We start from the raw sequence: 127,715 nt of genomic DNA on the forward strand, positions 1-127,715 counted from the left end.
AGGGGCTAAATATACATGAATTTCCCTAAGCATCTCTGACAAATTTTCAGCCGTTTTCGGGTAAAGGGGAATTTTTAAACATGGCAAACACTGGAACAATGTCTAGACTAAACGATATTTTAGTTTCAGTGGGTATTTAACAGTCTGTATGGTTTTACATCCTATTTAGTTGTACCAAATTGGTTATGCATAATTAATTAAATAATTTCAAGGGTCAATGATGCATCCCCGGTTTCCTCACACCCCGGCACTGGAGATAAATTTGTGAGCCGTGAATAGACTTTAATTAGGCAGCAATGGAGATAGTGTGTTTCCACGTGCATCAAGGGCAGGAACCAAAAGTCTCACACCCGCAGAGCGGCTGGCACTGTGCTCCGAAGCCAGGTAGGTTTCTGCTATTGCCGTCCACAGAGTTGGGCGATGGTCCCTGGGTACCAAATGATAGCAGTCCATCTGTGTACACTCATCCTAAATGCAATCTTCATTTTCAACTATTGCCAACAAAACAATAGCTCCGTTTCAGGGAAGGTCAATTAGCAACAAAACCCAGCCAACTGCAGAAGGTTGTCTGTCATCTGGGACTGATCTGCACTGGTCCAAATGGGGCTCTACTAGCTAAAGAGTATGACAGAAGAGAGGTATAAAAGGAGGAACTCAGAGAATCTTTTGAAAGGTGCTTTAGGGTTTCAGTAGTCTCCTTGGAAAGACGAGAGAGAAGTAAAACCAGAAGTCTCTGTCTAGAGCCTTTCTAAAATGAGGGCTCAGAATATAGCATTGGGAGGACCTCGGTTATGGGAATTAATCTCTCCCGGTCAATTCCCTCTCTGTTCACAAATCTGCTCCCCCAGATACAGATAAATAAAATGCCAACAAATCAGAAAGAATGTTTTCTAAGATATACTCACTGAATAAAGTCTAAGATGCAGACATAAACCCGCTTTTTGAAGGACACTGGAGACAGAATCCCATCTCTATTTAGTGTCCTTATTATACTATTGTTCCCCCCATAAGCAACATCAAAACTAATTCACAGTGCCTAAATACACAGCAGGCTGGGGTGGACAAGGAGGGTGTTCTGGGAAGTGCTCAGAGTGAGCAGACACATTTGAGCCAGGATCAAATTGTACTCAAGATAACAGAGCAGGGAGAAGACTCTGAATACGCATGTCCTTAGGGGACAACCACTCTGCCTTGGGATACGATTTTTCTTATCTCTTCCCTGTCCCCCGGGTCATTCAAGTTTCTGCAGCTACAGTGAGTTTGACGAGGCAAAGGGATTATTTTTTTTAAGATTTATTTATCTATTTTATGTACATGAGTACACTGTAGCTGTCTTCAGACACACCAGAAGAAGGCATCAGATCTCATTACAGTTGTGAGCTACCATGTGGTTCCTGGGACTTGAACTCAGGACCTCTAGAAGAACATTCAGTGCTCTTAACCACTGAGCCATCTCTCCAGCCCGAGGCAAAGGGATTACTCAGTAGCCTCACTCTCTTGGTGAAGACTTAGCACCCTCTGGAGCTGTGGCACATGTTATTCTTTGACGTAATTGGCTGATCTGATATTCTAGGAAACTGGTTGGGCACATGAGTAATTATGAAATTAAATGCATTTTAGAAAAACATAGCTTCATGGCGTCTTTTGAGATCCCAGAATCTGTGTTATGAGGTAACTAAAGAGAATGGCCGAGCATGTAGCCTTAGGAACATAGCACTCAATCGACACACTCACTCTCGTGCGCGCGCGCGCGCGCGCGCGCGCGCACACACACACACACACACACACACACACACACACACACACACACACACACACACACCTTTAACTGTGAGTTTCTTCCTGCAGGCATGGATGAGTTGAGGCCAGAACAGCAGCATCCTCTCCCTTCCTACCTGGAGTACAGACACAATGCCTCCATCCGCGTCTACCAGACCAATTATTTCGCCAGCAAATGTGCAGAAAGTCCCGACCCTGACCGCAGTTCTAAAAGTTTTAACATTAAGCTTGGAGGAGAGATGGACAGTCTTGGTGGCAAATGTGATCCCAGTCAGCAAAAATTCTGCGATGGACCACTGAAGCCACACACCGCCTACAGGTGAGATGCATTGCTGTCGGGTGCTAGGGAGATGTGCAGCATTATGAGGTATCCGGCCTCCCGTGCTGCTGCTGCTGCTACATACGAGCTCCTGCAGATTAATGGCCTGCGCTTCGAGAGCTCTCTATATTATAGAGGGTAATTTATAAAAGTCTGGCTCCTGCCTCCATTCACAGGTAATGTGCAAAGAGGGCTTTCAACGTTGTACAAAAGCTCCAATTCATTGGGGCTTTTAATAGATTGTTGTTTTTTAATCCCGCAACCGCTTAAGCATTTGCCAAGTAATTTACGATGCTCGCTGCCGTGAAATCTTCAAATAGACAGAGTTTAGGGAGACCCAAACAATATGAAGCGCTATCATACACTTATAGTGAGACTGAAATTATACCTACTCCCTAAGGTATGCAAACACAAAAGTGCTCTGTGGTCCAGGCAGAACTCTTGAAGGGAGCCCTGAATGAAGGCAAAGGCATGTTCCTCCCTCTGGGGTGGCAGATGAATGGAGCAGCTGTTTGCTGTTGGTCCCCAGAGAGCACAGCTGCAGCCAGCAGCAGGGATGTGTGGAGTTCTTTTTCTCCATTGTATTTCCAAAAGCAAGTAGAGGCACCCCAAATAGCATCTTGAGGAAAAAGGAAGACGAAGCTCATGTCTTGGGTGATAAGACCACAGACATCCCATTTCTCCCCCTCAGGGAATGGGCATTCCATGTTGGTCGTCATGGCAAATCCGATAATCTAGCCAGGTTCCCTGTGAGCCAGTGTGCATCCTGGTTGATGAGGGACAAGAGCTTACTGACTCTTACGTATTTTGAGTGCATGAGTGCCACTAACACACACACACACATACACACACACACACACACACACACACACACACACACACACACACACACACACCAGCAAAGGCAAGCAGAATGGTTTCCCTAAAACAAAAGGCTTGCTTTGGGCAGGAACTCCATGGAAACACCAGGACTCTTCCCAAGCTTGCTATGACCTCCAGGAATCTAAAGGTCAGAAAAGCCCATGGATTCACACAAAGGAAAACAGTTATTAGAGAAGGCCAGAAGTTAACAAGATCAGAAACGAGGACTCTTTGAGTCTCTGTAAGGGTCAAGAGAGTCCTCAGTTTCTTGGTTATTTGGGTTCAAAGAAACTGAGCAGAATCCTCCTGGAAACCCTTCTCCTATAGAAAGAAGTAAATGACTGGGAGTGGGTCTCTTCTAAGCCCTTTAGTGCACTTCCTCATGTTGTGCTGACCCCCAACCATAGAATTATTACACTGCTGCCTTATAACTGTAACTTAGCCGCCGTTATGAACTGTAGTGTAAGCATCTGTGTTTTTGTGATGGTCATTTTGGGGTCATGACCTATAGCTAGAGAAGGAGAGAACAGTCCCCCTCTTTGGCCAAAACACCGCAGTGTGTGCTTGGGATACAGACAGTACTGAGCCCTACAGTATCAGCCTCTCTCCATTTTAGCTGGGCCGAGCGGTGCGTGTGACCCCAGAGCTGGAACTATGGAAATAAGGAGAAATCTTTTTTAAGGTTCACTGGCAGTCAGCCTAGCTGAAATCTGCAAACCCCAGACCAAAGAGAGACCCCATCTCAACAATGACAAAATCCACAAGGGAAATACTCCTGAGACTGGCCTCTGGCCTCCACACATGCCTCACAGGAGTGTGCACGCCTGCCTACACATGTAGGCTGCCTTCTACACGCCAGCTTGTGGAAATACTGAACAAAAGAATATCCCGTACTCTGGATAAAACAGAGTGAGCTATCGCCATGCCACTCAGGATGGCATAAAACAGATTACGATTTTAAAATTGTCTATTTCTGGAATTTTCATGTAATCTTTTGGGGCCACGATTGACTAGGTAACTGAAGCGGCAGAGAGAGAATCTGCAAGAGGGGGCATAGGTACCGAATCTCACAAGAAGAACAAATAAGAAACCGTGGATGATTATGTCTGGACCAGGGCCAACAATCTCCCAAGTCACACTTTTCCTACCCACAGCGGTGCCGCGGCCCGGTGAAGGCCCCTTCATTCGGGCTCCAGCCCTGCTACTTTCTAGCTCTGTCACGGTATAACCAGTATCCTAGCTCTCTTCCTTGCCTTCCCCATCTGCACATCATCACAGAGTTGTCCAGAAGACTCACCTGTGTGACAGATCAAACCTCCTAGCTCCTGTCCTTCCATTTGCCCGCTAAACCCTCACTCCATCAAGGTCCCTGCGGCACAGCTCTCCTGCACCTCTGAACCTTTGAGATCCATTTTTATGACCTACCCCCTCCCTGCTTGCAAAGCCAGCTCTACACCATACTTGCCAGCCAGAGTTGGGTGGTGATAATCTCCTCTGGCTTTACTGACAGCCCCTAGCCCTACAGTCCTTCGAATCCTGAATTGTCCCCATGGCTTCTATGCCTCTACAGAATTACTTGCTCTCTTCCCTGGACTTCAAGGGTTCAGTGTAACCGGGGAGACGTCATCTCATCGGTTACAGAACACGGCGCCAAGTACTTGGCACAAAACTGTTCATCCGATGTTCATGAAGAAAGTGAGCCAAGCTGAACCCTCTCTAACCTTGTTACGGCTCCACCATCTCATGGCATCTGTGTGTGCTTTCCAGAACCCACAGCACATACCTTTGTTTCCTAGAACTCAACATTCTTGTATTTTTTTTTTTCCATATGCTCAGTTCAGGTCTATGGAGGACACACTAGGCTAGGCACAGTTGGTAAGAGGAGGAATAACTTCCTGAAACACAAGGAAGAGCCACATGTTAAATAGCCCCACGTAGTCAGAACGCTGCCTGCCTTAACGGCAATCACCACCGTGACCCTTGCTCCGTTCGTTGCACCTCAGCAGTACTCACTATCACTCACTGAACACACTGCATCCATGCGTTTACGGGCTCACTTCCTCCCTGGGATTGGGGTTTCTGGGATGATGCAGATCTAGATTCTTATTATCCTTATTCTTATTATCTCTGGCTCCTAAAAAAAGGGGGTGGAGGACCTGCATACTGTAGGTCTTCAGCCCATCCTACTATCCTTGCCTACCGATTTGCATTTAAATAACTTTTTTCTTTTTACCCCCAGAATCAGCATCCGGGCTTTTACACAGCTATTTGATGAGGGCTTGAAAGAATTCACAAAACCTCTCTATTCGGACACGTTCTTCTCTATGCCCATCACCACGGAGTCAGGTAAACCTAATGCTTCCGCCCACCCATGCCTTCTCCAGTCACCACATCACCGACAGGGGTCTTTAGTGGGGAGAGGTGGTGACTTGCCTGATTGGGGGAGGATATTTATTTTCCCTTGGCCTTTAATCTCCATGTGACCATGGATTGATGTGGATCAGGAGATTATACTGGTTCTATAAAACAGGCTAGAAGGAGAGTTAATCTTAAAGGAGGGTGGAGGCCCATGATGTTTTTCCACTAAAAACAAAATTTTAAGGGGATAAAAAAACATCAGGAGCTTACATGGGTCAAAATATAAGTTGGTGCAAAGGGCTCTTCTCTGTTGGAGGCAGGACAGAAAATATACATACAGAGCTGGCTCTCTGAAGCCACAGGTTCAATACCAGGTATCAGAAATACGGAAGAACAAACTGGCTTCCTGATAATTAGAAACACACTTTCTCTTCCTGCCATTCCCCTCTAAACAATATAGTCTATTAACTACTGACAAAGCATTCACATCATATAAGCATTCTAAATTAATCCAGAGGTGTCTTATAGTAAGCAGGGGGTGTGGAGGTTGTATACAAATGATATGCAAAAGACACACCACCATTTAGGCAAGAAGTCCTGGAAGCTATCCCTCTCAAACACTAGGGAAAAGTGTCTAAGTAAAAGAAGGGGTGGAGAAAACCACCAAAGTATTAACTATGATATCCCAAAACACCGAGGTTAAAGGTGATTTTTGCCTCTCTTCTGCTTGTTATGTTTTCTTTTACATTATTAAAAATCTTGGGCTAGTGAAATGGCTCACTGGCTAAAGGAACTTGCCTACAAGCCTAACAACTTGAGTTTGATCTCCCAAAATCCACATAGGAAAGGAGAAAAGTTACTCCTGCAAGCTGCCCTCTGACTACCACACTTGGACCATGGCGTGCACATTAATAAATTAATTAATAATTAACTAGTTAGTTAATTAAATTATAGGGCAGTGTGTCTTCACACACTTGTAGATCAATGGTAGCCCAGTGGCAGAGCTCAGGGCAGGACCCAAATCTGCTCCCCAGCACTGCAAATAACCATAATAATAATTTTTAAAATTAAGATGTAAGTTTGAAGGCTGTCTTAGTCAGGGTTTCTATTCCTGCACAAACATCATGACCAAGAAGCAAGTTGTGGAGGAAAGGGTTTATTCAGTTTAAACTTTCACATTGCTGTTCATCACCAAAGTAAGTTAGGACTGGAACTCAAGCAGGTCGGGAAGCAGGAGCTGATGCAGAGGCCATGGAGGGATGTTACTTACTGGCTTGCTTCCCCTGGCTTGCTCAGCTTGCTCTCTTATAAAACCCAGGACCACCAGTCCAGGGATGGTACCACCCACCATGGACCTTCCCACCCTTGATCACTAATTGAGAAAATGCCTTACAGCTGGATCTCATGGAGGCATTTCCTCAAGGGAGGCTCCTTTCTCTGTGATAACTCCAGCTTGTGTCAAATTGACACACAAAACCAGCCAGTACAAAGGCTTTGCGTAAATGTTTAAGTTTGATGGGCAGCATGGGTAGTCATGTCGACTGACACTTGCCAGTCATCCCTGTGAGGCTGCTTTTGTATTCTACAGAGAATAGTTCCTGAACCTATCACCCCTCATTTTGATGGTTGAGAGACAGTGGTAGCCAAGAGGCTGAGTGACCCGCCCAGTCTGTTTAGCTGGTATTTGGGCAATTCTGCCAAAACCTGTGAAATCAGCAGCACCCTCCCCCCATTATTTCCACCATGCTGAGAACTATATTGGCTCCCATCACCTTGCTCCTTATCACCAGCCTGTGGCTCCTTTTCTTGTGTTGTGTGCTCTGCCTCTTAGCCTTTTAGTCTGAGGAAGCTGTGCAGGTCTCTCCTGCTGTGCAACAAAGGATGGCCTAGCCTCACAGCCCTTCTTCCTATGTGCTTACAGAGATAATCTCCATCTCAGGCCAAAGAGGGAGCAGAAGCCAGCTAAGAGGATTTAGAAGTCTTTGTCTGTAATTTATTGCTAAGCAGAGGCTTCATAAACACAACTCTTCCCTGTTCGAACTACCATTACTCAACAAAAAGTTCATGTTGTTCAGTAAAGGAAATGGCTAAGCAAATATTCCAAGTAGAGTCATACACACATTAAAAGGAGAACAGTTGTGTTGATCTGATGAGGAATGAAAGTTGATATGGAATAAACAGATCTGATGTCTCGGCATGGAGCTCACAAAACGAGCTACTCAAAATGGATTCTCAAAGGAAACAGGAGGAAATCTGTGTGACCCTGAGCTATGAAATGATTTCTTGGGTAAAATATCAAACACATAAAAGAAGAAAAGATAAATGACTGGGGTTCACCAAAATGAAAATCTTTTTATATTTGGAAAGACAGCATCCAACACGTGAGAAGATGACCCATGGGACACGAGGGAAATAGTTGCAAATCATTAGTAGTCAATGAACTCTTTCTTACCTTTCAACTCAACAATAATGACAAATAACTCTGCCAGTTAGAACACTGGCTGCTCTTCCAGAGGACCCAGTTTCGAGTCCCAGCACCTATGTGCTGGTTTACAACAGTTCATAACTCCAGTTGCAAGGGCTCTGACACCATCTTCTGGGCTCCTCAGTCACCAGACATAGATGGTGCCCGTGCATACATGCAGGCAAAATGTACACATTAAATACACATAAATACACATAAAATAAAGATAAATTAATCCTTAAAAATATCTTAAAATAAGATAAAAATGAACAGAGGATTGAAATGGGCATTGTTCCAAAGACACTCAAGATGCTAAGAAACAAATGAGATCATTAGTCACTAGGGAGGTGAGCGTCAGAACCATAGTGAGATGCCATACCTTGACCACTAAAGGACTGTGTAAGGAGCCTCACACATTGCTTGTGAGACCATAAAATAGGATAGCTGTTACACAGAAAATGCTTTTGTAGCTCCTAAAAATAGTAAGCAAATACTGTCATGTGACTCAACAATTCAACTACTAAGTGTATACTGAAGAGAAATGAATATACGCACCCACAGAATCTTCATAGCAGCATCTTTCAAAGTTCTAACATGGTAGAAATAACTTGAATATACATCAATGAACAAGTAAACAAAATATGATGTGTTTATGCCACAAAATGTTATTTAGCCATTAAAACCAAATAACTCTTCATATATGTGATTTGGATAAGCCTTGAATACATTGTGCTAAGTGAACAAAGCCAGTCACAAGACTTAATTTATGACTTAATTTCTATGAACTGTCCAGAGTAGCCATAGAGAAATGAGTAATGACTAATAGATATGAATTCTCTTTGTTGGATATTACAATGTTACCAAGTTATTTGTGCTACTATGTATAAAATAATGTATATACTAAAACCCATTAAATCCTGACAATTAGATGGTGAGTTATATGGTATATTAATTATAATTCAATAAAATGGCTGTGTATCGAATATGATGGTATACATTTGTAATCCAAGGAATAAGGATGCTAGACTGAGCCTAGGAATTCAAGATGTGGGTCTAGGCACAATGGCATGTACTAGAAAGTGTACATGATCAGAAGCAGAAAGAAAAAAGGAGAGATGGGGAGGGGGTGGAGGGTGAGAGAGGGAGGAGGGAGGTAGGAGGGGGGGAAGGAAAGAAAGAGGCTGGAAAAATAAAGATAATAAAAGTGAGCTTTTGTTAAAATAACTTAGTGATTGGCTAGATTTTCTAAGTCCCCAAGGACCATATAATTCTTCACAAGGAGGGCTAGTAATAGTGTTACACACCTTTATGAGATATACATCATCAACTCCCAAAGTTGATAAACTTTTACTCTAGAACCAACCTGCCTGTAACCAGTCATATGCAACCCTTATCTCAGCTGCCTCCTCCTGGCCTTCAGGCGAGAATTCCTCACTGTGTGCCTCTTGAATGGCATTATTAACAATGTTACTAAGGAAGACATGTTTCCTAGTTGTCAAACTGGCTGCTCGCCACTGATCTTCTCTCCTTTTGTTTGTTGCTTCCGGCTGGGTTATCACAGAGCCCTTGTTTGGAGTTATTGAAGGTGTGAGTGCTGGCCTGTTTCTAATTGGCATGCTGGTGGCCCTTGTCGCCTTCTTCATCTGCAGACAGAAAGCTAGGTAAGTACAAAGATGTCTTTAGTGATCAGGCTCACGAGCTTGGAAATGCTACTTTAAAAACACCCCTTAGGCTGAAAGGGAAAAACAGTTTTGTTTTTCCAGGTTAAATCATCGCAGTTTCCTCAGTAAAAAAGAAAAAAAAAAAACAAAAACAAAAACAAAAAAAAAACAAGAGTCAAATTCTGAATTCACGCCTCACAGCTCTCCAGCTTCCCTACACACCAATGATGAACTGATTGATGACTGGGGGGTGGGGAGGGTGGGGAATGGGAGGGGGAAGGGGGCTCACCAATGAATGAGAGGCCATCAGCAGAGCTCTTCAAATATGAAACAAAATCCTTTTGCACAAGCAAAACAGTTGGGGTACACAGCCTCTGCTACCTCAGAGATTGCTCCAAACTGTGTGCCTGCACGCTTTGCTGAGACACCCTGAAAAGGATGGCTGGTGTGAGCATCTTGGGATTGACTCGCCGTGCTATTTTCAGAAAGAACTAAAAAGAGTTCGATAGTGAGCACACATTTCAAGCCACGCCCTCTTTAGCCATTGAGATTTTTTTCCATTTTGGATTCACCTTTGCATCCGAACCTGGCATCTGCGGTTTTCTGGGTTAGGGACTTCTTTAAAGGAAAGTTTTATTGAGTGTGGCAAGTGATGATGGCCTGGAGACATGTTCCTAAGTGGGGACAGATGCCTTTCATGTTGTTCCCATCTCCTTGCCTTGCTTCAGAGAGGTGTTGGCTGAGTGCAGACTTCCGGGGAATCTGAAGGTCTCACGTTTGCATGAACACTCCCAGCCTCACCATACGTGGGGGGGGGGGGGGGAGCCAAGTAATATAATTAGAATAAAGAGATCTGTGTCCCGTGTTTCAGCCATAGCAGAGAAAGGTCATCTGCCCGTCTGAGCATCCGTAGGGATCGGCCTTTATCTGTCCACTTGAATCTGGGCCAGAAGGGGTAAGTGCCAGAGTTTCTTTCCCTGGCGTTTACTTGAAGATGGTATTCTGTGAGATATGCTAACAAGGTTCTTCTTTCTTTTTTGCCTGCCTCACAGCAACCGGAAAACTTCCTGGTAAGAGAAAAACGTATTAATTAATTAATCTGCTTTCAAAGTACAATGTGGACTCGTTATAGCACTTTTCCCGTTTCTCCAGTAACTTCCTTTTCCTTTCGCTTTATTTTTAATTACAGTCCCATAAAGATAAACCAGTTTGAAGGGCATTTCATGAAGCTGCAAGCAGACTCCAACTACCTTCTCTCCAAGGAATATGAGGTACTACTCGGGCCCAGTTGAAGCGTTGGCTCCCCATCCGTAGAATCCCCTCTTGAATGTCACTATGAAATCAGTTGGGATGCCTACGGTCTCCGCAGAGCACATATTGTGTCTGAACTGGCTCCCGGGACAGCAGTCCATCTATTCTCGGAGGCCAGTTTGAGCTCAAACCACACAGCAAACATTTTCTGGATTAGATGGTGGGACGGAACGAACAAGTTTCAACGATATGTTCTCAGTTCCTCAGCCGAGACATTTGCTTGTCTGGGAAACTGTAGCTTGGACATGAGTACCCAGGCTTTGAGCATGACTCTCAACTGTGTCACATGCGTGTCCTGCACCACCTGTAGGGTGGTTAGGGGCACCTCCCATGTGGTGGTGAGAAATGATCAGAGCCCGTGCATATGGAAGAGTAGGTGTTCCGTAAAACTGAACTCCTGTACATATCTTTATGTTAGTGTGTATTTCAAATGTTGTGTGAGTCCACTTACTTTTACATTATGTATGTATGAGTGTATGGTATATATATATATTCTTGCAAACTTTTTTTTTAACCTAACAGGACTTAAAAGATGTGGGTAGAAGCCAATCATGTGACATTGCCCTCTTGCCTGAGAATCGAGGGAAAAATCGATACAACAACATATTGCCCTGTAAGTTTCCTGTTGGAATTTGTGACACTACTGCATAAAAACTATGTGAATGGTGTGTGTGTGTGTGTGTGTGTGTGTTTGTGAGTGTGTGGGTGTTGTGTGTGGATGTGTGTGTGTGTGTTTGTGAGTGTGTGGGTGTTGTGTATGGATGTGTGTGTGTGTGTTTGTGAGTGTGTGGGTGTTGTGCATGGATGTGTGTGTGTTGTGTGTGCGTGCGTGTGTGTGTGTGTGTGTGTGTGTGTGTAGCATAGCTGGATATATACACTCTCAGGCTCTAAATGAATTTAATAAAGAATATTTAAAATGCCACTGCATTGGGGCTGGGGATTTAGCTCAGTGGTAGAGCGCTTACCTAGGAAGCGCAAGGCCCTGGGTTTGGTCCCCAGCTCCGGAAAAAAAAAAAAAAAAAAAAAAAAAGAACCAAAAAAAACAAAAACAAAAAAACAAAAAAACATAAAATGCCACTGCACTTCTCTCACAGGGGTGATGGCTACCAGGTTGCATTCCCCTCATCCTTCATATCTTTGTCCTTGGAGCCTTAGGGAATTATCAGACGTGAAAGCAGGGCTCCAGCAGCCTCCCTTAGGTCTGCTTTATAGTCTCCAGTCAGTGATTTTTTTTTTTTAAAGAAAAGCAGCCTACCCTATCAGGTAAAAGCAATCCAAGGTAGTTGAAAAATACTCATTCCGGGGGAGAGAGAGAGAGAGAGAGAGAGAGAGAGAGAGAGAGAGAGAGAGAGAGCTGGCCACCATGTTAAGCAAGTGTCATGTGCAAATCACAGCTGGGGCTTCATGTTGTCTCCTGTGCCCATCCTTCTTGTGCTTCCCGTGTCTCATGCCCCAAGTTAGTTACCCTGTTGGAGCCCCACCTATTAAACAGAGAGAGGAACACTTCTCTCGAGGCTGCCGTGGGGATCAGAGATAAAGCAATCTACTATTACACTGCACAAATGGGAAATTCACCCCAAGACACAGCCGCAAATCTGTCCATAAATCTCTTCCAGATGATGCCTCGAGAGTGAAGCTTTGCAACGTAGATGATGACCCATGCTCTGACTATATCAACGCCAGTTACATCCCCGTGAGTGAACTCCCAGGCCACAGTGCCCAGGATAACCCTTTGATGACACACACCAGAGATGCCACTCCTTCTGAGCTGCCCCGCTGTTCTGCCTATGAACACTTGCAAAATTTAAAAGCCCATGGCTGAGCCTGGTTTTTCACAATGGCGATGGGCAGACGCAGTTCTCACAAACCCAGGAGGCATGCTCGAAGGTTGCTTTCTTTCTGTGGCCCTGACGTAAGGAAATTTAGAGCTGCTCAGGGGAGATGGCCCCCACGGGTAAGGCTGCCAAGCCAGAAGGGCCAACCTCTTGTTACTGGAGCCTTTGGCAAACACACACACACTTCAAAGTTGTATTCACTTTTGGGATCTGATATTGGCTTCCGTCTTGCCAGCCTCCCACACGCACCGCAGAGAAAGAGGCATTAAAGTCAGAAAAACCCAGACTTGAATTCCACTTTGTCCCTGGTTGGCTCTGTGACACAGCAAATTCAGTCACCTCATTGAGCCTCTTATTCCTTTTCCAAAAATGTAGGAAAATGCCTCAAATTATCATCTATACATTCAATAAATGCTAGTTAATTAAATGATAACTATAATCCAAACACTGAGGTATATAGAGGGCTTATATCTCTAAGAATTGTTCAACAGTCAAGATACTGAAATTACAGGGCAGTGTCATGCTGGTATTACCAGGACAGCATCTCCTATACAAACAAACATTAACATCATTCAGACTACAGCACCATCCAGAGCAGAGGTAGGGATTCTGCATTTCTAACAAGCCCCTTTGTGATATTATCCCTGCCAGCCAGAGGACCACACTGGGTAGAAGAGATTAGAGTTTACCACAAAATGCGTAGGAAAATGTGACCCAGTAGACAGACAGACAGACAAAAGATGACTTCAGTCAAACAGGCAAGGTGCTAAGGATAAAGATTAGCCAGCTGAGAAGCAGCATGTGGGTGGTTGGGCTGTGGATGGCAGAGCTGAGGTAATATACACATAGACACATACACAGGTACACATAGACACACACACATACACACACACTAAATACACACACAGGTACACACACACAGGTACACATGCACATACACAGGTACACATAGACACACACATAGGTACACATAGATACACACACATACACACTAAACACACACATGTACACACATACGTACACATAGACACACAGGTACACATACACATACAAGGTACACATATACACACAGGTAGACACACAGGTAAACACACACACATAAGTACGCACAGACACACACACACACACACATACACACACTAAACACACACACACAGGTACACACACAGGCACATATAGACACCTACACTAAACACACATAAGTACACATAGACACACAGGTACACACACAGGTACACATTCACACACAGATAGGTACACATAGACATGCACACACACATGCACATACACACAAACACACACACACACACACACGCACACACATACAAGAGTAAAACCATTTTCTATACTGTGGCGGGAATCTTTCTCCATTGCCCTTAACAGCAGACCCAGCTGATTAAGGGGCTTGTGGTTTTAAAAATGGCCCAGTGCTTTGCCTCTCTCCTTCCTATCTCCAAGCCTTGACAACTGTGTTTCTGTTGTACTCTCAACTTTGGCCTGGCAGAGGCCTTCGTATCATCTAATCTCCCAGCTAGCTCTTTGTTTATAGCTCTGAAGAGGCCCATTGTTTCTGACTCTCCATATTGTAAATTCATCACAGGGTAACAACTTCAGAAGAGAATACATCGCCACTCAGGGACCGCTTCCGGGCACCAAGGATGACTTCTGGAAAATGGCGTGGGAACAAAATGTTCACAACATCGTCATGGTGACCCAGTGTGTGGAAAAGGGCAGAGTGAGTAAAGAGCCTTCCTAGCTCCCTGGCTCTGATTTCTGGTCCTTAGTTCTGATGGGGTTCATCCTCCCTGTCCATCCAAAGTTACACCCACAGAAACAAGGAGACACCGTGGGAGAAAGCTATGAGAGACTTAGGTCGCTTGGTTATAATAGAACCTGGATCCTTTTTTAAAATCTTGGTTACACATTTCATTCAAAGCTGTTTGCACATAAAGCCCGGGATACTCAGTAGTAAATGTGTGCAAACAGAAAACCTGGCCCTGTGGAAGCTCTCTCCTTCAGAGTCTGGGTAGGGGAGAGATCCTCCCAGAGTTGGGGGGCCTCTCAGGAAAGAAGTACGTTAGGCTATACTTGCAAACACAGAGTAAAATATGTTGATGAACTATTATTCAAATCTCTTACATTTATAACCCTTACTTACAATCTTCTATATTACATGGCTGCCTTTAGGATTAAAAAGAGACTAAATGTTGATCTTAATGTACGTATGGTGGCTTTCCAGACTGTCTTTCCTGACTAGAGTAGGACCTATGCCTTTCTCTGCAAGACTAGCCTTCTTTGATAATATTTATATGAGATATATGTAACTACAAGTATTGATGAGATGGCTAGAATATGTAGTCGTGTAAACGGAAACTCAATATGTAGGTATATCCACCTGCCTCACCATACACAGTAAAATAAAAGCCACACTCATAGTATCTGATACCCAAGTCTGCACACAGAAATGCAAGCGCCTCTTTATAGCTAGCTAATTTGCATTTATAAAATATATCAATTTAATATGTGCTGCAAAACATAACGTAAGAACAAATACTCAGGTCTCTTCCCGCATCTCTTTGAGCATATAAACACACGTTTAGCTGAAAGTTAACTAAGTTCTAACTTCTCAAAGATCTCTTTGGCTCATGGCCCAGGTAAGGAAAGTGATTTCAAAAATTAAGACTAAAAAGTGGGCAAATTAGTCTAGGAAGACCATGCCTTCCTCTGCAGGGTTAGGGCTTCAGAAAGAAGACATTTACCCCTTCCCTCTGAAGTTCATGAGGATGGAATTCCAGGCCTTGTATATATGATACAAGGCCTCTTAGCCCAAAAACAGGAGATTTTTTTAAATCATTGTCAACTGGTGAGGCCAGGACACTGAGGAAATCTTTAAAGAAAGAAAAAAAATTCTCAAGCTGTCCCAAGAGTGAAGGACCTGCTTTGGGGGAAGTTTCTCACTACCTCTTGGAGCAGTAGCCTGACTTTGTCTCTGACCGTCAGAGGGTTAATAGAAAGTAACCAGTCATTGTTTTAGCACTGGGCTGGCTCCCTAACTCCAGGGATTTTTAAGGAGGGAGAATCCAGGCCCACCCCACATTGTGTTCCCAGACTTACCTTTTCCTCTTTGTTCTCTTCTAGGTAAAGTGTGACCATTACTGGCCCGCAGACCAGGACCCCCTCTATTATGGTGATCTTATCCTGCAGATGGTCTCGGAATCTGTGCTCCCCGAGTGGACCATCCGGGAGTTTAAGATATGCAGTGTATGTTGGTTTGCTTGACTTCATTTTAAAACCCAACTTAGGAGCCAGGCACTGTGGGATGTATCTGGAATCCCAGCGTGTGGGAGGTGGAGGCAGGAAGACATTCAAGGTCCGTCCTCGAACACCTAGAGAGTGTGGGGCAAGCCTGGGCTACATAGTGTGGGGCAAGCCTGGGCTACCTGACACCCTATCTCAGAGAAGGAAAGGAAAGGAACAGCCCAACTTAAAAAGAAGGGGGCTCTGTAAATCCGGCTTCTGCCGGTCCGTGGCCTGTAGTTTCCGACCATGGAAACTCCCGTGAGGCCAGCTGTCTGTCAGAGGCTTTCCTTTGAGCTTGGTTCGGTTGTCTCTCTCATCACCGCCTCTCCACACCTCCAGGAAGAACAGTTGGATGCACACAGACTCCTCCGTCACTTCCACTACACGGTGTGGCCAGACCATGGGGTCCCAGAGACCACCCAGTCCCTGATCCAGTTTGTGAGAACGGTCAGGGACTATATCAACCGAAGCCCAGGGGCCGGGCCCACCGTGGTGCACTGCAGGTATGGCAACATGAGGGACGGTCCTGGTGAAGGCAGGCGGTGTGTGTGGGAGCCCGAAACAAGGCAAAGGCCTGTGGCTGTGAAGGTTTCTCCACACCGGCCATCCCGCCTCGCCCCGAGTTCATTACGGTCTTCTCCCTCTTCTACCTTCCTTCTTCCTCTCAGCTCCTCTCTCTCTTCACCTCACACTCCGCTCTCCCCCGAGATCTCTTCTTGTTCACTTTACTACAACACGAAATAGAGCATCCCCAAGTGACTCCCACATCTTCTAAAATGGTCCCATTGCACCTATGGTCCAATTTCTTATCTCTTCCTGTCCTATTTTAGTCGAGAAGTTGACACTGCATGTTTATTCTTTTGCTTTACTTTTTTAAAACTTTTTTAAAACTAATCTTTCTTTAGGTTTTCGTACAAGCCAATAGGTTTCATTGTCACATCTCTGTGCAGATGTGTCCTTATGCTTTACTTTGGTGTGTTTCCCTCCCCCACAGATCTCTCCCACATCCCTGCCTTCCTCTGGTGGGCGCCCTTCTTACCCCTTGGGCTTGCATATCATGCCGACGTCATTATCATCTTCTTCCTTAAGATTACTGTCTCCCCTCAAATGGCCCACTTTCTAGTATAATGACACACACTCGCACACATACATGCACACATGCACACATGTGCATATATAATGTTTGAGTTACTTTTCCACTGCTATGACAAAACACCACGAACGACTTATGGGGGAAGAGTTAATTTGGTTAAGACGCCATGGAGGCAGGGACCTTGTGGTGGCTCACAGCAGCATGGCGATTGGAACAGCGTGCTGAGAGCTTTCGTGTTGAACTATACGCAAGAAACAGAGAGCAAACAGGAAGTGAGGTACGACTATGACTAACCATAAGGAAAGACCTCCTCCAGTAAGGCCACACATTCCAAACCTGCCCAAGAAGCACCACCAGCTAAGCAAGCATCAAGTGTCTCGTGACTGAAACTGTGCGAGATGTTTCCCACTGGAACCCCCTCATGCGATGTTTCATGGAGGTCCCGCGAATAAGAGAAAACGTCATTTTTCTTTCTGAGTCTGGCACAACAGACTTATTTCTGCTTCCTGTTGTTTTTAACTCCCTGAGATAGCTTTCTCTCTCTACCACCTGAATAAACATTATCCATCTCTCAAGCTACCCTAGACCTCCATCCAGGTCTAGTAGTATGTTTGTGTCCGCTGGTGATGCTATCACAAAATATTGCCAACCGGGTAACTTCCAAACAACGGAAATTTACACTTCACAATTCCGGAAGCTTCAAGATCAAGCCCCAGATAGATAGGTGCCTTATAAGAACATGGTCTCAGAAGCCATGCATGTCCTCCAGAGAAGAGAGAGTTGTGTCCTCGTATGGAGGAAGGCAGGCAAGAGACAGGCAAGGGGACCGAGCTAACTCACTCCAGCTGACTGTAGCCAATTCCTGCTCTTAAATTTCCCTCTTGACTTTCCTTTGCTTCGGTTCGTCTGTCCATAAAACCACCTTAACAAGCCATCTTTCTCTCTCTGGGGAGCCTGGTATTTAGCTAATTAATGTGTACAGCACACTTTGATAGCCCTCTCTGGATGGCACTAATAAATAAAGAGCAGAGAATTGCTACAGTAAAAGAAATGTCAAGTGTGTTAATTTCTCCCCAGCAGCCTCGCACCCTAGGAGCTCTGCTTTTATAAGTCTTTGGACCTCAGTGCCTTAATAGGAGTATGAAACACTCAGGCGTCTCCTGCTTTCCGAAGAATGGCGGCCATTTTCTTCCAGGAGCACTGGAGAATTGTCCCGTATCTTATAAATGTGTTCACTGCCAGCCAAAATAACTGGACGGAGTGTCTACCAAGCACAATGACTTTTATTAAGGAATAGTGAGGCACTTCAGTGGGTATGGTGCCCCAGTAAATGACAGATGTAGTCAAAGCTGAGCTTTATGGCAAAAGTGAGGAGATTTGCGTATGCTACTTTGTCACAAGGCTCAGTGACTTGAGGCAGGAGTTGGTGTTTGCTCACCAGTAGAGGCACCATCACCAGCCTTAGCTCAGCAAGTGTTCACAGAAAGTGTTTGTAGAAAGATTGCTACAGTGTTAACGCTAACGATTGTTGTGGTAAATATTTTTAAAAAAAATGGTAACCTTTCCCCCCCCCCCCCCCCCCGGAGCTGGGGATCGAACCCAGGGCCTTGCACTTCCTAGGCAAGCGCTCTACCACTGAGCTAAATCCCCAACCCCTAAATGGTAACCTTTTATGCCGTGTTAGTGCAGCCACCTGTAGGACCACATGGCACTGCAGGGTACTTTTATCTTGGTGGCTCCATGCTGCCCCCAAGTACTCTCAGACCCAGGTGGTCCAAGAGCAGTTCCAGCATGGCATCTTGCCTTGCTGGTCCCTAGAGTTAGTTCTGGCAACCGTGGGGCCATGTGGAACTAACCATAATTTATTTCTGGTTAGTATCTCCCAGAGGCTCTCTACTAGCTTTGAACTCCCTGGTTCCAGCCACCCAGTAAAATCAGGGATCTAGAAGTCCAGCATGGGGCTGGCCTATCATGGCTCCCTGCCACGGACTCTGCCCACACACCCAACAGCCTCTCCCTGGTAGTTAAAGTATGAACTCCCAACTCCCTGGTGAATTCATGAATCGATAAGCTGTAACCCAACAATCACATTTATATGCTAAATTCTCAATCCAATACATTCACACAATAAACTCATAACCAATTCATAAAGATATAAACCACCCACCTAGATAAGATACATTGACCTATAGAAATTCATCCCTTAAGAAATATGTATAATTACCCAGGGTCATTTAAGACCCAGATCTGGGTCCTCCTTCTCTGTCTCCATCTTGATTCTCCTTTCCTTCCCCTTCTCTCCTGCCTTACAAAAGCTTTGTCCCCACCTTATTTTTTTACTGTCCAATCATGGGCCTTGACCTAATTTGTCCCAGCCCTCACACCTGCATATAAGACATCAACCTATAAGAGATCACTTCTGTACAGAACCCATGCATGTGAGTAGCCTATGAAAAGCAGAGTGTAGATGGAGGATAAGGAATTTCTTGTGGAGCTTTAGAAAGCCCTTATGAAAGTATTTATCACAAGAGGGCAGACAGGCATGAGCACTCCATTTTCTGTACTCCCAGCTTGAATTTTGTGTGGGTCAAATAAAAACAAACTCGTCTTGGTATCATCAACTTATACAGCATCAAGAAGTCTGCCTTAAGGAGCAATTTATCATTCGCTAACAAAACTGTCCATACCCTATAACCAACCCAGCGGCTCCCCTTCCAATTATCAACCACTGAGAAATTGCCACACAGATGCACAATGGTGTTCACGCTACACTGTTTTCAATAGAAAAAAATAACAGTGATCTTATACTCTAGTGTGGGAGATGGGGTGGCAGTGGTTTGTGGCTTTTTCTAAGAAGTTGGAAGTAAGCCAAGCACAGATGCATGTGCCTATGAACCCGACACTCAGAAGACCAAGACAGAAAAGTCAAGAGTATGTCACAAGAACTTTCTCAAGTTTTTAAAAAGCAAGCAAACAATGAAAAAGAAAAAGAAAGAAATTAAGAAAGAAATTAGGAAATTAAAGAAATTAAAGGAAGGAAGGAAGGAAGGAAGAAAGAAAGAAAGAAAGAAAGAAAGAAAGAAAGAAAGAAAGAAAGAAAGGAAGGAAGGAAGGAAGGAAGGAAGAAAGGAAGGAAAGGAGCAAAGGAGAGAAAAGGAGAGATGAAATTAGTTTGTATCACAAATGGATAAATCTGAAAACAAAACTCACAATATTGACAGAGAACTTGGCAAGAGGCTATTTAAAGTGTCCTAGCATCTCAGTAAATGTTCAAAATGTTCTGGATTTGCAGGTATGTAGGAAAATTATAAAAATAGGCATGGACCTGAAATATACCAAGGTCAGAGTAGTACTTATGTCAACGGGGTGAAGGTTAGCAGGGAGAGGAAGAGCTGACCATATGGGCTCTAGATTATCTTTCTATGAGAGCATATATCTGTAGAAAGGAAAGATTTCCTGTATTCTCCCACAATTTGGGAGACAGAAGAAAGATGACCAGAATCTCCTAATATAGTCTTGAAAGAGCAATTAAATCCTCCATCTTCCCTTCACATTTCTCCAGCGCTGGTGTGGGCAGAACAGGGACATTTGTTGCCCTGGACCGGATCCTCCAGCAGTTGGACTCAAAGGACTCCGTGGACATTTATGGGGCAGTGCATGACCTAAGACTCCACAGGGTTCACATGGTCCAGACCGAGGTAAGACTTCTAACATGGATGCCAGTGCCCTCCCACGCACCTCTCCCCATTAAACTGTCCAGAATAGCTGAGCAAGATACAGAAGTGAAAATACATATTTTCTAGGACTTCATATTCTGAGGTAAATGCCATTGCCTTCAGCATTAAGTATATTCTTTCCTGAGCTTCTGGGGGAAGAATTTATCTGGGTAGACAGGAAGAAAAATGGAGTGTTTTGGGAAGCCATTATAGTAGGGGACTGGCTAGACTAGACCACTTAAGAGCCCATTTCAAGGTAGCCTGGTAGATAAGCACAGAAACTTCTATGAAGTCTCCTGAACCTCTTCTGTCTCCTAGCCCCACCCACTTCCACTCGCATCCCCATCTCGGGATACACCAAAGACTGTCTATCAGGAAGGTTAAATGTTTCCCTTCAAGATGACTCTGACATTTGTAGATCCTTCTGCAGATACTACCCCATGGTGTTTATTTTCATTTCCAAGAAAGGAAACTGAGGCCCAGAGACTAAAAAAGTTTTGTACAAAATCCATAGGGATGCTGAGTCCTGGTGGTGGATGCCTTTCATCCCAACACTCTGGAGGCAGAGGCGGGTAAAGTTCAGGGCCAGCCTGGTCTAAACATTGAGTTCCAGGACAGTAAACCCCGGGGTTCACATGGTCCAGACTGAGGTAACACAGAGAAACCCTGGCAATACAAATTGGACTTGGTGGGTTTTTTTCGTTGGTTGGTTGTTGGTTTGGGGTTGGGAAGCTCAAGGGTGAGAGGGTATACCTGGGAGGAATGGGAAGCAAGTGTGAACAAGGTACACTGTAGGAAATTCCCAAATAATGAATTGGGAGTGGGGAGTCATGAGGTAGCCAAGCTTGGACCTTGTTCTGGTTACCAAGCCATTGGCCCATAGCCCTCCAGTCAGGTCTAGACACAAACCTCATATATACCAAGCACATTTCATTCCTACATTAACACCTTCCAAAGCTCAGGTTCTCTACTCATTGGCTTTCCAACATTGTTGTTCAAGTAACTCAGAGGGAAAAGGCAAAATCTAAAACTCTAAAAAAGCTTTCCTTGGAAGAAAAGTTCTACCTGCATGCTACCACACAGTCACCATAGCCATGGAAACCACATAAGCAGCCATGCTCACAACCGGCACCCCACAGCCAGGTTCCCTTTCAGCTCTGTTGAACCCACTCTTCTGAAATCACTCTGTCCCCTAAATGCCTTCTGGTACAGCATACGTTAATATCCTGCGGAGCTCACCTTCTGTACTACATATGGCAGAAGCCTGGTGTCCTTGCCTCTCCTGTAATTAGTACCTATTCTCCAGATCTGCTATCACAATTGTGCTACCCCTGAGTGTGTGTGTGTGTGTGTGTGTGTGAGAGAGAGAGAGAGAGAGAGAGAGAGAGAGAGAGAGAGAGAGAGAGAGGAGATGCAAGTATATAACGGTGGCTGAAGAGTGTTGAAGTTAGACTCAGTTTTTGCCCTCCCAGCCCCATGCTCCCAGAAAATGACTCAGACTCACATTGTATTTACAAATACCTTGGCCATATAGCTAGGCTCTACTCTGACTAGATCATAACTAAAGATAACCCATTTATTTTAACCTACGTTTTGTCATGTGGTTGGTTACCTGTGCTCAGGTACCACGTGTCCCTCTCCTCGCCTTTTTTCAGTCTCCTCTTTCTTTCTCCTTCTCTCCCAGTATTCTTCCTCCTGATGTCCCAACTCTATTTCCTGCCTAAGCCATAGGCTATGTGCTTCTTAACTGACAGGTGAGGAGGCATCCAGGCAATACAAAAGATGATCTCTTTGCAGAAGAGGCCAGAAGATGGCTGGGTCCCCTGTAGCTGAGGCTGGTTACAGGTGGTTGTGTGCTACTCATTGTGGGTGCTGGAAACCAAACCCTGGTCCTCTTCAGGAGCAAGTGTTCTCAGCCATGGAGCCATCTCCCAGCGCCAGTTCTGTTTTGTTGATGCAAGACCTCGCTATATGGGCCAGGTTAGCCTTGAACTTGCAATCCTTAGTCTCCAGAGCAATAAGGCTACAAGCATGTGCCACCATGACTGGCTAGTACTTTCACTATAGCAGTTCATCTACCATATTCTCAGTGGGTCATTATGAAAGTGTTTAAGCACTTACAAAACTTGGGCTGTGTATAGTTTAGAGGTAGAGTGCTCGCCCAATTTGCACAAGGCCCTAGGTTTGTTCACCAGGCCCATAGGTTGGAGGCGGGGATTGGGGGTGGGGGAATAACTAGGAAAATCAGATAATGAATCTCCATTAACCTAAACCTCAGATTCTACAAATAGCAACTTGTTATTTCCTCATCTCTATCTCACACAATTCTCCAACCTCATGAAGCTAATCCGTACATATGTATGTGTATGTGTGTGTATGTGCGTGCATATATGTATATATGTGTGTGTATGTGTGTATATATGTGTGTGCATTTATGTATATATGTATGTATATATGTGTGTATATAAATATATGAGTGTGTGTATATATGTATGTATATATAAGTATGTATATTTGTATATATATGTATGTGTGTATGTGTGTATATATGTGTGTATATGTACATGTGTGTGCATATATGTATATATGTATGTATATAAATATATATATGAGTGTATATATAATATATATGTGTATATATGTATGTATATATGTGTGGATATTTGTATGTGTGTGTATGTATATATATATATGAGTGTGTGTGTATATATGTATATATATGTAGGTAGACAGATACTCTTCAACATCATGACCCCTTTGCCATTTATTAGACTTAAAAATTTTAATTGTAACTCCCTAGTCAGAATTTAAATATCCATCCTTTTTTAATTAATTAGTTAATTAATTTATTATTTATTTATTTTTGGTTTTTCAAGACATAGTTTCTCTATGTAGTCCTGTCTGTCCTTCAAGTCTTTAGGTAAACCAGGCTGACCTTGAACTAAATATCTACCTGCCTCTGCCTCCTGAGTATGCACCACCACACCTGAGTCCTACCTATGCCTTTAAAAAAGTTAAATTTTTTTTTGTAAAAATTATCTAGCTTTCCTTAAAGCCCCAATTCCACGCATTTCATTCATTTGAAGTATCTTTATTCCTCTCCTGTCTGTAATAATCCTTCTTCCCGTTTGTTTTCTGTGCCATTTGTCAGAGAGCCCGGCTCACCTGTTCCCTTTCCACAGTGGTAGGGTGGCCTGCCACTTCTTGTGCTGGTGGGGAATTGGCTGTTGGCACCAGAGGCTTGTGGAGCTGTATAGTTTTACAGTCCCGATGTTCCTAGGCTGTTGCTGGGCACCTCCTTTCGTGTCCTGACATAGGACAGGAGGGCCATCACATCCATGTTGCTTGGTAAATTCAGATTAAATTGCTGGCGGCCCCACTGGCAGGATCCCAGCCTCTGATCCTCAGACTTCCCAGTAACTATGCCTTCACTATGGCTGCTGTCTGTCTGTCACTTCACTTAGGGAATAGGACTACATCACTCTGTAACTTTTGTTTCCTTTCTTTGTTTCCTTTTTCGTTTGTTTGTTTTGTTTTGTTTTTTTGAGACAGGCTTTCACTGTGTAATAGCCCTGGCTATTCTGGACTCACTTTGTAAACCAGGCTGGCCTCAAACTCACAGAGCTCCGCCTGTCTCTGCCTCCCAAGTGCTGGGACAAAAGGCGTACGCCACCATCCCCAGCTCATCGCCCATATTTTAACTGTCATCCTTCCCCACCCCAGAAGACTAGAAACTTCTCTGTCCTTGTATGACTTTTTAAAATCTATTCTACAAACCGGCAGATAGCCTACAATTACATAGCTAGAAGGTTGGCACCATTGTTTTATTTCCACCTCACTTCCACAAACTCAGACTATAATTAATTTGTAAATTGGGGAAGAGATAGCTGACAATTGGGAGTACTCTTCAGCGCTCTCTCTCTCTCTCTCTCTCTCTCTCTCTCTCTCTCTGTGTGTGTGTGTGTGTGTGTGTGTGTGTGTGTGTACTCAGGCTCCTGGTTACTTTCAGATACAACTTGGGCTATGCATCACTTCCATGAACCTGTCCAAACTCTTGGATCTACACACTGGCCCCAAGCAAAAGCCTCCGTTCTAACCGTTACTGTCTGCCTTTCTGAGCAGAGGCAGCTATGATGAGCCAAAACTCCTCCTCCCAGAGAAGCAGCAATTAGTGGTGCACGCTGACTGCTCTCGTGAGAAGGAGGCACTGGGATGCAATGGGATGTAGCGTCTCATCTCCCATTTAAGAGACAGTCCTAGCATCAGCCATGACATAGGCAGTCCAGTGTTTTAGCCACATTGGACTCCCAACTCGCTTTCACCATCTCTTCCCAGGTTGATATTTTCTTCCTCCAAATGATCTCGAGACTTTCCTGTCCTGCATAAAACTCTGTAAACAAGTCTAGTTTATCATCTTCTAGGCATTCATCACATGTCTGCCCTTCCACTAAACTATGCTCTCGGGAACCATGAACCCAATGGCTAGACATGTGATATCATAAATCCTAGGCAACACTACAAAGATTGGTAGAATTCAACGGAATGGAATATGTTATCACTCAGCCAGCACTTCCCCCACGAGAGAAAGAAATCTTTTGTGAGTTTACACTATTTTTTTTCATTAAGAATTAAATGGGGGTTACAGTAACAACTTGATGATTTTAGAAGTAATCAGTTTTTGAAGGGGCATCCTATTGGGAAAAGAAAAGTTGATATTTAAGACAAGGCAAATTAATAGAGAGTAATTAGTTTCAAAGCCCATGGTGGATCGCTGTTGAACAATTTATTACTAAGCCATGGCCCGGGTATAGCAGTTCATTCACAGCTTACCTCTTCTGTCCACAAGTAATTTAATTAAAACATAGGAAGTCTGTGGAGCTGGAGAGGTGGCTTAGCAGTTCCGTGTGCTTACTGCTTGTTCAGAAGATTCAGATTGGCTTCTCAGCCCCACGAGGGTTATACCCTGCAACTCCAGCTCCAGGGAGTCAACCCCATCTTCTGACCTCCAAGGTCACATTCATGGTGCACATAAACTCAAGCAGACATACACACACACATAAAAATAATCAGTCACTGTTCAAGGTGGAATAGAACCAAGTACAAGCTATGATATATTAAAAAAAACAACAAATAATAGTTCTAATAGTTCTTAATACTAGAGCAAGCCTTGTTTGTTTCTGTTTGGTTGGTTTTCGTTGTTGTTGTTGTTTTATGTCCTAACTTAGCTGATACTACAGCTCATTGGTAGAGCTCTTACCTGGTATGTGTAAGGCCCTAGGTTCAATTCCTAGCACCACAAAAGATCAAAAGCAGAGGAGGGCTGAGGATGTAGTTCAGTTGGTAGACTACTGCTTTCCCAGCATACAAAAGTCCTGAGCTCATTCCCCAATTTGGAATAAAACTGAGCATGACGACCCTTTCATTCCCAGCACTTGGGAGTTAAGGCTGGAAGACTGGAAGTTCAAGGTCAGCCCTGTCTATATAGCAAATTCAAGGTTGGTCTGAACTACCTGAGACTCTTCAGAAAACTAAAAAAATAAAAGTTTGACTATTCTAGACCCACCTTCTAAAGTCCCATTGGTAGAACACCAGGCCAGTTTCCAATCAGGAATGTTGTCTAGTGCCACGGGTAAAAACCAGAACTGTTTACTTTGAAAAAGTATTAGTAAGGGGAGATTTTTATTTCCATATTGTATCTCAAACCCTGAAAACCCTATAAGCCCCATGGCATTGATCACCTTAAACACACAGTCCAGAAAGAGTGCTTCATATCTGTCTACCTAATACTGATACAGAGTCTAATACCTTGAACGGACAGAGGATATTATCTGAAGAGAAGAACCTGGATTCTTGTGTTGAGGGGAAACAGAATTGAAGATTCTTCACCATTCTCTCTCCCTTGAATGGCATACATTCCTCCCAGCCCTCTTACTCCCTGGGTTCCAGCAATGGCTGTATCATGACAAGAAGCACAAGGCCGGGCACTATAGACAACAGGACTCCACCCCTTGGTAGAAAGAGAGGGAAGCCAGTTCATAAGTTTGGTTGCCTATGGTCAAGATTCTATCATCAGTGGAATCTTTGCTGTGTCTTTATGGTCACTGGGGCACTTTACCTTCTTGTATTTGTTTTCTAAAACAGGTAATCCCCAAGTGGGTAGCCTGCGGGGGTCTGTCCTCTTCAGGTAGCCCTCTGTAGGTCTAGGACACCCACCAGCGTCTCTGAGGTTCTTCCACATTTCAGACTCAGATGCTAAAAGGACAGAGACCTAAACGCTGAGCTTGTGTCCGAAGCTGTGGCAATCAGTGGGTTAAATTGTGCACACCTCCTTTTCCCACCGTATCTGAAATAGAAGGGGCACAGAAGAGGAAAGTGTGTGCAGTGAAATGAATTCCTCCTAAGAAAATAAATTAATATACTGAAAACATGAACTGGGTTGGGGGTGGGGGTCATACCTCTAGCATCAAATCCAAGGGTCCCATTTCTTGGCCATGCAAACTTGGCAGAGTCGGCAAACTCTGGATGTCAGTTTGTTTTATGGTAGCGTCTGCTTCACAAGGTGTTGTGCTCATAAGGCTTATGTAAAGGACATAGCAAAGTATTCACATTCATTCTTGTGAAGGATCCATGCAAGACATAGTTCTAGGCACTTGCAGCACATACAGTAGACACATATATCATTTAAAGAGAGTGGATGAGAGCCACAGAGATGGTTCGGACAGTCAAGAGCTTGCTGTACAAGGGTAAGGCCCTGAATTTGGATAAAAAGCCAGGCTCCTGAGTGAAGTCCCAGCCAGCTCTGGTACAAAAGAAGACCCTATTTCAACGAAAGAGAAAAAAACAAAAAGATTATAATTATACAAAATTCCAGCAACTGTGGGTGTTTTGTGACAGCCTTGTTTGTACTGACTGGTTTTGTGTGTCAACTTGACACAAGCTAGATTCATTAGAGAAAGGAGCCTCAGTTGAGGAAATGCCTCCATGAGATGCAGTAGTAAAGCATTTTCTTAATTTGTGATCTATTGGGGAGGCCCCAGCCCATGGTGGGTGGTGCCATTCCTGGGCTAGTAGTCCTGGGTTCTATTAGAAAGCAGGCTGAGCAGGTCAGTAAGCAGCACCCTCCATAGCCTCTGCATTAGCTCCTGCTTCCTACCCTGTGTGAGTTCCTGTCCTGACTTCCTTTGGTGATGAACAGCAATGTGGAAGTGTGAGCTGAATAAACCCTTTCCTCCCCAGCTTGCTTCCTGGTCATGGTGTTTCATCACAGAAATAGAAACCCTGGCTAAGACAGTCCCTAGTCTTTCTTCTGCTTAAGGATACCTTTCTCTGATATGTTTTCTGACTCTCCCACAGTGTCAGTACGTCTATCTGCATCAGTGTGTGAGAGACGTCCTCAGAGCAAGGAAACTGCGGAACGAACAAGAAAACCCCCTGTTTCCGATCTATGAAAATGTGAATCCAGAGTATCACAGAGGTAAGACCTTACCAGCTTCCACTTCATTTGCCTTTAAGTTCATTTTCCAAAATGCATTCAGTCTGGAAGCTAGCACTAGTTCAATGCTCCTCCAACACAAACCTCCAATTTCTTCTTCTACCCTAAAGATGCCCCCCCCCCATAGCAGCAGAGAAGAGAGGCAGAATGGAGAGGGTTCCATAGTTAAAGAGAATCTCATCAGTATTTTCTGCAGTGCTGACACGATGGCCAAGGCTCACGCATGGATGGCAGATGCTCTGATGATTGGCTACACCCCAGTAGCTCATCTCAACCGTCTGCCTGCCTAGCCCAGCAGGGTCTCTACGAAAGGCTTTCATTAACATTTCTTTTCTAAGACATAAGACCGACCACTGGGGGAGACAACACTGAAACCATTAACTGAGAGTTCAAATTGCAAAACCGATGCAGAGAAGAATTTGACAGTCATGGTTTCAGTGGCTTCAGTGCATTTGTGTCTGTGACTGACCTTTTTTCCTATTATCTAAGTATAAAGAATATACTTTGTGCATAAAGCCTTTTCAGTTACAAGTTAGAGTAAAGATCAGGACAGCCACAGAGGACCATACTAGTCAGTTTGACACTATCACAGTGAAATCCTTGAGGTGACTGGCATCATAAAGCAGAGAATTCATCTAGGTTACCCTTTTGAGTTTTAAGAGAATGGCTCTTGTATCGGCTAAGTCCTGGTGACGACTTCACAGAGAATGGTGGTTAGGAATCCCAGGAGTGCCTGTCAGGGCAAGTGGTCACATCTCCAACCAAGAGAAGAGATAAAAGGGAGAGGCACGACTGAGTCAACCTATGAGAGCTTCCTCTGAGGACTCATCATCTTCCAAAGGTTTCACCGTGGCACTGTGTAACACTGTCACCTGGCAGACCAGGCACTCGGCTATAATGGCCCCTTGAAACGGAAGTCATATCCAAGTCATAGCGGGGACTAGCTATGCCAGAGTACATTCACTAACACTGATACCGTGGGGCCGTTAAGAAGGGGCCCTTGCTTTGTCATTTGAGATAAAGGCTATGCTGCCTGGATTGGCCTTGACTTGAGCATTCCTTCCACCTCAGCCTTGCCATTAGCAAGACTAGAGACACACGCCATCATACCTGGCTTCAGAATAACATTTTTGAGGATATCATTTTCACATGGGTCCCTTTATAAAGAAGTTTGTCTTGGTTGCTATTGCAAAACACTTGAGACTAGATACTTTATAAAGACAAGAGATTTGGGGTAGCAATGTAGCTCAGTGGTAGAGCTCATACCACAAAAGAAAAAGAAAAGGGAAAAGGGGTCCACAGGTAGGCTGACCTCATGCATTTGGCCACTGTTGGGGCCCAGCAGCTAGTTACATCCGATGAGATCATATGGAGAGAGAAAAAGCAATAGCTAAGAGCGAACCATGCTTGTTCTCTCATGACAACCCAGTCTGTGGAAGCCAGTTCATGGCTGTGAAACCTAACCCCCTCTGAGAGACCAACTCTAACCTCTCAGTGATCCTGTCACCTCCTGCTTGGCCCGCCACTTATGGCAGAGGCAAATATCCACTGAGTGACAGACGGTAGCTTAACCACGGCATGGCAAATTAAGAAACGCAGAATGTAAGACAGACAGAAGCAATTTGTATTGGGGGAGAAATAAATGGGAGGAGATCTGCCAGTCAAGTTGATCTCTCTGACCACGTGATGTTTTTCTACCATTTTATAAATCCTCTAGAACAAGTATGTAACATTTTTCAGATTAAAACAAATTTACAAACGTCTTGAGACGTGCTTTTGTCAAGCAATAATTAAATAGGAAGAAGAGGATTCCTGCCTGTGGCCCACCACTGAGGCCAAAGATACTGCCTGGGAAGGGGTATTATAGGCCTCAGATCCTTGCTCTGGACCTATGTGTCCTGCTCCCACATTTGACAGACACATCTCAGACCTGCCTTCCCTTGTTTTTCAGTGCTGTTTAGCTGACAAGAGTTTCTCCTGAGGTTTTCTTAGTTCTCTGCATTCTCAATTCCTGCCCGCCCAGCCAGCATGTTATTATTCAGTGAGCTGTGAAGAACCCTGAGAGAGAGAGCAGGCGGTTTAGAGGAGTGCTTTGCAAATCAGATAATCTTTTGTGTTGTAAATAATTACCCCCTAATTTATCTGTGGAGTAAATTAAGGTTTTTGCATGTCAGTTTCTTTTAATAAACTCCAGGAAGGTGGAGGTTGATGGGGTAGATCTTAAAGGTTTCTTTGTCTTGTGTTAACTTGTTTAAGAATCTTTTTAAAAAACTAAGCTTGGGTGTACCTAGAAGAAGCTAACTGTGGCCTTGAAACCTAACCCTAGCCTAAAGGCTAGGAATCAGGTCTGACACTGCCTGGAGTTAATAATCTATGTCTCCCCAGGCATAATACTCTGCATCCTGGCCTTGGCCTGCTTCTTTAACTCAGAGACAAGATATGGGCAACCAGAGTCCCTACCAAGTCCAGGAACCTGCCTTTCTAAAGAGGGAGGGCTGGCTCCATAGTGATGCTCTATCCTACATAGCTTGGCGATGTCCCAAATCACTTTAGTGGTGTCCACCAGTGTCTCCCATGTCTAAATTTCAGAAGGAGGATAGTGGAGACAGTCCTCTACAGCAGCGGTTCTCAGCCTTCCTGATGCTGAGACCCTTTAACACAGGTCCTCATGTGGTGGTGACCCCCAACGGTAAAGTTTTCCTGGCTACTTCGTAACTGTACTTTTGCTACTGTTTTGAATCATAATGTAACTATCCAATATGTAGGATATCTGAGACGGGAATGTGACCCACGGGTTGAGAACTGCTGCTGTACTGTTTCTAACCATACCTCTTGCTTCCAGATGCAATGTACTCGAGACATTGAGAATTCACCTGGAGATCCCCTGGATAAAAGTTTTTCACTGTGTGACTTTAAAAGAAAAAACAAAAACAACAAAAACAAAAACAAACCTTGCTTCATGCCCTGTGGGGGTGCCAGCTGTTTCTGTTGATACTATGTATAATTTATTAATCTGAAGAATGTTACAGAATGTATGTAATTTAAAGGTAACAGATATTATTGTATATACTTGTATTTTGTGGTTTCTCCTGTAAATATGTATTTTTTCATCATGTTTAAGATGAAGGTTTATATACACTGTTTTTCCACACTGAGAGTGTTCCTGGCTTGTTCTACATAAACCCATTCAGCCTGTGTGACAGGACCACTGGTAAAATGTGTGTAGAGGAAGTTGCAAGGACAGTCCCTGGGGCTGTTTCTTACCTGTCCTGATAGTCACTGGGAAAGCAAAAGTCAGAGCTGGACAGGGCACACCAAGGCTAGCTTTCTTATGTTGTGAATGAACCCTGGGATATAAGGCTTTCTTAGGAATGAACCCTGGGATCTTAAGAGTATAACCGTCGGAGAAAGGGTAGGGCTGTAGTAGACCATATGCCAAGAAATTAAAAATCAATTAATGGTTAAAAGGAGGATTCAACAGCACCAAAGCTGAGCTAGGTGTTATCTAAACTAGAAGCTTCTTGTCAGACTCCTCCCAGGGTCCCAAGCCATGGGCACCTTGAAGCGAATGATGCTAACGGGTAAGGAGTGCTCTTGACAGAAATGCCAGCAACACCTCTGACTGGAACCTCCTGCATAAAGCAGGGTGCCACCCGCAAGGGTCCCAGTTTGTTTTCCTCTGGAAAGAGTTACAGTGGTAGATTATGCTCCTGACCAGAGAAAGCATGGTATGCCAACATGTCCATAGAGAGATCTACAACATCATATATAATGAGTTAAAAAGTAAGTGATGGTTAAAAAAAATCAACCCCAGCTCTCCTTTGTCTAAAAATCCTTCAAAAGTTCTTTCTAACTAACTTGATGCAGTTAAAATGTTGTCAAGATTCACCTGAAGCTCCATTTAATATAAGCGACACCACACGCCCTACCAATTTCATCATTAAGATCTGTGTTTTATTTGACTATAAATAATTCCACGAGACATTGACCAGATCAAGGCCCAATGGGTGGGTCTTTCCTGAGGAAGGTCTAGAAAGAGCCCCGTGGTTGCCTGAGGGAGATGTAGAGCTTCCATTGCAGAAACAGCACACTTCTCCCGGACATACGCACTTTTGCTACATGTCGTACATTCCCACAATAAAACGGACATAATTGGCATAACAATTGGAAACAATTAACGATACCCATTGTATAGGCATGAATCATTGTAACTTTAGCTTGTAAATATAATGTGATAGTCATAATTTCCCAACTACATGCCCAGGCTGGAAATGTTTTTATGGAGTGTTCAAAGTTTATAGAAACAGAGGAACTGTCCCTAAGGATTCCTGTGTGCAGCGTTCAGAATTCTCAGTGTCCCTGAGCTCTGTACCCTTGTGAAAATGATACAGGGTGGCCCTGTGTCCAGAAACGTGTCTGAGGAAGAGAGGGGCAAGCATATCTGTAACTAGGGGGGAAGTAGAGGTCAGGCATGGTTTCGGCGTGGTGTCTGTTAGTAATCATTGTTTTCTTAGAGGAAAAAGAAAAGGCTAGGCTGAGGGAACAGCTATGAGGTAGCCTGCCCGTGTGTCTACCTCTCCCTCCTCCTGAGAAGAGAAAAGAAAGAGGGGGGCGGGGTGGGGGAACTGCAAACCAGTGTTGCTTGGCGCAAAACATGTTGATAACCTGGGAAGAGAAGCTCATTTTCATTTTGAGGAAAGCTCCAGCAAGGGCCTGGGACCTGCAGGGCACGGATCCAAAATCCATTTCTTTGTCCTCAAGGAGAGAAGCACGGTGGAGTGAAGTTAGCATTGTTACTGTTTTCATTGGGAAGTGGAAGAGGTCTGGGTGAGGGGAGGAGACCAGGGTATGGCCGTTCTTAGGGCGCCTACTAGCAAAGGCTGGAGCTGTTTCTATGGCAAGTCACTAGATGTAGAGGAGAGAGTAGTGATTTGCACACACAGCAGCTACAACCACAAGGCCCCTGCATGTCTGTAACCGTGACTGACACACACCTCAAAGCATCGCAGGTGAAGTCGGAATTCCAGAACTGAGCACAGCCACACAGCCAGGGGATGTCATGCATTCTTGTTCTCTGTCCCACGGAATACTAATCCCTCCCCTATACTAGTTTTAAAGCCCCCTTAGCAACAAACGCTTCTCTATGCAATCTCTCTCGGGAAGATGTAATACAGATCTTGCTGATCTACCCGTCCAGTTTAGTAGAGAGCCAGACTGGAAATGTAGCTGCTGATAGTAAGCTTGCCAGGCATGTGGGAGGCCTGGGCTCAGTCTCAGTTACCACAAAATAAGCAAGGAGAGAAAAAGAAAGTCTCCTTCGCGGTTCGTTCTGTTGGGCGCATCCCCCCTTAATTGCTTCATGTGGCTGCGCCTCGGTAAACACTCCACGTCCTGCCATGCCGGGCATCCTGTCTGCACCTGAGCGTGTCTCTGTACTCATTAAAGCTTTCAAGTACTTCAAGGCTCTCAGACCTTGAGAGAGTCTGTTTTGCATCTTAATAATTATTTACCCAGGTTCCTTATAATTAACTCCTCTAATCCTTCACATTAAATCAATTTCACATTATCATTCTGCTTTGCTCTGGAAAGGTGCCAAGTTTCCCACTCCTGAATCAGATTTTTTCAGAGACGCATTGCCCTGTCTGGGCTTGCAAACATTCATCCTGAGGAACTTCCCGCCCTTTAGCACCTGGCATTCCACTGTCCTGTTTGTTGCTTGCTGTTTCTTCTCACTGTGCCAGTCAGATGTGACTTTATTCTCTGTCCATCTCATTCATCTCCTCCCACCCATCGCTAGCACCTCATAACCTCAACACCATGCAAGAGCGATTAAGACTTAGTTTTTCAACACTGAAACGGCAGCAACATAGCAATTTGGGGTCAGTTATATTTAGGAGGGCTCTGTAATTAATTTTGTTATTACCTCTTGGAAGAAAGCCCAAAATGATATGAGAAAATTATGTGAAATGCTTTAACAGATGTCCGGCGACACCAGAAATAGGACACTCATGTTACACTTCGCAGTGCTTCTCTTGGCTCCGTGTTAAGGCTCTAACTCCTTATATTAAACACTTTCTGATCCCATTGCAAAAAAATAGAAAAAGAGAGAGAGAAAAGGAAGGAAGGAAGGGAGGAAGGAAGGAAGGAAGGAAGGAAGGAAGGAAGGAAGGAAGGAAGGAAGGGAGGGAGGGAGGAAGGAAGGAAGGGAGGAAGGGCTGCCATGAACTAATTCTTGTTTAGTTAGTTTATGGGCATTTTGGAAGGTTGAGTCCTGAAGTTACTAGATCTCTATTTTTGCCTGGGAGCCCCAGCCATGGAACACAGTAGAATTTTTTGTTCACACAAGCTGCCCGGACCAAACCTGACCATGCCATGCTGAACACAGGTGATAAGCCATAGCTGCTTGTTTGTAGAAACAGTTCGGAGGTTTTCTGAGTTCTGTTTCAGTTGGGGGGAAAAATGAATGTGATTGACCAGACAAGAGTGGAAAGAAGGCCTGGGCAGTCCCAGAGAGCAAGCTCTCATTCCTGAGGAGTCGACAGAAACGAGGCACAGCCGCCTGAGTGCCCCGCTTCCATTCCGAGGATCGTGAATCCAAGCTTGAGGAGTTCGGCGTTCAAAGAATGTTTCACAGCAAAGGAAGCTCGGCCACGACTGCAGAGAGGAAGTGAAATGATGAGAGGGGAACTGTTGGAGAAGAGAGCACCAAGGCGGACATCAGGAAGGCAGAATGGCCTGTCTTCCTTCTTGGGACAGCCTTCAAACATCTCATCATGTATTTCTGTTAGGATGTCCCTAATCCCAAAATCTGAAGCTCAAGGTGCTCCCCAGTTCAAGGGTTTTTGAGCACTAACTTGACTCCGTGGTAAGTTCTACAGCTGGCCTTGTGTGATCCATCAGTCAGAACACAGCTCCATTAAAACTACCATGTAGACTTACCATCAGCCACGTGTACAGGGTACCTGAGGGACTGAAATGAACTGCATGTTTAGACTTGAGATTCATCCTCAAGACTCATATTTATTCAGATATTCCAAATTTATTTTAAAAGCAGATTCCGATCCAGAGCCTTTCAGGTAAAGGGTCTCTCTGACTTGCGTGACTGTTGGTAGGGTTCACTGTGACCATGTAGGTCAAGCTATCTGGCTGGTTCAACAGTTGGATTGGTTCCCTTGGTTTTTGAATTAGCTAAGTCCATAGTGCTTGTCACTGCAGATGAAGCAACTTAGAGTCTTATCCTCCAGGATAACCAGGTAAGAAATAGTGTTTGGCCATTTCGGTTGAAACCCAGGGTGACATTCAATGCAGCTGTGATAACAGCAAAAATCTGATCTCTTCTAAAACTGTGAGTAGCACTGGAAACACTTCCACCTCTGGTTGAATGTACTTGACCGAAGGTGGCTTCCTTGGAATAAATACATGCATTTTATTTTTTAAGGATTGTCTATATAGATAGCATTCATTAAGTATGGGCATTGTTGGTGAATGCTTCCCAGGATAGATGTTTATATAGTGGAAATACAAAAGATTTATTAAAAGATACGCCAAAGATTATTTTTTAGCCTACATGCCAATGCACATAATCTTATGTAAGACACCAAAGGAAGTTGTTCAAATCTGTAAATAGTGTCAGACAAATGTAACATGTCCCTTCTCAGAATAGTCGCAAGAAGGGTTGGTCTCTGCCTCAAGTAATTTTCTTTAAGAAATGCCTTCCTTGCCCCAACAGCAAGATTTCCCATTATGTCTGTGATGTGTTTTGATACCCGTGTGTGTAAATATGCATTGCATTGAGAAGGGGTCCATGTGACTGTGGCTTTAGAAATCCAATAGCCTCCATCTGCCAGCTAGTGGGGAAGGTCTACACCGGAGTTCAGAGTCCTCTGGCCTCAGCCACACTGACAAGAGAGGCCACAAGGTCCCCACTTAAAGAGCGCTTCATCTTGGCCATTGTTGTGTTCAATTCTCCAAGAACAAAGAGCAAGTCTCTTCCGCTTAACTCCCTCCACACAGGGAACAGTTCCGGGCTCACACGCCCTGTATGCACGGGTTAGAGCGGAAGTTGGTTCTGGCTGTGTGCTTTGGAGTCTAAAGTCCACAGAGGTGCATTTAGCTGCTCCATCATCTGTGTGAATCATAATATATATAATGTAAATAAACTGAGCAACTGAACCTCTTATGTTCTATAATAGAGCACTTTCCTGGTTTTGAAATCATTTACGTTCTCCGCAAATCTAGCAAAATGGCAGTAAATGTATTTTTTCACACTACAGCATTCTACCCACGCTATTGCACTGCAACCAGTATTGTTTGAACAAAGAACCTCATCTATCTCTCTATTTAAATAATGTATGTGCTTAATATATTTTCAGATATGTAATTGTGGTTAAAGGAAACCTATATGGAATCTTGCACAAACCCTCACTGATGTAAGAATAAAACTGCTGCTCATTGAAAGAGAGTGTCCTGTCTGCTACTTGAATGCTTTCTTGCCTATCATTTTGTATCATCCCCAGTCCAAGAAAAAGGTCAGAAGTGACTGTTTTTAAGTAAAATTTTAAAAAATAAAATAAACAAAGCAAAACAAAAAACAACAACAAAAGAAAACCTTCTAGGCTGTTATGATGACGGTGCTATTTTAAATACAAGTTCCTGTTCAGGGAACATGGTTCCCTAGGACACTGTGAACACATGGTGGATTGACTCTGCAATTGGCTGCTTCTGCCTGAATGCTAGTCTTCACTTCTGTAGTTCATTAGTAACCAAAACCCGCCATCCGTGACCAACAGTGGTGGTGCATTCTCAGAGGTGTTGGGCTGGCGGGGATGGCTGTGGGAGCCCTTCAGAGATTCCACACATCAGTGGACAGTGTGACGTTTGGGAAAGGGCTGCTGTGCTTACCTCTAGAAAAGTGAGTTTTCTTTGCCATTTCAGTTGAAAGGTCAGTGTCCTTCACAACTCCTGGATTTAGTTGTTTTTTTTGTTTGTTTGTTTTTTGTTTTTTGTTTTTGTTTTCTCTCTATTGCTTTGGTTTGCTTTGTCATCTTTCTTACTCCAAAACTCTTTATTTTTAAAAAAGTATCACAACAGAGTCACACTTTAGACCTAAAGCAATCCTTATAAGAAGTTTCTAGGTTCAAATGATTACAGTAGATAAGCACTTTGTTAAGTGAGGTAGGACTATTTTCCTCTAAAGGGTCTGTTTGTTGGAATTTATTCTTTAAAAGGAGAACAGGACAAAAGAGTTGGATGGCTTAGAAAGCAACGGTATTCGCTGATGACCTGTGTTTGATTCCCAGAATCCGTATAGAAGAGAGCCAATTCCTAAAAGGTGCTCTCTGATCTCCAACTGCACACCATGACACTCCTGCATCCCCCAAAACAGATATAGAGGTATAGATACACACACACACACACACACACACACACACACACACACACACACACACACTAGCATGTAGCCTAAGACAGGAGAATTGCTTTGTTGTGAATCTTGAGTTACAAGCAATTTCATCACTCAACATGGCTGCCAAGAACCAAACTCGGTTCCTTTGGAGAATCAACAAGCTCTTTCCACCCCGTGCCATCTCTGGCCCCTGTATTTTAAAGTCATACCTTAACAAAACCCATCATAAACTTAAAGATAAAACAACATTGAATAAGAAAGACTAGCCCAGAGAGATGGCTCAGCAATTAGGAGCACTGACTGCTCTTTCAGAGGTCCTGAGTTCAATTCCCAGCAACCACATGGTGGTTCACAACCATCTGTAATGGGATCTGATACCCTCTTCCAGTGTGTCTGAAGACAGCTATAGTGTACTCATATAAATAAAAATTAATAAAAATGATTCAAAGATAGATAGATAGATAGATAGATAGATAGATAGATAGATAGATAGATAGATAGACAGACTAACCCAGCTAGTCTCAAGCCTATGGCATCCACTTCAACCTCCCCCAGTACTGTGAGATATGCCCTGCTAAAAAATGTTTTCCTAATATCATCCTGAGTGAGGTAACCCAATCACAGAAAAACACACATGGTATACACTCATTGATAAGTGGCCATTAGCCCAAATGCTCCAATTACCCTAGATGCACAGAACACATGAAACTCAAGAAGGATGACCAAAGTGTGAATGCTTCACTCCTTCTTTAAAAGGGGAACAAGAATACCCTTGGCAGGAAATAGGGAGGCAAAGTTTAGAACAGAGGCTGAAGAAACGCCCATTCAGAGCCTGCCCCACATGTGGCCCATACATATACAGCCACCCAATTAGATAAGATGGATGAAGCAAAGAAGCTCAGGCCAACAGGAACCGGATGTAGATCTCTCCTGAGAGACACAGCCAGAATACAGCAAATACAGAGGCGAATGCTATCATTAAACCACTGAACTGAGAACGGGACCCCCGTTGAAGGAATCAAAGAAAGAACTGGAAGAGCTTGAAGGGGCTTGAGACCCCATATGAACAACAATGCCAAGCAACCAGAGCTTCCAGGGACTAAGCCACTACCCAAAGACTATACATGGACTGACCCTGGGCTCCAACCTCAAAGGTAGCAATGAATAGCCTAGTAAGAGCACCAGTGGAAGGGGAAACCCTTGGTCCTGCCAAGACTGAACCCCCAGTGAATGGGATTCTTGGGGGGAGGGCGGTAATAGGGGGAGGATGGGGAGGGGAACACCCACATAGGAGGGGAGGGGAGGGGTTAGGGGTATGTTGGCCTGGAAACCGGGAAAGGGAATAACAATTGAAATGTAAATAAGAAATACCCAATTTAATAAAGATGGACAAAAAAATGTTTTCCTAACATAATATGGAGTAAAGTTTATCAAAGCTAAGTATAATAAAACATCCAGAATCCAGAAGAGGGTTTTGATGTTGCCTATAAAAGGAGCATTTATAACAGATGGGTGATGGGTGATAATTCATGGTCAGGATTTTAGCCTGAGGAAGAGAACCTTGCAATAGTTCCGAGCTAGAGACATGAACAAGTACTCCCACAGCATAGAAGATAGCAAGCCCAAGTCAGGCTCCATATCCTATAACTTCAATACGGTCCTTCCCAAGGGAAATATTACTTTGATGACAGAGAATTGTTGATGTATTGTGCTCAGCCTTTCCTGGGACTTGCTGTAACAAAAGCTCTCTCCTTTGATCAAAACCTCAGTCAGGTTTCTGAATCATCTGTTTGATGGAGCCTGACCTTGGAACTCCCTCTTCATCAACTCACAGACAAAAGTCTCCCAGCTGTGATATATAATCATTCTCAGAATCTTCTCACCTTCATCCAGCAAGGATTCCCTTCCCCTCCTTTTTAAAAGGACTTTTCCCTTAGATTTGTGTATGTTGTATTCAATGTCCATGAGTGTTTTGGCTCCAGTATACGTTTGCTCTCCATGGGCATACCTAGTGCCTGTGGAGACCAGAAGAGGGTACCTGACTCCCTGCACTGGAGTTATGGATGTTTGTGAGCTGTTATGCGGATGCTGGTCTTCCATCAAGACAGTACGGTGCTCTGAAGGGCAGAGCCGACTATCCAGCCCCTCCCATGACCTTTGATGCCTCACCACACATTTTCATCCACTGACCTTGTGGCTGGGATACTCATCCCACATCTCTTTGTCAGAACTGAGGTGAGTGTGACCTTTCTCTTACTGCAAGACCATACCACAATCGTCTTTATGCATACTGCCACAGTCTACCCGTGACCTACTTTACTGTTGCACATGTCGTGCCTGGTTTTTAATGAGTATAATAATGCAAGAGTGTTTATGCCAATTATCTTAATATACATTTACTTTCCCAAGCACTCCTAGAGCTCTTGACCCCAGAAAAGCACTTGGCAGTCTTTACCAAAGAGCTAGCGCTAAAATAGGTTTCCCGTCTCTACTACCCTGATGCAAGATAGTGGTGCATACCTCCAATCCCAGCGATAGGGAGGCAAAGGCAGAGGCAGGCTGATGCCTCTGAGTTTGAGGCCAGCCTGTCTCTGAGTTTATGGCCAGCCTGGTCTACAGAGTGCATTCCAGAAAGCCAGGGCTACCCAGAGAGACCCTGTCTCAGAGAGAGAGAGAGAGAGAGAGAACTTTGCAACAGGCTGTGCTGTGTGCAGTGAGACAGCACACAGAGAGACAGAGACAGAGACAGAGAGAGACAGAGACAGACAGAGAGACAGAGAGACAGAGAGACAGAGAGAAAAACAGAAAAGAAGGGGGAGTTGTTTGAAATTCAGCAGAATGGTGATGGATGTTCTTTAAGAGCAGAACTTTTTTTGGCCCTTGCTCAGCTTAACTTGGGGAGCTACGTGCCCAATGACCAATGGTCACCGAAGATACCTCGACCCCACAGTTTCCAAGTTCACTGTCTCACACCCAAGAAGAATAGGGAATGCAGGCAAGGGGGAACAGAACAAATGCTACTCACATTGTTCTTCCCTCTTACTCCTCCAGTAACTGTCACCATGCAGAATACTCCAAGCCTGTCTCATCCCAACCTCTGCTCTCCTCTGTGGCTGTGGCTTCAGCCGTCCGGGTCTTCCCTGGGGTTTTACACTTTGCATTCGACTCCATGTCTGTGCAGAGTAATAAAGGAGCAGTGCATGTTCCCGGGTTGGTTTGTTGGTTGTCAATCCCTCCAATCCTGTCTTCCCAGGGCAAAAAGTGTCCTCTTCCCGTGTCCGACCCCTTCCAGGAGACTAGAAGCGATCGCATAGTTGCTTACTCTAAATCCCATCTGTTTCCTCCAAGGTCCAAGAACATGGATGGACCATACTTGGAGATAATGAATGCATATGGCGAAGGGAAAGAGATTGACACGTGCAGACCTGACCTAAGAGATATGAAGGATATCTTAGGATAGGAGGCATGAAGAGAAAGAAACACCTGTTAAGACAGACCCCTAAATGGGTGAAACAAAGCCAACTCCCAACTCCAAAGATCTTAGAAACTGGAAGGTAAAGGTGTCTCAAGGAGCAAGACAAGGAAAGCAGGCTCCCTCCCAACCAGTGGTTTTCAACCTTCCTTCCCTTTAACCTCATGCTGGCTCCCAATCGTAAAATTATTTTGTTGCTGCTTCATAACTATAATTTTGCTACTTTTGTGAATTGTAATGCAAGTACCTGTGTATCTGGGGTTCTTAGGTGACCTCTGGGAAAAGGTAGGTCAACCCCAAAGGGGTTGTGAGCCATGGATTGAGAATCACCGTCCTTGAGAGAAAGTTTGGAAAGCCCCACTTTGGGTGCATGTGTTATGGGGGGAGCCCAGGGTCCCCTTTCATGGTCCTTAGCCTCATTAACAAAATATTTTAAGAACAGGCTCAAGGGAAGCTTGAGGACAATTTATCAGAGTTTAAAAGAAAAACCATCAGGCAGGCTTTGCTGTCAATCTTGGCAGCTGCCCAGAAGAATGAGATGGAGAAAAGAAAGAACATTATGCCTTTTGAGTTGGGCTTGGAGATTTGGCTAGGAGCCACACATCAAATGGGAGGTAACTTCAGAGAAACAGTGAGAATGTTCAGAGTACCAGAGGGAAAGTTCTGTTTTCCTGAGCGAAGACGGTGGACTTCAGAACAAAAGCACAGAGAGCAGGGATTCTGAGAAGGAATGTATATTATCTCATTTAAGGGGTAATTATTCCTCCCATGAATATATAGGAGCAAATTATTAGTCGGTGGTGTATCTGATGATAGAATGGAACCTGGAAAGGGTACCAGACACAAGTCAGATAATGTGACAGATAATAATGTCCAAGTCCGGAAAGAACTTTAGTGCTCTGTTACCATGGCATTAGGTAAATCCACCTTCCAGACAGGGTATATCATAGCCAACTGATTGACCCACCCAATTAGATTAGTGCTTATACTTTGGATAGCGTAGAACGTTAGGTCTCTACCCAGGCCTTCGGCAGGCTCCGTTCTCTTGGCCAGGAACAAACAGCTTTCCCTTAATAGGCCTCTAATGCCCCTCTGAAGAGATAACCCTAAAATCACTTAGGAGATGGGATAAAATTGAAAAACACACACACACACAACCCATTTCCACTATAAAAAGCCAGCGATCCAGTTCCAAGGCCGATCACCGAAGAGATTAGTGTCTAGACTGGAATTTTAGCCTCTCCAAAGTGTGGCCTCCAGGCAAGGGTGCTCATTCAGAAGGAGATTAGAAACCAGAGCACCCTTTTGCTGTTCCTGGCCAGAGTATCAAGGACAGTGTGCTGCCTTCTGGGTCCAGTCTCTAAACTGTCTGCCAACTTTTTATCTCTTGCTCTCATAACCACCAAGGATAAGAAGGCAAGGAACCAGGACCTCGTTCTCATTTCCACTGCCTCGCTCAGGCCCCAGCGCAGTGGGCAAGCAAGCATGTGAATCCCCACTTCCTGGATCGCTATAGCCCTGAGACTTGTGACGCCCTCCCTGCTCCTGAAGGATTTCCCTGGGCATCTTCTTTCCCTGAAGTTACCTGGGCCTCAGCTATGCATGTATGACCCAAAAAAGAAGCACGGGTCTAGGAGAAGAGAAGAAATTCTAGGCTGCTCCAACACTCTGTGATCTCCAGGACTGTTGCTTTTTCTGCCCGCCTTGGCCTGATGTCATCCTCAGTCACTCTGAGTGGGACAGTGTCTGAGTCTTACAGACATCTAACCCTTCTCCATGTCAAGACTTTTTCTGGATTCTGGCTTCACCAACTCCCTAAATCCTAAGTCTTCTATTTCTGCTACTTCTTCCCAGGTCCTGTTCTGTCACCAGACACATCACTTCACCGACTAATGATTTGTTCCTCTATATTGGATTTCTCCTCTGCAATAGTCCTAACCTTGAAGCTGGGTTGATGGTTCAGCATGTAACAGCATTTGTTGCCCAAGCATAAGAACCTGAATTTGGATCTCAGCACCGTACAGAAAGCTGGGCAAGGCTGTTTGAGTACCTGAAACCCCAACAGGGACAGGAAGATCCCATGTGCTTGCTACCTGCCAGCCAAGGTCCAAGTTCAGTGAAAGACTCTGTCTCAGAGAAATTAAGGCAGAGAGTGATAGAATAAAATACTTAATGTACCCTCTGTCCTCCACATACACATGCAAGACATGACACATATCCTCATGCATACACATACTACAGATCACACACACATACATACACACACATACACACATGTATGCACATATACACACGCGTACACACACAACACATACACACATATACACACGTAAAAACGTATACACATGTACACACATACACACATATACATACACAACACACATGTACACACTACATATACACACATACATACACATGCACATGTACACACTACATATACACACATACATATGCACATGTACACACATATACACATACACATACACATATATACACACATACATAATACACACAGATACACACACACACACACACACACACACACACACACACACACACACACCTTTATCTCTTCCTCTTAACCAGAACCACAACAGGTGGTAGTTACCTCGAGGCAGAAACATCATTGACTCCGACTTTGCCCTCACAAAGGATGTAACCCTTTGACTTATCTGCAAATAAGGTTGGACACAGAATCACAGAGAGGCAGCAGGAGTGAGAACTGAGAACACGCTCCATGTAGCTTTACATTCAAATCCATAACTGAGTTAGTCTACAGTCAGATGTCACTCAAGCACAAAGATCATTCCAGGAACGTCTCCACAGCCAGTCTCGCTACTAGGAAATCCTCTGGGCACACTTGCACAAGCCCACGTGTCTGTCTCATGAGGCATGATCCCTTTTACATGATCACCGTTGCATGAGAAGCCAATGTGCATCAATTGCCCGGCATTTCTGTATTCCGCAGGTTTTCATAAAATAAAGTTTTATTTTGTGAATTATCCTCAGTACCGGGGACTGAACTCGGGGCCTGAACATACATGGCAACCGTTCTACAACTAAATACACTCTCATCCCAGTACAATTTTTAAACCTTTATTGCACATTTATTTATTTATTTTGCATGAGCGTACTTGCACACCCATGGCACACATGTGGAAGTCAGAGGACAGCTTGTCGGAGCCAGCAGGTTCTCTCTCTCTCGAGTGAGTTCCGGATGGGGTAAAGTTCAGATTGTCTGGCTTGGCAGGACTCCTATTCCTCAAGCTATCTTGCTGCCTATCTCCAGCACAGCATTTTGTAACTGTTTGGTGCTCATTTACTTGTTACTTTTCAGGTTTGATTTTTGTTTGTTTGTTTCTCGCACTATGTTGGAGCCTTGAAAATGCCAGTGGGCCTTCTCTGGCTTGTGAGACCTGAGGCTGACCTCCCTGACTTGTTTCCACACACCCAGCTCCCAGAACACCTGTGTCTAAGCAGATACTTCCCCAGCCATCGAGCTGCTTCAGAGTAGTTCCCCTAAGGCATGAAGCAGACACTCGGAAGACTCCAGCTCTACCAGCATTGTAATTACAACACTAACAGACGCATTTCAGCAACAGAGCTGGCACCATTCACTGCATTTTTAACCCATTTTGATTAACCTAATCTTTCTTACAACCTCACAAAGGAGAAACAGAGATTCGAAGAGATGATAATCACCATATAGCAAAGTTGGGACTGAAGCTCAGACAATCTGGCCTCACAGCGACTGTGCTCTGTACTGATTCTTCTAAACCTATGGTCCTCACCCTTCCTAATTCTGTGACCTTTTAATACAGTTCCTCATGTTCTGGTGACCCTCCAACCACAAAATTATTTTTGTTGCTAATTCATAATTGTAAATTATTTTTCTACTTTATGAATCATAATGTAAATATTTGATATGCAGGACTTCTGATAGGTGATACGCCTGTGGAAGTGTTGTTTGATCCCAAAGGGGTCACCACCCACAGGTTGAGAACCTGTTAAACCTTACTGGGCAGCAGAATCACTTGGAGATTTAACTACTAATCCCAAAATGGCTGGGCTGGTCCAGAGTCACTAAATCAATAGATTCAATATATATTGTATTCTTGTGCTAAATACAATAAATCCAAACATTGAGTTGTTCAATTGAATTCCTCAGCTGTGATTTAATTGAGTTAAACAACCATGTTTCAAAAAAAAACCAAAAAAACAAAAAAACTGACACGTTCCAAAAGGAATGAACGTTTGAAAAGGATGTTACAATGACCTTGTCCTTGTTTGCATTTTGTCTGTTTGTTGTTTTTCTCTGAACACCACAGCTCCCAGACTATGAGTTCAAGATTCTCTCTGACAAGTGTAGCAATTTAAGGGGATTTTCCCCCTCCGAATCTATATTCTCATTACCAAGTATATGCAAATGGGCCTGTTTGCAGGTTTCTAGGTTGAGAGATAGTCTGTGAAAGATGCCTATCACCGTGGTCACCGCAAAGTCCCCTTTGCACCCTGCTTCCTTCCCAGCTCTAAGAATTTGTACTGTGCTCAGGAGCAGTGGTGCCTGGCCAACAAGACATGAAACAGAGGAACATGAAACAAAGAATAATTTATATAACACTTGGAGGGTGGAGGATAATTTTTAAGTTCCTCAGAGAAACATCCAGACATTAACAATAGTGGCCTGAAGTCAAAGGCCAGAAAAGACATCACAGTTTAATCCAATAACTGCCAATAGAGGCATGGTACCAAGAAGGGACCAGAAGGAATAGCCTGCCTGGCCTCTCCTAGCTCTCCCCCAACAAAGCTGCCAAATCCAACTTGGTAGTCTTGGCGACTCAATCCAGAGGGGGATAACTAGGCAGCAAGAGCAAAAGAGGGGTCAAAGAATGGGAGGCCAAGGACAATTAACCAGAAAGCAATAGGGGGCGGGGTGGGGGTGTTAACTCGGCCAGCAGCCTTTCGCCTCTGGGAGTTCTTGCGGCTTTACTACCCTTTCAGATAGTTCATGGGAAGCTTCCGTTAGTTTAATTTTATTCCATAAAATAGTGTAAACTTCATGTGTGTGTTCAAACTATTGGCCAGGAAGACTCATGTAGCTGGTATATCTGTAGTATACCTAGCATGGTACTAGGTTCCAGACTTTATCTGCTGAATAGTGTGCACACCGAGAAAAGTGCAGACAAAAATAAAATAAAATAATAAAATAAAAAACAAAAGAAAACAAAAAAAACAAAACAAAACAAAAAACGGGGATGCCTTTTACCTCTGAGAAACGGTGCAGCTCCCCAGCATCAACTGTATTTTAAAAACTTGTCTTTTGTGTCGCAAAATATCAATTTTTAATCGAAACACATCATACGTCTTTATAGAGCACACTATAATTTGACATGTGTATGGAATAAATGGTTGTCATAGTAACAGGCACTTCTGCTTCTTCCACTATTAGTCCTTCTGATGTGCTGGAGACTCCCGGCTGTTGTGAAATGCATCGTTTGCCGTATTCAGTAAATCTCCTAGGGTACTATAGAGTACCAGAGCTAGTTTTCTCTGTCTGTGGTGTTGTGGTTCCCTCATCCAGCTTCTTCCCTCCTCCTCTGCCCATCTCTAATGACCACTGTTCCACCACACTGTCCTACAAGATCAGTTTTATGGCTCCTACAAGTGAATGAGGGCCTGCGGCATCGTCTTTGACTCCGAGTTCCTTCAGCTGCATGTGTGCTGTTGCAAATGGCAGGACTTGGTTCAATTCTCTTTCGGTTGAAAGTATCCTATACACACACTGATGGGCGTCTAGTCTGAGTCAAAATCTTAGCTACTGCAAATAGCGCTTCAAACAGATACGGGAGTGTGAGTGTCTCTTTGGCATAATGATTTCACCTCCTTTGGATTTATGTCCCATAGTGGGACTTCTGGGTCACATGATAGCTCTGTTTTTAGGGTTGTTTGGTGGTGGTAGTAGTTCTTTGTTTTTTTTGGTTTTTGGTTTTTGGTTTGTTTGTTTTTTGTTTTTTGTTTTGTTTTGTTTTGTTTTGTTTTTGAGAATTTTAAGGCAGCATTTTATAGATTATGTTACCCAGTTTATTATATTGGTTGGTTGGTTGGTTGGTTGGTTGGTTGGTTGGTCTGGTTTGGGTTTTTTGTGGCAAATACTTGAGGTGAAAACAGTTTAAAGGACTAAAGATTTATTCTGGACTACGGTTGAGGACTGCAGTCTATTGTTGGGTGGTGCCACTGCCTTTCCTCCCATGGTAAGGCAGAAACAGTTCAAAGAGAAAGAGGGCAGGACAAAGCTGCTTACCTCACAGCATGACTGACGGGGGTAGAGGGTGTGGGGGGTGGAATCACAGAGGGACCAGAGCAAGATGCCCTTCAAAGATACAATACCAGGGACCTGCTTCCTTTAGCTCAGCATGACTTCCTAAGGCTCTCACCTCCTCGTACTTCCCCTGGGGTCCAAGCTTCAATGTATGTGTCAATGGCTGACACTTCATGTTCTACCCTGGCCTCAGGTAAGTTTGCCTTGAGCCTTGGAGGCTTTCAACACAGCTTCTGAACAATGCTGGCAATGTTGAGAGCTTGTTGAACAACTCAGGATGCAGAATCCATGTCAGAGTCTACAAGCTCTCAACATTGCCAGCATTGTTCAGAAGCCGGCGTTGAAAGCCTCCAAGGCTCAAGGCAAACTTACCTGTGAGTCCTTGAAAATTCAAAGCAGATGGTAAATTTACAACGTATAATGGGACATATTAAATCTTCTTATCCCAAAAGGGAGCACAGGGAGCTTAGAAGGGACTGGTGAGGCCAAAGCAAACCCAGAGCTCAGCAGGCTAAGAAGTCCTATAGCTCCGTGTCTGAGATCCAGACACATGGCACACTGTGAGTGCCCGGGGTCTGGGGCAGCTCTGCACCGGTGGCTTTACCCTTTTCAGTCACATGGTCCCATCTCGTGGACTGCCTCTGCTAGTTGCCATGGCTTTTCTTTGCAAACACCTCACATTCTCGGAACCTCTAACTTTTTGAAGAACTCGTTATTTCTTCAACTTGACTCCCATGGCTTCCCATTGCCCTCACAGAGGTCCTCACAGAAGCTGACCCTGCTGTCCACTGATGGCTTCCTACACTTTCCTCCAAAGTCTAAGAGGAAGCTTTCATGTCCCTATGACTCTTACCGTTTGAAAAAAATCACCATTGCATGTCTAAACCAAGGTGTACTGGCACTTGAGCATTGTTGGGGTCCCCTTTGGTCATGGTAACAGTGGCCCCTGAGTACATGGAAAGAGAGGAAAATACTCTCCAACACAGTACAACCATGAAATCCTGATGTTGCTTTCTGCAGGGTTGCATCTGTCAAACTTATTCCTTCACACCTTTGAGCCGGCGATAGAGGGTGTCCAATCTCTGCAGTGGCCTCTATATATCTTTCCTATTGTTTCAATGCTCCACAAGTAGATTATTCTTTTCTTAATTAAGATTGTTTTATTCAGTGTTATGTGTGGGGGTCATGTTGCTTCTGTGCATGCCTGTGCCCCACAATTTTCCCTGATTTATAAAGACCACACTTGTGCCTGGTGCCCAAGGAGGAGGAGGGTATCAGATTACCTGGAACCCGGGTTATAGCCAGTTGTGAGTCTCCATGTGGATGCTGGGAATTGATCCTGCAAGAGCAGTCCATGCTCTTAACTAAGCCATCTCTCCAATCCATGGCTGATGCTTAACGGTGATAATCCCCTCAGAAACCAGGCTTTCTACTTGATTTTCTCATCAAGCCTCAAGTTTTTCAGGTCTTTAGAAGCTCTGTGGTTTGCTCTCAGTTCTCACCACAAACTTGATTTAAAGAAAAAAAACAGCTAAAAAGAATCACATCGTGGGGACCTGTCTTGATATGTCTTTCACCTGACTAATTGCTTATATCATCTTTAAATTCCACCTCTGTCAAAGTTTTAGGACAGGGACAAAATGTAGATGAGGTCTTGCAGGGTGTAACATGAATGGCTTCCAGCCTAAATCCAAATGGAGTCTGCGTTTCCATGAGGTACGCAGGGGCACACTCTTTACTACCCAGATTCCTGTTACAATTCCTTTCTTCTGAGGCCCCACCTCAATCTCCCATTATCTCTGCTTGCATCAGGCTAGGGCTCCTGTACTGCCCCCCTGTTTCCAAACTTTTCCAAGGTCCTCTGTCAAATCAGCCCTGCAGGCATCTGAGCCTTGCATTCAAGAAACTATGACAACAGTGATCTTCTTGAAACCAATAGTCCACTTTACCCTGTGGTTTTTGCCACTGTAACAAGTATCAGAGAAAACATGCTTAAGAGGGGAACAATGTCAAAAGCCTACCTGCTGTGAGCTTCATTGGCTATGCAGACACATCATAGAGGAAAGGGATTTTGGAATAGGATTGTGGATCCCACACTAGCCAGCAAATAAGAGCAGACAAGGGCCCAGGTATCATTCAAAGACATAGTGACCTGCCTCCTCGAGGTAAGCACCACTCATTCAATGTACCGCCTTCCAAAATTAAAATTAGTGCCCCTAAGTAGAGACTTCAGTATGTAACTGAACTTACAGGAAACACTTCAGACTCAGGACACAGTATTTGTCTCGTCAGAAAGTTTTAGGATACTTGAGTCTTCCATTCACTCCTCCTTGTTGACTAGCAATTGGGAAACTCAATACCCATTCCATGATCAGACGTCTTACAGATAAATATGCTTTTGTTCTGGAAAATATTCTCTCTGCTCACACATCCATCCATTGGCTAAGCCTCATCTTTTGAAGTCTGTCAGGGTTAGGATGATATCTCCCCAGAGTCACACATTAAAACCCAGTCCCTTAGCGCCTTACTACGCGGCCTCGTTTGTTTGGCAACAGAACTATTGAAGAAAGAAGCCTCAGTGGAGGAAATGCGTCCATGAGATCCAGTTCTATTAGTGATCCACAGGGGAGAGGGTCAGGGACTCGAAGAAATGTCTAGAACAGATCCTTCCCTCAGAACCCTCAGAAGAAACTGTTCTTGTCATACCTTGATCTTCAAGTTCTCACACTTAAGACCTCTGAGACAATATACTCCCTCTGCACAGGCCTTATGGTACTTTGTTTAGGAATCCCTAGAGAACCCACAAAAGTTATTAAAGATGGTAATAGTGGCAAATGCTCATACTTCCTATTCTTGGGCCGTACTAAGGAGAGCACAGCACGATGTCTGTAAGATGTGTCTATAAGATGCTTGAAAAGAGGGCTGGAGAGATGGCTCAGTGGTCAAGAGCACTGGCTGCTCTTCCAGAGGTCCTGAGTTCAATTCCCAGCACCCACATAGTGATTCACAACCATCTGTAATGGGGATTGATGCCCTCTTCTGGTGTGTCTGAAGTCAGCGACAGTGTACTCACATACATGAAATAAATAAATAAATAAATAAATCTTTCAGAAAAAAATAATCTCATTGCTCTGCCCCTACATAGACCATGTCTAAAAGGTCTCAGGGCTTGGCTTAAGCTCTGACACCTTGGGCTTCCCCATCTATTCCCTGCCTCTGCTCCCTCTCAGACTTGAAGGAAGCATTAAATAATGCTCAGTTGAAGACATACTTGGCTACCCTTGCTCCTGCAGAGACAGAATCAGTCTCAAATTTTTACAGGGATGGATACCTTGAATGGAAGGGAAGATCATGTAAGAAAAACTGGCGGGAGCCCTATTTTCTGGAATGAAACTATCCCCAAATAATTATGGCATGGTGCAATTTTTATCCTCATATTCTCTCTATGCAGTAGAGAGACTAACGTACCTTCATGGATGTCCAGATCCTGATCTTTGCAACCTTTAGATGTGTGATCTTAGAAGAAACGAGGAATCAAGTTTGTCATTGGAATTCGGTTGCCAGTCAGCTTGAAATATACAGCAGTCCAGCATATTCTCAATTTCGTAAGAGTCTGAAATACTGGCCATAGGCATATAAGACACAGAGTCAGGGGGTTGGGGATTTAGCTCAGTGGTAAAGCACTTGCCTAGCAAACGCAAGGCCCTGGGTTCGGTCCCCAGCTCTGAAAAAAGAAAAAAAAAAAAAAAAACGACACAGAGCCAGAAAGAAAGCAACATAAAGAGAATTTGGCCCAGTTTTGATGGCTTTGAAGATGGAGGAATGGAGTGAAGGGTCAAAGAGTGCAATTCACCTAAAGAAAAGATAAGGAAATAGATTCTTTCCTAGAGCCCCCAGGAAGAGCACAGTCCTGCTAACATCTTGATTGATCCCAGGGAGACCTGTTTCAGAGTTTAGCCTTTGGAACTGCAAGATGACTCATCTATGCTGCTTTTAGTCACATTTATGGTGATTTGATGCATTAATAATAGTAAAGGAGTGCACCATGCCTTGCAGATAGGAGATCTGAGATTTAGAGAGTTTATGTGACTTGTCCAATTAGTAGATAACAAAATCAAAATTGGAAGTCAGATCCCTAAAACACAGGCCCTCTGTTTCTATCTACCATGATAATCTGCAAAATCAAATTTTAATCCCTTTCCACACGACGGCAGTTCAATCACACATCTTGTCTGCCTTTAGGGTTCTTGAAAAAAAAGTAATTTTTTAAACTAGTCCTCAGATGACAGCTTCCAGTCTCCTGGCTTCCTGAGAAATATGGCACCCAAGCTAAACACAGTGCCGGTATGGCTCTGATATCATTTCTGGGGGATTTCCATCAGTCTTTTGCCAAAGTAAGAATTAAAACTCAAAATTTAAGCATCACTTTCAAGTTAAAAATGAAGTGATAGCTTTCTTATGTTGACAAATTGGCTGTGAACTTAATGTTCGCACAAAATGAATCATTCGAGTTGGAACACTAAATTTTTTGAGCAGCCCAGTCGATGTGACTCTCAGAAAGTTGTCATTGCTCTGCCCCTACACAGATCCTCTCTAAAAGGTCTCAGTGCTTGGCTGTAGCTCTGACAGCTAAGGCTCTGGCCATGCCCCTCCATCCTGCCTCCCAGACCTGAGCAGCGCTCAGTTGAAGACATACTTGGCTACCCTTGCCCAACCAGAGACAGAAGCTGTTATTGGAGACAATTTTTCCAGGGATGGATACCTCAAATGGAAAGTAAGATCGTGTAAGAAAAACTGGGTGGGTGCCTTATTTTCAGGAGTAAAATAAGCCTGAAAATGGACAGGATCGAATAACCATTACTCAATATAGAAAAGGTAAATGCTACGTTTAGTGAAACATCATTAAGTGCAACCGCTATTTAAAACTAAATCTTAGGCTGGAGAGATGGCTCAGCGGTTAGGAGCACTGACTGCTCTTCCAGAGGTCCTGAGTTCAATTCCCAGCAACCACATGGTGGCTCACAACCATCTGTAATGGGATCTGATGCCCTCTTCTGGTGCGTCTGAAGACAGCTACAGTGTACTTATATATAATAAATAAATCTTTTTTTAAAAAGGGGGGGACAACCTTAAAAACTAAATCTTCTGCACTTACAGCTTAAATTCCATTGAAGATGGAGGTACAATCAAAACCCAAACTCATCCCTTCCTAACAACATCCTTACGAGGCCTTCTCTTGAGGTTTTGTTCATTGAGTACGGCTGACATATTGTGGGACTCCATTCCTGTGCATGTCTTTCCAACTTCAAGAACAGGGTCACCATACTGATAGATTCCAGTCAGCAACGGTGGGAATATTTATACCCAGAGATCAGCAAATGCTGTAAATGGGGGTGTCTGTCCTATCCCTTGGCTGGCTGTCAAACAATTCTCACCACAGCACTTCTCAGCAGAAAACCTTCCCACCCTCACCCTTGAACGCACACAAAACACTGCACTTACCCTGGTGAGAGATGATGTCACCAAGTGTCTTTCTTCATTTCATCCACTTACCCTCAAGCTCAAAGTAAACATTTCTGCAGATCTTCTTTTAAACGTTTTTTCCCTGGTAGGGCTTGGAAGACTTTATTCACACATTTATAGCTCATCTGTTACCTCTTCATCTCAGAGTCTGTTTGAATTCTATAAAAACACAGGCTTAGCTTTGGGGATCTGCTATCTCAGAAAGTAGAATTTTAGGAACTAATGGGAATATCACATTGCTTTCTGGTGTCTCTTGGCCTCTTATGTGTGGGATATGACAAACCCGGGATAGCCCTCTTCTTAAATTATCTTTTTGTGTTTGTGATACTGGAATCTGTTAATTAAAGATATATTGAGATTTCTCTTTGTATTTCATTAACTTCATAACTTAATCAAGATTCCTAGTTTAATGGTGACCCATTCAAAATGTTTTAGAGAAGTTGTAGATTTGTCCCTTTGTTTAGTAAAATGGTAGAGAGGGAAATCTGTTTAATTATTGATACTTACGTAGTTCTCATTTTCTACTGTTAGACTAAATTGCCAAGGACACTAATATGCTAATAGCAGACCCAGAGTTCAATCCCCAACACTAAGAAAAAACTCAGATGCTACTGATCAACAGTCTCTAGTGCTCATCAGCCTCAAGAGTGTAAGGTTGGGAAAGAAGGCTGACATCAAGAGCTAAATTCTTCAGCTCAAGGGTGGGAATGGAGGGGAAGAGCTAGCAGAGAATCTGAGTGGATGGTTCAGTTGGCAAAGTGCCTGCTGTGTAAGCCTGAGAACCTGAGGTCAAATCCCATGTGGAAAACTCGGGCACCACGACACACTTCTATAAACCTGGTATTGGGGTGGAGAGTAGGTGGTTACAGGCCCTATACTCTGGAACCCATTGGCCAGCTACCCTAAGCAAACTGACTATCTCCAGCCTTGATGAGAGACCCTACCTCAAAAAACTTGGTGAAAAGAAACTGAGGAAGATCCATCATGGCAACTTCTGGTCTCTTCATGCACAACCACACAGGTATACATGTACACACTCATGGGTGTGCAAACACACACACACACACACACACACACAGAGAGAGAGAGAGAGAGAGAGAGAGAGAGAGAGAGAGAGAGAGAACTAGGAAAATGGGAGAAAGAACAGAGGGTTCCTGTGAAATGTAGAGCCAAGATGCCTATGAATCTGAACTTGAAGTTTAGGTTTGTAGGCAGACCAAAGGATTTAATGCCGCTAACATTCATTGCATGTCTGAATTGTGCCAGGAACTATGTTGAGCACTAAGTGTTTTGCATATATTATCTTTCCATACATTATCTCACCAATTATCCTAGCTAAATGGGCCAGATGAGTGATTCGTCGTCTCAAAGTATTCTACATACTTCCAAGAAAGAGATTTAGACAACCCGGTAAATAATCACATCTTAAAAATCCAGTTTTCCTTTGTGGCTTCCACAAATTTTGTTTTAGAGACTCTCTCACTCTGCCACACAGGCTAGTCTCCAGTTCTCAGTCTTCCTGTCTGGCCTCCAAGTATTAGGATGAGAGGCTGTGGCCACCATACCCAACCTTAACTCACTCGTCTCACTAAATCAGACAATCAAAGTGGAATTTAGTAGATTTGTGGCATTAAAAAAAGACATCCTTGACCAAGTCTTCTTGGGACTTCAAGCAGAGGTTAGGGAAGGGTATTCATGGGAACTGAAATAGTGTTGGTCATGTGTTTTAAGGCAAAACACTTGTAGTCATTGAGTAAACTTCATGACATAATGGTATAAGAATTGATGAAGCTGTGAGGCTCCCCTCATAAGGTTGGGTTTTTTCGGGGAGCGGTTTTATTTGTTTTTTTGAGAAAACAAAATCTAAAGAAAGTGCAGCATAAATTTATGAAGAGAAAATGCAACCCCATGGTGAACTAGTATTAGGGCTCACTATCAGAAAGTTAAAGGATGGCCCATTACTTTCTCTGTCCATTTGGTTTCTTGATTAGGAAGTAGGAGTCTTGGGAGGACAGATATAAGTGAGTATGAGGCTTCTTTGGATTTGAAGTTGGGATTTCAACTACTGATTTGTGTCCTTTACCATTTAGAAGTCACCCATGAAGGTTGGTGACAACATGAATCTTGACGGATTAGATCCTGACACTTCTACTCATGGGGATCAGCATATTTCACCCTAAAAGATGCCAGTTGGACTTAAGAATTACTTTGAGCTCAATACAACTGAAGAACAACAGACAAACTAGCTCCCTACCTCCTCTCTCAAACCAAAGAAGTCCATAACTTACCACTCCTAAGGACTTACTTAACCTTTTGTCCTTCCCCTTCCCGTTTCCTGGCAACGCTGTTGGTTAAAATCTCTGCTGGTTGCTGGCTTCTTTGCACCTTTCATTTTTCTTACGTAGCTCAATTTCTTCCCATGTGAAGGCCTCTATATCTCTGTATAGATAGATATAGAGTATATAGTATAGGTATAGACATAGGTATAGACATATATGTTTCTCTTATTGATAATCTCTTGTCAGTTTGGTATGCAGGGCTCAGCTGCTGGACTGGGGAAGATACAGAATCATTCCTCCTCCACTCAGTCTGTACAATCTGCCCACACAAAGTCTAGTATATCATGTATATCTTCAATTAGAGTTTAATTTTGACAAAAGCACACCAGTAAGTTAGTAGTTTCCAAACCAACCACAGAGTAGGTATAAATGAATGAGTCCTCACAGACTTTTCCAGAAATTGCATTCACAGTACTCGTGAATCTAATGCACTTGCCTGCCCAGTTGATCTCTCCCAATCCAGTTGGCAGATGGTTTCAGAAAGGATGGAGGAATGTTTCTTGGTTACAAGAAAAAGGTGAGAGATCTGTGTTGGGGTAAGAATGAAACAGCCAGAGTTGGGGTCAATCTAAGGCCAGTGGAAAAATTCCACCACAAACATCCAAGGAAAAGACCCCTCCTTTCAAGAAGGAGTAGAGCCAGCTTAGTTCCTGGAACAACTGCAAGTCAACTATCAGACAAAGCCACCTGTGACTCCCCAACTGACCCCCTTGGAAAATCCCTGACGATCCATGACCACGAGTCAGTTTGAAGGTCACTTCACCCCACCAATAGTACACTACCTATTGTTTGATTCTGCCCTTATCAAAGGTATATAACTCCCTGTTAGAGTCTGCTCAGGGTTGTCTCCCTCTCGAAGCAGGGGCGACCCCAGCACGCTGGAATAATAAAACTCCTCTTGCTTTTGCACCGATCACCACCTCTGTGAGTCTCATTCAAGGGGTCCTGGTAGAGATCCAACTCTAACCTCATGGGAAGAGTGCCTCAGGGTTATCAGGAATGCCCATCACCCTGAGTAGTTATTACTCTGGAGAGAGAGGTGACAAGACAGTGCTGCCATGACATATCAAAGACATTCACAAGGATGACCTACAGTTTAAAAAGAAAAAAAAAAAAAACTCACCCTGTGAACTTAAGGGTGTCAGGTCTCAAACCTGGGACAAAAAGCTTAGGTGCCTATTTAAGATATCAAAGCAGGGGGCTGGGGATTTAGCTCAGTGGTAGAGCGCTTAGGAAGCACAAGGCCCTGGGTTCGGTCCCCAGCTCCGAAAAAAAGAACCAAAAAAAAAAAAAAAAGATATCAAAGCAGATCTGGCCACCAGGTTCTCCCATTTATCCGTCAGTCCCTGGCTGTTAGAGTATGGCTGGCATACCTCACCCACTATCCTAAACTTCTCCAGCCCAGAGGCTAGGCTGCCTTTCTCCCAGCTTCCCTTTCCTATACAATCCATCCTTTTTGCTGCACTGGTCCTTTTTTCTCCTTTAGGTCTACACTTCACCCTCTTGGCCAGTCTCTTGGTCCAGGCCTCTTCTGGTTGGTGACTCCTCTTAGGCTCTCCCTCCTCTTCTCTGTTCACAAGGCCCAGTTCAGACTGATCATGTTCACTCCGGCCTCTCCCAGATGTCTCTGCCTCTGATCATGCTCTCCCTGCCTCTGACTATGCTCTCCCTGCTTCTGACTATGCTCTCCCTGCTTCTGACTATGCTCTCCCTTTTATCTACATTAACCTTCTCCTCCACCATACCTAGGCGCAGTTGTGTCCTTTGCTGTTTTATTTTTTTATTTTTCATTCAAAAGGTGAAGTGCACAACCAGGTCCATGATTCCCCTCACAAACACCTCTGTTGTTCCCTTGCTGTTCATGTTTTTCCTGTTTAGTGGGTGACTAGCAGGAGTCTTTTTTCGGTATCTCTCCTGGCTCCGTTATTCATTGGCTTCTTAGAGCCTTCTTCCCTTGGATGCTTCTGGCAGTTCAGTTTGTAAAAGCATCGGTTTATTCTGAGGCCTCTTTCAGAAACCCCAGTGAGGTGTTAAAGATCCAGCAACAGGGCTATTTCTGACCCTAATTTCAATCTCCGTTTATATGTTAGATTTCTTATTTCTGGCTGCAGGCTGTTCACAGAGAGGGAGGTGTGAGCAGAGGTCACACATGCTCTAGTTCTGCTCCCAGAAGCCTCCCCGAGGGTACAGAAAACCCCATCTCCAAGTCTCTGGCGATGTCTCTTACAAATCTCTCTGTGCCAGTCAAGAGAAAAACAACTGGGATTTTTGCTGTAAGATGCCAGTCTCATGAGTGACTGTATCCTTATCAAAGATCCCCACTGGAACTCTTCTGTGCTACCTGCTTATGCTCATTCCACTGTAAGCCAGTGCAGCAGTACACTGATTGGACAATTTAGGGTAATTTAGAATTACAGCTAAGCTCCTTTCTGATTCCTGACTCAAAAGTTACAAAGATAATAAACGCCCTGTGTTGTTTTAAATTGCCAAATTCTGAGGTAATTATGTGGAGAATACAGTGCCCTTTTTTGCTTTCCTTGTTTAAAGAATGCTATATATTAAAAAGAAAATACCTCCTTATTTTTTATTGTACCTTTTGGGTTTTTTATTTGTTTGTTTGTTTTTGTTTTTGTTTTTTTGTTTTTTTGTTTTTTTTTTTTGGTTTTTTTTTTGAGGCCGAGTTTCTCTGTGTAGCCTTGGTTGTCCTGTCCTGGAACTTATTCTGTAGACCAGGCTGGCCTTGAACTCAAAGCAATACACCTGCCTCTGCCTCCCAAGTGCTGGACTTAAAGGTATGCACCACCACTATCTGGCTGCAACTTTTCACTTAAAGGCTCATCTCAGTGTCTATTTATGATGTGCTAATTTCTAGGGATAGCTTTGTCCCAGGCTCTGTGCCAAGAGAATAATGCTCTAAGTTCTGAAGGATGTGAAGTGGTGTTGAACAAAGAACTCTCAGGTAAACAAGCAAACAAACAAAGAATTGACTGGTAACTGGGACTTACTTCTTGCTGTTTTTGTGATTAGAGGTCAGATCATCAGTGAGATATATTTCTTGAGATGAAGAGGTAAGGAAGAACCTACTAGTCAGCGGTCATATAGCATACGATACATTCTTAAAATAATAAGAGATGTGTACGAATTTATATGGTACCTGGAAGGAGCAAGTGGTTGATTCTTGAAGCAAGAATAATGGACAAGGCATGGGCAAGTTTCTCAAGATGGAGGAGAACATAGGAAGTGACATGTATAAAGGAGGTAATTAGACTAGAGAGTCATCCATCCATCCATTCATAAGTGCAGAATGAATGAAAAGAAAATCTGCCAACTCTGTCCTACTTTCATGAATCCTACAATCTCCCGGGTAAGGTAAAACTAGACAGACAAGTAAGTAACAGAAATACCAATAGAAACTAGAGAGGAAAAATGCAGAATAAAGGAAAACAAGGTAAGTCCACTTGCATGAATGGTTACAAAATGCTTCTGGGGAGACTCATTATTTTAGCTAGAACCGACAGATGAGAAGAGTCAGATGTGCAAATACAATAAGTCAGCACCAAACGATGCAACAGGACCACAGGCCCTGGCAAAAACTGAGTGTACTTGTACTCAAGGCTATATGGGACGAATGTTGGGATATCAGGAAACAGCTGTAATGTGCTCTGATATGTTCCAGAACAAGTTGCCCAAGGCAGATTGTTATTCTTCAAGTCGTCTGATATTTATCAGACTTTTTTTTTCTGTCGATGTCTGTTTTAAAGTTAGAAACAGAGACGTAAGCATGTATCAGAGATATTGCCATATAGAAAGGGCTTCGGGAAAGTAAAGGCCAGAAAAATTAGAGCAGCAATAGGTGAACACAAGGATGAGTAGGCTGGAAATCCCAACTGAGATCATAATTAAAGCCAGAGAAAGGATGAGACCAGAGAAAGACTGTGGAGACAATATGCCTCTGATATTAATTGGCTAATAGTCTATGCACCCCACAGCAGGTCAGTGAGTGTTTCATTGGTTATACTCTATAGCCAACTGTGACAAGGACAGATGGGTTAGTAGGTCCAGAAAGACTTCTTCAAGAACAAATCAACGTCATCTGAATCATGGATTTGATTCTTACTCCCTCACAGTCTGTCTGGCCTAGACATCCTCCTACTGTGTTCTCATGGCCAGTCAAGTATTATGTCAGCTATACATCTTAGAAATGGAGTGTGTGTGTGTGTGTGTGTGTGTGTGTGTGTGTGTGTGTGTGTGTGTGTTTTCTCATTTCTGTGACAAAACAATACTTGACAAAAAACAACCAGAGGAATTGTGGGTTTCCCTTGGCTCACAGGTCTAGAGGATAACATGATAGAGAAAGCATAACAGATGGCAGGTGCTTGGGGCAGCAGTCAGGAAGTAAGGAGAGAAGAATGCTGATGCTCTGCCCCTTAATCCTTTTAAGTTGGTCTGAGACCCTGGCCCACAAGATGGAGCTGCCAACGTTTAAGATCAACCTTCCTACCCCAGTTAACCTAATCTAGAAACTCTCACAGAAGTGCTCTGAGATTTCTCTCCAAGATCCTGGGATGTTGACAGTCGACATTAACCATCGATGGGCTATGGCTATGGGGGGAGGGGGTCAGCTTCATTGCATCAGGCTGTAAGATGCTACATAACCTCAGCTCCCCATCCCAGTCCCAGAAATCCTTGCCTGGATTCTACCAGGAGTCTTGCTCTCAATGATGTATGTAGAGTACAAAGGATCCGGTACAGGGGCTGCTTCCACGAGGCCATACTAAGCTTAGAGCAGATTCAAGTCCAGTAACGTCCACTCACTAAAAGGACCAAGTGTCCATAGGTGTGACTCATGTCCTGTTATGTGACTCACAGGCAATGTAGAACTGGGCAAAGTGGAAAGAAGGTTCCTCTTCAGATGAGGAGAATTGTGTGCAGTGTCCTCGGCACTGACTTTGAGGCACAAGACACCTTTACTTACCGTGAGCAAGGACTGGCATTTAATCAGGCACATCCTGTGACGTCAGCTCCGACCCTACATGCTTTGACTTTATCTCATTAACTCTTGCTGCCCATGAACATGAATGCTAGACCTCTTGGAGGTTGCTGTATTTTTGACCTTTAATTATCCCTGACTTTTACAAGAAGAAAAGCATTCCTCTCACACTTCAAACACCTCCAAATCCTCCGCAGACTCGGGGTGGTCTTGTTTGAATTTATCATCACTTCTAAATGCTGTGTGCCAGCTTAGATCCTAATTGGATGCTTTCTAAACTGTCTTGTGGTGCTTGGAGGATGGCGCTCATCAATACTTGGAAGTGTTTTGGGAGAGTAAGTTACCCTGGGTCAGAGACTTGCTAATGAGACATGGATACACTTTATATAGTTCAAACATCTTTTGGACTAATGTAGGAACGTTGCCTCTTTTAGGGGATGCATTAACCATGCAAAAAGTACCTCAGTCATTTGCAATGTTCTAGGAGGAGTGGACAAAGAGGACAGTGCTCTTTGGATTCCATGTCTAAGAAAAGGAAGAATGCCAGTAATTGCTCTTCGTCAAAGAGATGACTTATCTTTTAATAATTCTGGAAATTGCTAAGTACAGAGAGGCCAAACATTTCAATAACGTCAGTGTGTGTATTAGGTCTGAACAAAGTATGGAATTTGGGAATATCTGTTCTTATAAAAATAGATATCAGAGGGTTTTTTTTTTAAAGTTTGAGTTCTAGAAATAAAATGAGCTAATGATAGAACTTCAGAAAAGGGCAAAACTCTACTGGTCTTTTACCTTGGTAGGGACTAAGCAAGAAGAACCAGAGAGCCAAAGGCACAGAATTTTATCCCCCATAATCTGTTTTGAGGCCATTACTTTCCATTTCTATTGAAATCGATCTGTGCCATCACTGCGGTCACCACAGTCATCATCACCATTATAGTTCCTGTTCACCGACAAAGCCGTGCACCAATGTCTTACACACTCACTTGGTCCTAAGGATCGGGTAACAGTACCTCAGCATCAGCACCACTTCATAATTGAGATGTCTGTAGAAACAGGCTGACTTGCCCCAGAGCACACACCAGCAACCAAGGAGAGGCCAGGTACCAAGTTCAGAATCCCATCTTCTACCCCAGTTCTTAAAGAATTACTCCCAAGAGGTGTGGCGGTGGATGCCTGTGATCCCGAGCTTTGGGCAGTGGAGGGAGGAACATCACACTTGAAGCCAGCCTCAGCTACCTATCAATTATAAGGACAGTCTGAGCAACACAAGATACTCATTGTCAAAACAAAATTTAAAGAACACCCTAAACAAACATACAAACCCAAGCCAACACGTATCCCCACGTTCTAGAAGACATTCTTCCATTACAGGTGGAATGTATTTTAACATCTCTGCCTTATTTCCTCAGTAGCTTTAGTCAGCACCACACAGTGGGTGCCATTATAGCATTTCAATCCAGCTGTGCTATAGCAGACTCTTCCTTCTCTCTTCCCAGCACAACCATTCCCTCCTGTGATGGTTTGTATACGCTTGGCCCAGGGAGTGGCACTATTAGAAGGTGTGGTCTTGTTGGAGGAGGTGTGTCACTGTGGGGGTGGGCTTGGAGACCATCCTCCTAGCTGCCTGGGGATGTTCAGTCTGTTCCTGGCTTCCTTCAGATGAAGATGTAGGGCTCTCAGCTCCTCCTGCACCATGCCTGCCTGGATGCTGCCATGCTCCTGCCTTGATGATAATGGACTGAACTGCTGTAAGCCATCCCCAATTAAATGTTGTCCTTTATAAGACTTACATTGGACATTGTGTCTGTTCACAGCAATAAGACCCTAAGGCACCACCCCTTACCTCTTTCCTCTTCTTCTGTATTTTTTTTTTTTTTTGGTTCTTTTTTTCGGAGCTGGGGACCGAACTTCTTCTGTATTTTTATTTTGTACCACTACCCCCATCGTTCCTTAGCCTCTATTTTTATCCTCTTTGCCTCCCTTCTAGTTTCTTAGGCTTTACCCATACCTGTGCCATTTGCATGTGGCATAGACCTTACAGGTTAGAATCTGCATATGAGAGAGCACCTACGTTTTTGTCTTTCTGAGTCCGGGTCAGGCCACTGGATATTATCCTTCCCAGATTCATCCATTTTCCTGAATACTTCATGATGTCCACTTTTCTTTCCAGATGAACAAGATCCCCCTGTGTAAATGCACTACATTCTAATTATGTGTGCATCTGTTGATGGACATCTAGGTTAGTTCTGTTTTTTTGCTCATGACTACAGCGGCAACTGGCAGGTGAAGAACTCTGGACACAGACATAAAAACAAACCGACAGATCACATTGCACACATCCTTTACGTAGCCCAACTCTGCTGGCTGTCCCTGACATCCTGCCTGAGGAAGCCCTATTCCTTGCCCTCCTGAAGTATCTTACTCCAGCAGAAGAATAGAGTTCCCCCTCCCCTCATCCATCCTCTCTGCTTTTTTTTTTTTTTTTTTTTTTTTGGTTCTTTTTTTCGGAGCTGGGGACCGAACCCAGGGCCTTGCGCTTCCTAGGCAAGCGCTCTACCACTGAGCTAAATCCCCAACCCCCATCCTCTCTGCTTGTATGAAAATAACTGATTAAGTCGATTTTAATCATTAAATTAACTCAGGTGAGGTAGTTTAATTAACTTTAATTTTTTTGGAGAATGAAATAATGGGAGGAACCTCTGATTGGCCAGTCATATCCAGCAGGCTGTGTGAAGAACAGAACGAGAGAAAATAAAATGAGCATAGAGCAGCTGTAGGTGACACAGCTTTGGCCATCTCTGCCTGTGCCTGAAGCTCGCCTGCTTCTGGAATCCAATAGCCCAAGATCCGATTACTAGCCAGTCTTTCTCAAACTCCTCATTAAGTTTATTTTTCTTCTTTTCGTTTCATTTTCCTCAAGACATGGTTTCTCTGTGTAGCCCTGGCTGCCCTGGAACTTGCTATGTATCCCAGGCTGGCCTCGAACTCAGAGCTGGCTGCCGTCGCCTCTTGAGTGCTGGGATTAAAGGTATGTGCCAGAGTCAAGCCTCATTATTATTGACTCTACACCGGGACTCAGCTCAGAACGGACTAGAGGAAGGGTGTTCTATTTCAACTTAAATTCATTTTTCGAGGTGGCTGCCGTAAAACTGAAGTGCAGAGACACAGGCCACACCCGAGGGCTGCTGGCTGAAGAATTAGGACCCAAGCTCTCTCTCTCTTAGTTATTTTCAAGTGAAGTGATTGAAAGAATAGGCACTTGTAATCTAATGATTTTTTTAAAAAAATATTTATTAAATGTATCTGTTCAGTGGGGGCACAGGCATGTGCCACGGTGTGTGTGAGGAGCAGGGGGCCGAGTGGGCAACTTGAAGTAGATTCTCTTGTTTCATCATGAGGATCTAAGAATCAAACTCAGGTCCTCAGGATACTGAGCCACATCTCCAACCTGCTGCTACTGTTTTAATGAAATTATATCTCTAATGCTATGATCATCCTTTTTTAAAAAAATAATTTATTTTATGTGCCTTGGTGTTTTATCCGCATGCATGTCTATGTGAGGGCATCAGGTCCCCCAGAACTGGAGTTACAGATAGTTGTGAGCTGCCATGTGGGTGCTAGGAATAGAATCCTGGTCCTCTGGAAGAGCAGTCAATGCTCTTAACCTACAAAGCCATCTCTCCAGCCCTCTATATGTTTTTAGTGAAACTATATTGTTAATGCTGTGGTCAACTTTAAATGCTGCCACCACTACCCGAAATGCAGCAGGGTGCTGAGAACTTAAGTTCAGGTGTTGGTAATAAAACAAACACACACACCAAGAGCGTATGGAAAATTTTATTTTATATATACCTTCCAGGGAGATACAGCAGGCTCCTAAGCGGGTCCATAAATGGCTTCGCTGACTTAACTCTTATTGTTCATGAGGTTAGGCTTGAGTGAGCATTGTTACAGACAGCCCAGGGTGTATGGGATTTCAGCTTCCTACTGTGGCCAAAGAAGACCCACTGGCCGTCCAACAGCTTGTAAAACCAGTGTGGACTGTGGGGGTGAAGTGAGGCTCCAAGGTATGTGCTGACATCGAGTGTTACATTTCTCTGTTATTACAGTGAGGCGAACTATATGCCCAGCCTAGAACAGCTTCCATCATTCCTGAGGCAACCTATTCTACAGAGTTGTGCCCGAAGACAGGCAGCAGATAGCCTGGAATATCCCTCAGATTTTCAGAGTTGCATGGAGTAGTCTGGCATTGATTTCCTAGAGCTCAAAATAGGGGCCACAGAAACAGACTACAGCATCCCTTCCCAGAGAGGAGATTGGTGAGGTAGCCAAGAAGGCCTTGCTTCCGGCCATGCCTGCTCCATCATTATGGGCTGTTATTTCTCTCTGTCTCTTTGCATGTTTCCTTTACTGCTAATTCCCTTCTTTCTTTGCTTTAGCAATAGAGACTCCCTCCCCCTGCCCCTGGAGCCTTTGTAGGGTTTGTGTCTATCTGCAGAGCAGGTTCAAGCATTCCTGAAAACTGCAGTAAGTATGGCTAGCCAGCACTGCACTATGGGGACGAACGGTGGTAAAATGTCCTCAAGGGCAATAGCTTTGATCTCAACATCCTTCTTTTCCAGGCTAGGGGCTACAGATGCTCCTTTGGGACAGCATCAACCGTGAGAGAAAGACAGGTCCACAAATCTCAGACTGCTTTGCCTACCCACCCTCAACTTATCAACTACCTCCGGATGGCTACAGAAAAAATAAACTTACTTCTTACATAAACCATCCTATCTGGGGGGTTTGTGTTAAAGCAGTTTGGTCCCTTTTCTGACTTAAGGCAGGAGAGGGGAGATAGGTAGATAGATAGATAGATAGATAGATAGATAGATAGATAGATGATAAATAGGTAGATGATAGATAGATAAGATGATTGATAGATGAAAGATATAGGTAGATGATAGATAGATAGATAGATAGATAGATGATAAATAGGTAGATGATAGATAGATAAGATGATTGATAGATGAAAGATATAGGTAGATGATAGATAGATAGATAGATATGATAGATAGGAAATCGATAAATGATACAGATGATAAACAGATGATAGATACATAGATGATAGATATAGATAGACAATAGACAGATAGATACATAGATATATGATAGATAGATGATAAATAGGTAGATGATAGATAAGATGATTGATAGATGAAAGATATAGGTAGATGATAGATAGAAAACATTAAAGTCAAGCTTATCTTTATCAACCCCCTCCCCTTACTTTAAATAAGAAGATGGAACTAGCTATAAACAACACATGAAAACTACTACATGTGACTTCATGGATTCAGTGTGTTTATCCTGTTCCCAAAACCCACCTGCAGCATACAGCTGCATGCGTGCTCTTTGGGCTTGAATGGACACATGCAGTTAATATAAATCATGAGTATCAAACTGACAAATGAAAACTCAAGTTGACTACAACGTCCGCCTTTTATTCCAGCACAGACGTAAGTCCACGGGTGCTTAAGGTTTCTGTATTCTTTGTCATCAGTAAATCAGAGATGATTGGACAGCATACAAACAGACTTCACCACCCCCTGTGTGATGCCAACAGGATGATTTTCTCTGGTTCCTGGTCTCACGGTACCCGGCGCTTCAGAATAGTTCTATGTTGCTAAGACAACAAGGATACTGCAAAAGAAAGCGGATCTGAAGTCAAGGCCCTGAAGCAGCCTCAAAGGATGTCATAAATAGTGCCCGCACGCCAGGCCTTATTCGAGGTGAAACCTGCAACCTCTGAGTTAAGGAGAAAAGAAAACACTGTGTTCTTCCAGTGTCTCTTCAGAGGACGGAGGCTCTTCTCAGCCTCCACTCTAAGCTGAGAGAACAGTGATGTGCGGATGTGAGGGAAGGCAGTCACCCTCCACTTTTGTTTCCAGAACCCCGGGAGCCTCTCCTTAAATCCCAACTTCACTCAAAGGGTAGCACATCTGCAGGGCTAGAAGAACGCCAAGGCCAATGTTAAGTTGTTCTCTTCCCTGAAAATACTCATCTCATCTGTGTGAGGCTTGGTTTGGGTGGTAAAGAGGGGCGGGCAGGGGCAGGGGGATTGAAACTCCTGGTTGGTATTTGAAACTCAGTCTATGAACAGATGCAAAGATGATGCACTCTCTCTCTCTCTCTTTTTTTTTTTTTTTTTTAAGTCAGGGTGTCACCACATAGCTCTGGCTGTCTGTCCTAGAACTCCCAGTGTAGACCAGGACGGCCTTGAACACAGAGAGATCCATATGTGCTACCACTCCTGCCTTTGCCGCACCTCTGAAGGTACAGGAAGCCCAGCAGTGGAGTGAGTCAGGCTGCATCCTAGCTCTGTGTGAGCAAACTGAACGCCCGCTACAGTCATCCTGCTATAACACCAGAACACCGGGGCGAGGACCAAGGCAAGGGAAATCAGATGCCTGAGCTGACTTTGTTAAAGGAAAACAACATTTAACTATAAACTGAAGCCTGTCCTTCATGTCCTGTACATTCTACTGCACAGAGATAAACATCTGCTGAAAAGAGGAGGAGGAGGAGGAGGAGGAGGAGGAGGAGGAAGAGGAGGGGAGAAAGAGGAGGAGGAGGAGGAGGAAGAGGAGGGGAGAAAGAGGAGGAGGAGAGGGGAATGAGGAGGGGGGAGGAGGAGGAAGAGAAGGAGGAGGAAGAGAAAGAGGAGGATGAGGATGAGGAGGAGGATGAGGAGGAGGAGGGGGAAGAGAAGGAGGAGGAGGAGGATGAGAAGGAGGGGGAGGAGGAGGAAGAGAAGGAGGAGGAGGAAGAGGAGGAGGAGGAGGAAGAGGAGGAGGAGAGGGGAATGAGGAGGGGGAGGAGGAGGAAGAGAAGGAGGAGGAAGAGAAAGAGGAGGAGGAGGAGGAAGAGAAGGAGGAAGAGAAAGAGGAGGAGGATGAGGAGGAGGAGGAGGAAGAGAAAGAGGAGGAGGAGGGGGGGGAGGAGGAGGGGGAGGAGGAGGACAAGGAGGAGAAAGAGAAAGAGGAGGAGGAGGAGGAAGAAGAGGAGGAGGAGGAGGAAGAAGAGGGGAAGGAGGAGGGGGAGGAGGAGGAGGAGGAGGAAGAGAAAGAGGAGGAGGAGGAGGAGGAGGACAAGGAGGAGGAAGAGAAGGAGGAGGAAGAGAAAGAAGAGGAGGAGGAGGAGGAAGTGGAGGAGGAGGGGGAGGAGGAGGGGGAGGAGGAAGTGGAGGAGGAGGGGGAGGAGGAGGGGGAGGAGGAAGGGAAGGAGGAGGGGGAGGAGGAGGAAGGGAAGGAGGAGGGGGAGGAGGAGGGGGAGGAGGAGGAGACAGCAGCAGCGGCGGCTGGGAATGCAGCTCACTGGTCCAGAACTTGTCTAGCATGTGCAACACCCTTGTTCTGCTCCCTAGCACTTCAGATGAGTGAATAAACAGCAGGAACAGATACATAAGAACTCTGTGTCCCCAGAGTGAGGACAAGCCTTCTTCAGAATCATGTCCCTCTCACAAAGTCATCAGGCCAGAAACACAAAGGGAGGTGGAGGGTGGTATTTTCTCAGTCTTTGAAGGAAAGAGACAGACGTGGCTGCAGGATGAGCTACCCCTGTAGAATTCCTTTTCAAGTAGGAGTCAAGATACTGTACGTGCTCATGGAAACCAAGGGTTATGTCTTAAGGTCAATGGTTCTGTAGATTCTAATGCTCACCCTCGAGTAAGGGTTTAATCTAGCAGAATCAAGTGAAAACCCTCCACCACCCCCCCCTTTCAATGCCCCAATGATCTAAGCATGGAAAGAAAATAGAGAAGAACACAGAACACTGTCTTTTAATATTTGTGAGGAGCATAAGTCATAATGGTTTGTATACTACACTATACAAATAATAGACTGTAACTTTCCAAGGGAAACCGACTTCTTAGAGGGTTTCCCAAACAGTCACTCCATAGAGCTAAGAGCTTGACCCTTTAGCCATTGCTACAGCACACGGGATACAAGCAACAAGTTCCCCAGTCTTCCAGCTGTGCCTGCTTCTGCTGCCGTTGAGGGAGGGGCCTCTTGGAGGCCTTTTGTGGCCCCTTCCATCTCCTGCGCCACCAAATGTGGGCTCTGCAGGGTAGGCGAGTGCCCATGAGGCAGCCTCTGGTCTTGGCTTCCCACAATCCTCCTCCCCGTTAAGAGAACTTGCGTTTCTTCATGGCTTCTGCCTTGACTGCCAGGCTCTTGGCACAGATGGTGAGGACCACGATGAGGACACCCACCACAAACGCCACCACCGGCCAGAGGAAGCAGTGCAGGAGGACAATCTCGTCATGTGTGCGCTGCAGGAGAACGTCCTCTGGTCTGCAAGAGAGTGGAGGACAGGAAAGGAAGACCAGTCAGTCTCTCAGCCCAGCACACTATACACCCTGCGGACAAGTGCTCTCTGATCCCGGGGGAGTAATCACCCGTGAGAGTGACGACTCTGATTGCAGACACCACACCAGTCTGCTCCAAACCCATTTCCGAAAGCTGTGAGCTCTCGAATCAAGTCATTGATGCAAATTTGCACATCACTTATGATATCATTTGCATGCTGCAAAATGTCAGAAGTGTAGTGTCCTTTTGCTGTTGTTTTCCTGGATCCCGAATGGCTTCCCCTTTCCTTCCTTATCCTTTAATCCCACTGGCCAATGGGCTTGGGTGAGGCTAATGTTACTGATGGGTGGGCATTCTCCAACAAACCTAAACTCCACCTGTTATCTTCAAGACCTGGGCTACCACTCATTTAAGTTTGGATCTTTTTCCCTCTCCTGTAAGAAACCACAGAAATGTGGCGTTACCGTGGTGGTCTGTCATTCTGCACCCATCTGTTGTTAACTTCTTGCTGCTGCTGAAGAGCCTGCCTGTGTGGTGGCCTTATTGTCCATGTGAAGTTTAAAGAGACCGTATGCCCGGGTCTGAAGGAGTAGCGGCCAAGGCCCCAGAATAACCCAGGCACAAGACAGTCAGAGTCACGTCCAGAGACCTTGCAATCTGCTAGGCCAGCAGCGAGTGCCACAGCGCTCTCTCCCCAGTTACAGCTGCCCACGGCTGCCAGACGACCCAAAGCGTGCAAGAGAAGGTCCAACCCGTCTCTCAGGACGCTCTTTCTGGAAAACCCTACTCTACACTCTTAAAGCTCTTGATACTTCGAAGAGGAGTTCTATTTTCTTCATCATCGAGGTCAGATGTGCAGCAACATGAAAGCACTTGGCACCAAGCAACCATGCACTGGAAACTGATGGTATGGAAAACAAAAGAAAGGGGACCGGGGTTCTTATTGCTATAGTAACTGCATGTGTGATTTGCATAAGCAATGTGGTTCTTATAACCAATTCCCCGGTGAAATGCTTCTTTTGTATTCTTTCTCCAGTCGTTACTTAGGATGGTACTGAATGCCATTATCACAACATGAAACAAGCCAGTGAAACAGCTCCTACGAGGGAGGCTGGGACCACCGCACACAGAGCACAGGCTGGAGAAAAGGAGGAAACGGGCAGGAGAGAAGAAAGCAACTGGAAACTGTTGGATCCATAAGCTTGTTTTCCTCAGAAACTTTCTAGAATTCCATCTCCTGGTTCCTGGGCAACCCTTATGTTTTAGAGCTTTAAGTGACAAAATAAAGTGACTCATTTGAGCTGAATTTGAACCACTTCAGCAAATCCTTCTTTAGAGGTAGGGAAAAAAAATGTTATCATACACATTTCCTTAAAAACCATGCATGTCTCATTCTACTTAAGACAGTTCTAACGTGCTCCACAATCTCCTTGGATAGGAAAAACAAATTTCGCGGGTCACTGGTCACTTGGTCACATGATTTACTGAGATCACTTAAATTTACTGAGATCACTTTAAATTGCTTCTTCTGGCCTAAGTTTCACTCATTACAGCTGGGCTTACAGTACCTTAACTGAAGGCACTCTCCTGCCTCAGTTTATCTCTTTCCTCCAGGTTGACTGGCCCCAAACTCTTTGGCTTAGAATTCATTTTCCTCCTGGTAGTTATGTGGTGGAACTGAAGAGGAACTCTGTAGAGGGATTTCCATTCAGAACATGGCTGCCCTGGCATGAGATCACCTCCAAAGACCTTCTATGTCTGTGTGATCCGACTGGAGTAACAGACACACCTTTAATCCCAAGAGACAGAGGCAAACAGATTTCTGAGTCTAAGGCCATCTGTGTATAAAGCAAGTTTCTGGTAAAGAAAAGCTTAGGTCGAGGTGTGCGGTACATGTCTTTAATCCCAAACAAGGAAGGTAAAGTCAGTTTGTAGAAGGAAGCACCCATGTTTGAAAGTGATGTCTAATTGAGTGGCAGACAAAGTGATGAATCAGAGAGAGATTTGACAGAATGGGTAATGCCCAACTCTCACAAGAAGAGAGCAGAAAGGAAGCTACTTAAGGGGGAGACAGACAGTACAGGAGGAGAGAGTACAGTACAGGAATAGAGCAGAGTTTGTGGAGAGCAGCACAGTAGAGTTGAGAGGGAGAGTGGAGCAGCACAGTGAGGGAGAAGGAGGCAGTTTTACTGGGAGGAGTTTTACAGAGACAGACCGAAGAGAGAACAAGCTAGACACAGGTAAAGACAAAACGAACCAGAGAATGAGAAGGCACCAGAATATTAGAAAAGATTGCTGGAGTTAGTTTGAAGCCAAGTTGAGCAATTCAGAGGCCTAGAGAAAAGCCAGATTGAACCAGTCAGCTTGGAGAGGCATTTGAGTCAGAACAGCTGAGTTGAAGCAGCCAGCCAGAGCTCAGAAAGAGCTAGACAGGGTGAGCTTATTCAGCAGTGAGCCTCAGAGGCTGAAAACATTCTAGACCTAAATTAGATTGTACAGAGGCTGGAAACTTCCAGGACTAGGCCTCGGTGAGCAGACAGAGGCAGTAAGCCCCCGAGACAACAATTACAACAGGAGAATAAATTACTTTTACAGAACTCTTAAAATGAGAGACAAAAAAATAAAAATAAAAAAAAAAAAGGCACGATTACTCTGTGCCTGAGGACCTTTGAAGAAGCAAGCAAGAAGGTCCTTTCGGAGGAGTCAGGAATTGTCATGGCAAGCATGACCATAAGTATCATAAAAGAGGAACCTTGGGAAACACCCGAGTGCGGCTGCGAAAGAACGCTGTGGTGGTGATGACATCACCTTTGTTGTCTCACTGTTTTCCTCCTGAGCACATGCTACCTGCCAGGTACTATGGCGGGGCCACATCATCCTCTTTCATCCTGTTTGAAAGGGAGCAGTGGAAGGTGTTAGTTTGCCTAAACTCACACAATCTAAAGTGATGGCATCATGATTGGAAACCACATCTGTGTGACTTTTTTTTAAGCTGTGTTATTTACCTTTAAGCCAGCTTTTCTCAGACTAGATCCATGCGGGACTTATCTCAAGTCTTTGTTCAGCTTTCTCAGGGACCCCAGAAGTCTTCTAGGGACTCTGGAGGGTAAATCCATTTATATGTGCGCAAGAAGCATGCAGAAGTTTAGTAATGAGAGAATGTAGATTGTACCACATTTAGCCATTTTCTAGACTATTGGAAGCTAATTGATACTTAGGTCCTGGTGATTTTCCAACCCTCTGTGAGTCTATGTAGCACACTTGTGAATGTTTACTATGTATCTTAGAGATCTAAGATAGAACACACACACACACACACACACACACACACACACAGAGAGAGAGAGAGAGAGAGAGAGAGAGAGAGAGAGAGAGAGAGAGACAGACAGACAGACAGACAGACAGACAGACAGACAGCAAGGCCAGAGGCTAAGACTTGGAAATTCAGACCACAGTGTGGAATTTGCCATTGGAGGACCTTGGTTTGAATTGACAGCAGGATGCCCTCTAGGCTAGCCTTAATGCTAATCAAATGAGATAAAAAACAAAATAAAACAAAAAACACAGTTTAGGAGTAAATATAGAATTTTCATCTTAAATATAGAAAATATTTAGTTGACTTTGTCTCATCAACTAGAGAAGGTTATGGTACCTGTCCTGTTGGCCAGGGAGAATTACCAAATTCTCAACAGGAAGTGGGGCATCTCAGTTGGTAAAGTGCCCCAGAACCTGTGTAAAAGCTGGACTTGTGCTGAATTAGCAGGCTGAAGGTGGAGGCAAGTGGATTCCCGATCTCACTGGCCCGTCAGTGGGTTCTGGCTTCAGTAAGAGACTCGGTCCCCAAAGACAAGACACACGTCTTTAATCCCAGCACCCTGGGAGCAGAGCCAGGGCCATCTCTGTGAGTATGAGGCCAGCCTCACATTATGACTTTCAGAGGAAGCAACAAGGTAACCAGCAATAGTGGAAGACACCTAACATCAACATGAACGCACACGCATACATACATACACACACACACACACACTACACACACACACACACACACACACACACACACACACACACACACACGCTCATGCACCCACATGCACAGACACATACACCTGACCCATGCACACATACCATACCTTAAATGGCATTGTAATTTATGAATGTGATATTATGGACACTTTACCAACCAAGAGACAAGATGACCCACTTAAAAAAGCTCTCTGTGAGATCCTCCAGGGAACAGAAACCTTTCAAGATTGTCAGGAGTCCTCCTCATTCCCCTGAGCACAGGATTGTTCTTATCATGGAAACTGCTACAATGTTAAAATTTTGACCCACTTTAGCAAGACAATAAGACTTCCTTCTGCCAGACTAAGCTCCTCTCACCTTGCCTTGTCCATCTTGTACATTGGGAGTTGATCTTAATACATTCTCCCACCCATTGTCCTCACCTTGGATACTGGGTGTTGAACCTATGGCCTTGCAAGGTCATGTGCACACTCTATTCTTACACAGAATGCATCACCAAACCCCAGTCCTCTCAAGTCATGGAAGGGGTACGACATTTCATAGTTTGCATTTATTTATTATAAACTACCAAGCCTTACTCATGGCACACTGTACCATTAGAGACATCTTCGCTTACACTTTTGGGGAAGGTTTCACTACTTTGGCCAAGGTAATCCCACAAGCATGACTGCAGCCCCCAATGCTGGGCCAAAGGACACCAAGAACGTTGACTTAAGTGCCTGAGCGTTTCTGAGCGTTTCTGAGCAGGGGCGGCCTAGGGTTGCTTTAAATCCTATTTATTATTTATGACGTGGCCTGGTTTCACAAAGAGCCTGAAATGGATAATACAAACAGGACATTTGAATAAAATCAAATCCTTAGCCTGACAGTAAACAATAAAAGCAGTATAATTAGGAAAGGGGAAAAGGGGAAACTCACTAAGATAAGCCCCATGTTTAGTTTAAATAAAACTCAGCCTCTCGGTACCCAGGAGTGGTGGGAAAGGAAATGCTGGTTACTCAACTACCACAAGGAAAACAAGAGAGTTTAGTGTCTTGTTAGGGCTAACCTAGAAGGAAAAAGATACTTTGTGTATACATTTACCTAAATGTAAGGTATGTGCCACATTGTTGAGAGACTGGGATAGCAGTGTCTCAAAGCTAAGGATGAAAATCACTTGACGGTCTCTTACCATACTGAACCCAGGGTCACCGGCCTGCAGGACCGAGTCGCATTGCAGTAATGACTAGGGTTTATCCCGTCCGAGGGCAACCCAAAGAATGCTTTCACAATACCAGGTCAAGGAGAGGGAAACCCACCAGGAAAGCCACCCTCACAAGCTTTCACAGCTCAACTTAACCTGTGCGGGGGTGGTTTTTATGAAATAGTCTTATAAAATTGTTTATGTAAGCCTCAAACAGATACACAAGACGTTTAAATAAAATAACGCCAGTGAGCAGGACTGGAGAAATAGCACCACTGCCTTGCAAGCACTGGGACCTGAGTTTGATTTCTAGAATCCATGTAAGACATGCTGGTCGTGGCTGCCTGTGTTTGTAATCCCAGCACTGGGGAGGGCCAATGCAGGCAGAGAACTCCAGGCCAGTGCAAGATCTGTGTCAAGAGGCAAAAAGAAAAAGGCGGGTGGTGTGATGGTTTATGTATGCTTGGCCCAGGGAGTGGCACTATTAGGAGGTTTGGCCTTGTTGAAGTAGGTGTGGCCTTGTTGAAGGAGGTGTGGCCTTGTTGGAGTAGGTGTGTCACTGTGGGCCTGGGCTTAAGACCCTCACCCTAGCTGCCTGGAAGTCAGTCTTCCACTAGCAGCCTTCAGATGAAGATGTAGAACTCTTAGTTCCTCCTGCTCCATGCCTGCCTGGATGCTGCCATGTTCCTGCCTTGAAATGGACTGAACCTCTGAACCTGTGAGCCAGCTCCAATTAAAAGTTGTCTTGATAACAGTTGCTTTGGTCATGGTGTCTGCTCACAGCAGTAAAACCCTAAGACAGGTGGTTTCTGAAGAACGACACCTGAGGTTACCCTTTGGCCTCCACACATAGCACTCATGAGCACATGCAGGCCACGGAAAGCTTTACTGTGGTTAGACCATGGCTCTCCACACCTACCCACAAAGTGCCTGGGGCAATTCTTTTAGAGAGTTTGTTTAAAGATTTGTTTGGGTCTGCGCTGAGGAACAGCATCATGCTGGCAACACAGGGCAAAGAAACTGCTCTCCAGAGGATACAAAGGGAAAGGAAGACAAGGGTCCTTCCTATAGCCTGCTTCTAACTCACGATCTCAGTGACCTAAAGCCCTTTAGATAGGTTCCATTCTTCAGGAGCAAGCATGCTGGCCAGTACAAGAGCCACCCGGGTTTTTTAGAACCCAAACAGTAGTGGAGTGTTATTGAATATTTTGGCTTTTAGCAATATCATATGCTGTGGCCCTTCTGGAAGGAGACTGAATTAAAAGCTACTCGGTGAAAATTCCGCATTTAACTTGTTGATTATTGATTCAAAAAAATAATATTTGAAGTCTTTTTCCCCCCTTTTACCAAAAGATACTAAAGATCGGCCAATAGAAACGCTGGGATCCAAGGGTACACAGTTGTAGAGCACATCTATTAAGATCTACCGGCATGGGTTCGATCTCTAACAAATATAAAAGACGTTGGATTTGAGTGTAGTGTAACCAAGCTGTCCTCGTTGAGAGGAGTCAGCGAGTTTGTCTAGTTGCTGGGGCAACAACCACGCCGCCTTGTCCAGAAGGTGGAAGAGCACACTCATCTTCCGTGTGGCCGCAGGGGAGCGAGGAGACAGGGACCGCCCACGCGGGTCCTTTACAGAGAGCACTCCTTAGTCAGAGCTTCTCCTCTGAGAGGCCGCACTTGGAACGATGGAGCTGATTACCGTAAGCTGAAGACATCTGAGATTAAACAGGCAGGACAAACTCCTTCCAGAAATTTCTCTCATCCACAGAACCACACAACTTCTGGAAACTGAGGCTACCATAAACTTCTTCTCCAAGGGTTCCAATCTTCACAGAAGACCTCTCGAGCTTGCAGAGGCAAACATCATCACAAGCTTCCCCTCTGAAGAGACGGTCTGTCCGTCGCTGGAGCCTTTGCCTTGACCCCACTAAGTGTGTACGCTCCAAGTCTAACCACTTTTTTGAGATCCTCTGCTTAAAAACGTATTTAATAACTCGTGCCAAATTAGTTTGCACTTTCTCCCACTGATGTATTATTTGTCAATTTCATTTACGTGAAGTTGACAGAGACTTTAAATCTGACACAGGGTTTTTCCTCCTCTACACCATTACCAGCTCATTTTGACTCGCATGGGCTTAGCAGTGATGCTGTGATACAGGTTTTAAAAGCCTCGGTGGTGGTTATCTCAAAAGCACAGTCTTGCTCCCCGGGGTTCCTGTCTGTGGATAAAATGCTCATCACGCATCTATAAATGTGAGTCACACACTCTAGTCCTCCTCCGCTGTCCGTCCCAAGTCGACTGAGAGTGACAATGTGGAGTGGCACAAGGCTACCTACTGTTTGTGGACAAACACTGTGTGACGAGAAAAATCAGCGTTGGACTGTGTTGTTTTGTTGCAGCCCAGGGCTGAGTGAATTATAAAGTAGAGAGAGTGTATTAGGCACACGCCGAAGGGAAGGCCTAAATGATCTTCGAGCACAGGACATTATTTTAAGAACATGAACTGGATATGAGTGACCATGATCTTGAGGTAAAATGTTCCACCTGTTCTTCACGTCTTAGCTTTCTCATCTCTAAAACGGATGTGACCATTACTTTTCTTATTATCGTGAGAAAGTACCTGACAAAAATTAATTCGAGGAAAGCCAAAAGATTTATTTTGCCTTGCAGTTTAAGAGAGGGAGTTCATCATGGTGGGGAAGACATTGGTGGCGGCTGATCACTTTGTGTCCTAGTCAGAAAGCAGGAGGCAATCAAACCCACTCCCTCTATTGAGACTCCACCCCTAAAGGTTCTACAACCTGCTAAAGCAGTGGCCCATCAGCTAGAAATGGAGTGTTCAAACTCATGAGCTTGGGGTGGGGGGTGGGGTCATTTCCTAATCAACCCACAATTGTGGGGTGATGGGACCTACTTTATACCTGAGAACTAAATGAGATATAGAAGTGTCTCACTTCTGTTGTTTCCGATGCTAAGCACATAAGGGGAGGCGGCTGTGAGAACGGTTACCGCCATCTGGGGGAAAAAAGTCACCACCAACAACAATAAATGCAAAAAATTTCCAGAATGGTGGCCATGTATTTTTTCCACCTGAATACTATAAGGACACAGTCACAGACAGACCCTTTGCACAATTTCCTTTTGGTAGAGATGCCTTTGTTGCTCCTTATTCTCCTGTGTCAAGAAGAGTTGAGCATCCCATCCTGCATGGTGGGCTAACAGGGAGCTGATCTGACAAACAGGACAGGTTTAGTAAGCAAAACGTATGTTTTAATTCTACCACACACATGTCCGGCAGAAGCAAGAAAAACGCCCCTAATGATGTTAGAATCTTCTAAGTAAGAACATCAATAGACATTATGCACTCAACTTATCCTACAAGCATTGCTCTAGAGAACTAGATTATGCCGGGGACAGTCAGTCCCCAGCCTAGACATGGTCCATGTCAGAGTGTCTTGGCAGATTCTCTGAGAAGCCCAAGGGAGCTGCTGCAGCCCTGGGATCACACAGTGAGGTGCGTTTTTAGATTCTCTTCATGCTGAGTGCTCAGTATTTTCCAAACATCCTGCCTGTCATCTCACACTGATTCTTAAAGCCTTGACATCAGACACCTGTTATGTGTCTGTCTGGGAAGGCTCCTGTCTCCTCCGGGGTTGGGGTGGAGATGGGTGGGAGGGAAACAAGAATCACAATCAAGTAGAAAGATGGGTACGAATTTCTGACTTAAGGAAGGGAGGGAGGGAAGGAGGGAGGGAGGGAGGGAAGGAAGGAAGGAAGGAAGGAAGGAAGGAAGGAAGGAAGGAAGGAAGGAAATTAGCACCAGCCTTCATCTTTCCCCTTTCTAACTGCAGATGTGATGTGGCCAGCTGCCTCTGCTCCTGCCATAGCCACTCTCACTCCCCGCCCCCAGCTTCTCCACCAAACCCTCAAACTGTGAGCCGAAATAAATCCTTCCACCTTGAAGTTGCTTTTCTCACAGCATCAAGAAAGTAACAATGTGTCTTCTAGGTCCCTCCAACACCCGGAACCTAGGAACTTAGAGCTCAAATCTTCCTGTTTCCAGTGCAGGGTCTGCTCAGGGTGACTGCACACACAAAGAAGCAGCCACATTTTCTTTCCCTAAGCTGAATCATGTTCTGAGCCCTCGCTTCAGGCAAAGAGGACACGGAATCGTCGCAGATCGCACACTTGCGACGTGGGTGTGAGAAACCGTTTCCAGGGAGAAGATGACAAACATGCTGACGAACCCAAAAATAAGCACACGAGCAGGGATTCCATTGGGCGCTCGGAGGGCTGGCAAGAGCTCCAGCATTTTGGTTCTCAAGGAAGTGAGCAGGGTAAGGAATCCCCTCAAATGTCACTGTATCTACCTCCTTCCTGTCTGAACACAACTGGGCATACTGTGTGCAGTTGAAAGACGACATTTTTAAAGGAGGTCAAAGAAACTTTCTTCCCCATGATTCCTTAGCGGGGAAAACATGACGGAAAGGGCATCTTTTGTAGTAAGAGCTGAAGGTGGGGGAGGGGTAGAACAATGCAGGCTCAGCCACACCCGTGGGTTCTTCACAAAGTGTTGGACTCTGCAGCGTCTGCTCAGCTCCACTTGGCTGGTCTCCCTGGGGTTCCCGGACCTCGAAGAGCACTACATCTTGCTAAGCTCAAAACGAGAGCTCAACAAATGTTAGTGGGGCGGCAACAGACTTCAAAGCGTGACTGAAACCACTGAGTTGCAGCTGAGCAAATCTGGTGGAGGGGAAGCAGGATCCTAGACTTCCAGGGGATTCGTTCAAAGGCCACATATATTTGTTGGAAACTGTAAATGCCATAGATGGATTTGCCTAATCAGTCATGTGTGTTTACTTGTGTTTTCACAGACTGTGCCAACTATTTTCAGATAATTTCCAAAACAAGTGATCATTTTTACTTTTCTGTTTGCCTTTCTGCTTTTTTTCCTTTCAGGAGTGGGTATGCATATGCTCAAGTGCGTGGAGGGGCACAGACACACAGACATATACACACACACATACACACACACACACACACACACACACACACACACACACGTGGGGGGTGTGGGCCAGAAGTCATCTCAGGGGCCATTTCTTGGGTACTAGCCCCATTTTCCAAGACAGGGCATACAGGCTACTTTTATGTCAATTTGACACAAGCTAAAGCCATCTGAGAGGAGAGAACTCAATTAAGAAACGCCTCCCTAAGATTGGGTTGTTGGCAAGCCTCTAGGGCATTTTCTTAATTGGTGATTCATGGGGCAGGGCACAAGTTATTGTGGGTGATTCCACCCCTGGGCTGATAGTTCTGGGTTCTATGAGAAAGCAGGCTGAGCAAGCCACGAGGAGCAAGCAAGAGGGCAGCACTCCTCCATGGTCTCTGCATCAGCTCCTGCTTCCACATTCCAGCCAGCCCTGCTCGAGTTCCTGCCCTGACTTCCTTCAGTGATGAACAGTGCTGTGGGAAGTGTAAGCTGACTAGGCCCTGTCTTCCTCAAGCTGCTTTGTTCATGGTGTTTCATCATAGCAATAGCAACCCTACCCAAGACACAGGGTCTCTCACTGGCATGGAACTTGTAGAGAGGATGGCTGGCTAGGGATGCCCGGGGATCTGCCTGTCTGCTCTTGCTTCCCCAGTGTTCGGACTAAAAACATCTGTCACACAACAACAGAGGGTGGGGTGGTGGATTCTCCCCCACCCCCCATAGGCATCCTTCTGAGAATCAAATTCAGGTACTGACTGAGCCTAGCCCCATCTCTGCTGGTTCACAGAATCCCTACCTAGTCCAACCTCTCCCAGTGTGTGTGACAGTTTCTGTTTTTCCAGGTGATCCTGCTGAAGTGCTTGCTTTCCCTCATCTGGTGGACCCCCCCAAACCTCTTCTCCTGGGTACCCACCTCCAAGTCTGGCTGTGAAAGGCTGCCACCCTGGAGCTGGACACCTGTGAAAGAAACCCAGGCAGGAGCACCACACAACTACCCAGGCTCATCCCACAGCAGTTCCCGCCATAATTTACTCAATTCATCACCATTGGTGCTAAGTCCAGTTCCCTATAATTAGATCCTCCCAAAGAAAACCCACTTGCCTGTTCCCTTGCTTTTACACACCTTGCCCGTCGGTGCTGCATGATTACTTTGGCAACTATGGAAATAAGGTAAGTGTGTGCTTTTGGTTACAGAAGGCCAAGTGAGTGTCTTTGATTGCGGAAGCTTGAAGGAAGGGCTACCTCCTAGTTAATGCTATCACTTTACAAGATTCTCAACTGTGAGAAACCCTGGTTCATTGCAGTGTATGGGGCACGGAGCAGCTACTTTAAATGAAGTCACTTTCCACTGCATGTAGGGAAAGATAAAGAGGCTAGCATTTCTATCCAGGCTACCGATGATTCATGTGTTTGGATCCCTAGATTACGTTTACGTACTATGGGGCACACCCACTACAGGGCACACACACTATGGGGTGCACACACTACAGGGAACACAACACTATGGGGTGCACACACTATGGGGCACACACACTACAGGGCACATACACTATGGGGTGCACACACTATGGGGCGCACACACTATGGGGTGCACACACTATGGGGCGCACACACTATGGGGCACACACACTACAGGGCACATACATTATGGGGTGCACACACTATGGGGCACACACTATGGGGCGCACACACTATGGGGCACACACTATGGGGCGCACACACTATAGGGAACACACACTATGGGGCACACACTACAGGGCACACACACTATGGGGCACACACTACAGGGCACACACACTATGGGGCACATACACTACAGGGGACACATGCTACAGGGAACATACACTGCGGGGCACACAAATAGTTTTACCCTTAATATTGTTGTCCTTTGTTGTGAAATTGTCTCATAGTTAAAATGCATTAAAGCTGATAATAAAATACTTCTGGCTTATAAAATAAACTGGAGTTTTAAGGCTCTATCCCTACACAGTAAGTCGCTCTTTAATATGTTGCTATAAAGAAAGCACTAATGAGAAGAATGCATAGCAATTAAAGTGGTGAGTTATGAGTAAGCCATAGCACCCCTGTGTGCTAGCTGCTTAACTCCATCCCTGTAGCATACGATGCCCAATATTTAATAAAAATAATGTGTAAATAATTAACAGCAGACTGGTAATCAGAACATGGTAAAAAAGGATGAAATCCACAGAAGGCTTCTATGCAGTGAATGGTACATATTCCTAGTGAGATCCATCTTCTCTTCTCTTGCCATTGATCAGTATTAATATTGCAGATAGGGTCTCCTTCTTTACCCACAGCAATGATGCAACACGGAGCCTTAAAGCTATACATAACCCCAGACAGACCTGAAAACTTGTCATAGATTTCTAAATCTAAAGACATATCCTTGGGGCATTTAACAAGGTTTTCTTGGGACTTGGTTCTCTTCCATTCAGCCACTTGACATTTGCTTAACACCTACGGCTGGCTGGCAGGCATCAGGACACCCCTGCTTGTTGGCTTGCCCATCAGCAGTCAATGTGAGGGCAGGAACACTGTCTACACACCCACTGCCAGGCACGACACTGGCACGTTGGTCTGAGGTGTTCAGTGGATGCTTGCTGTTGCTTCCGGCTAAAACCCATTTTCAGACAGGATGGACATTTGCACACAGTGCGTAGGTAATAAAAGAGGAGTGTTTGACTATGCCTGGGGTGGGAGAGGAGATATCCTGTGAGCAGAGGCGAAAAGGCAGGAAGACAGGCTTTGGGGAATGGACGCACCAAGAATTTATCAGGAGAGGAGGGTAGGCACACAGGAAGACTCAACAGTTCCAGGCTGGCATTTCTGATTTGTTCGCCGTCGGTAGTAACCACAGAAAGTGTTTGCAGTAATGTTTCATTGGTTAGACTTCGAAGAGACCCTTGTGGTTTCCTCAGAACAGGCTAGGATCCTGGTCACCACAAGTGACTTCCTCAGGGAGGTTTGTACCTCCCTGATTCCTGGCCGAGATAGGTTGAATCCCCAGAAAACCCTTAGGGATGGCAGGAGCATTCCCAGTCTCCTAGGAGATCAGGGACCTCTCATGTAGCTACAGTCCTCCCCAAACCCCCATGTAGAGAGGTTTGAGACAGATCAGTCACGTAGGGCAATGCCCCAAGCCCCTCCTCCACAGGGGTGACCACAGATCAGGTAGGCTCAAGACAGATCAATCATAGAAGCAGGACCACGCCCCCAAATATGTAGATGAGGTCTTCCCGAGCTCTCAGGCCAAACCAATAGGAAGTCCTGCTGTCAGACACTGGCCCATCCGAAAACTGTGTTTAAGAATCGTGTTCAGAAGGATTAAAGGTGTGCAGGAGTTATTCCATCGTCTGACAGCCTCTGTCATAAGAGCTGTGACACCGCTACTTGGGGAAGGGATCTGCTGTCCTGAAATTGTCAGCAGAAACTCCCCTGCACCCGGGCAACCGAAGGGGCAGCGGCAGAGAGAAGCACCAGCAGTGGAGGCAGAGAAAGCTGTTCCCCCTCCCTGCCCGAGTTCTCATCCCTTCGTCCGAATCCACGCACCAAGCCAGGCCTGAGATCACCGTGGAATGCCCCAGGCGCCAGGTGCCAGAGCCCCACAGAGGTTGGCAGGAGAGACTCTGGAAACAGAGGGCAGAGGTTTGAAGCTGATCGCAAACATCAGGAGACCTAAACAGTGAGGTCTCAAGGCTGATAGGGAAGTGTAAATGGAGGCCGGTGAGAGGCACGCAAGAGTTAGGTCGAGGGAATGGCGTGCGGTATTCTATGGCTCAGAGGGATAACCGGCCTACGGTATGTTTTATGAAGAACTTGACGGCAGAAAGAAGCTCATAGGCTTTTAAGTGTGAGAGGAGGAGGGATCTGCACTGCTTGATTTGATTGGTGTCCACTGTAGGAAGGAGCTGCCCTCTAGATCTGTGCCCTTATTCACCAACTGAAAAGGTTCGAACCCTGGCTGCCATCTTCCAGGGACCTAGTTCTGTCACGGAGAGGAGGGCAATAGCCACACGCCTGTGACACAACTGCAGAGTTGGGAGTTAACAGACGTGAAGTATGTCAGCACTCTCTGACATGGAGGAAACAGGTTGGACAGGTGCCACGACGTATGAAACTGGTCCCAGTGGGTTTTAACATCTTTATCAAGTGGTGGGCTAAGGGAACTGAAGCGATTCTGACTTACAATCACACTTGTATTTAAGGGCTAGAGAGTATCGGAGGGCTCAGCCTATAAAGTGCTTTGTCAAAGCATGAGAACTTGAGTTTGATTCCCCGGAACCCTCACTTAAAGAGTCAGGCCTGAGTCAGGCATACGTGGTGGTATTCATTTACATTCACAGTGCTGGGGAGTGGAGACAGAGAGATGCCCAGGGTTTCCTGGCCATAGAGAGATCACATCGGGGCTGGAAAGATGGCTCAGTGGTTAAGAGCACTGACTGCTCTTCCAGAGGTCCTGAGTTCAATTCCCAGCAACCACATGGTGGCTCACAACCATTTGCAATGGGATCCGATGCCCTCTTCTAGTGTGTCTGAAGATGGCTACAGTGTACACACATATAATAAATAAATAAATAAATAAATGAATAAATAAATAAATAAATAAATAAATCTTTTAAAAAGATAGAGAGTGATATCACATCCCCCAAGAAAAGTTGGATGGTACTTGAGGAACAATACCTAACACTGTCCTCTGGCCTCCACATAAATGCACACATACATACTTGCACATATACCCTTACGAGATGGAATACACACACACACACACACACACACACACACACACACACACACACCCCTACCTACCTGTTGGAATGTGAGAAATAACCAGTATAATAGGTACTAGAACCAAGTTTCAAAATGATCGTGAGAGTTAAATAATTCGTTAAAATCAATAATATATATTTATAGAAAAAAATAATTACGGCTCTTGTATTTAAGGCCGGAATGTGAAGCTCACAAGTTTAGGAGTGGGAGATGTTCCTTTCCGAGAAGCATGGAAAGCCAGGATGCAGCTCAAGCATGGACGAAGCGTGTGCCTAGCACCCCAAGTCCCTGCTTTCATGTCTAGCACTGGGGGAGGGGCAGCATAGATTCAGCAGACATGGAAGGAAGAAGTCTTATCAGATGTGTGTGAGTTAGCAGTGGTCACAGCTGCTCAGAGCATGGCCTACGGGATGCCCTGTCCTGGACGCCATTTTGAGTCCAGTCAACAGTGATGATAGGAAGTTTCCGCTCGATGATGAGCAGGCCAGCTCAGGACAGTACGAAGGGCATCCCAGGCGTGCTGCATCCAGACGGGCCGGAGAACTGCCACAGTGCAAAACACGAACCAGGTCCACATAGCAAGGATGTGTTTCAGAACACAAACCAAACTGGAAAGAACAGAAAAGAGGGGGAAGGGAAGAGGGAGGGGGACGGAGGAGGAAGGAGGCGGGGCAGAAGAAGCAGGGAGAGGAAGGCCAGGAGGAGGTGCAAGAGAAGCAGCAGCAGGAGGAGGAGCAAGGGGAGGGGCAAAGGGAGGTGGCAGAGTTGTAGTAGCAGCAGGGCAGTGGGAAGTTGCGTGCGCTCTAGCCTGCTGCTCCCCGAGTCTCCTGGGAACCTCCGAGTGGATCTTTCTGCCATGATACTCTCAGACAACAGTCTGCCTCTAGAGTGAGAGAGAATGCTGCACTAACCAAGCCGAATGTGTCTGACCTGTGGTAAAGCCACTGCTGTCAGCTGACACCACTGCAGAGAGTTAGTGACTCCCCAGGGCCCTCTCCTCAGGTTCCCCGTGACCTCATTTATTTGCTTAGTGGAGATGTGAAAACTCTCAAGGAACTATTAAAATCAAAAACAGAAGAGAAGTCCTTGACAACTAAAAATGTTTGAAAGATGGGAGAGCCGTGCTGAGGAGAAAGAATACAGAAAAATGATGTGATGCACATTTCTTTTTTTTTTTCTTTTTTTTTTTTTTGATACGCATTTCTTTATCAGAATTTGTCTTGCCTTCAATAGGAAATGCCCCCCATGGACTCATGTGTTTGAAAACTGGTACCTACCTGGCTGCCTCCCTCCCCTCCTAGCCCCCTCTCTCTGTAGTCATGGTTGGCTTGAAAGTTGTTATGTGGACCAGGATGGCCTCAAGCTCAGATCTGCCTGCCTTTGCCTCTGCCTCCCAAGTTCTGGGATTAAAGGCAGGAACCACCGTGCCTAGCCTTTCTTGTGCTATTTGGAGGATTATAGAGATTTTAGGGCTGGGGAGCATCATTGGAGGAAGAGGGGCATTAAGGGCACACCCTGAGGTCTTAGAGCAACCCTTTTAGCAAACCTCTGTCTCCAAAAATATTTGCATCACCGTTCGTCACAGTAGCAAAAATCGCAGTCGTGAATTGGCAATGAAAATAATTTTGTTGTTGGGGGTCACTGCAACATGTGGAACTGTGTTAAGGGTCACAGAGGTAGTACGGTTGAGAATCACTGTCTTACAGCCTGGCCCCATTCCTCGATGCTCTCAACTTGGCTTCCTGACTTCCCACACAAGTTACCAGCCCTCTAGCATCTGCCTCACTCCTGTTGACATGCCTTCCCCAGCGTGATGAGGGGACTGTACCCCCTCAAACTAGAAACCAGAATAAACCCTTCCAACTCCTTAAGATACTTGCCCCTGACAGGCAATTGGTTTCAGCACACCCCCCTCCCATTCTGTGAATCCACACACACCCTGCATAGGCCACAAACACCGCCTGGCCCCATTGTATCTAATAGGAAACTGAGGTGAGAGCTCTTGGGTAAGTAGTCCAAGGTCACCCACTGAGGCGAGAGCACATCTATGCATAGAACTGAAGTCTCCTGACGCACAGCCCTGCCCTGCATTCCTGCATCTGATGGTGCTGCACTCTGTGACCTACTTGTCCTATGGTTCTTGTATTTTTCCTCCCCAATTCCCCTTAGGGCTCTCTTTGAAGGCTGCATAAAGCGTCTTAAACGAAAAGTGATTTGATAACATCACATTTGTGATTTTTGTTGCCACAATGATAAAAGCCGTTAGGAGATGACCTGGACTCGCCAGCAGAGAGACATTTCTGATTAAACGACAGAAAATAGACTCTCAATTTCAGGTTTTTAAATAATGCACGGCGTTTAGATGTCAGACTAAGAAGGAATGCTGGCACGGATCCCACCCATATCCCACAGCCGGAGACAGCAAACACTACTTTTTTAACAGTACAGATTTGGAGACCAAACACAGCCCTCAATTCTGATGTAATCTCTCAATATGGAACTAGACACAAATGTACATGCGAAAGATTCGACTTGGGTAAGGTTCCAGATTCACTGTTCTGTTCATGATATGTCACTGAACCCGGCGTATAAAGAGAAAGCTAATATGATCATTTGAGAAGAAAAAGAACTATGGAATCAAGCCCTTCTCCAACCGAAGATTAAAAAATATCTCTCACAGAAAATAGAAAACAACATTAGTAATGAGATTTTTAAACATAAGACAGTCACTATCTAATTTAACAGTTTATTCAGTAAAGGTGTCAGTTATGCAAGTCTTATGACCAGTGTTCAAGCCCCAGAACCTACAGAAGAAAGCCAGATATCGTGTTGCACATAGGTAATCCCAAGGATTCCTTGGTTGAGAAGGGGCAGGCCAGCTAGTCTGGGGTACACAGTGCAAAACCAGAAGTAAGGCAGGTCCGTCTCAGCAAGGAGGAAAAGGGGAACACTGATCCCTGAACATTGTCATCTGACCTCCACACATGGGCCATGGCAGGAACGTACCTTCCCACACCACCCTGTTAATAAAATTAAATTAAAAAGCTCAGGTTCCACGTTTGTATGCAATTTAATCCTGAGAAGACATTTTCTTTAGTAATTTGTCCTTGAAAAAAAAAAAAACCTGAAAGAAAACAGGTAAAAATTTCACAGCCAATGATATGCTTAAGACCACTCTATAAACATTAAAATAAAGGTGTTTGTTATTAGAGCAAATCTGTTCTTGGAATGCAAAGACACAGTGGGAACAGTGTACAGCTGACCCAGGGTTTCTCACTATGTTGGTTATAAACGTATTCAGAAGCACACATCTAAATATAGTCAGTGTCTTCCTCACGAAACTCACTCACCATGAGGTGGTGGCACTGCGTGCTCCCCCATTGAGTGGTAGCTCCGGACCATTGACCACTTGGTTATTTCCTAACTTTGTCTCTCTTGCACAGTTAGGATTTTATAAAGCATCTCAAGTTATTCTGAATGTACAAGGCTCAGAAATGAGTTGTATAATCACCCAGCTTGAGAGTGTGAAGGACGCGTGGAGAGCCGCTCCTCCTCAGTCTATCAAACTTTATAGGTGAGAAAACCAAGGCTCGTGTAAGCAAGCAGTACTTTTCTGATCAATTGCTTTTAATTCCCTATTTTAATGGCTTTCAAAGTGTGTTTCACAGAGCTCTCTACTCATTTGAACTCGGGCTGTTCTTCTGTCTTTAAAATGCTAAGGGTAAAAATACACACCCCAGAATTAGAATATATCCATTCAGTGTCATAAGTATAGCATATTTACTTTTTCTGAGCAACAGTCTCTCTCTCTCTCTCTCTCTCTCTCTCTCTCTCTCTCTCTCTCTCTCTAGTGTGTGGATGTATGTACGTATGTGTGTGTATGTGTGTACGTATATATATGTGTGTGTTTGTGCGTCTGTGTGTGTGAGAGTATATGTGAGTGTGTGTGTGTCTGTGTGTGTATGAGTGTGTGTGTATGTGTGTGTGAGAGTATATGTGAGTGTGTGTGTGTCTGTGTGTGTATGAGAGTGTGTGTGTGTGTGTGTACGTATGTGTGTGTATGTGTGTATGTATGTATATGTGTGTTTGTGCGTCTGTGTGTGTGAGAGTGTATGTGAGTGTGTGTGTATGTGTGTGTATGTGTGTGTGTATGTGTGTGTGTGTGTTATTGCTTTACCCATTAACAAAACCCCTAATTATTTAATCAGACAATGTCCCAGCCTCCAAGCAGAGAACATCGTGGCCACTCATTACTGTTTCTTACTTGCTACAAATGGATAAAACGGAGACAAACATGTACCAAGACTTAGGACAAACTGCTGTGCAGATGCGATCTGTATCCAAACCCAATTAAAAGCAAGACCCCTCAGGGTAGGTAGGCAAAGTCACTCTCTCTTTGCAGGCTGGCAAAACTGAGACAGAGAAGCTGAGCCACTTCCCCAAGACACACAGTAGATCAAGGGCAGAGAAGTGTAAATCCACACACCGAGTGTCACACAGTCGCTGCCTTTAAGCAACTCTTAATCTGCAAGAGGTGGACTTCAAGTACCTCATCTATCATCCGACTCTGGGAGTATGAGGAAAGCAACCTCAGTGGTGTGGGACACAGAAAGGAAGCAGGTAAGGACAGCAGCCAAGGTGTAAGGCGATACAGGGACAACTGAGGCATGGAAACCCTCGGAATCATAGGATGAGGAAATGGCTGGGTCCAGCTTCCTCCTAGAGCCACTGTGCAGTGCCAGTGTCCAATAGTGAAAATGACCAGATTGTCCCCAGATGAGGGGACAGGGTGAGAGGATCAAAGGCATCATGGGAAACAGAGCCATTGGTGTGGAGCAGAGCAGGCAGTGAGAAAGCTGAAACATTTCCTGCTTCTCCTATGTCAACAAAGCACACACTCGCTCTCTCACACTCAGCTCTCCAACCTCACTGGCCTTAGAGTTATCAAACACATGAAGTCTCCTAGCCTCAGAAACCATGTATCCCACAGTGCCTCACTCTGACACTGTCTTCCTCTTCCTTGCTTGGACCTAGCTAACCACTGAGCCACACCTCTGTTTGTACCACTGTGGTTCACTCGGTCTACAATTCCCCATCCTGGCATAAGATCTCAAAGCAGGACCTGCGTGTCTTCCTTCACTGCTTCACCTGACTTGTAACTTGTAAGTTATACACTCCTGTCGCTGTAAACTACTGGCTCCAGGAAGGCGGAGACCTTGTCTGTTTTGTGATTGTTTCCTATCTATCTATCTATCTATCTATCTATCTATCTATCTATCTATCTATCTATCTATTTACCAACCAACCCACCCATCTATCTCTTGGCTTACGACTGGAATGTTACTCAGAACTTGAAGCTGGATAAGAAGTAGAAAAAAAATTAACCAGGAGGATGATGATAGGATTAAATATCTTCTTAAAAGTGAGACACAACCCAATCAAGGAAAAACAGTTAAGACAAGGAACAAGGCTAACCAGACCAACAAGGTCAGAGAAGGGGAAGCCCTGCCCTCGGAAGGGAGTCGTCCATTGTTCGCCTCCGACCTTAATTAGCAGGGAAACGGAGAAAGTAGAATACAGATAATAAGCCATCCTACCTGAACACAAACTATAGATAAAGAAATCTACACGTTAGAAAGTGGCGGGCACCACGGGTTAGGGAGGCAAACTAATGTCAGGTAATAAGAGACCATGACGGATGTAGCCGTGGGATGAAGTTGCCCAGAGAATGGACTAACCTTCCATTGCTGTCTAGCTCTGCAGATTCCCCTCCCGAACCGCAGTTCACCTCGCTAAGGCTTAAACACTGGAAACGCCAGATTCCAATAGTCTCTATCTCACATTTTAAAAATAACACCCGTTTCTCGAAAATGGAAATTCCTGGTAACTATGCCTCTTAATTTCCTGCAATTGTGTGAAACCTAAAGGCCGCTTTAAATATAAAGTTCACCTTATCGAGAGCATCTGGGAGTAGATACCGTGAGTCTATTTTAACTTCTCATGCGGCAGTAGTAAGAAACGCAACTGGGGTGGATGGCACCGGGGAACTGCTATCTCACGCGCCCAACAACACCCCTGTTTTCTCCCGCTTATGCCAGGATCCCAGAGTCACTTGAGAAGGGTGTCTTGCCGCCAAGCAGGAATAACTAGCCTTACTTCTACCTTTACTCGACAGTTTGCAGACAGGTCGGTGGCACGAGGGATACGGAGAGGTGACAGGTTTGAACTACTGTGCTAAGATCACCACAAGAGGTATCAGTAATATAATCAGAAATGCTTATTTGGTCTTGGCCCTGAATTCTGGGCAGAGTTCCTAAAAGCTTTCTAACAGGGTCCTAGGGGTGATCGAGGCCCCTGTCGTGGTTCACAGGAAACCCTTCCTCCCTTCCTATCCGACTAGATTTTATGCTAATGAGGTGGCTCTGGGAGGGTGGGTCTGTTGCTTACAGAGGAACCAACTTGTGGTCAAAGAGCTACAAAACTCAGCACTTCCCTCCGACCCCAAGGAAGGGACAGGAGCCACAGGTTGATTCAGTCACCAATTATGTCTACAAAATGGGAGAGCCCTGAATGGGGTTCAGAGATCCACTGAGCACAGCCATGTGCCTGAACGCTGTCGTGCGGGACAGAGTGTCCAACTGCTCTGTCTACATTCCCAGGGCAGCTTCTGGGCTGTGTCTTTGGTAATAACGTGGCATTGTGAGTGAGTGTTCTCTGAGCCCCGAGAGCCCAAGAAGGAGAGCCCGGAGGACACCCACCCTGACCCCCGGCCCTACGCACGGTGGCCAGATGTGCAGGAGGAACCTTGGTATAACAGTTTGGCATCAGCATCAAGTAAGTGTGGGGAGGCTGAGTGAGCGCTTGAGCTCGTGGGATTTGATGCCAAGTCCGGGTTATGTCAACACCAAACTGGACTGAACGGCAGGGCATTGTGGAGCTGGGAAGGAACTGAGACTGCTCAAGCTGAGGACCCTGTAGAGTTAGCATCGGGGATACAGTGAGCGTAGCGAATATAACAAGGAATGAGAGCACTGTCTTCTTTTCTTTTCTTTTTTTTTCTTTTTTTTTTCCTTTTTTTCTTTATTAACTTGAGTATTTCTTATATACATTTCGAGTGTTATTCCCTTTCCCGGTTTCCGGGTCAACATCCCCCAACCCCTCCCCCTCCCCTTCCTTATGGGTATTCCCCTCCCAACCCTCCCCCCATTGCCACCCTCCCCCCATAGTCTAGTTCACTGGGGGTTCAGTCTTAGCAGGACCCAGGGCTTCCCCTTCCACTGGTGCTCTTACTAGGCTATTCATTGCTACCTATGAGGTCAGAGTCCAGGGTCAGTCCATGTATAGTCTTTAGGTAGTGGCTTAGTCCCTGGGAGCTCTGGTTGCTTGGCATTGTTGTACATATGGGGTCTCGAGCCCCTTCGAGCTCTTCCAGTTCTTTCTCTGATTCCTTCAGCGGGGGCCCTGTTCTCAGTTCCGTGGTTTGAGAGCTCTGTTTCCTTTTGAGTATGTGCTATGAGGTCCAGGACTAGTTCCTATCAGATGGTTGCCACTACCGGGGAAGGACGGTCCTTCTGGACTGCTGCTGGTGCTGGTGGTATACAGGATCCAAGCTTGCAGGAGAGGCAGTCCTTTACAGAACAGAGCAGAGTGGGGAGTGGGGGAAAGTTAACAGGCTCTTCATCAGCTGGGAGGGGCTGTGGGGAGGGGGCAGGGTGGTTTGTCTGACCTGCCTTCTGAAATCAGTGCCTGGCCCAGAGCGGGAGCTTTGGGAGGCACTGGGTTGTGTGTGTGGCTCAGTACTGTGTGCGCTGACCACTGGAAATTGTTCCCTGTCCCGGCTCTCACCTCCCAAGAAAAGGGTGAGACTTACTAAACTCTCCACTCCTCCGTCTCATTTTCCTAGGCAGTGTTCCAATTTTACCGCGTGCACGTCACATGCTCAATTCCCTTTCTCCCCCTGATCGGTTTGACCCTGTGACAGGTTCGTTTCTCTATCTGCGATCTCGCCGCCCTTCCCAACATACCTGGTTCATCCCCAGACTTTGAGTTTACTGTGGTAAGGGTTTTAACAGGAGCTCTAACTGCTCAACAGATATTTTTATTGGCTTGAATTATTCTTATACAATATATTTAGATCATAGTCTTTCCCCTCACCCAACTCCTACATCCTGCCAACTTTCCTACCCACCTAAGCCAATGTTCTGCCTCTCTCAAATAAAAACCAAAACAGGGCTGGAGAGATGGCTCAGCGGTTAAGAGCACTGACTGCTCTTCCAGCAGTCCTGAGTTCAAATCCCAGCAACCACATGGTGACCATCTGTAATGGGATTTGATGCCCACTTCTGGTGTGTCTGAAGACAGCTATAATGTGTGTGTGTGTGTGTGTGTGTGTGTGTGTGTGTGTGTGTAATAAAAAATATTAAAAAATCAAAACAAACACAACCACTCCCCCAACACACACACACACACACACACACACACACACACGCACGCACACATGCACGCACAGATGCAGTCTAAAGTCTGTTTCGCATTGACTAACTTCTCCTGAGCATGTTACCTGCCTTGGTGTATAGTTTATATATCCAGGGTCACTCCACTGAAGAGAACTGATTTTTTCCTTCCCCGCAGGTATCAATGGCAAATGGCTTCTTGGTTAAGGGTGGAACTTTGTGCCTCCTTTCCCCATCTCTGTGCTGGGATTTTGAGGTATTTGAACTTGTGTACCTGCTGCCACAGCCTGTATGTTCATACGTGCGCCAGCCCTACTGTAGCCTGACAAACTTTTAAGCATACACTACCCTGCAGTGTGACAGTGGGTACGTTGCTGTACCCAGATCTGTAGCTGTTATTCATCACCAGAGGAAAACTTCACGTCTGTAGATCAAGGGCTACTCGGTCACCTATGAACTGGAGTATCTCAAACACCTAACACAACAGAGTATTTGCTCTCCTGTGACCGACTTATTTCAAGGAACACAATACCCCCAAAGTTCCCCCGTGCTGCCACATTCTTTTAAACTTTATTTGTGTATTGTTTGTGCACACACATGTATGTGTGGGGGTGCGTTCTCCATGGCATGCATGTGGAGGTCAAAGGACAGTTTGCAGGGGTCAATTCTCCCCCCTCTGCCATGAAATTTCCGGACACTGAACTCAAGCCTGAGTTGTTCTGAATGCAGAGAACTTTCAAGTTTGGTGCACTGGCTAATTGGCCCTCACGGTTGCAACTTGGCCAAATATAAAATGATTCCCAACCCCGTACGCTGAGGCAGGACCTATTGTGGCCAAAGCCAGAGCTCCTGAGAACAGTTGCTAGCAGCCTCCTCCTCTTCCAGGATTCCCTTCAGGACAGCATTTTCGTTCAAAGTGCTGCCCTCTCTTGAATTTCCCCTCGCCCTCTGGCCATGCTTCCTCCATCTCCTTCCCTATGACTGAAGTGTAGCCAATCCACATTTCTCTTCTCCTTGTGTTCCCAGCATGCGTTCTCTTTGCCCCAACACCAGCTTGTGTGCCCAGGTGTTGCAGATCTGTGTGTGACCCTGCTTCTCATCTCCTGTTCCTGAACTTTCAGTTCAAGCGTCTAGCTTTTCTGAAACACCCCCGGGGTAGCTTAGGAGTGAGTGCCTCCAATTCCGCACCATCACAGTCAGACTATACTTTTCTCTCAGGAGAAGTTTAACACCTTCCTTTTCCCTCACCATATACATTGCCTGGAAGGTCTGCTGGTCCTCACTCTGAAATGCTTTTTGTATACAGTATCCCTGTTTGGTATTGCTCCCCCCCCATTATCACCTCCTCCTCCTCCCCCACCGTCACTTAGGCCCCCAAAGACCTTTATCTAAACCAGCAGATGGCTAAGAGAAGGATTCCTGGAAATCAGACCAACTGATTTTTTTTAATGACTGGCTATACGCCCTGGGTCAACTACATAACTCTTTTTTTTTCTTTTTTTGGAGCTGGGGGCCGAACCCAGGGCCTTGTGCTTGCTAGGCAAGCGCTCTACCACTGAGCTAAATCCCCAACCCCAGCTACATAACTCTTTAAGCCTCAGTTTCCTCCCTGTGAGCTGAATGCAATTACTGCTTACAGCCACTATAGACTGTGTCTTCGGGCCAGTATTCTCCTTCCTGCCCGCCTTTCACTCACCCTCTATTCAACACTCAACACGGCAAAGGACACTGGAAAACTCGGTTACTTCCCCACTACGAAACTCTACTTATATCAGTCTTCGGTTAAGAATAAAATTTAAAAAGGCTTCGCCTGACCACTTATTGCTTGTGTTACAAAAAACGATGTCTTTAGCGTGATGTTAACAACCCTGTAGAACTCTAACCCCAAGGCTACCAATCAACTGTCTTACAAACGAACACACCTAAGACGCCCTGTTCTCGAGCCTTGGCTGTTGGAGTGCAGCCTCCCCATTTCAAGGTCTTGCCCTTTTGTATCTCCAGCCGATGACATCATACTTGACTGCATAGCACCTGTTTCCATCAATGAATGCTCATCCTGTGGCAGCAGAGAAATTGCAGGGACTGGGCTAGGCACCAAGGTATGCTCTTGAACAAGCATACAGTTGGGCTAGGGAGGTGGGCACACAGCGTGTAGCAAGAGAAAGATGTATGTGGCTGATGTTTGTTGAAATGCTGCTGCCTGGGCTGACCATTGGGGAGTCTCACATAATTAGCCAATGACGCTTATTGTTATTATTATTTTCAAGCTTTTTAAAAACGATTTATTTATTCTATGTAAGTACACGGTAACTGTCTTCAGACACACCAGAGAGGGCATTGGATCCCATTACAGATGGTTGTGAATCACCACATGGTTGCTGGGAATTGAACTCAGGACCTTGGTAAGAGCAGTCAGTGCTCTTAACTAGTGAACCATCTCTCCAGCCTTATTGTCAAGCTTCTTTTTTTACGTATATGAGTGTTTTGCTTGTGTGTGTATCTGCACCACCTGTGTGCCTGCTGCCCCAGAGGCCAGAAGAGAGTGTCAGATCCCTTGGAAGTTGAATTACAGGTGATTGTGAGATGAACTGCCACGTGGGTGCTGGGAATCGAGCCTCTGTCCTCTGAAAGAGCAGCCAGTGCTCTTATCCGCTGAGCCACCTCTCCAGCCCCACTGATGCCGTGTAAAAAGCTCCTTTTGTCTCTTCTGTGTCATCGACCATCTTGGATCTGCCCTTCCCCTCACGTCACTTAAGTGACACTGCCTACTGTGCCTCATGGGTATCTTCCAGGTAGTCCTTCCTGTGATTTGTTTAGGGCTAGAGAAGGAACTGATCGTGTGAAATTTGCTAGTATCCAGAACGGCACATTTTGCAGGCGGATACTCCTGTGTCGGCAACACGCAGAACTGTGGGAAGCTCTGTCAACACACTATGAACGCTGCCGGCTTTGTCGCTTGCCTAGACCGGTAGAACATGTCAGAGGTGATGCCTCTCCTAAGTCTAGAGCTGAGGTCTTCTTTCCGTGAGCAAAGCTGCCTTGCTGTAAGGAAGATACTCTAGCTTTCCGAACGCCGAGGTCCCTGTTCTGGAGAACACTGAAGAACTTTATCAATACTTAAAGGAGAGGTGAGAACCTTTATCAAACACCGTATCCGTCTCGGACCACACACCTCTCTGCATTTGCAGCTAGCTGCACGCGAGTCCTGCCAACTCACAGAAGCATGAGAGACCCCGTCACTTCAGTAAACTGTGAGATTTCAGGTGCTTTACTGTGGGACAGCATGCACCTGACATAGAGACCATGCCTCGACAGGCCTGACTTTATTCAGAGAACTCTAAGTGACCGATTAGACTCCTGTGCTAGAGAGCTGGCCTGAGTAACTGCATGGAGGGTGGCTTCAAGTGGCACAGTGACAGGCATTATTAGACTATGACAGCTGAGAGAAAAAAATCCAGATCTGATCCAAGAGTCACACAGAGGGATGGCCACAGGATGCTGAAGGCAGAGAATAAAGAAGGAAACTAAGAGCCACTTAGACCGTTCTGGGCAAGAAGGACAAATGAATGACGGTACCATTCACTGAGAGAGATCGGGAGAGGTCAAAGTCACTGTGGAGCACCCAACAATAAATGCTGAAAATTAACTTGGTGAACCTACTCTAGGTGGGCAGGCAAGTGTTCTGTTCCATGGCCACCTTGCTATGGTAAGGACGGTGTAGCTTCTAAGGCACTCGAGGCTTTGATGGCGTGCACACTTACTGATGTTTTCCCAGTAATTTGTTGTTTATTCACTTTACATCCCCAATGTGGCCCCTTCCCTCCTCTCCTCCCAGTCCCACCCTTGCAAACCCTTCCCCCATTACCACCTCCCCTTCTCTGAGAAGGGGAAGCCCTCCCCCCACCCATACCATCCCACCCTGGTACATATTTGGATGTTTCGTCAGAATAGAAAAGACAAAAACACTGGTGAAGTCTGAATACTGGCAAATCTGCACACTGCTTAGTGTGTAAGTCTTACAGCACACTGACAGTGCACAATGTTCTTCAGCAAAGGTGCCGCCATTTGTAATATATCCACAGGTAAGTGTAGGGTACAGGTACTCCCTCTCCCCACCCTCCCACTCCCTCCCTCTTCCTTCCTTCTCTCCCTCCCTCTTTCCATCCCTCTGTCCTTCCCTCCTTCCCTCCTTCCTCCCATCCTCCCCACTCATTTTAGTCCCCTCATGTTCTGTCTATGGCTCCCATCTCATAGAGCAGGAAGTGGCCTTTTAATGCTGGAGATTATAGGCCACAAAGAACTTGAAGTTATCTCCCAGTGGCACGTTCCTCCAAGTGGGCACGAACTATGGTTTACTCATGCAATAAATCGCACAAACAACCAACATTAACATGCTCATACGGATACCGGTTTACCTTTGATGTTGATTAAAATAGCAAGTGAATGGCTGGGAACCGATCTCATCTTTCCAATACTGTTGCCAGTTCATGACACTTTCCGAGTTCTTCTGGTTTTCTCTCTTACAGGGCGGGATATAGGAGCACTGGCCAAACAGAACACAGAGAGGAAAGCTATGACTACACAGGATAGTCAAAGGGAGACTTTCTATTCCTCAAATGCTTTGCTTTATTATAGTTTGTGGTCTGGGACGGACGAGGAGGCGGCCATAGTCAGGGTTAATATGGGATACCCATCCCAGTGGTCACCAATGTGCTAGTGTCCCTACTATGCGTCGTGGTTTCCCCTGTCATATTCTGCCTACCATTCTGATATCAAGACAGGAAAAGGTTCTCGACAGCGTCCAAGACAGCCTTCTCATGAGCAGATCATCACAAAACCATCTGAAAGTGTCCGACCCATCTTGGGAATTGCCGACTTGCTGACTGTTCATGGGCCCCCATAGCCATTCCTTCTTCTACAGAGATGGGCATTTTACAGATGACAAATCTAGTTTTGACATAATCTCTAGCTACAACCAAATTGACACTGCCTAACTATATTTTAAAATTTCCAATTCGGAACAATGGCAACCAACAAACAACCCAATCCAGTCGCAAAACCATCTTCAGTCACTAAAAAATAAGGACATTTTATAGACAGCAAGTCACAAGGTTATAGCAAATTGGAAATGTAATACGCTTTGTCTTTGTGGGGACCTGTAGGTTAACATCCGGAGGGAAAGCGGGGCAGGGTCATTTGCATTCCCAACGCCTGTCTGTGAGTCTTTGCTTTTCCTTAGCAACCAACAGCTCCTGCTGCTCTTGGGATAGCTCTTTACCCTCAGAAGGTCAACAGTGACTCAGTGGGGATTCCTCACCAGTACATAATCAATGGGTATATAATCGATGGATATATAATCAATGGACTTTGCTAACGGGTGGCTTTCCTAGCCAGTAGCTGACAAAGTTGTTCCCTCGAGTGGACTTGACCAGGCGGTACCGATTCAGCAAGGCTGAAAAACTGCTCTTAGCTCCAGATGTTAAAGGCAATGCTTTCTCTGTGTCAGCTCCTCTTGAGGATGAACATCCCAGCTCCTACCAATTGTTAGTAAGTCAGACATCCTAGCACAGACCTAAGGGGCCCGAACCTGTGTACTTCACTTCTTACCCCGTGCCCCCCCCATGATCTCCACTTTATGGATAACACACTGCCACCCCTCTTAGGTATGCAACTAGACCCCGAGACTCCATCAAAGGCTCCTCTGAGGTGTTTGCCAAGGTGTTTGCCATCGAGGAAGAACACCACTTTTACAGTATGATTTGACGCCCACTGATTCCTTCATTCTCATATCCGTTTATTTACTCTTGTCTCTGTGTGTGCCTGGGTGTGTTGGTGCGTGCGTGCATCCGTGCACACATGTGTGGACGTCAGAGGACAGCCTCCGTGTCCTTCATCAGGCACCTTCCACATTTTGTTTAAGAGAGTTTCTCATTGGTTTGGAACTTTGCCAAAGAGCCAAGGCCAGCTGACCAGGGATCTCGAGGGACCCATCTGTCTTCACATCCTTTCTCACTATTGTGGGCTTTACAAAAGCGTGCCACTTGGTCCAGATTTTCACGTAGGCTCTGGAGATCCGAACTCATGACCTCACGATGGCAAGACAGGTGCTTTGCTGACTACAGCGTCTCCCCAGCACTGCCCCCTTTGTCTGTTTGAGACAGGACCTTGCCATGTAGCTCTGGCTGCCATGGAACTTGCCCCAAAGCTTAGGCTGGCATTGAACTCAGGGCACTTCTCCGAGTGCTAGGGTTCCAGGTATGTGCCACACCACACCTGGCCCGACTGGTTTACTTGCAGCATGTAATTTCACGATGCTTTCTTCCCATCGCTTTCTGTTAAAATTCAAAATTTGGATCATGCTGCGCACGGCGCTTCAGCCTAACCCCTGCCTGCCTGTCCTCACGGGGTTCTGGGAGACAGCCAAACATGGCACTTGCTCCTTAGAGCTGCCACATGCTGCCACACTTAACCACCCAGCACAGGCTGCTTGCCTCTGGTCAGTGCTCTCTGTCCTCCGTCACCTTCTTTAGTGTTCCTATCTGTAGTAGCCTTCTCAGTCCACATCAAATGCCACTCCCTGTGTTGACCCAGGAGTCAATCCCATGAACTCACAGCTAGACTCATATTTGTCTGCTTATGTCAGGCTCCCTCTCCGACTGGTGAATCGAGAGCAAGGGTTCTTATTATTTTTTTTTCTGTATGTTCACCCTAGGGATTATACATGGTTCCTGCATGTTGACTGGATGGGTCTATAACACACAAAGACAGGTTTTCCTCAAGTTAACAAAGCTACTTTCCCAAGTTAAGCATTTTAAATTATATGAATGCAAATACACTTCAAACTGTAGTAGATTTCATCATCCCCCACCATATATAACATATTCATGTTACATAAAATCGGATTTTCACCACTGAACAGTGAATGCTAATGCATACACACCCCGCTCCCCTTCTATGTCTAAGGGAACAGTACACTTTTGTGGAAGTGTCTGGATTCTGAGGTTTTCTTAAAGCTGCAGTCAGGCTTAAAAGCCACAGATATCAGTATTTGGGGCTTCAGTCTTATGATCTGTTTGCTGTCTAGTCTCGGGTAAATTAGCTTTTTCTGGGTATCCTTTTTTCCTCCCTTTAGTCTGTATAACCTCCAAAATAATTTTTAGCTCCTGCTTCTGACTTTCCTCTTGGAGGTACATCAAGAAACAACCCGGCAGAAGCTGACTGCAAACAGTGTTACAGCGTTTTCCACCAGAAGCGATCCTGCCACTTCAGAGACCGTGGGAAAACTTGATTGAGCCACCATCGCTGCTGGCAAAAAGGATCAGAGTGGCCGGTCCTGCCCTTCGGCTGGTACTTTAACTACGTGAGCAAATATTTGCAAGAAGACCATGATTGTCCCACTTCCCTCATAAACCATGTTAGATATTCCCTTCCCTTGGTCAGAGTGAGATTAGGTGCCAGTTCCAGTCTTGGAGGCAGAAGCAGTGAGGTGAGACCATCTAAGAGCTCATCAGGATCCTTTCACAACGGGCACCATTGACACAACAGGCACACTAGACATTTCAGGAGATAATCAAGTGTCGCTGAAACACACTGAAGGCATCCAGCACTTAACTCGGTTTGAATTATTTACTACCCAGTTTTGGGGAACGAAACGGGTTTAAAAAACCTATCTCTCTACCAGACTGCAACTCCAGGATTTGACCGAGGGAACCACACCCATGTTTCTGGAAACATCAGGGGAAAGACGTCCATCAAGTTTCCTAGTGGGCAAGCTGTGACTTCATATGGAATGAAAGAAGGGCCTGGCTGTGTGGAGCACACAGGGAGTTGTTAGCACACAGATGGACTCTCAATGCAGATTACATTCTTTTCACACCAAGAAAAGGAAGCCTGAGGTAATTTCCCCGTGGCCTATGTTCTTCCCATGGGTTAGATGATGAGTCTTTAACTCTCTAGCAAGTTGGTAAAGTCAATGTTGCCGTGAAAGGAAGGATAACGTTTAAAAGGGGCATCCTCAGGTTCTTAAAAAAAATCATTATTTTTCCCCCTCCTCTCACACCTTGACTGCCCAGGTTATTTATTTCTGAACGTTTTCTGAAGCCTGTCTCAGGTCCCTCCTAGAGTCCTCAGCTCTATGTGGAAGATCATTATAGATGAATAGAAATTTAAATTCCATTAAAAAACAGCGTACTTGAAGAGGATTCAAGAAAAGCTGTTACCCAAAGTCTCTCAGTCACTCAGGCTGGATGACGGACAGTGCCACCGGCCGAAGTCAGGGCCTAATTAATCCAAGCGAGCGAGCTTCTTCATCTCCTCTCCAGTATACAGCAGGAGACTGAGGGACAATAAAGTGATTCTGCAGATCAAAGGGCTGGCGGTGAAGCCTGGTGACCCCAGTTTGATCCCCAGAACCCACGTAAAGGGGGACCAAGAGAACCAACTCCAAAACGTTGTCCTCTGACCTAGCAGAACATAGTATACGCCTGTCTATGCCAACCCCCGACATAAATAATGTTTTAAAAAGTAAAAAGCACAGGGAAGTGGGATGGGAAGGTTGAAACTGTTCAAGGTCACAGAGGTCCAAGTGGCGTCCTCCGTACAAACGGCAGAGGAACGCTTGTTGTTGCTCTTTGTTCTTGGTTTGGTTTGGTTTGGTTTGAGGCCAGGTCTCACTCTGGAGTGGAACCCCCTAGCTATGACTGGTGTCAAACTTACTATAAAGTTAAAGACATCCATGACCTTCTCAGGCCTCCATTTCTGCTTCCCTGCCACATGCTGGCTGACAGGAGTGTCTCCACATGAGTTCTACACAGTATTAGCCCCGCCCCTCACTTCCTTCTTGTCCAGATGCCAAGCTCTCCCTATTCCGAGCTTCCTGCTTTGGAACCAAGGACATGCCCTGCTTCTTGCGCCCTCTCTTGGAAAACCAACATTGCATCTCTGGAATCAGTGTGCTTCTCCCAAGGACTGGTGAGGAGGTGATATGCTGCAAGGGCTTGTGACCCTGCTCAGGGAAATGCACTTCTAAGTCTTCCTCCTGCTCTGTCGGATGCAGGATCAGTTTTTGGCAGCATGGCTATAATGTCACTTAGGGGACCAGTCAGATACGATGCCTTTGACAAGGCAATGAGCATCCCCTTAGAGAAACTTCTCCCTGGTGTCCTGACATGTTTGTTTCTCACTTTCAAAGGCGGTATTTCCCAACTTCTTATTCTCACACACAGACCCTCATTCCTGCTGCCTGAAATGGGACGAGACTGCTTTCTTTAAAAAAGGAAGAAAACTCTGCTTTTCCAAAGAGGGGACGAGAGGGAGCATCCAAAGTTCCCAAAGGCAGTGTCAGTGTATCCAGAAAGTGTAGGAAAAAAATGGCATTGGCAGGAAAAGCGGCCAAGATGAACTGATGGCAAATCTCAGCTCAGGGATGCCCCCCCATATGTGGCAATGGGGTGGGCTTGTAGACGATATGGGGACTCTTATCTTCAGGATAAGCCTACAGCCCTCACAAGCCTCAGGGCAAGTTTGGTTTTTGGTGAGACTTGGTTCCTCCAGCAGATGGGTCAGCAATAAAGAGGAATCCTATTCTGTCACTCTGTGTGACTTGGAGGGCAGTGAGTGACCTACCAAAATGATGAAAGGGAGCCTATTTGCTTGAAAATTAACTGGAGGGCTTTGAGAATGGTAACCAACCATAAGAAGGGAGCCTGAGTCGACTTTGCTATAGCCCCATGGTGAGAAGACGGCCCTGGAAGGCAGCTGTAGCCAGTCGTGTGGAGGCAGGGATCAAGTTGGAAAGCGCGTGTGGCATGAGGCTTGGCTCCTATAGTAAACTGTTGAGGGAAAGGAAAGCCTAGCTCTAGATCCTGTAGTTTGACAGCTCAAGGGTAGACCAACTTCTGCAGCCAAAGATCTACTCTCCACCACTAAAGAGCCTGGAACCTCTGAAGCGCCCTTCAGTCTTCTACTCAACATTCATGGCTTCCACCCTCCCGTGGGGCAATTAACCCCTAAGGAATCTTCAAAGCGCAAAGATGGGTTGTCAGTCTCTGCGGCTCTAGGTGCTGGGCTTGCTTCCCGTACTGAACACATTGGGAGGAACACTCACTCACTGATGGTTGGCCACTCTGGGGAGGCTCCCAGGCGCCCGGCCCAAGAAGAGGCTGCCAAGGTAAGCGTGGCCAGCAGAGGCCCCCCAGTATGCGCATACGGAAAACTACGACAGTGAAGTCAGATATGACAGGCAGAGGATGACACAGGCCTGGCACCAACTCACCACAGGAACGCGTCCACAGGAGCACCTGACTACTGAGCATGTCACTGGCGGCCTCCAGAGTGAGAATCCAGAACAAGGCTCCTCCAACACTTCATCGTGGCCGTTTCATCTTCTCACTCTTTTACCCCTCCCCCATTTTCAATATAGTTTCACCAGCACTTTTATTCACATTAAAATGTGCTTTTTAGATTCTTCTTCAAACATTCGTTTAATTTTTGATGGCATATTTTTATTATGAAGTATTATTTTGTTTGCTCTACACTTATCCCTTGATACTTCAGGTAATTTTTGTCGTTGCTTTGTAAAAGAAATTAATAACAATGCGCCATGTTTTAATAATTTTTAGAATTAAAAAAATGTATTCTCTGAGACTTCATACTTGTACGCAGTGTATCTTGGATCACAAGTCTCCTTTCCAATCCTGCAACTTCCCCCAACTCTCCCTCCCAGCTTCAAGTCTTCTTCTATTTCTTTTTTTTTTTTTTTCTCTAATTTTTATTTTTAATTGTGTACATGTATGGCCAAGTGTGGGCACGTGCACGAGTGCAAGTACCCATGGAGGCCAGAAGAGGGAGCTCTCTGGGAGCCGGAACTACAGGAGGTTGTCAGATGCCCAGTGTGGATTCTGGAAACCAAATTCTAGTCCTCTGCAGGAGCAGCAAGTGCTGTTAATTGCTAAGCCAGCAGTCTAGCGGCTCCTCCCTCCTCCCCCTCCTCCTCATCTTAGGGCCGCTATTGTTGTGAAGAAACACCAATGACCATGGTGACTCGTAAAGAAAAACATTTAATAAGTCCCGGCTTACAGTTACAGAGGTTTGGTCCATTATCATCTTGGCAGCACGCGGGCAGACACAGTGCTGGAGAAGGAGCCGAGAGCTCTACATCTTGATCCATAGGCAGTAGCAGGAGGCTGTGTTCCATACTGGGCATAGCTTGAGTATAGGAGACCTCAAAAACTCACTCCCACAGCGATATACCTCCTCCAACAAGGCCATACCTCCTAATAGTGCCACTCCCTATTGGACCATGCATTCAAACACACTAGTCTGTGGGGACCATACCTATTCAAACCATCACGTCTTCCTTTTCTTTTCCCTCTCCTTCTCCTTCATAAATACTGAATCCAAGTAGTGCAGCCTGAACGCCCACAGATATGGGGCCATCCACAACCTAACAGTAGTCACACTCCCAAAGAAAAATTATCACGTTCCCCAGAGGCCATCGATTATCAATAGCTCTTCAGCTAGGGGTGTCCCCCAATGAGCCTGCCCTCATCCAGGCTAGAATGCTGACTGGCTTGATTTTGTGCTTCTCTTATGTAGATAACCACAGCTGCTGTGAGTTCCTGAGTGTGATGACCTTGTCAAGTCCAGAGGACGCATTTCACAGTGTTTCTCCCCATCTTCTGACGTGTATATTACTTCTGTGACCTCTTGCACTATCTTCTCCCAGCCTCGAGGGGGTTCAGCTGAGACAGATGTCTCACTTAAGGCTGCGCACTGAACATCCGTTATCCTCAGCACTTTTACCAGTTGTGTGTCTCTGCAACCATTTCTGCCCATGGCAAAGAGAAGCTCCTCTGACCAAGGCTAGGTCTATGGGTACAAATACCAACACCCAGGGGACATTTTGATGACAGGTTCATTCATCAAAACATCAGTAGCAGATTCCCAGCTAGGGTATGTGACCTTCCCAGATATGGGCTTCCACCAGGCTTACAGCATCACTCCCATCTGCGGATGGAGCTCCAAGTCTAAATTTTAAAAAAGCAGTGTGTTGCAGATCCATACTGTAGCACGCAGTGTCCACTGCTGGGGAAGCCCACTGGCTCAGGAGAACGGACAACGGCTGGGAAGGGTGTAGGGGAAGCGGAGAGGGCTCCAGCAGCATTTCCCTCCTGCTGGTAGGAACGCAAAGACTGCAGCCACCATGTAATGTACACTGTGTACGGCAGTGTGGTGGATGGGTTCTCAAGACAGCGCCAGTAGGGTTGGGGCGACAGCTCAGGGGGTGAAGGTACTCCCTGCGCAAGTCTGACCAGACTCTGACCCCCAGAACCCACTAAAGGTGGACAGAAAGAAGGGACTCCCCAAACTTGTTCTCTGACCTCCACGCAGTCACTGTGACATTGGCCTCCACACATAATAAAATTAAATACGTGAAACAATCTATACCCACTCCAAACAGAAGCACCGTATGATACAGCTATACAACGAGCAAGCATGAATCTAAGTTAACACACCTCAGAGACACTTGTGCACTGTTACACTATTCATAGTCTCTGTGACTGAAAGCAAGCCGACAGACAGGCAGACAGGCAGGCAGGCATACTGCTGGATCAGCAGCTGGGAGCTCACATCCATCTCATCAACAAGCAAGAGGCAGAGAAACCTAGAAGCCTACCCCCAGGGACACACCTCCTTCAACAAGGCCACACCTCCAAATCCTTCCAAAACAATTCCACTGCCCAGAGACCAAGCATTCAAATACATGAGCCTATAGGGGCCATTCTTATTCAAACCACAAAACATGTCTACTCTGATTGACAACTTCTAAAAATTATTTTTAAAAATATTTCTTTATGTGTTTGTGTGCCTGTGCATGTGTGTAAAAGCGTGAAATTGCCAAGGCGCATGCATGAGGTCAAAGGACAACCTGGTAGAGTTGGTTCTCTCCTCCCACCATGTGGGTCCTGAGGATCAATCTCATGATGATTACATTGAAAGTCCGACTCACAGAGCCACCTTGCCTGCCCTGGACCTCTGATTTGTAAGTTTACTGGTCATTTTGATGACATAATTGGAAAACCTCTGTGGACTATAAAGTAAAACGGAGTCACTCGTAGACTCTACGACGTTTCTAATGTTTGTGCACGCACAGGTGAACGTAGGTTCCTTTAAGAAACACAACTGAAATTATACATCAGCTAAGAAATTAAATTTTAGGGGAAGAGGCTCCAGAATGGGTATCTGTGTCTCATGGAAAACTCTCTGAAGGTCAAATAAGTGACTCTGAAAGTGTGCAGAACGAGACAGGCTAAGAACAGAAGCTAACATGAACTCTTTGGGGACTGTAGGCCGGGCAGATGCAGGGGTGACACAGCCTAGAACATAGCTTGCTCAAGCCTGCACAACAGAAAACTGGACTTGCCTGTCAAAAAGACCCGCCCACCTCTCCTGCTGTGTTGGTCTCATCAAGGCCGGGGATTTGCTGCCGTAACAGTCAGTTACAGTGACTTTAAAAATGAAATAAGGCTTTCCTGATCATTGAGTACAGGATAGGACACCGAGACCAGATTTGCTCAAGCCCTTCCTCTCCCAGAAGCAGGCAGGGTATTGACTGGAGCGTATTCCCTAAAGCACTTATGATTTCAGAAGAGGGTGGGGTCGTTTGCGCCACAGTGGGGTGTGAGAGAGGGCTTCGTGGGAATGGCGACTTTGGATTTGTGTCACCAAGGTTGACTGGAAATGTGCTCGTCAGAAAATGGGTTGGGAAGGTGACATTCCAAGAAGAAATGGAATGTGCCAAGATTGCAAATGGATCATCCAGAATGAGTCACCTAATGCGCTTGAGGGAGAGGGGCACGGGGGATGGCACCAGGAAATGCCCACACTTTTCCTGGTACTCACTAAGGATCTGTGGCAAAGAGTTCTCACTCCTGCCCGGGGAATCTGTCCACTGACCCTCCAAGGATGCCATGACCATAGCTGCTTTCTGGGGCTTTGGAATAATGATGCCCACTGAACGTTTAGATTTGTGCAAACTGTTAACAGTGGTGGCTATTCAAAAATCAACAAAGTTCAGAATGACATTCCACCTTTAAGAGAAAATAGCTCAGCTAGCCTAAGAGTTAGAAAATAAAAAAAAATCCTGTCTCTGGTTAAACAAACAAACAAACAAAGACAAGAAAAGAAAAAAAAAACCCACATTGAATCAAAATAGTAGCCAGACCAAAACAAGAGATTTTAATCTGGATGATGTTCAATAGGTTTTGCTTTTAACAATCATGCTAGGACAATCAGAAGCTTATGATCCTAGGTTCAAATCCCTGAGGAAGGCCTGGGGTGTGGCTCAGTGGCAGAGCGTGTGTTCAGCATGTATGAGGCCCTGGGTTCAAGCCTTAGAATAAATCCCTCTCAGAGATGGCCAATATTCTCATGACCATATTGAACAGGGAAAAGGAATACAAAATTCGTAATGCTCAAGTACGCATTCAGACAGCCTTACTGAGGGCACAGGAAATTGTATCGGATACTGCAGGGTACACCATTTGATGTGTTCATGTGTGGGTGCATACTCCCTCAAACACTGTGACTACCACGTCTTCATGAAGGCGACCAGCAAGCCCCGGTCTCCTCCATCAGTTCCCTGATATGAGGATAACGTGAAAATGTTGCGCTCCTATCTGTGGCGGAACGCGTGACTCTCTCTATTCCATCTCATCCACACATTTGCAGTGTGCAGCTGGCATCGCTCTACGCAAAGGCGAAGGGGGTGGGGTGTCTGTCTCCTCCTTCCTAGACCGTGCACGAGACAGTGATTACAACGGAGATGGCAAGGTGTGACTTCTACAGCTGCAGCAGAAAAGGCTACAGAGCTTCCTCCTGTATCTCGTCAGAACACTTGTTCTTGATCTCACACTTCAGCTCCGTACGAAAACCCAAATTAACACAGCGCAGCAACTGCACGGCAAGACCCGTGTGTGGTGGAACCGAGGTCTCCAGTCAACACTGAGGCAGCACCTGCCCGACAGGTTAGGGAATGAGACTTGAGAGAGTGACAACATTCAAGCCTTGGATTTTTCCACTGAGACCCCAGATATCATTTTGGATGGTGGATCAGAGGTCACCATTTTCCTGTTGCTCTGCCTGATTTCCTAACCCTCAGACCTTGTGAACATGGGGAAACCAATTTGACCTTCAGGGATCTCTGACAATAGCTCGTGTATTAGAGGTCTCCCTAAGGGCAAATTAGGTGGCTGGACTACTAAGATTTTCATGAATGTATGTATGTATGCATGTATGCATGTATGCATGTATGTAGGTATGTATGCATGCATGCACATATTGTATTATGTATGTGTGTAATTATATGTGTAATATAAATTTATGGAATGTATACATATGCATATATGTATAAAATTTACATATATGAAATTTATATCTATATATAAAATTTGTGAACCTTGTGAACCAGCACGATGCATGGCACGCCTCCTCACATCCCCCCAGACAGTAATCTCCCTGAATGAACTGGGGGGATGCTTACCTCTGAGGAAAGACCCTGTGGCAGAACTTCAAGTGTCTCAATGAACATATCCTGCCTTCCCCCCCACTGAAGCATGCAGATGTTGACTGGCACAGCAGCGCAATGGGAAATGGCAGCTGCTTGGAGCACTCCTGGATGCAGGTGCTGTGTTACCCCTACCCCTGGGGGCTTCAAAGATGGCTACGCTCAGAGGAAGAGTTCACAGAGTGAATCGGGCTGGTGCTCTGGTAAGCCCAAGAGCCAATACATTTTCCTATGCTTGCTTCTTTACATCTTGAAAATATGCTTGCTACCCACATGCACAGGGCAAGGAGCCACAGCCCACGGCTTCCCTAATTCAACCATCCCTGGAAGGACATGGTGATGGACGGCTAAGGAGACCTCTCTTCCCCAGTGGGTTGCTCAAGAGCGAGTGGGTAGCCCTGCAGGCCCTGTTCTCCACGCGTCTATTCGGCTCTTTTGGAGACCACTGCACTGCTCACTCTATCTGTGAGGTCTCTACTTTGAGACCCCACAGAGAAGGAGGGGGCTTTCCTGCCCTGCTCAGGATCCTATCAGCTCTGTTCTGCTCTAGACTACAGGAAGCTGGACCAACTCAACCCATTCAACCTTGAGCTGTCTGTGCTGTCATGCTGCTGTGCTGTCTGGGTCTGGAGAGCGGGGAGTACCAAGTGTCCTAGATTCCCAGTAGAGAACTCATCTCAAGCTTGCTGGGCTCCTTTATGTGAATGAGGAAACATGTACCACCATTTTGGATTGCTATTGAGTACCCCATAACCCTGCCAGCTCTACTGGCAGCAGAGCAGGCACAGGCCATGAGGGACTTCAACTCTCCTGTATGAAACTGAACTCCAATCGTGTCGCAGAGGCTGGTGCCAGAAACATATGTGGGCCCCCATAGAGCCCTGATGGTATAACTGGGACTGAGTTCTTTGGCAAATGACCATTCTCCCTTTGAGAAACTGCTGGTTTGTTACTGGGTCTCAGAAACGTTTACAAGCTTTAATATGGGCCATTGGGATAACACGGTACCAATGTGTAGCAGGCTATCTTACAAAGACATAAAAGTTGATCCTTAAAGATTAAAGCAGCCGTTTCTCAAGCAGGCAAGTTTCAAAACCAAGTGATTCTCCCAATTTACATTCTCTTTGGACTCCTACCTGCCTCAACTCATCCTGACGTGCAATTGTTTTGTTTAAACTTGTTTTTTCTCTTACTGGGAGATACACCCTACGAAGGATACATGAAGTATATAGGCGGTTTTGATGGATGAAGAAATTTTTTTTCTGAGCAAAAATTTATGTTTACATGAACACTCTAAGCCAAATCTCATATCCCTTCGCCTTTTTTTCTGCAGAAGTTACTTACGACCCTGTTATTTATTGACAAATAATGCGCCTTGGTAGCTAAGTAAAAAGGTAACGTGAAAACCACATTTAATGGAAGGGGTTTTAAAAAGATGGAAATTAGTAGTGTGTATGCGAATATACAAGATCAGAGGCATATATTTTATGTTTTACAAATATGAAGCATACTGGTTTTTAACCTACTTTTGAGAATAATATATTATAAACTTCAATTTAGGGAGGAATATTTCTTCAATAAATTTAATGCATAATATTTAACCATACAATTTCTAACCCATATATAATGTATATATACACATATATGTATATATGAATTATATATATCCACATATTTACCCTTTATATATACTCATTATATATATCCATATATATACCCATTATATATATGTACACACACATACACATCTGTATATATACCTTTTATATATACCCATCTATGTATATATCCATTATATATATACATATACCACACATATATATATATACATAACACACACATAATATATATGTATATACTCATACACATAATACATATGTTTATGTGGTGTTTTGCCTGCAAGCATGTCTGTGTACTACATGTGTATGCCTGGTACCCAAACAGGCCAAAAGAAAGCATCAGATCCCCTTGAATTGGAGCTCCAAATGGTTCCCACATAGGTGCTGGGAATTGAACCCAAGTCCTCTGGAAGGGCAGCTAGTGCTCTTAACTACTTAGTCATCTCTCATGGTGACAGCTCATCTTGCTTTCAACGTTACCACATCTGGGATCCATTAAAACTGAGGCTGCTGTGCAGAGTTGCAAGGGATTTCCTTCATCAGACTGAGGTGGGAAAGCCCACTCTAAAGGTGGGCTACATAAAAGGACATGGGAGAAGGAAGGCTTTGCTTTTTGCCTGCTTGCCCTTGCCCTCACCTTCACCCTCACCTTCACTGGCAAGTTTGTCTCCCTGTTACTGCAGCTGGATTCCAATGTAACCTGAAAACCAGCAGCTCTTCCGAAATCCTCCCAGATCCCAGCACCAGACTGAGATTTCTGAGACATCCAATTCCATGGACTGAACAAGTCTACGGCTGGATCCTTGGCCTCTCTGTCAGGAGACAGCCATTGTTGGACTATCTGGACCACAGCCTGTACACCGCTCTAATAGACTACCTTTTTAACACATCCCTTCTGTCAGTTCTGAGAAGTCAGAGGCTTTGAGGGACTGTCAAACTTCCCTCAGAGACTTTACAAGCCAGGCCTCCATTGTCTCCACAGCTCTTAGAATTCTTATCTTCTGTGCTCCAACCGAACAGTCCATTGAGCTTTGAGCACTAAGGGCTTTTCCAGGCCAAAGCTCCAAATACTTCTGCAATTCTCACATATTGATCAGCATCTCTCAACAACTCTGAGGTTAAGCAGAATTTTCATGTCTGGTTACAAGTAATCTTCATCAGATTGTCTATGCAGGTGTTCACAATGTTTTTCTATTGAAAAGATGGCCATTTATTTCCACAGCCAGCTCTTATTGACCTTTGAATCAGTTCCCTGCCACAGTGCAAATATTCTGTAAAATTTATCATTTTTAGTTAAACTTGAACATATTTTTAAAGTGTAGGGTTTTTCCCCTATTATGTAATTAAACATACAACAATGTTTCCCTTTGTGACTTCTATCTTTGATGTTATGTTTAGAAAGACTTTGCTCATCCTAAAAAGTTATCTAAATATTCATACTTTATGTATGACTTCATTATTTAATTCTGTAATGGTATTTAATTCTGTAATTCTGTAATTATATTACACTAAAACTGTGATTTCAATGAAATGTATAGTTTTGGCTTACTTACACAAATAAAATTTCCAAGTATATTATGCATCTTAATTTAGATTATTATTATTATTATTATTACTATTACTATTACTACTACTACTACTACTACTACTACTACTATGTGTATATATGATGTGTGTGGGCATGTGACCATGCTACAGGTGTGCATGTCAAAGTCAGAGGATAACCTCTGGAAGTCAGTTCTCTCCTTTACTAAGGGCCGCAGGGATTGAACTCAGATCATCAGGCTTCTGCAGATCTTACCTGCCAAGCATCTCACCAGACCCCAAGTAATTTTTACTTAGCTGCTACTTTTAAATATTTTTTTCCAAATTAATAGGTCAGTTTTAGAGTCATCTACTGAATTTGTAAGATATCCTTACAAAATATGCAAAACGGTGAAATTTGCAAAACAAAATAGTAATTCCTTTGTGTGTAATGGCTTCATTAAAGTGCAATCCACCTACCATTCAATTCACCCATTTAATTCACCCATTTAATGTGCTCAACTTAATGATTTTTAGTAGATTCAGAGAGGCAACTATCATTGGAATCAGTTTAAGGATGTTTATTATTATAACAAAGACACCTATACCCATTAATTCTCACAATCAGCTCTCCTATGTCTCCACTAACTCACTTCCAGTCTTTAGAGTTTAGAGTTCAATATTAAGAACATTAATACGTGGCCTTTAGTGGTTTAGTAGCTGGTTGTATCTTGTTTGTCTGCTGGGGGTTTCTATTTCAGGAACCAATATTTCTTTATTTGAAAAAAAAAAGAAATGATACAAATTAAAGAATCTCAGTGGATGTTTCAGAACAACTTACAGAAAGGGTAAAGACAATTCCAATATGCATGTGTTGCCATGGCGACCAGAGAGGACACACTACACCCTGAAGCTGAGCTCCCCTCATTACTGCCTCCCACAGCGAACATGTCCAGGTGATACTCCATGCCTCAGGGGCTCACACTGTGCACAAGTCGGTTTTGTGGTCACTGAGCTCTTTGGAGGATTTCACCTGCTCACCCGGGTAATGAGTCTTACTGAAGTCACACAAGTGAGGAGCATTTCTGTCTAGGGTTGCCTTGTGCAGTTCCCATAGCGACTGACTCAGACTTCCTCCTCCAAGGGTAACAAACACTTCCTTGTGAGCCCACTCTCTTGGATGCCACAGTCCGGTTCCTTGATACCCTGCAGGAAGACTTGGCTACCTCACTAGTCTGAACCTCCAACAATTCTACCTCCTCATAACATGCTGAAAGGAAGGGTTTGGCAAAGTCCTTCAGAGCCACATGATCAAGCTCCAAGTAGTAAAACACAGATAAATACAGGGGAGCTCTAAGCTGATCTGGCAGGGGGTGGCAGCTCCCAATCCTGTGGGAGCTCAATTACCAGGGCAGAGGCTAGGAGAAATGCCTTGGGGTGGCCTCAGGCCACTGCTTGCAGGTGGCAAAGGACTGCTGGTTTTGAGTGGCAATCTAGGGTAGCGGGTCAAGTGACAGGTTCTGTTCAAGCACTGTTGAAGCAAGAGATTATGGCAAATCATGGCAAAGAACTTTGGATGGCTTCTTAAACTTGGTTCACTCAATTCTTATTCACAACTGTATAATTTATATATATAACTCATATAATTATGTAAATGTTTATGTTAGTATAATTTTTGTAAATATTATATGAATATAGTGTCCATATCGTTACTTGTAAAATTTCCCATTGTATAAACACAGCACATCCATCCATTCATCTATCAATGAATGTTTGGTAGTTCCTACTTTGTTGCTGTTACTAGTGTGGTATATGTCTTTCTTCATGTTTACTCTCAACATCTCTGTGGCTTTATTTTTAGTCTATTACTCCTAAAACCATAATATATTTGATTTTGATGTTCCTGAACTACAATCTCTGTCTTTTAACTAGGGTATTTGGTTCATTTACATTTAATTCATATACTTAAACAGACACACACACACACACACACACACGTGCGCGCGCGTTTAATTCCTATTTATTTAGAAACTTTCTTCTACAGATTTATATTCCTGTCTTGTCCTTGAATCCCGGGGTTTGTCCATGCTAAGCAAGTAATGAACTACACAGCAGCCTATAAATCTTTTTCACTATGCATTCACTATGAATTTGATCATGGCACTTGGGTGGAATCTAGGCTGAGACCAGAGAATGAGCATTTCTATCCAGTTCACAGATGGTGCTGATGCTGCTAGAATGCTGACCATACTTTGAAAAATAGCAGTTTGGAAGATGAAACAGACTGTACACGAAGAGATTGGTGAAGAGGTCCTAAAAAAAAAATTAAAGCAAAAGAGAACTGTATTTGGGCCTGGAGAGACAGCTCAGGAGGAAAGAGCCTTCTGTTTCCCCAGAGGACACTGGGCAAAGGTTTCATCATCCGCACGCCCACCGCACTAGTGAGATGAATCTAGACACTCTTTACATGTGATCATATATAGATCACATGGTAACAGACACCTCTCTGGAGACCTAATGTGCCAGATTCTGCAAACACATAAACTAATTTGAATTTGTTCACGGACAAAAATAGTAACAAAATTACAAACACTGTGATTTGCAATTATAACACAGGTTACTTTTAGAGAATGGAAGAGGGTACTACTCCAAAATCAAATTTACAAATTGTTGCACACTGGTTTATGTCCTAGAGAACATCTAAAGCACAGAATGAGAAACGGTTAGAAACATGTGTAGTACGAAACACCATTCTGCTCACTGTTTTCCTGTGAGTAATTATGTTAATGTAATATAAATGTGCTGTTGATCTAGGAACTCAGCTGGTTATGCAACTCTGCTAAAAGCTGAAGAAATTTCAACCCAGGGGAAATAAAATTTGACATCTTCATTCATGAATGAGAGCAAAAAAAAGCATTTAAAATAAATAAAATGTGTCAAAATCACGCCAAAAAGCTTTACAGTTGTTTAGTTTGTGATTTTTTTTAAAATCATTCTTCTCAAATTGCTAATACAAAGTAGCATCACAAATTTCCTGAATTTTAGTTTCTGATGATTTTTTAACATATGACTTTGGGTGGGGGGAGGGAATCTTTCAAATTGAGATTTCCATAAATGGTGTCTACAAGTGGAGATTAGAGATATAGCATAAAAAACCTTGGGTACACAAATTAGATGGTCTCTAAAGTGTGTGGTTGTGCACACTTTTAATTTCCAGCACTTGGGGCTGGAGAGATGGCTCAGAGGTTAAGAGCACTGGCTGCTCTTCCAGAGGTCCTGAGTTCAATTCCCAGCAACCACATGGTGGCTCACAACCATCTGTAATGGGATCCAATGCTGTCTTCTGGTATGTCTGAAGATGGCTACAGTGTACTCACGTACACCAAGTAAATAGATAAATCTTTTTTTAAAAACGTCTTCCCTATGTCTAATTCCAGCACTTGAAAGGTGGAGGCTGAAGGAACTCCGATTTGAAACCAGTTTGGACTACATAGCAGTAGGTTCTAGAGGCCAGTCAGAGTTACATGGTGAAACCACGTCTCAAAATAAAAAGAGAGCAGCAATCGATCTATTACTTTGTTTGAGGCGGTATCTTACTATGTTGCTCGGGCTGGCCTCAAACCTGTCATCCTTCTGCCTCAGCCTCAGTAACGTCAGCGCTAGAATCACAAGTTCTCACTACCATTTCTAGTGTGCCCTGAAATACCTGACCATGTTAGTTGCCTGTTCGAAAAGCGTTCCTTGGCTTCTGTATGCGTTCTGCTGCTGAGACACAAACTTAGTGACAAAACCACACCAACCCAAACCAAGCAGCCAGACAACGAACAGCAAAGCACATGTTTTACTCTCAGTAAGAGGGTGTCAGCGGTTGAGAACTCTCTGTCCCAGAACACACATTGTGCCTCACAACTGTATCTCCAGTTCCTGGGGCTCTGATGCCCTCCCCTGAACTCAGTGCCACACAGACACACATACAGGAAAAACACCCAGACACACAAAATACTAATAAGTAAGTTTTTTGAGAAAGAATCTGGATGTCAGAAAGGTCTACAAGCCAAGCGTCCTTCCTTTCTGGAGTTGGGGGGAGAATCCGTTCCCTCATCGTTGGCCATTCCTTGGAAATCATCCTCTCCATAGGCCCGAGGCACAGCTGGATTCGAAGCTATTCGCCAATGCTGCTTATGCCTCTCAAACTACAGTATTCTGACCTCCCTCTCTAAATTCAACTTGGAAAGACCTTAGCAATTATACTAGGACTAAACATAGGCTTCAAGATAATCCCCCATTAAAAAATAAATTAGTATTGTGTTTATGTGTATGGGTGTCATGCCCGTATGGAGGCTGTTGAATCCCCTTGGAATGTGGTGAGCTGCCATTTGGGTGCTAGGAATCAAATCTGGATCCTCTGGAAGAGCAGTCAATGCCCTTAACTACTGAGCCATCTATCTCTCCAGCCCCAAATCTCCCAGTTTTAACACCAGATGATCCCCTCTCTTAACTGGCCCCTGCCGGCTAATGTGAACGTGCACAGGTTTATGATGTGACCCTCCCTGAGGTGTCCCTCCTCCCATTGCTCCCCAGTGGCTGCCAAGCCCTTCCAGTCTGTCAAGGCCACTAGAGCATTGGCCCCAATTTCCTTCCAGTCTTTCCCCATAGCAGTCAGCCCCCAGATCCCCCGGCACACTCCGCACTCCAGCTGAAAGCTTTGCTTGCACTGTTTTCTCTCTCCCCTGATAATCTTTCCGTCCCTCCTGTCCTCACCAAGACAAAAGCTCTCTTCTCAGAGACCCACGGCAGATGTCTCCTCCTCCATGAAGCTGTCTCCTTAGCCTTTTCCTTTGAACATGTGTTTGTGTGTCCCTAAGGAACTTGGTTTTAATTTTTTTTTTTTTTAATGGTCATCTATGCTCTATGTGTCCTCTGCTGGGCCACAATCGTTGGGTCAGAAACTCATGGATTCTTCTTCATTTGTGTACCTGTTAGGCACATGTGAAACCGAACCCTTGGTTTTCATCCACATCCACCCTTCTACCTCCTCTCTCTCCTGTAAAGGCGCCCTGCTTGCCCTGTTGTGCTCGCCAAACACTTTGATGCCACCTTAAATTCCTCTTGCCTTCGTTCTTCCTATCCAGTTCAACAATAAATCTTACTGCAGGTACCCACCGACATAGACCGCCACGCTCTTTTGCCCGTTCTTGTTCTTCTAGCTCCCTGTGTCCAAGCTGGCCTCTGTACTTCTCACTGTGTACAAGTCAGCATGTGTGTGCACGTGCACACGCGTGCGCGCGCGCACACACTCACACACACACACACACACACACAATTTTCAGCAGCCAGAGCAATGTCAATGGCTCAGACCTTTAAAACTAATTTGATTATATTTGAGCTCAATGTGGAGTATTTACTTTACCATCACGTTTACAATAAAACCAGAAGCCCTAGTTCTCCATTGCTCCCATGCTACCTCCCTCTGCTCAAGGCCGGGCTCTCCCTGGCCCAATTCCTCTGTTGAACCCACTGTTCCTCAAACAGACCCAGTGGCCACTCATCCCATGGTCTCTGCACCTGCTATCCACTCAGCATGTGGACATGTCTTTCTCCAGAGAGCCAAGGGCCTCGTTTCTCTGTCCTTTCCGCCTCTGGGTACCCCGTACAGCTCCCCGTTCTGCGATGGCCATTTTATCAGACCCACTTGCTGCTGGCATCTTGTGAGTAACAAGGGCAGCTCTGGATCTCTCCTGTCACCAGCTGTGCTCTCCCCCGCCACGACTTTTAAATATCTACCTCTACATGAAATTCTATTACACATCGACTCACGCCTGTTTCCTGCACCAAGATGCCAGCGCTGTGAGCGCAGGAACTTGGAAGTTCTGGTCTGGAACCCGGCAGCACCCACAGCACAGACGAACTGTTACATGCACAAGCTCATCTGCACATGTTCTACGGCCACAATAAACTCTGAGAAACCAGAAGCTCAAACGAGTGAATCTCTGTCTGTCTGTCTGTCTATCTATCTATCTATCTATCTATCTACCTATCTATCTATCATCTACCTGTCATCTATCATCTACCTATCACCTACCTATCATCTACCTACCTATCTATCTATCATCTACCTGTCATCTATCATCTACCTATCACCTACCTATCATCTACATACCTATCTATCTATCTATCTATCTATCTATCTATCTATCTATCTACTTATCTATCCTCTGTCAATCTAACATCTCTATATAATTATATATAATTAATATTATATATTATTTAATTACATTATCAAAGAAGATCCAAAGGAAGTCACTTCCTGCAGACAGATAAATATTAGAGATGCTGGCACAGCCCCACTATCTTTCTCATGATGCAGCCCTGGTCTGATGGATTTCCCCCAGAGCACAAAACGCATCAGAGTGAACACACATTCAAAGCTCTTGCTGCCCTTACACGTACAGGGACATGAGTGTGGGTCTAAAGGCCCTTTGCTAAGGTGACGGCAGCCCCAAAGCCTTCATCTGTGCTCTTAAGCCTTCCTGGATGTTCTTTAAGCCCAAAGCTTTTTCTGTCCCAGTTAATGTTTTCCTCAGTCTTCAGTGTCAAAGAATTGCTTTCTTAGAAACAGACTTGTTCTTTATTATTTATTTTGCTTTTGGTGTTTGTTGTTGTTTAATCAAAGAGGGGGAAAAAACCCCTTCCAAACAGAAACTCAAACATGGATCCTGTCTCTACTCACCCCCCTCTCACAGCCCACAGCAGAAGGCAGTTCCTAAATTCATCTTTTCTTTGCCGTCCAAAGTAGGTAACTGCAAAAGCAAGGTGTTCACAATGGTGCACCTTCGTTCCATTCAAACCGATCGATTTCAAATGAGCTTCCCACACTAATTCTAAATGATTCTCTTCCTTCTCTCCAGAGTTTCTCTGAGTCCCTACTGTAGCTTCTGTATTCAGTGGCATCTACATCTCTTATGTTGAAAACAAGAACATTAATCACAGTGAATTCATTTTGAAGCTCGGTGTTTTTCTTGCAGAACAGATGAGCATGTCTTTCAAGACACCCATTCTCATCTCTTGGATACCCATTAGAATCACTGGCACGACTTTGAAAACTACAATCCTCGGGCCCCATCCATGACCAAGTCAATGTGCCTGAAAACCACACCTAAACAAAGAGCCCCACAGAGCGGCTGTAAGTTGAGGAACAGAGTACTGAGCACACACACAACTGTGAGTCACAAGCAGGCACGCGGTTAATGCTGGGCACAGCAAGGGTAGCTAACTTCTATGCCATGGTTAATCCACAGAGCGAGTCAGCTCCCTTACCAAGTCCCTACCTGACCGGAATACTGCGCCATCAAACACAGTGGTCCCCTGACAGAATCTGATGGAAAACATAAACTGAGCAGGACTTAAAGACGCTCTAAAGGCATGTTAGCGGGAGATCAGCACTTCCTCACCCAGTTACATATCTGTACCATCCGTCCCCTCCCCACCTTGGGCTGGAATACTTCGAGCAAAGCCCAGGAAAAGGTACTTGTGCTATGTAGGTGAGTGGTGGTTCCCTAACAGTTTCTTGGGATGACTGGGTTTGGAGAGAATGTGAGAAGCAGGTGGGAGATGAAAGGAACAGATTGGAAAATTAAAAGTAAGTAAGGGAGGGCATAGCTCTGCGCACCCCATATGCAACAGGACTGGGCGCTGGGATCGTCAAGGTGCAAGGATGCGCCTGACCCTACCACAGCATTTTGGGCACACTGAGATCTTCCATTACTAAAGTGCTTACAAAAATTTCCAAATTGAACACTTCGTTGACCAAAGAAAAAAGTGATGTTTGTTCTATAAATACTATAATACATCACAATTTGGACAAAGAGATGCATATTTGGCAGAGGAACTCTTGGACGAATTGAAGGAGAGGTCATTCATCACCCTTCTGGACCATTAAATATGTCATTTTTCCAGTTCTGACCATTTTGATTTTTGTTTGATATTTCTTCAAAGCAACTATTGCCAAGTTCTTAACTGGCACTGAGGGGAGCGGGGGTTGGGGGTGGGGGGAATGAGATTATTTGCAAGTGAGGAGAGCGAGAGAGAGAATTTTAATATTACATAAAACATTATGATTGCTTCCAAGCGATTTAAGAATCAGTGTCCTAATGATTCCAATTTATTTCCACCGCCAGATCCTGCAAAACTGCCTGGAAACTTAAGTTGTCTTCTGCAGTAAGTTCTAATTTGTCTATGCCAAAATTAGATATTAGCCATAGAAATATAGAATTCACCTTGCATGAATGTATATGCATACATATAATTTATTATTGATTAAGCCACTATCTCAAAATTAACAATGTTTTACCAACTGTGCCCGCTTCTAAATGGCAAACTACCTGCAGAGCGCCTTCCAAATCACTAAGTTACTACCACACCTTTCTTAGACATTTTTAATTTAATTCTGATTTTTAAAATGCTTTCTTAAAACCATGTGACGTCTTCGTAAATTCCCAAGTACTAAGCAGATCAACCCCCGTCCGTCTTTGAGACCCATCATGTCTGCAATAGCTTGGTGTGTTAGAGACTGTGTTTCAAATGTTTATTTCTACATTTACTGTCCTTGCATTATCCCCATTTTTAAAGCAAATGAATCATCGTGCATTAGCGGGAGACTTATCCTATGAGGAGCCAATCCTATTTTCAAAGAATCGTTCCTTCTAGCTTTCCAAATAAATGAGTTAGTGGCGCTCGAGTTTCTCTGCACAGAAGTGTTGATCTTGTTTAAAATATAAATTCAGGTTTCTGATTAATATACCTTGTCCCATTTAAAGGGACATGTTCCTGTGTGCACGGGAATTCATTTTCTTTGGAATGGTTTCCTGACATCTTCCAGCACAGACCTCAGGAAGTAAAAAGAGTCAGTAACTCGAATAAAATAAAATATACCCACCTTCAACTAGCAGCAGAAAGGACCCAGGGCATCAAAGAACTCTCCTGCAGAAGCAGGCGCACTGCAAAGCTCAATTAGTTCACAGACTGGGGACACTGCTTTTGAAAAGCGCTTCCTACCCGGGGAAGTTTTCTGAGTCTCCCTCTCTACTCTCCAGAGGCACGAAAGCCCTAACCAGGTTTTATCTATTTTTTTCCCCTCTTTTTTCCCCCCGCTGTAACAACAAAAGAAGTTGTCAGGAAATCGCCGCTCCGTGTCTGTCCTCAAGGGCTTTCTATTTTCAGTAAGTTGTTCTCCTACTGCTCTTCACTGTCCCCAAACACTCAGTGCGGTTAGGACCCTCCAGCCCTACCACTCCCACCACCAAGCAAATCAACACGACCTAATTAGAATTTCTTCTTGGATTCCTCCTAGTTGCTGTTGACTCTCCCCAACCCCACCCCACACCCAAGCCCACCTTTAGCCCTCAAGTTAAAAACCTCAGTTTAGAACTGAAAGGCAAAAGTCTTTAAAGGAACTTTCCAGGAGTAAAGAGACCCCTTTAACCTTTCAAAGAAGGGCATGTCATTGGAAGTTCTTGGGACCCACTACAGTTCAGGCAGCTAGCTGGTGGCCATAATGCTATCCCATGGCTATGTTGGAAGGAAAAGTTAACTTTCTTTGCTCTTTGAGTTTAAGCAAACCAGTCCTACAGGCACTGGACCTGGGTTTATCGGGAGCTCAAAAATCTAAGAACAGAAAAGATCAGTGTTTGCAGAGACTCGGGTACCACTGTCCAGCGGGCAAACGCACCCTGAGGACTAGAGCCCTGGTCTCCAGGAATGAGTGCATGCACCTCAAGCGTCGCAACAACTAGCGAGGGCAGTACAATCGATTCTTTCCCCTGGGGTCTAACCGGGACGTTGGCCCCGAACCTGCACTGTTAGGTGGGAGCTCCCGCGTGCTTACCTTGGGGTTAGTCAGGAGCTGGTGCTGGTCGCTGTGTAGCAGCGCCCTGGAGTTGGACTCGGAGTTGTTCACGTACACCTGGACGCAGGGATACTGCGAGGTGCCCCTGCAGTCGGTGCCACAGGTGAAGGTGCACTCGAACACCTCGCCGATCTGCTGCACCGACAGCACCGTGCAGTTGGCCGCCGTGGCTTGCAGATCCTGCAAGGCGGGACTGAGCCAGCAGAAGCCGAAGATGAAGAGCGACAGGATGCCAGAGACGATGAGGAACAAGCCGAGCCGGATGCTCTTGTCTTCGGCTTCCGTGTACTCGTAAGACACCCTGAGCTTCGCCATCGCCCCCCACTCTCCTCGGCTGGCGCGCTCCCCGCCCCCTCCCGCCCCCGGCGCCGGAGCTCAACCGCCTCGGGCGGGAGGAGCCGCCGCCGCCGCCGCCACCGCCGCGCGACAGCAGGGGAGTGGGCGGCGAGGGGGCGCGCGCGAGAACAAAGGGGCCGAGGCCGGCGACGCCCCCGGCGGCGGAGACGGCGCTGCCCGCGGCCCGGCTCCCGGGTGCCACCGCCGCCTCACAGGGTCCGGCACCCCGGGGCTCCCCGAGCCCGTCCCCGCCCCCGCGCGCTCCGCGCCCCGCGCCCGCCTCCCCGCGCCCGCCGCCCGCCTGCCATCGCCGCGGTCGAGCGCCCGGCGCCCCGACGCTGGGAGCGACTGGGCTGCCGAGCCCCGGCTCCGCCGTGAGGGAGGCTGCTCCTCCCCACCCTGGGCGCCGCCGCCCCGCCCCGCCCCGCGCCGCGCCCCGCGCTTCCCGTGGGCGAGCACCCGGGCCGCCGCGAGCAGCTCTCGGAATCCTCGCCAGATGCAACCTGGAGAGATGGCGGAGACGGCCGCGGCGAACGCCTAGCACCGAGGGAGCGTGGCTGGGGAGAAAGTTAAAAGAGGAAAACAGAAATTTTTTAAGTGGGGGAGGATGGCGTGAGCATGCAAGGCGGGAATCTTAAAACTCCGATCCCGAGAGCTGCGGGGCAGCAGGCACACTGGCAAAGCGAGTTCAGGTGGCGGCGAGCGACAGAGGACACCTGCGCGGACGCAGCAGGATGCCCAGGGCGAGCGACGGGAGCCGGAGGTCCCCGCGGATCGCACGCCGCCGCCCGGCTGGTGCAAGCTAACGGGATGGGAGCCTTGGACGTCGGTGGACTTCTCTGGAAAAATAGGCCCTAGGCAACGGGAATGACCCCTAGGGGTTGGAAGCAAACAGGTGGCAGAGGCTTGCAGCCTGAAAGGTGATGCCACTTTCCTGGCTTCCGGCTGTGAAGAGCAGACGCTTTTGGCCTCTTTAGGAATTTTGCCACCTTTAGCCCGCCCCGAGATTTGCAGGTGAGCAAGGCAACCGCGGCTTGCAGACACTTTGGAACTGCTACAGTTGCTTGAGATTTGCTGTTAGTCCTTCGCCTTTCTACTTCGTCCTTGCTACTTTCATATCTACCCTGTGGATGTACACCTTCAGCCTCTATTCGCCTGACTTTTCTTTTGTAAGTTTAAAACAGCTTTTTACATTTTAAAAAAAAAATCATAAAATCAAACTTGAAAACTGTTTCAAGCTACGTTTGGAAGAATGAAGGTTTTTTTTCGTTTTTTGTTTTTTTTTGTTTTTTGTACCCTCCTTTTCTTGCCTTGCAAGTCCCAGATGAATGAACTCATGTTCCTGATGAATAACAATTGCAGAATCATGGAAACGTTAAGCCCACTCTACCAGAAGTTAAATACTTAGCTGGTACTGACTGAATACATTTGGACAGAGTTCTGACCGGTTATGGTGACATGTATTTGCAAGCAATGGGAAAGGAGACCTTTAGTGTCTTTTCTTCTTGATGAATAAAAAGGCTTCAGGATTTAGAAAACTTTAAAATCACAAAGATGTTATGTCTCCGTGTCTTCTAAGTTTTAGAGCAGACTGAATTTTATTTCATTTTTTTATTTCTGCTTGAGAGTATTTTCCTGTTAGCCTAAAGGCATTTATTAGGGACACGTTGGCTATAAAGAAAGGTGAGTTCAATAGTTGGAGCATCTTAACCTGAAATCGCATATCTTCACTGCGTGTTTTCCTTCGACAGATTCGGGGATGAGGGGTGGGTGAATGAACACGGAACAAGACCGCTAAGACTGAGGGACTTAAAGTAATTCATGCAACATCCAGAAAGCCCAGGACAGGCCCTAAGGTTAACAACATTACCTTACACACTTCACATTTCAGTGCCTCTAGAGCTCCTTAAGAGTGAATGAAACAACTGAAAAGACAAAACAAACAAACCAGGAAGCCAGGTCAGGGAGTTCTGTCTTAGTGCAAATGTTAGTTCAGTTGCTTTCTCACAGGGGTGGAAGAAGCTGTTGTTCTCTCTCCAGCTTTGTGTTATTCAAACATTTTAGGTTTCGGGTTTTGTTTTGTTTTGTTTTCCTGTTTCCTTTCTAAGTTGGTTTGTCTTAAGTGAAACATATCTGAAGGCTTCACGGATTGAATCAACTATTTTTATTCTGAAGGATTCACTAGAAATACATGTTAGTTTCTTCTACTTGTGGTAGGGCTGCCTTGTAACATTCCGACTGAAGGCTGGACATATGTGTATCAGAAAACAGCTCATCCTTGACTTTAAGGCAGAAGGGTAGTGAGGACCTTGAGGACACAGGGCAGTTTGGCACCTTCTGTTCTCAGGAGGGCAGAGACAGCACAGGAAAGGAAGAAAGTCCTTCCTATGAATAGCATGCCATCCACAGAAATTAAAAGGCACACTGTTCAGCACTGTCTCCCTCAGAATACTGTTGTCTCCACAGCGCTCAGTGAGACTTCCTTTAGAAGAAAAGCAAAACCTTCCCAAAGAAGAACATTAAGGTTTTGTTCCCATCGGTTCACTTTTGTGATCAACACTCTACAGAGACTTCTGCGGCTTATGTTAGAAGGGAAACACCCAGTCTCGTGTATGAAGGACCTTAAAACCACAGGAACAGAACATGTTGTTCCCGTTTATTTCCAGAGTCAGCACATTGTGGAGTCTTTCTATAACAAACTTAGCAAACACTTGCCCAGCTAATTACAAAGACTGGAAAAGCCTTACTTTATCATCCTTTCCATTAAAACTCACATCTTGGAGAAGTTTTACACATTTGCAACTTACTATAAGGAGATAGGAAGTAGTGATCCAACAAAGAAAATTATATAGACATCTTATTTTCCCAATAATTTCAGGCATAATTAGAAAGCTGAGTTTCTTTTTATTTAATCTTAACTTTTGTGATGGTTTATATATGCTTGGCACTGTCAGGGACTGGCACTATTAGCAGGTGTGGCCTTGTTGGAGTAGGTGTGTCACTGTAGGTGTGGGCTTTAAGACCCTCACTCACCCTTGCTGTCTGGAGGCCAGTATTCTGCTAGCAGCCTTCAGATGAAGATGTAGATCTCTCAGCTCCTCCTGCACCATGCCTGCCTGGATGCTGTCATGCTTCCTCCTTGATGACAATGGACTGAACCTCTGAACCTGTAAGCCAGCCCCAATTGAATGTCGCCCTCATAAGAGTTGCCTTGGTCATGATGTCTGTTCACAGCAGTAAAACCCTAACTAAGACAAGAGATGACTCAGCAGTTAAGGGCAGGTACTGTTCTTGCAAGGGCCTGAGTTCTATGCCCAGCACCCATGTAGGCAGTGCTCGACCACCTGCAACCCCAGCTCCAGGGGACCTGATATTTCTGTCCTCCAGCGGCACCAGCTCCCACATACTTACAAACAGACCCACACATACTAAAAATAATAAAAATTCAAAGTAAAGGTTGGCAGGGGACCAGAGAGATGGCTCAGTGGTTAAGCACACAGTCTGTTCTTCCAGACCAGGTTTTGATTCCCAGCCCTCCCTCATGGCAGCCCACAATATTCTGTAACCCTAGTTCCTGGGGATCCAATGCCCTCTTCTGGACTCTGCAAGAACTGTGAGTTTGTGATCCACATACATACATGCAGCAAAACATCCATACACTTAAAATATAGAGATTAACTTTTGAGATGTTTTCAGTTTTACTAAATGACTTCTAGCCTGCTATGAGAAAAACAAAACAAAACAAAAAAAACACCTTTTTTTTGTTGTGCTCCATTGTTAAATGTTTATCTCCTTAGGCTTTAAACTTGAAATAAATTTCTAGCCATAAACATTACCTATCGCACCGAGCGCACTATTACTGAGAACACTACTTCTAGCTTAGAAAATATTAGTACAAAATTAACCAAGCAGCCCACTAAGATTGACACAGCAAATACTTCAAAGGTGATTTATTTTTAGAAGTTTGAAGTCTGTTCGTACACAGGCAAAGCACAGATAAAATCCCAAAAGCAGAAAATGCAGTCAGTTTTGCCTTCATTTTTAAATAAAAAATTGAGAATTTCATATATGCATATGTTTTGATATAAACCGCCCCTCCCTCCAACCTTGCCATACGCCCCCCAACCCCTTCCTTTTCAACTTCCTGTACTTTTTAAGTAAACCAAGTCCACTTAATGCTGCTGTGTGTACACAGGTTGTCCATTGGAGCATGCACAGGGGGCCAAAGTCTGAAGCCCTGAACCAAACTGACAATCTCCCTTATCCACCAGCCATCAATTGGCAATAGTGTTTCAGCTAGGGTGTGACGTCACATGTCCCTTTCTCCCATTGCCTAGATATTAACGTTTTAATTCTTTTAAAAGAACACTGCTAGTGGTAGAGTCCTTAAATTCTTATCTTTCATATTCACTGAATTTTATAGGACATAGGTGTTTATGTAGAAAGGGAAGTATCAGCTTTGGCCCCAGCTTTAGCAGTAATTCATCTGGTATAATCAACAATAATTTCTCTTTAAATGAAAGGATTGGAGCTAGAATTGTTTTTTAACATTCTAGGATTAAAGGATAAACTTTGCTGTTCCAAAATTAAAAACAAAACAAAACAAAAATTTGTATTGCTATGTAATAAACACCTAGTCAAGGGTATTCTAAAATAATCCTCAAATACAGAGATCATCTTCCCACAGTGGCTAACAGGTGTGTGGGAGTATCCTTGGGGGCATGGGCATACATTTACTGAACAACTCTATAAATAGGTTCAGAAATGTTCTAAATTAATCTCATGAGGGACAAATTCGGAGATTAGCATTTCCAAGATGATATATTAAAAATGAATTTCAAATACATTATATCCAGGGGGTTGATCAGCATCTGCACTGTGAAACCTAGAAGGGGACAAGCAGTAGAGGAATGTTGGGACTGATGGCTTCATCTAGCTCCCATTTATTCCAGTCACATTCCTGCTTAACAATGTTGAGACATGTTTCACATCAAAATAGTGTTTTGAGTCAGAGATATTTAGTATTTAGGCTAGATTCAAGCTACAAAGTAAACACACACAAAGGAAGAACAGATGTTGACGAAAGTCACTAAATTATTCTAGAGTACAAGGAAATCCTATCCCATTTATGTGGGAAAGAACTTAATATTTCTAGTAAGATTTGTCTTGCCATTGTCTAGACACATCTAATGATAGAAAACAAATTGACTCCTACCATCTACCCACTGCTGTCTTGGACCATTTAAACAAGTAGAACTTTATCATAACTTAGTCTTTGTCCCTTGCTGTAACATTATGGCCCTTGTTATACCATCTGCTTTTATTTAGGGTAAAGACTGTTGTAACAATAAAGCCTTAGAAATAATTGATTCCTATTTAGATTTGCAGCCATTTTTGTTCCCCTAGGCCTTCTGGTCCATTTTCCTGTTAGTTTGGCTCCTTTTGATGGAATTTGGAACACTAAAGTTTTATACCCTTACCTTAAATGCAAAGAAAAAAGGTAATACAAAGTTGGAAAGGAAGCCCCACTTTAATGCTCTATGAAACAAGAGTCTGCATCTTCCTTTCCCACACCATGTACTTTACAAACACTTCAGGGATAATGGACCTCCATTATGTCCACAGACAGCTCAGGGCTGTCTGTGTAAATGCAGGGAAGCCGGGGTAATGATCGGCCCATCTTCAGTAGACAATTCATATTCGGAATAGTATTTTGCAAGCCAACTAGTTTAATATTCAAATTTTAGATCTACATTTAGAATGAACCAAGAATAACCCAAAGCTTTAGATAATGTAAATGTAGAAATATTTCTTAGGCACAGGAACGCAAGTGGCATTTAAATAAAGGTATGTTTTATGTAATAGCATACAAGAGGAATATTAATTATTCAGATATTAAAACATTCCAGTGATGTTTCTCTCAGGAGGAGGAAATATTTAACAATTCCAAACCAGACAAAATGAATGCATTGCTGCATATGGTAATTAAAACTACATCTTAAAATAAATGTTCAGTATGTAACAGATTTAAAGGTAGCTTTGAAATGCTGTGGCTGCCCCAAATCTTTATTTTTATACTCAAGAAGATGAAACTATTTATGTCATTCCTTCCTATGTCTTCTCGAAGTGTGTAATTTGAAGGTTTTACCTAAGTTTTTCTATTATGAGTATCTAGAGGCCAGAGACTTGAAATATTAAATCAACTCAGTCACTTGTGGAAATTCTATCACCTTTGAATTAAAGGCATTTCTTCCAAAATTTAAAGAACTCAAGTATTATCAAAATTATTTCCAGTATGCAGTAGAAACAATTTTTTATTGGAAAAAGCACTTTCTTAGAAATTAAGACAAATACTATGTGGTCAAGATGTCCCTTGAGTCAACTATAAATGCAAACTACCAAAACATTTTATGACATGTTTCTGCAAATTAGGCCACATCCTAGGACTGGAGAGTTGGCTTAGTGGTAAGGGGACTTGGGCAAAACCTAGACTTGGTTCCCAACACACACTGTGGCTCAGAACCACCCATAATCCAAAGCTCTCTGTACACTAAGGTCGCTGTACATGTGGACACAACACTCAGACACATAAGCCTAAAAATTAAGAACTGTTTTTCTCAACTGGTACCCTAACTGCTGCTTAAAGGAGTTAACACTGACCCTTACCTAGCAAGATATCAGAAGGTAGCTAAAGTCAGACAGGTGCCTAACACCCCGGGAATGAAACAATG

General features: G+C 44.9%; 2 protein-coding genes across 3 annotated transcripts in view; one reads left to right on the top strand and one right to left on the bottom strand.

Moving 5' to 3' along the window:
* The window catches only part of Ptprb (protein tyrosine phosphatase, receptor type, B), a 104,522-nt gene extending 67,876 nt beyond the window's left edge, over window positions 1-36,646 (top strand). For both annotated transcript variants that reach the window (NM_001429500.1, NM_001372134.2), the window contains 14 exon segments: window positions 1,849-2,098; window positions 5,199-5,305; window positions 9,343-9,442; window positions 10,314-10,397; window positions 10,495-10,512; window positions 10,632-10,713; window positions 11,276-11,366; window positions 12,370-12,446; window positions 14,189-14,323; window positions 15,727-15,849; window positions 16,228-16,391; window positions 20,544-20,679; window positions 28,051-28,171; window positions 31,032-36,646. In NM_001429500.1, the coding sequence (NP_001416429.1) occupies window positions 1,849-2,098; window positions 5,199-5,305; window positions 9,343-9,442; window positions 10,314-10,397; window positions 10,495-10,512; window positions 10,632-10,713; window positions 11,276-11,366; window positions 12,370-12,446; window positions 14,189-14,323; window positions 15,727-15,849; window positions 16,228-16,391; window positions 20,544-20,679; window positions 28,051-28,171; window positions 31,032-31,054 (1,511 nt within the window). In that variant the 3' untranslated portion in view covers window positions 31,055-36,646.
* Window positions 36,647-68,047: 31,401 nt separating this feature from the next.
* Window positions 68,048-120,981, bottom strand: Kcnmb4 (potassium calcium-activated channel subfamily M regulatory beta subunit 4). The gene is made up of 3 exons (NM_023960.2): window positions 120,628-120,981; window positions 96,452-96,579; window positions 68,048-68,577 (listed from the first exon to the last, which is right to left on the bottom strand). Exons 1-3 carry the CDS (start codon window positions 120,961-120,963, stop codon window positions 68,409-68,411), a joined length of 633 nt encoding a protein of 210 aa, NP_076450.1. The 5' UTR covers window positions 120,964-120,981; the 3' UTR covers window positions 68,048-68,408.
* Between the last annotated feature and the right edge of the window lie 6,734 nt (window positions 120,982-127,715).

Source organism: Rattus norvegicus, chromosome 7 (genome assembly GCF_021556685.1).
Source record: "Rattus norvegicus strain SHRSP/BbbUtx chromosome 7, alternate assembly SHRSP_T2T, whole genome shotgun sequence".
Lineage (NCBI taxonomy): Eukaryota > Metazoa > Chordata > Mammalia > Rodentia > Muridae > Rattus > Rattus norvegicus.

Excerpts from the sequence above, each read along its gene's own strand:
- Kcnmb4 (NM_023960.2), bottom strand. The coding sequence starts at position 120,963 with ATGGCGAAGCTCAGGGTGTCTTACGAGTACACGGAAGCCGAAGACAAG. Across the intron at positions 96,580-120,627 it reads AGCTCCTGACTAACCCCAAG|TGCTCCTATATCCCGCCCTG; the intron begins GTAAGCACGCGG and ends CTGTTTGGCCAG. Across the intron at positions 68,578-96,451 it reads TATTTTAATCAACATCAAAG|ACCAGAGGACGTTCTCCTGC; the intron begins GTAAACCGGTAT and ends ACTCTCTTGCAG.